We start from the raw sequence: 144,179 nt of genomic DNA, 5'->3' as shown, positions 1-144,179 counted from the left end.
CCCATGAGGTGAGCTCCACATTCAGTCAGCTTTCTGCCAGCGGACACTCTCCGAATGGCAGCACAAGCCAGTCAATCCCAAAAGACAGCAGTGGTCTCCTGGATGGAGTCAACAGGGTTGAGAGTGCAGGGTGCTGAGGAATTTAGGGAGAGGGTATCAAAGCAGGTATGACCGAACAGAGAAGATGCCTTAGCAATCTGCAATCTTTCAGTCTTTGGCTGAATACAAAGCTGTGTGTGTACAAGGCAAGATCCTGCGTGGCTGGGCAGAGACCCGCTGGCTACTGGGGGACTGTGAACTGAAGAGAGGTTCCACTGTGATGGGAGACATGGGTTTCTGGCCAGTCACAGTGTAGATGTGCTACTGAACAGACCATGAGCTGGGCTATAAAACACATCTCAGTAATTTCCAGGGGATTAAAACATAAAGATCTATTCTTTGATAATAAAAGAATTAAAATAAAAATGGAGAACAAAATAATCTCTGACAAATCCTAATATTTTGAAATCAAACCACACACTTCTAAATAACCGATGAAATCAAAGAAGGCATCATAAGATACTATTTTGACCTGATGATAAAATCACAACATATACACATTTGTAAGATTCAGCTTTTGAAGTATTTAGAGTAAAATTTATGGCCCTCAATGCTTATATCAGATCAGAAGAAGGGTTAAAATCAATCATCTAAGCCTTCACCTTAAGGAACTATAAAAAGCAAATTACATCCATAGGAAATGTAAAAAAATAATAGTGTGTAAATCAACGAAATAAAAAGTAGACAGACAATAGAGAAAATCAACAAAATTTCCTTGATAAAAGTAATAAAATGGGTAGGCCTCTAGCTAGACCTAATCAAGAAAAAGAGATACAACACAAATTACCAACATCAGGAATGAAATATGGGACACCAATACAGATTCTACAGTCATTAAAGGACAAATAAAAGACCATCTAACAACCTCATGTCACAAAATAAGAAGACTAAGATATGCATGACCCTGTGTCTGTTAAGGAAATTAAGTTTGTAAATGAAAGCTTTGCCACAGGAAGCTGCAGGCCCACAAGACTTCACTGGCGAATTCTACCAAACATTTAGGGAAGAAATAATACCAATATTACACAAAAATTTTCAGAAAATAGTGGAGGAGGGAACACTTTCGAACTCACTTTATGAATCCTACATAACTCTAATAAAGAGTTATGAACATTAAAGACATTACAAGGACATTATAAGGAAAGAATTATAGGCCAATATTCCTTCTGTGCCTATATACAAACATTTTAAACAAAATATTAAAGAAGCTGAACATTTCAGAACATTATAATACATCATTACCAAGTAGAGTTGTAAGATACTAGGTGGATATACAAAAATCAACTGCATTTATATAAAACAGTTGGAAAATAAAATGAAAAATTCAATACCACTTATGCTTAGGAATAAAGATAATGAAAAAAATATTTAAGACCTTTAAGTTGAAATCTTCAAAACGCTGCTGAGAAATATTAAATATCTAAATAAATAGGTATTTCATGTTCAAAGATTCAACATTGTTAAGTTGCCAAATTATTCAATAGAAACATCATAATTATTATTTTGTAGGGGAAGGGTGAGGAGTGTAGAAGTTGAGAAACTGATTCTAAAACTTATATAGAAATGAGAAGGTCCGAGAGTAGTCAATTAATCTAAAAAAAACCCCACATAGTTGGATAACTTTTACCACCTGACTTCAAATCCTACTATAAAGCTATAGTAACCAAGACAATGTGGTATTGGTGTAAGAACAGATAAATAGGTCAATGGAACAGATTAGAGAATGCAGAAATAGATCCACACATTTGTGATCAATTAAATTTTTATATCAGGCCCTGGCTGGGTGGCTCAGTTGGTTGGAGTGTCATCCTGTACACCAACAGGTTGCCGGTTCGATCCCTGATCGGGTGCTTATGGGAGGCAACTGATCAATGTTTCTTTCTCACAATGATATTTCTCTCTCTCCCCCTTCATCGCTCTCTAACATCAATAAAAACATATCCTCGGGTGAGACTTAAAAAAAGTTTTTATATCAGAGCTAAGGTGATTCAATGGGGAAAAGAAAAAACATTTTTTAAGATGCCAGAATAACTGGGCATCCATATGGGGAAAAATGAATCATTATTCCATGCTACACAGTATGTTAGGTCATAGACCCAAATTTAAAAATTAAGATTATGAAGCTTGTAGAAGACACATTGCAGAATATCATCCCTAATCTGAGATAGGCAACAATTTCTTAGAAAAGACACAGAAAGCACTGGGGTTTGTACTTTTGAGGAGTTCTTAAGTTTAGCTTTTCCCAGGATGCTTTATGCGATCTAAATCTTTTCAATAAACGGTGCTTTCGTTTTTATTAAACTAACCAGGTTCCATTTCTATTACTTATTATTTAATAAATATAGCTGATACAACAACTAGATGTTCAACAACAGACCCCACTCTGCAAGTCTCTCTCGTTCTGGTCCACCGGGAAGGGGAGGGAGTTGCCAGCTCTCTCCGGGGTTAATTCGCCTTGGAGCTCTCATGAAGCTCATTCTCGAGGCAATCTCTGGATAATTCAGGGCTGTGGGCATCTGGGTATCTTCTTATGCATGCATCTTTTCTTTGCTAAGGAAGGGAAGAAACTTCCTGTGGCAGCTGGCATAACAAATGGCTACTGTGCACCAAGTCCTACACGTTAAAAATGTACCCTCATTTTGATACTTGCAGATCAGGTCTTTTGAGTATTCTCAGAGCTTTGAAGGAGACAGTAGATATTACTACGGTTGGTGAGCTAGGAGGTGGCCTGCAAGTCATCACACTGCATATCCAAATAGATAGCCCTGCTGAGGAGTCTATCTATCTATCTATCTATCTATCTATCTATCTATCTATCTATCTATCTATCTATTTGTCTGTCTATCTATCTATCTATCTATCTATCTATCTATCTATCTATCTATCTATCTATCTATCATCTATCTATGATTTGTTCATCTATCATCAGACTTTGGCATTTTCACATTTCTCATAAGCTAGACAGCACGCAGCTGGATGCACTCACATGGTAGCTAGCCCAGCTCGCTGAAGAGAAGGCCTGAGGCACCGCTCTCGGGGGGCTGACCTTCACTTTGTGATTAGGCTCCCCCTTGCTGGTTGACACTGGAGAACAAAAGCACCCACCCATTAGTCCCTGCTTTCAAGAAACATACTCCATCCATGTGAAAACATATTATGGAATCCTGTCTAATTTGGGACAGATGACACTTTTATTTTTTTCAGACCCCAGGGATCAAATCCACACCTTAGGTGTGTGCCCTGACCAGCAATCGAACCCACAACCTTTTGGTGCACGGGACGACGACACTCCCACCAACAGAGCTGCCCAGCCTGGGGTCTAGTTTATTCTTACTTGTCCTATGCAAATTTTTCTTTTCCTTTCTCATTTGTCATGTGAGAAAAGTTAAATTAGCCTGAACATGTGGGAACAGACTCTACCGATTCTGAGCCCCTCACTTCCTTCCCTTAGGCATTTATTCAGTTCTACTTCTTGGATGTGATTTGTTTGGCAAGTCAAAAAGGAGATAACAAGACCGGGGGTGGGGAGGCAGGTTTTTAAAGATAGAAGTACAAAAGAAGCTGCCATCCGGGGTCTGGAATTAGGATGGGAAACACATTCTCTACAGCTCTATCTTACCATAATTGAAAGTTTAAAACAGAGTGGATTTGATTTGAATCAAGAGGCTGCAATTAAATTTATTTTTCTAAGAAATGTACTCTTTGTACATAATATAGCCTGCTCTTCACAACTAACTTGGAGAAAAGAGTGCATTTCATTGTGAATCTATTTTACTTTATAGAGTATATTTCATTTTAATGTAAAGGTTTTTGAGAGGCAATGAGGTACGATGGGAAAATGCATGAGGTTTTCAGACCTGAATTCTTGCTTGTCTCCCTGATACTTTTCCACTGCTGTGACTTTGAATAAGTCCCTTACCTTTCTGAGCCACACTGTCCTCTTCCATAAAATAATAACCCCTGCCCCTCCCTGCCTAACCTACACAGGGCCACTGTGCGCAGCAAAGGGCAGGTGCTCGGTGAATGTGAGCTGCTTATAGGATTTGCAGGACATGCTGGTTGTGAACAAGGTCCCCCTGCCTAGCAGCCAACATCCAACTTGACGTGGACAGGCTGGGGGACTGGGCTAGTCTGGAATGTGGTCAGAACCACAGCCTTAGGTTCACCTGGAATGCGCTTCCTGCTAGCTGCGCCTGTGAGTACAGTGGGAGGGTGAGTTGGCAAACTGAAGGGCAGTTTGGCATTCTCTTTTGAAATCAATACACTTCTAGGAATCTAGTCTGCTGCAAGGCCTGCACAAAGGCAGACGAAATAAACAAAGTTGTTATTCACCAGTACTGATCTCCAGGCTCTAGATTCTCGATATGTAGGAATTCATTTAATCCTCACAACAACCCTCTCAGATTGCCTCCATTTCACAGATGAGAAAATGGAGGCACAGAGCAGAAAAGTAACCTGCCCAGGGTCACGGAGTTGGTAGAGGCTCTCTTAGTCCATCTGCTAGAACAAAATCTATAGCTTGAGTGGCTTACATACAACTGAAATGTTATCCTCACATTTCTGGAGGCTGCAAGTCCAATATCCAGATGCCAGCTGGGTGGAGACGGGTGAGGGTACTCTTCCTGGTTCTGAGTAGGCCATTTGCCCACCGTGCCCTCACCTGGTGAAAGGGGACAGGGGCTCTCCGGAGTCTCTTTTCTTTTTTTTTCTTTTCTTTTTTTTGATTTTTTACACAGAGGAAGAGAGAGGGACAGAGAGTTAGAAACATCGATGAGAGAGAAACATCGATCAGCTGCCTCCTGCACACTCCCTACTGGGGATGTGCCCACAACCAAGGTACATGCCCTTGACCGGAATCGAACCTGGGACCCTTCAGTCCGCAGGCCGATGCTCTATCCACTGAGCCAAACCGGTTTCGGCCAGAGTCTCTTTTCTAAGGGCATGAATCTCATTCATGAAAGCTCTTGACCTAATCACCTCCAAACGGCCCCACTTCCAAATACTATCACATTGGAAGTGAGGCTTCGACATGAAATGTGTGTGTGTGTGTGTGTGTGTGTGTGTGTGTGTGTGTGTGTGTAGAGTGTAGGGGGACACACAGTCAGTCTGCAGCAGTGGCCCAGCTGGGATTGGAATCCACCCGTGCAGTCCGGCTCCAGGCCTTACGTGCAGCCACTACGCAGGCGCAGATCCAAGTTTTGCAGAGCCTGAAGCTCATGCAATTTCAGAGGGCCTTTTTAACAATACAAAATTACGAACACAAGTCAGGCATGGAAGTGAATCATTATTTACAACGAGAAAAGAAATTACAAAATTTATAAAGCTGACACATACCACAAGCATCACAAAATTCAGAAAAGTAACATATTTTTAATTAATTTATAGCCTGATGCACTCACATAATGCTTTCCCCCCTACATTTCATTTTTGACTGTATACTCTTTGATCATGCTTTGTTCATCTGATGGCAATTTTGGAACTTTCTTTGTAAAGAGAAGAGGAAGATAATTCAGTCTTTCCCATAGCACGGTAAACCGACATTTGTGTTTTATTATTCATAGCTTTGATGCATAAAACATGCTGCGTGGCTCAGACTTCCTGTGGGTAGTGCTGCTCTACGTGTGCCTTCCGACGACAGAAATGTTGATAAATTCTGTTCTTCAAGATTCCATCAAAAAAGAGATAAACTGTAGGATACTTTATAGTTGTATATGCTGCATTATCAAATATGTTTCTGACAGACTTTGGTGAGAAGCAAAACCCTTCTCATACCTCTGATGGTTGGAAGTACTGTATGATACTTTACAGTTGTGTATGCTGCATTATCAAATACGTTTCTGACAGACTGCCTGCCTTCCTAATTGCCCCTAACTGCTTCTGCCTGCCAGCCTGATCACCCCCTAACCACTCCCCTGCCATCTCTAGAACTTTCTGCAGACTGGCTCCTGGCTCCGTGCATTTCCGGCCATTGCTCTCTGTTCCCCACATAATTCTGTCACATTCTCCCCAACATGTTTTTACAGATACCTGACCTATGGCCTGCGCCTCTGTATCTTGACCCACCCTGAGTTGGCATGGTGGGTTGTAAGAGTACTTCTGGAAGCTATGACAGTGTACAGCCAGCAACCACTTGCCTACATTCACGGAACCCAACTCAGTGCAGCCCCCTGGGGCGGGGGGTGGGGGTGGGGGGCTGGGTGGTGAGGAACCAGAAGTGTTAACTTCTTCCGCTTTGTGGATTTGCCTCACATAACTATGTAAGGAGGGCGCTCATAGCAGCTGATTTTTAGTGGCACAAACTGGCGAGCCTAAGATAGCCATCAGCACAGGACTGGTTAGAATATGGGTGTTCAGACAATAGATTCCTTTGCGGCTCTTTGGAAAAACGAACTCAATGTCTAGATGTCGTAAGGAGACGCATCCTTCTCCTCTTGGTGAAGAAGAAACACACGTCGCTGGATCATATAGGTAGTAGGATCCTGCTTGTATATTTTTAAAAAATTGGTGTATGTGTAAATGCAGACAGACTTTGGAGGCATATGCAAGAGGAGTGACTGCCTCTGGGGAGTTTGGACTGAGAACTGAGCAGGGAAATATTCATGTTCACTTCTGTGCTATTTGAATTATTTGACTCTGAGTATATGTTATTAACCTATGTACTCACTTGTAGATGACAGAACCCCTACTCAAAAGACATGATTTTTTAAAAAAAGGGAAATTTATTAGTTCATACAACTGTTATGGCCAGAAACAGCAGGCAGAGGGACTAGGCTAAGGTCCCCTCTGGACCAGAGGGTGGGGTCAGCTTCACCCATACCACATGGGCTAAGCACTGTGAGAGGAGGGAGGAGGGAGGAGGGATAAAGGGGAGAGGGAGGAAGGAGAAGAGGGGAGAGGGAGGAAGGAGAAGAGGGGAGAGGGAGGAAGGGGAGGAGGGAGGAAGGGGAGGAGGGAGGAAGGGGAGGAGGGAGGAATTCCACCCAGAAAAACTGAGGCACTGGCAGCAAGAACAGCCCAGCACACATACATCCCATTTACAATGTTAAAGGGAGAGAGGATTTTATAAAGAAGGAGTGTGGATTGTCAGAAGAAAATCTCGGAGCAAGTGAACTATCGCATTCGTTTGCTAGTAAAGCCAAATAGAAACTATTCATGTCAACAATTGAACCCAGGGGAGAGAAAACAGTTTTCTGTTATTTCTTCAAAAGAACCTAAAGATGCATTCATTTGCTGGGGGAATTAGGCTGACTGAAGTAACGAATGGCTACTTTTCAGTTGAATTAAATATAGTATACCCATATCCTGGGGAATATGCAGCCTTTAAAATGATATAATAGATGAATATTGATATGAAAAAATTCCCCCCAGTTACTTTTAGGGAAAAAAAAAAAAGGCATGTTCTTCTCTAGTACAGCTGTTTACTTGGCCTTTTCTTCACTCTCCTAAAATCTCCCTTTTTCCCCTGTTCTTGCTGAATGGCCTGTTGATTCCCTTCCTTTTTCTCAAATTACGCCTTCGTTGTTGTTTTTTTAACCCTTTGCACTCTCTTGCTTTTTTCTCGATTCCTTTATTCTACTCGGGATTTAATTTTTTAAATACCCCAGATTTTACAAAGCAAGGCAGTAGAATAAAAAACTGAAGTTTCTTTTCATACAAACTTATTTATTTGGATTTTTTTTTGTATTTCAAATTATTGATACATTCAAAGAGTAATTTTAATCTCTATAATTTTTCATGGTGTGATATTTTTTGAAACATTCACCCACATGAAGACCTGGTTTACATTCACATGTTCCGCAAATATAAATCGTCTCTCTTCTTCCTCCTTTGATTTTTCTGTTAGAACAAACAACACAATCTTTGTGTTTTTTGTTAGGGTGAGGTGTGATTATATGGAGCTTTCCATCTAAACGTTGCTCTAAGTTAGTGGATAATAATCTACCCTTGGAAGTTGTTAGTGTACCATCTCTGAATTCTCCAACAAGATCATGTACTAGTTTCCTAATAAATTTCACATGCGTTATCGGTTTTTCATTTTTTCTTTTTTGGCATCAGTTGAGACGGCATTTACATTTTACTTGTCTTTTCATGCTAATGAAAACAAGAAAAGATACTGGAAAAATAGACAAAAATCCCCCTTCCCCTTGCGGTGAAACTACGTGTCGAGTGTGGCTCGACATACGAGCTGCTACTGATGCTAACCGTGTCGAGTCACACTCGACATCCGAGTGCAAAAGGTTAAAGAGTAGATTAAAAAATGTTTTTATTGATTTTTAGAGAGAGAGGATGGGAGAGGGAGAAAGAGAGAAATGTCAATGTGAGAAAGAAACATTGTTGGTTGCCTCTCGTACCCAACCCCCACTGGACAACCTAGGCATGTGCCCTGACTGGGAATAGAACCGGTGACCTTTCGGTGCATGGGACTACACTCAAACAACTAAGCCACACCAACCAGGGTTACGCCCTCGTTTTAATGGAGCGCATTCTTCAGTAACTTCTTTAAAAAGGTACATGGGAGATAAATGGAAGACTCTGCAATTCTGAAATGTCTCGTTGGTTGGTAGTTTGGTGGGCCATAGAATTCAAGTTTGAAATCATTTTTCTCCTGAGTTTTAAAAGCACTGTTCTGTAATGCCAGCTATTTCTCCTCAGTACCTTTCTGATCTTTATTCCTGGTGATCTGAGGGTTTGGAGTGACAGGCTTTGATGCGAGAATGCCTTCACTGGGCCAGGCCCCTTCCATCTGGCAGCTCACTTCCTGCAGTTCTAGGAAATGTTCTTCTATTGCTTCTTTGATGTTTCCTCCCCTCCACTTTCTGTCTTGATTATTGGACGTTGGGTCTCCAGGCAGATCCCATCATTTCTCTCATTTTCCATCTCTGTTCTTATGTTTGAGTCTGTAGCTTCCCTCTGAACTGAGCCTTCTCATCTGTCCACTGTATTTTTATTTCTGTCATCACATTTTTAACTTTCAATGTTCTTCCTGTTCTTCTCCTCTTACTAGCTCCTGTCCTTGTTTTACAGTTGCAATATCTTCTCTTATTATGGTTACTGATGGTAAATGGGGGCGGGGGGGGGGGGGGCGGGCGGTTATTTTGCCTCCTACTTTGAATTACCTCAGCGTGAACCTATCTCCCTTTCTCCGTTTCCTCCCTCCTCTGTCTCTCAGCCCCCGATTTGTCCCCTCTATCTTTGTTTCTTTGGGATTGTTGTTTTAGCCTCTATCTCCCAGAGATCTGTCCCTTACCATCTGATGGACATTAGGAGGGAGGCTCTGAACGGGTAACTCAAGTTCTGCTTGTCAGTGTGACCTGCTGGGACTTCACTGTGGGCAAATTGGGGAGACCTGGCTGTTTCACCTGGGACCCCTAATTGTTCATATTCTGAAGCCACTTTTCTGGGCTTAGAACCCTTGAGGCTCCTGCCTGGGGTGAGGTGGGTTAAGTCCGGCAGTCGCCTTTATGGGATCTAGGGACAGCGTGCTGAGGCAACGCCTCTTCAGAATGTACATCCTGTGTTTTACTCTCAGCCGTACCCATGTCTACAAGCTGCCTCACTGGGAAGTAAATCCCCACCTCTGCCAGTTGCAGAAGGGGTAGTTGCTAGACTTTGAGAGTTGAGGTTAGAGACCTGGGCATCGAAAGGCTCCCTTTCAAAGATCAACTATATTTAACTGGACATTGCAAATTACACTTTAATTAAAAAAACACATTAATTTAATGAAGGAGGGCAATTACACTCCACTTACATCAGCCCTCACCTCATTAAGACAGAACGATTCTACGAGCACACACGCCCTAACCTGCAAAATATGTGACTGCTCACCAAGAACATGTCCAGTAAGCAGAGCGCCACGGCCATCTTCTTGAACTTGGGGCTCTAATGAACAATGAAGATAGACTCCCAGAGGACCTCAGGTCCCCAACACCATCAAAGTGGCCCCATATACCACTGTGACGACAATTTCCCACTCTGAAACTATTATGTCAGCTGAAGGCTATGTGGGTGCCCTTCTGTGAACTAAAGTTTACTTAATAAAGCTGTTTTTTGGTCCCATTTATTCAGCAATTACTAGGTGCCAGGCCTTGTGCCAGGTGCTGTAATACATCATGTCCTACCTGTATCACCACATCGGTGCCCTGCGCAATCCAAGGGCTGTCATGGATGCCGTAGCCCACAGCATGGTGGCCTCCTGGGATTGTGCCGGGCACAACCTGAGCACCAATACACCGCGGCTCTGATCTAAACCCTCCCAGCAACTCCACAGGGATGGGGTTGTTCACATCATTCGACGGATGATGAAACTGTGGCTCAGAGAGGCTAAGTAATTTGCTGAAGTTCTCACAGCTTGCAAGTGTTAGAGCGGAGACTCCAGTCCCCGGACTGCCTGATTCGGAAGCCAGTGCGCTTATCAGGTTGCCACTTCCACTGGGGCAGGGAGGGCGGGGGGTGGGGGGGTGGCATGGGATGGAGGTCCTGGGCACTGCCACCACACCAGCTGTTCTCCACAGGTGCCACTCTGCCTAGAAGCGGCCTCCTGGTTTGGATCTTGGGGGGCGGGGGGCGAGGGGGGGGGCGGTTACCATGTAGGGAAGTCCTTTAGAACGTCTTTGTGTTTTTAAACTCAGGTTCCACGATGAGCCTCCTGCTCAGAGTGTGGCTTGTCTTGGTGATGCCTGAGGCTGCAACTGGCATAGGTTTACCCAGTGCCCTCACTCCCCTCTGTAGCCTACTAGGGGGGAGTCTGTGTCTTGAAGGAGTGAGTCCCTTCAAGAAGGCTCAGACGGTACAGTCTGAGGTGTCAAGAGGCTCAGGGAGGAGGGACAGAGAGCGACACTTTGGACCTGGGACCGTATCTAGCAAGGAACTCCAGTGCAACTGTGGCTGGAAGGGACAGAGTGATCAGGGAGACCCTCATGGAGAAGGGGGTGTTTGTGTAAAGACCCAAAGGATGGGAAGGAGCAAGGCATGTGTTTATCTAGGAGGGGGAAGTATCGCAGGCAGAGGAAACAGCTAGTGCAAAGGCCCTGGGGTAGGGTGGGAGGTGTCATCCATCTTTGAGGAATATTGAGGAAACCAGTAGGGTTAGAGCAGAGATCATGTAGGGGAGAGTAGTGAATATCATGCTTCTTTTAATGATGAAGTGAAAATCTGTATATTATCATTGCTGTACCTCTGACAAAGCACTCTCACCATGTTCCACATTAACTGTACTCCTCATTCCTGGCATCTTTCACTAGAGTCTACAGAGATTGGAGGCTGGGCTTAGTCCCTACGGAAGGAAGGCGGGGACCTCTAGATGTCCGCTGATGTCCACCTCAGCTGAAGGAAGCTGAGGGCTTGTGGGTGGGGAGAAGGTCCAGTGGGGAGCAGGACAATGTCCACCCTCTCGTTGCGATGGTGCTGTCCTCGAGTAACTTGGCCGCCAGCCCGAGAGCAGCCCTAGAAGTCCCTGCACCATCATACCCATCGCCCGGCCTTTCCCTTCTCTGTCGGAGCCAAAAGAGAAGCTCTGTATAATTCTTAAGACCGCATATTTAGCTAACCTGCCCAGGCCTAAGTGATATTTTATGAGGAATTAATCTAATGGCTGATCATCTTTCACACCCTGACAGTGGTTAATGTGTCCCAGGGAGACCTCACTGCTGAGCCAGCCTCCTTGTTCTTGGCAGGGCCTGGGCCTGGGCTGGAGAAATGGCCAATGTCTTGCTTTGGCTCCAGACCCAAGCCAAGTGCAGGGCTTTTGGAGGTCTAAGGAAATCAGACACAGAGAGCAAAACAAATTGATTTTTTTTTTTTGAGGAAACTGCCTTTTGCCTCTCATGTCTAGTTTCCTTTAATGATTATGACTCTGTGAGTTAGTTACAGGAAATCAGCTCCTATTTTCCACCTATTGATCAGTAAATATTAAATATTATAGAATCCCATTTTGGATGGCTGGTAGCCCTGGACAGCCCCACCCCTGCCTTCCAGAATCCCTGCCATGACTGCATCTCCTTGTGGGGGTTCCTTCCCTAAGCTGCCCCACCTTGTGACTCGTCTCCCTGGTCACGGAAGATAGGTCCCCTTGCCTCCATACACTGCTTATCAACCGATGAGGTGGTCTTGGGTCCAGTGGGACAAGGGTGACCAGTCAGATCCCCTCATTGGGAGAATTTAACCTCAAAACCTGGGAACCTGAGTGCTAGAAGCCAGTTCCAGCATGTCAGCAGGGCTGAAACATCTGGGATGGCTGAAGGGCACTTCCCCCAAACCTCAATAGGATTGTCTGCTGCCAGACAGCTCAGGGCATTTTATTGCCTCCTGTTGGCCAAACACCTGAACAGCTGTAGGCTATTCCCCAAGCTGACAATGCTTCTGTAAACCCTTTGAAACCTTACTCTTTGAAGTGTATATCTCTACCTTGCCTTGGGACAAATTGTGTTAAATAAATAGCATGGGGTCCTTAGACAAGGGTAGTCTTCAGTTCCTTTAGCTGAAGATCCTCTGACCCCCAATGCCTGTCAAAATTATCTTTCGTCTTTGGACTTCTTCTTGAATCTACGCATCAGCCCCTTTCTCCAGAATGCTGAACCCTTTGTAAGGCTGGGAAAAGAACCCCGGCACTTGAGTGCTTGATGGAGGGAGTTAAAGGCACAGAAAGAGGCAGAGACCGAGTCACTAAGGCTTGAAAAGAGGATGTAGAGGGAACTGGTCACAAGCATATGCTGGATCCTGGAGTGGCTTCCTCTTCCTTCACTGTTTTCTCTCTCCCTCCCTCCCTCTCTCTCTAATCCTTTCTCCCATCTGTTTCTCCTCCCATCTCCAAGCTCCTCGTCCCTTAATGCATTGATCCAGTCCAGTGGCAACGGGAGGAAGAGGAGGAGAAAGGCTTGGTGCCAAACTACATAAGCTCTAGACTTACATCATGCTAGCTGAAAACTCCAGCAGAGGAAAAGAGCTTCTCTCCCTTGGAGCCCACAAATAAAATTCCAGAGAAGACCCTGACTGGCCTGTATGGGTCACATGTCCCACTCATTTGGCAAATTACTGTGGCTCGGGGGATGGGTTATTTGATTAGTCTGGCGTAGATCACATGCCTAGACCAGTGGCCAGGTGGGCAGTTCTCATGAATCACATGAAACGGAAGATGGGTGTAATATAAAAAACCTCATCACTGCAGTGACCAAGAGAGGCTAAGCAATGATGGCCCAACACAGACCTACACATCACGTGTTTACATATAATCCACTCTGGTCTGGGCACCGGTGGGAACGACAGTATAGGCACAACCCTCTCCTGTATTGGGAAAGATGGCAACCTCATCAGAGGCAATTACCAGCACACTCTTCCATATAGTCCTCACACCACCCTTTCAAGAAGGGACTCTTTATCTCTGTTTTACAGATGAAGGCACAAAGGCACAGAGAGGTTAGGTTACTGGTCCAAAATCACATATCTGTGAAATAAGACAAAGTCCATCCTGATTGACCTGGAGGGAGCTAACTCTGTTTATGTGGTTTGCCTGCCACGACGGGCTATGAGCACAAACAAAGGAAACAGCACAAAGTCAAGAGCCATTGGTTTGTGCCCTGTCTGAGGGTGACGCCAGTTCAGATATCTGAGTTCGCAGTGGGGTGTGGAGTAGTTTATGTGCATGGTTGAATAGGTTTGTGGGAATCAGGACCCTGAAATGCTGTGTGTGTCATACTTAAGAGGTTAAGATCTCCATAATGAAGAGGTGTGCAGAGAGGCAAGAACCTCCACCTCCTTCCTCTAAGAGTTGGATTTTGACAGTAGTAATAATGAGAAAGGACATGGAGAGCCTCTAATCAGGGGCCTGAAAGCAGTCACTGAACAATATACTTACTATGCACCTACTTACAGGGAGATAATGTGAAAGATTGAAGGTGGCATGTGTCAGAGCTAATGTGGAGTGGGGGGACTGGTGAACTGAAGCACGCATATCCCATCTAAAGGGGGCAACCATTCTCAGGGCCAGTCAGTTGTTGCCATGAAGGAATGTGGGCCCAGTTTTGCCAGAACTTCCAATTTTTAGGAGAAGCCAGAAACCCATATTTATAGGTAAGTTATTCTGTGTTTTAAAAGAGAACAACTAATTCAAATTACCATATAGGTGAAACAAAACTCAAACATGAACAGAATTGAGCTAGTTAAGTCCCTCCCTTTTTCTCCCATTCATCACCCACCCATCCATTCAACCACCTTTCCATCTATCCATTTTTCCCCACCAACTCATCCATCCACCCATACCTCCCTCTCTCCATGAATACATCCTCCTCACACACATGCACCCACTCACTTATTTATCCACACAGCTATTCATCCAACTATCCAACCATCCATCTGACCCTGCTGTCCATTTCTTCCACCCACCACCCATCCACCTATAAGTATATCCACCTGTCTTCCCATCCATGCACTTACTATCTACACACACTCACACACACACACACACACTCACCTAACCATCCATCCTTCTATCCATCCATCTCCCTTCCACTGTTAAAGTACACTTCCTCTTAAACCTTTACAAAACGAAAACATTTCATTTTGTTCCATCTTCTCCACCTGCCCTTGGCCTGTTAAAGTCTTATTTCCCTCCCAGTTCAAGCAAATTATAAGTTTGTAAAGTGGTGCACATGTGAGCAAGCTTGTGCCTGCCTCCTTTCACAGGGAAATTTTTGCTCTCTCTTCATGTCCTTGTTTGTGCTGCCTGAAATAGGGGGTTGCTTTTTCTCCCCTTGGATCAGAGCCTTCACATGTTCCAGAACAAAATTAAACCCAATAGAGAATTAGATTCCCCTCCTTTCTCCTGCCACTGGGCCATGCTCACTGGGAATTAAATAAGTCTTCAAAAGGAGATCAGAAATAGATTTCTCAGTGGGGTTTCTAGTCATCAGTAAAATGGACTTGTGGAAAATGGGCTAGGTTTGGCAAATTCTAATTGCGATTGGGTGAATGTGTAATATCTCTGTGCAAATAGCCCTGTAATGTTCTCCTTCTCCATATCCAATGGGAACTCCTCCTTTTTAATGTTCTGCTTCAATTGTCCTTTCTTACTTTACCTAAAAATCTCTTCCAGCCTGAGGTTAGTGGGGGCGGGGGGGGGGCACACGGGGAGGCAGAGAACCAATATTTATAGTACTAAATGCTTGATAGACGTGACAGCATTATAGTCCTGTTTTCAATGACATATAATCTGGCATGATCCAAATAGGAGGGCATTGCCACATGTCTAATCTCTTTGAGCCTCAGTTTCCTTACCTGTCAAAAGAAAACAGTTTCCCTGTCCCCTTCCTCAACCCAAATGAAATATCTTCAAAGGGGCTACCAAGATGCCTGACACCACTGGGACTAGTTTACCCTAAAAAAAAAACAAAACACCCAGAAAACTTTGCTAAAATGTAAATGATCCCTGAGAGTTCTTCCCACCATCAAATAAGATTTTATTATTCACTAGAGGCCCAGCACATGAAATTTGTACACTGGTAGGGTCCCTAACCTGGCCTACAATCAGGACTGATCTTCCCTGGCTGCTGTCAGTTGGCCCCACCCTCTGCCAGTAGCCCTCTGTGTGTGGGGCAACCAGTGGGGTGACTGGGAGCCCTGGCACCGCCCATGTGTCTGCTGCCACCCACCCCTGGTTCCCCTTCCCCATCAGGTGATTGGGGCCTGCGGGCTGGGGGTAGCTCCTGCACTGAGTGTCTGGCCCCTGGTGGTCAGTGCACGTCATAGCTGACTGGTCGTTCTGCTGTCAGGTCAATTTGCATATTACACTTTTATATATATATATATATATATATATATATATATATATATATATTAATTCAGATGTATTAGTAAGATTAGGAGGCCCATGAGAATATGGAACACTGAGTGGGTGGGCTTTGATGGAGTATGATGGAGCTGCAGGAGGGAACATGGGAGAGGGGATGGTGGCAATCCTGGGAGCACTTGGGGAAGACTGCACGCTCTCTGGGGAACGGACAGCGAAGGAGAAGAGATCCATCTCTAGACCATTCTGTCTGCTACTTCCTCACCTGGAACCCTTCCCTGTGAGGCATCCCTATGAGTCAAACAGTGTCATGGAGACAGGCTGTATTGCCCATAAAGCATAACATATTTACAAAGCAGCTCCTTATCACTGCTATGATGGGTGGTGTTGTGTCTCCTCCAAATTTTACACCTTAAAATCCCACACCCCACAGCCTTAGAATGTGACTGTATTTGCAGATAGGGTCTTTAAAGAGGCAAGTTAAAATGAGGTCATTGGGGTATGCCCTTAATCCACCTGACTGGTGTCCTTTAAAGAAGAGAAAATATGGACACAGAGATGTACAGAGGGAAGACCGTGCAAGCCAAGGAGAGAGGCCATAGAGGAAACCAACCCTGCATGCACATTGATCTTGGATAGCCACCCAGTCTGTGGCCTTTAGTGATGGCAGCCTTAGCAAACCAATACCACTGCTATAGCTGAGCAGAGGCACTGTTAGAACATCAGGAAGGCAGAGAGGGAGCTAGGGGAATGAATATTCTGACTGCTCCATCCCCCCAATGTGGATTTACTGCTGGTGACCCCTCTTCACCCCACCCCCCATGGCTGATCCTACCCAGAAACCAGCCAACACAGAAGTTTGGGTGACTCAGTCAATCAAGGGGGGCCTTGCAGGACAGAAAGGAAGGCAAAGAAGAACAGAGTATGGATCTAAGAGCAAAATGTAGGATAACCAGCACATACATGAAAAGGGTAGAGAGAATATACCCATCACCCAACTTCAACAATTACCAACATTTTTCCTTGATTGTTTCACCTATGTCTTCCTGCTTTTTTTCTTGGAGTATTTTAAAGCAAATCTCAGAAATCATCTCATTTCACCCAAGAATAGTTCAATATGCATCTATAATAGGGAAGAACTTTTTAAAAAAACAACATGGTTGCAATGCCTTTATTATACTTAACAAATTTAATGAAAAGCTCTTTATAATACCATCTCATCCTAGTCGATCAAATTTCCCCATTGTCTTAAAAATGTCTCTTATTAGCTGGTTTGTTCTAATCAGGAGCCACACACAGTTTATGCATTACATTTATTTGTTGAGAAAACTGGGTCATTTGTCCTCTTGGAGAATTTCTCACACTCTGGGTTTGCCTGATTGCATCCTTGTGTTGTTCACTTGTTCCTATGTCCCCTGCATTTCCTGTAAACTGATCATTAGGCTTAAAGGCCCGATTAGGTTCAGGTTCATTATCCGTGGGTGGTGCCTTCTTTTGCCTCACATTACACTTTCTGTGACATTGAAAATGATCCCCAGGCTCAGACAAGTCAGACGTGTCTCCACCCTAACAACCTTTTATCTGATGGTTTTAGTGTTGATTGGTAATCGTTGCCAAATCTATTATTTCAGTCAGGTTTGCAAAATGGTGAGCAATTAGGGTTCTCCAGAGAAATAGCACCAACAGGAAAAAAATATATATCATACGTCCCTGCATTTCCTATAAAGTGACAGATTTACAGGCTTGATTGGGTTCAGGCTTAGCGCTCACAGCGGTGCCTTCTGCACTACGGGAAAGGCAGACGAACCTGTACCTGTGGTACGTGGTGACTGGTGAGGAAGAACGACTTTTCACTCCCAAGTGGAAGGGGTCTGGTGTAGTCTACTTGCCCCCAGGAGGCTGGCCGATCTCCCCCTAAATGGGACCACACTGAAGGCTCAGAATCAACCCCTGACGCTGGAACTGTAGACATTCCGTGTCAAAGCTACAACAGCTTTGATGAAAAGGGCTGCATGTGTTGGGGACGATGCCCAAGCTCATTCTTGCCACCATGGCTACGTTGTGCGTGAACACACTGCAGAGGCCAAGGAGAGAGGCTAGATGATGTCAGTCAGATGTTCTGTGCCCACTCCGGTCTCTTTCCCAGCTTCCTTGTTCCTGGTCTTATGCAGTGTCTCCACCACCACCCACCACTGTCCAAGCGGGACCAGAAGCCCGGTCTGTCACCATGGAACCTGCCCTACTTGCCCACAGAACCAGAAAGCACATCCCACAGTTAAGCAGGTGTGACACATGTGATCCGACCAAAGGCCGCTAATCTCCCATGTACCTCCCCACCCAGGGTCCATCAACCTGATGCAGAGTTATGAAACGGCCTGATGAAATGTCAGCTGAAAGGCCAGCTCAGGGAGCCCTTGCCGAGTTGGGACATCGGAGGCGGCACACGGACTGCAGTCTTTTCCCCGCAGGCCCCTGACCGAAAGGCTGAGCCCTTCACCACTGACAAGGCGTCAATGTTTCCACGCATGAAGCCAAAGTGCTGCTGGCCGCTCTGCCCGCTGGAAACTTTCCTCCAGCACTATCTCGGGGGCCGCCTCTGAGGGGGGCTGTAAGGGGGCAGCAGCCCATTTCTGACTAGTGTCAACACTGTATTACTGCTCCTGGGCAGGTCCAAGTCCTGCTGGCTGACTCAGCGGGCGGCCAGCGCCTCTCCAGCATGTCCAGGCAGTAGCACAGCCTCTAGTCACGTAGCTGCATGCCCCAGCAGATCCAACAGTACCAGAGGGCTCCTCGGCAGATAACGCTGCTGGGCTTTTAACGAACTTCAGTAAGAGACGCAGCACAGCCTCCGAGCGCTCTCGGTGAGGCCGCGCCTTGCTTCTGGGCTCTGCTGAAGACTGCATGCGTGACCACGGGATACCAAGCGACTACGTAACCACAAGTGTCCGTTATGGTCTGAGTCTGATCCGATCCGATGAGTCACAAGGTTGGGTGGCTACAGAAGCAGCCCGCTGAAGGATAAAACAACACTTTCAGGATGTGGCCTGACCCAATCCAGATGGCACAAGTAAGGGACATAAACAGGTGGTCCGGACTCCCACGCCACCTCCCCCTCTTGCACCAATACATCTGTCAACGGAGGAACAACAGAGAGGATCTATTGTTTTCCTCACCATGTAAAGCAGAACTGCTTTTGACTCCCTATTGTTAGGGGAACAGAAGTAAATAATTCACCATATCAAGAGCCACACCTCGAGCGTCAGAGATACCACAGCTGGCACAGCAGCTGGGCTGCAAATGGGGCTGCCACCTGATGGAGTTTACCGCAACCCACCACCACTCCCAAGAAGTGTCTGGTTTTTGCAAAGGCTAGAAAAGCCAGTTATTCCGAGATGTGAGGGAGCTACCACCCTTGCATCCTTGACGTCTTCGATACTAGCACCAGTCTCTCTATTCCTCTCAACACGGCATACTGCTTCCGGTTTACTGCCTTGACCAGGATGAAGGGTAGTTTCCACACGGCCCTTCCTACCAGCCAGGAAAGCAACGTGAAGGACCTGTTAAGGATATTCTTCCATGTACGCATTCTTACCAGTTATCATTGGGAATCAGAGAAATAAGCAAGGGATGGATCCACAGACTTCCCTTGGCAAAAGGGCAGCGGGCCTCTCGGGGGAAAGATTGAACTATTTGCTCTATTTCTTGAAATGTCATTATAGGTTCTTCTTCGAGGGGGTCCCATCCCTCCGTCTGTCGCCGAAGGCTTTGTGAACGGACTTAGACCAGGAAACAGCACGAGAAAGATACTTTCCATTGTGGTTGTTGAAATCAGCCTTCTGCTTCTCAGTATTTTCCACAATAAAAACTGAGCAACACTCTTATCCATCCGCCTTGCCACTAGACACGCCGGGGCCCATTAGTCAACACCGCAAATCCCTGCCAGTCCAGGTGGCCTGGCCTTCCTGCCGGTTATAGGAATGCCTCTTGCCCTGGTGTGAAGCGCTGCCACCTTCGGGAATCCCCTCATTCCTGTGATGTTAGAAAGCCTCGCTCCGCGGTAATCTCCCCCGCTGTCCACCTGGCCTGCAGAGGCCAGTGCCCCTCACCAGCGAAACCTCTACTAGTAAACGCACCGTCCCGTGTCCTCCAGGAGCACGTAGGAAGGCGATGCAGCCTCAGTCTTACGTAACAAGTCCAGGCCACCACTAGTATTTTCCTGAGCCTTTTGGCTTCTTCAATATTCTGCCGAGGCAGTCTGACATTATTACCTCATTTGCTGTGATGCCATTGACATGTCCATGTTTCAAGAAACCATTGCAGGTAACTAGACTGGATCCAAATACCCTTTCAAAATATTGGGTCCCAAGTCACAGGTGTGTGCACTCATGCCATTAGCCCCACATTCTCTCCTCTTTCCAATCTGATATCCTGGAGATCCACTCCCATGTATATTTCCTGATTCCTGCTGGGACGACTCAGCCAGTTCCTAAAATTTCTTTTAGGTGCTGGGAATTTTCTCCTGGAATGGGGATTATATGTCTGTATTCAGGCCGAGTTGAGATCTGACCTTGGTCATGAGCCTGGATCAGCAGGATCAACAGAAGAGGATCTTTAGAAGACCAAGCTTCATTCCAGGAGGCACGTACCTCAGGAAAGGTCACTGATTATTCTGATATAGAGATAGAGAGATGGGCAACTCTGAGGAATGCTGAGATTCAAGACTGTCAAGTCCATCCGCCCAAGGTCCCTCTCCCATGTCTCAGGACCTTACTCTTTTCTATCAGGCCTCCGGCTTTGACTGAAGGCATTTATTATGGCTGCACATTAGTATCCTTGGTAGTTCTTAACCTTTATAACCAGATCCTGGATCTGACTTTCAGCATGATCCTCCCTGTAGTGGCAGGAGATGGAAGCTTTAAAGCCGCCACCCAGGCCCTCTGGCTTCTGTGGTGTGCCTGACGCAGGGAGCAACAGGCCATCCTGAGCTGATGAGTTTTCTTTTCCAAAAATTCCAATGCCCTTATAAGAAGAGACACTAGAGAAGTGATCTCCTTCCCCACCATGTGAGGACACAGAAAGAAGACAGCCATCTGCAAACCAGGAAGAGGGCCCTCACCAGAACCTGACCATGCTGGCACCATGACCTTGAGCTTCTCAGCTTCCAGAACCAAGAAAAATACATGTCTGTTGTTTAAGCCACCCAGTCTATGTATTGGTTAAAGCAGTGTGAAATGACTAAGACATTGCATAACAAATTGCTCAAAATTTAGCAGATTAAAATGACACTCATTTACTATATCATAGTTCTGTGGGCCAAAGGACCAAGTAGGCTCATCTGGGGTCTCACATGGCTAAACTCATGGTGTTGGCCAGACTGGGCTCTTACCTGGAGAGTCTGGGGATAACCCATCATCCAAGACCCTTCAAGCTATTGGCTAAAATGAGTTCCCTGTAGCTATGAGCCTGAAGTTCCCACTTCCTTGCTGGCTGTTGTTGAATCCTCCTCATTATTCTAGTCTCCGATTTCCTTGTCTGCTACTGGCTGGAGACCACTCTCTGCTTTTAATGGGCTTGTCTGATTCAATAGGTCTACTTGGATAAGTAGGTCTCCCATTTGCTGTATAACATCATTATGGGAGTGATAGCTTATCTTATTGACAGATTCCACCCACACTGAAAGGAGAATGGATCACAAGGATTTGTGTCATTGGGTCCTTCTTAGAATTTTGCCTCTACCACCAGGTTAAGAATTTTGGTTTTTGTCTTAGTTAAGGAGAATCACTGGAGTTTTTGTAGAAGGATGTACCTTGCTGAATTGTGGGATTTAAAAAGGTTACTGGGCATTAGCGTACAGTTGGGACTGAGATGAGGAAAGAGTGAGGATGAAGAGACCAAAAGAACAGAATCAGGATAATGATGGCTCAGAGTAGGGTAGGCTCAGGGGAAGCTGAGAGAAGAAAGGCTTAGCGGGGCCTGGTGATTCATTTTGTAGGATGTTCAACCTTTAGGAACCCTCTCACATCTGTTATTTCATCTGATCCTCATGACGCACCTGTGAGGGAGAAGGCATTATTTTCTCCATGTGACAAATGAATTAACTGGAAAGTCCCCAAACATCTCTGTGCTTCAAAGGTCATACTCCGGATCTGTGGTCCTGGCCACTTGTCTAAACTCCACTCTTCCTGGAGGTCAGGAAAAGGAAATTGTGCAGAATAGACTTACGGCCTTATTATCACGTGCCACCCAGGTTCCCGTCATCTACCCTTGCTTGTGCCCAGGAGCAGTTCCTCGCCAAGTGAGACATCTGGGGGAATCTGAGTGACAGGCTGAGGATAGGAGAAATTCCCTTCATACTCCAAAACCCCCAGCATTCTTAGTGAGGCTGTGAGGAGGGGAGTAGGAAAGGGAGGGAAGAGAGAGGGCGATAGAGGGAAGATTTTCCTCATCCCTGTTAGGTGGAGAGGAGTCTGAGGAGAGAGAAACATTTTATTTTTATATCATTACTTTAAAAAGGAAATAAATGAAAGGGGAAAGAGAAGGTGGAGGGAATATGGAAAGAGGGTGAAATGACATCTATTCTACTCTATCTAGTAAGCCAATGACACCTATACATTGTGATACAGTCTATAGAAGAAAAATGAGGCATTACAGAGCAGCAAAAAGGGAAAAGGTCACTCCTAATCCCACTAGCTAAAAGTAATTTCATTTAATATTTTGGAGCCGAGTTTCCAAGTTTGTATGTGTGCCCTGTAACAGGTACGTACCTACTGTTCTAGAAATCTGCTTTGTGGTTGATCAATACTTATGACAGCTGTCAGGAATGGGGCCCGGGGGCCAGCTGGAATGAATGCCTCTCCAAGCAGATGCCGAGGGGCTGTTCCTCTCTCACCCTCCCCATGACCAGCGGACAGGCATCAGGCAAGTCCTGTCCTACCCTCTTTCCAGGAAAGCGTCCAGTTAGCCACCCCAGGCTGCCTATTCTCCAGAAACAAATCCCTCTGGAAAAAATCACTCAATTAAGAATTTCAGTCCGGTCATCTCAGCCCTCAGATGCTCTCTCTTTCTGAATAGTAGAAAAGCAGAAAGGAGAATTTTAAATGGCACGTATTGATTGGCTTGGCTCCCCAGAGAGCACTTTTACCAGCTTTTCAAATTTCAATTTATTCAATAGTAAAAAAGTAACTCAATTTGAGACAGAGCTCTGACACCCCTTAGGAGTTGCGTTCTCACCACTTAAGTTATATCATCATCATTGTTCACTCATCATTCTCTGGAAGCCACTGGGCAAAGCACACTTCTTGGAACCTAGGAGTCCATCAATAAAGGTTGTTGAATTAATGAGACTTTACCTGGCAGGGAAGTTCGAATTCCACAGACTTGGGAAATTCAAGGTGGCATGAAATACATGGAACTTGCAAGGCTTAGCCCCTTTGCTCAATACTGGGAGATTACGGGGTCTAGGAGCAGCCTAACTCAGGTTCAAATCTTGTCACTTTTTATCTCTGAATATTTCATGTCTCTGAGCCTTCGTTTCTTCGTTAATAATGGCACGGTCATCTCTCCTGCATGTTTGTCGAGAGTATCCAATTAGATGCTCCCCATCAAATGCATCTACAGGACCAGAGCTAAGATGGTGTCAAATACCCTTGGAGAATGGCACCGCTGGATCCTGTTTTTCTAGAGACTAGGGTTTGATTTTCCAAGAGGCAGCTCTTTTTTGAGTCCACGAAAATAGTGAATTTAAAAGGAAAAAAAAAGTTTATCTTGCCTTCCCACTTCCTCCTCCTTGCCTGCAATTCCAGAAGCTGCCACTAAGAGCTACGGGGTCAACTCAGAATCGCAGTGACCCACACTGGGCCCTGGGTTGGAAGAGAGCAGAATTGTTGTATGTATTCCCTCCCCCATTTTTCTGCCTTCAAATGATCTGAATTCCTTTACACACCCGGAAAGGATCCATTTGCTTATTAGTTTCTCAATGACCTCACTGTCAAAGGGGTGGGGTGTATTATTGCTTGGAGCTGTCAGTTGCAGGTGAGAAAGACCATAAATAGGGGAAACTTTGGCAAGTTTCTGGGCTTTTGCATTTGGGAGCAGGGGATGACATCTTGGGAGGATTTCCTGCTAAATGTTTTGGGATGCTTAATGAGCTTAGATAAGTAGTAACTCTTAGGTCAAATGCATTGGAATTAAGAACAAAGGTTCTAGTGACATGAAAAAGTTTTGTTGTTTTTTTCTTACTCGCATGGGGCTTTCTTTAATTTTAAACTTTCCTTCATTCAATTCATTTCATTCCACTCTATTTCATTTCTTTCCTTTATTCATTCTTTCTATTTCATTTTCTTTATTGCAAATATTTATTGGTTGCTATTCTGGGTGTAGCATTGATATACTTAGGTCCTGGGGATATATCTTGGAACAAAACAAATTAAGTCTTTGCCTCAAGGAGTTGATACTATAGCAGGGAAACAGACAACTGAATGATAAACAAATAGAAGACAATGGCAGGTAGGAATAAATGTTTCAAAGAAAAATAAAGCAAAGTAAGAAACAAGACCATTATGAAGGTAGTATTTGGGCAAAGTAACCGAGTACAAAGGAAGAGTCAGCCTTCGTAGAGATCTAAAGGAAAGTTCTAGGCAAAGGAGATGGAAAGTGCAAAGGCCTAAAGGTAGGAGCATGCTCTGTGGATCAGAGGATCTAGGAGGCCAGTGTGACCACAGCACAGTGAGCAAAGGGAAGAGCGAAGGGAGACCAAGTTGAGACTTGGCAGGTTCGGATCACACCTTAGAGCATATGGTAGTGACGTGGGCTCTATTCTAAGTTTGTTGGGAAATCATTATAAGGGGGTATAAAAGGGCTGAGTTGTATCCCTCACAAGTAATATGTTGAAGTCCTAAGTGCCAGCACCTCAGAATGCAACTGTATTTGGAGATGGGCCTTCAAAGAGATGATTAAGTAAAATGAGGCCAGTAGGGTGGACCCTATTCCAATCTATCTGTTGTCCTTATAAGAAAAAGAACTTTGGACACACAGAACTACCAGAAATGTACATGCATAGAGAAAAGACCTCTGTGAGGACACAGCAAGAAGACAGTCATCCCCAAGGCTTAAGAAGATATGAAACTTGCTGACTCCTTGATCTTGGACTTCCAGCCTCCAAAACTGAGAAAACAAATTTCCATTGTTTAAACCACCAAGAGTGTGGAACTTTATTATGGAAGACACCTTTACAAACTAGTACAAAGGGTACTGAAGAGTAGATTGCCATAATATGACTTTAATTTTCAAGTGATCACTCCAGCTGCTATGAGAAGGCCACATAGTTGGGGAGAGTAGAGCCACAGAGAGCAGTTAAGAGGCTGCTGTAATCCCAGATAAAGGGGGATGGTGGGTTACATCAGGTTGGTCATAAAAGAGGTAATGAGGAGTGACGGGAGTCCAGATAGATTTTGCAGGCAGAGCCAACAGAATTTGTGGGAAAGAAAGGAGTTAGAGATGCTGGCAAGGTCAGGCTTATTAAAAATATTCACTCATGACCGGCCAGTGTGACTCAGTGGTTGAACATCAACCCATGAACCAGGAGGTCACAGTTCAACTCCTGTCAGGGTACATGCAGGCTTATAGGGGATGTGCAGGAGGCAGCTGACAGATGATTCTTTCTCATTATTGATGTTTCTATACCTCTCTCCCGCTCCCTTCTTCTGTCTGAAATTAATAAAAACATATTTTTAAAAAAATGTTCACTCAGACACTGGCAAAAATCATTCATACCCTGAGCCCCTGGAGGTTCTGGGTACTGTAACAAGACCTTAAAAAAAATCCTACGGTTTTGGAGCCAAACCAGTCCAAGAAGGAGCAAAAGGAAGAGGATCCTGAAAGAAATACGATCCTAATAGGATTGTAGAGCCAGAACACTTGGGTTTAAATCTGAGATCTACTTCTTACTATTTAGCTAAGGGCAAGTTATTTAAATTTCCTATCTTTTTCTTCACTTACAAAATGAAGATGACAACATCTACTTCATGGGCCTGTTGTGAGAATTAAGTGAAGTTTTATATAAAGCTCTCAGTCTAGATTTGGTCTGTAGGAAATGGTCAATAAAGATTATGTATTATTAGAGGTTGCAAACATAGTGTCTTAAAATAAGCATGTATTCTTGCTCATGAATCTACATGTCAGTCTTTTTTTTTAAAGGGGGGCCAAGCAGGACCTAAAGAGATGAACTCTTTCCAAGGCACCTATGAACTAAGCCAGTGGTCGGCAAACTCATTAGTCAACAGAGCCAAATATCAACAGTACAACGATTGAAATTTCTTTTGAGAGCCAAATTTTTTAAACTTAAACTTCTTCTAACGCCACTTCTTCAAAATAGACTCACCCAGGCCGTGGTATTTTGTGGAAGAGCCACACTCAAGGGGCCAAAGAGCTGCATGTGGCTCACGAGCCACAGTTTGCCCACCACGGAACTAAGCGAACAATGGAAACACACACACAAAGCTCACACATCTTTGCACAGATCACAGGAGCTCACAGGTATGGACTAGGACTGGCTGGGAGACACGAGTTCTAGCTGAGCTGTGTGATTTGGGGCAAATTCCTTCCCTCACTTTGCATTAGTTTCCTCAAATATAAGGAAAGGAGTTGGATCAGACAATCTTGATTATTTCTTCCATATATTAATTATCTTGAATATATGTAACACTACCTACCTACCTGTGGCTTAAACAAATAGGAGGTTATTTGTCTTTTTCAAATCCAGAGATGAAGAGTCCAGGACTGATGTGGCAGCTCATTGATACTCTAAGAAATAGACCTCGTTCTTCTCTCTGCTCTGCCACCCAAGGGGGCCACTACACCTCCAAGCATCACATCTTTGTTCTCAGCAGGTATAAGGAAAGGGCAGAAACAGAACAAAGGTCTCCACCAGCCGAGTCTGTCCCTGTTTATAAGGGAAGCAGGGGCAGCCCTGAGAGCCCCATCCCGGTTTATGTTCATGTCTTATTAGCCAGAACGGTTCCCAGTGGCTACCAGACTGGAAGGTGGCTGGGCCTTCTGAACGGGAGTCGGGTTAGCCACTCATGGTGTGGGCTACAAACACCAACTACAGATTCATATAGTCCCGAGGGAACACCCTTCACACACAGGGGATGCTCTGGACATTTAGTCAGCTGGCTTCGTGCGGCCTGCAAAGAGGTCGTCCCTCTGGTAACATTTCCCACGTAATGCCCTGGGACCACAAATTACAAAAAGACAAGGACATTGTTTGCTTGATCTCCCATGGATCTTCAGGACCTAGCTCAGGGCCTGGTGCATTAGAGCTGCATGACAAACATTTATGAATGAACAAACTGCCCATCAAAGTGTATGCGTTTCAGTGGATGGAGGCACTCGGGGAATGAGAGATCTGGGTAATTGGATTTTCTGGCAGCCGGAGGGTGAAGCAGAAAAGCTTATGATTCAAATTAATTCCAGCAACACCGAGTGCCTTCCACATCTAAGGTTTCAGGGGGGGAAAACATCGTGTTGTTGAAGAGTCCAGGACTGATGTGGCAGCTCCCTGATACTATAAGAAATAAACTTCTTTCTTTCCTTGAGTGACCTTGAATATATGCACACCTTGTCTTACTGCACTGTGCTTTACTGTGCTTCACAGATGTTGAGTTTTTTTACAAATTGCAGCCAAGACCCGCCTCTAACAAAGAGATTACAACTCGCCTGGAACCGACCCTGTGGTGTCTCTGAGGTGTGCCTGTATGGTCGCAGCCTTGGCAGGAAAGATGGCACAATCAGGGTAATTCAGGAGACCTTAATGTGGGACCACTTATACAGGTGTGGCCAGGCTAAGGGAAACCAACAAGAAATGGTGGGGTCCCCTGGAGCTAGCAAGTCTGGGGAGCTGTTACTGCTCCCGAGCTGACAGAGGAAGGGGAGGAAGTGGGTCCCAGAAGAAAAACACGGAGCTGAAGCTGTAGGAGTGGACTTTCTGGAAGTTGCTGTGACCTTCCACAGGGAAGCCTTGTTACCGCCTACGGCCACAGGCTGGGGCCCCGGTGCAGAGGGAGCTGGGACAGAAGCACGCTGCCCTCTCCTTTCACCTGCTCACCTGCTGTGCATCTTCTCATTTGCTGAATGCTACAGTCCTAGGACCAGAGGAGGCCCCACTGGTGCAGTCTATTGAGATCAAACTCCAGGGCACAAAGCAGAGAGGAGACAGGTGGAGTGAGGATCTGGGGAGGGGAGGGGCAGAATAGCTGGCACCATGTATAACTGTGCATTCTCATGATCACTCTTTGAGGTGGATATTATTGTAAATAGTAGCCCAGAAGCCCAGAGTAGTTCAGCCATTTGTCTAGGTTTACACAGCTCGTCAGTAGCCAAGCTAGGACTAGAGCTCAGATCATCTGGCTCCATTCCAGGGCTGTTCCTGGTTCCAGGCCACCTCCCACCTCCCACACCAGCCTACCAGGGAGAGAGCCTGCTCATTCCTCTGGCTTCTGGATTCTTCTTGAGAACAATGAGACCAGGTGGGAAATAACTGTCTTCCTGGGCAGGAGAATGAATTCTGCAAAGTGTAGGGTTGGACTGCCAAGGATGAGGTTTTCTGTTTAAGCTTTTTTAGAGCGGAGCGAGAACTGAGTCAGCAATCAGCTAGGCTGGGTTCTAGGTGGGCTCCCACTAATGATAGGTATTATTTATTGAGCCTCCGGTATATGCCAAGCACTGTGCTTCACATATGTTATTGTTAACCTTCAAAGGAACTTGCCATTATTGCATTTTTACTGGCCCCAAATCAGAAGCACGGAGGGGTTAAATTCCTTGTTAAAGGCAGGGATAGGATTCAAAATCAAGACTGGCTACCAAGGCAAAGGACCTTCCTTCACTCTGTGGTTGCCCTTTGGAGGCCTGCAAGCTGGTTTTGACCCACTTAGACCACAAGAATTTTGTAAAAAAAGTGAAATCAGTGGCCAACATCTTAAAATTGTGCATTTTCGCATAAAAACCTGAATTTATGACTTCTATTGAAAAACTGGAAGGTTGGAAACCATAGGCCCACATTCTGGACTAAAGCTGAGTGACAGCAGCCTCCTTTAAGTGGGGGATTTGCTTTCATTTTCGCCCCAGTCTCCTCTATTCCCACTGACCCAACACTGAGCCTGAGACTCAGTTGCCATTTCTTATTTGCTGTTATCACTGGTTCTTTCACTAGGACCATTTCACTTATTTATGTTGCCTGCTTGCCTCGGGTAGGAATTTGAGTTTGTGTCTCTAACATGCCCACTTCATTGATGGTTCAAGATGATCTTTTGGGGTGAGAGAAGCAAACATTAGACCTTCTCTTCATATGTATAACCTCATTCATTTTTAATGTTTATTTTCATGTCTTATGATATACTTAATATAGTAATACGATAGTCATACCTATCTATACTAATAAAAGGGTAATATGCTAATTAGACCAGGAGAACTCCCAGGAGACCTTCCAGACAAAGCCATGGTGGCGGGCCAAGGCAGTGGAGGTTAGGGGCAATCAGGAGGGGAGGGCAGTTGCGGGCGATCAGGCCAGCAGGGAGGGCAGTTGGGGATGAGCAGGCCAGCAGGGGGGACAGATGGGGGTGATCAGGCCAGAAAATGGGGGGGGGATAGTTGGGGGCGAGAGGGCCGGTGTGGGGGGCAGTTGGGGGTGAGCAGGCTGGCAGGCAGAGTGGTTAGAGGCAATCAAGCAGGCAGGCAGGTGAGCAGTTAGGAGCTAGCAGTCCTGGATTGCGAGAGGGATGTCCCACAGGGATCGGGCCTAAACCGGCAGTCAGACATCCCCTGAGGGGTCTCAGATTGGAGAATGTGCAGGCCAGGCTGAGGGATACCCCTTCTGTGCATGAATTTCGTGCACTGGGCCACTAGTATTTCATAACTAAATTATGCATATACATTAGGAGTATTTGCTCAGTATCATTTTTCTGATAGGGCTCTGAGAGAAAAGTTTGAGGATCACTGTTCTTAATCACTCACTACCTTAGCTGTGAGAGTGTGAAAATGTCTTTGACTTCCTAGGCATAAACTTTTATTCATCTGGAAAATGTAGATATTGATACTGTCTACCTTGAAAGGTTGTTCCAAAATTCTAAACACCCAGAAACCTGTAAAGTGCTAAGCAATAAAAGCAGAAAGCCATCTGGAAGGAGTCCCTCTGCACAGCCAGCCATGTGGCGGCCGCTCCTATCACGCTAATGTTGACCTGGAAGGGAGATTGGAAGGCTCCCTGTGGGGTGTTGAGTCATAAAGCCCAGGCTACGGCTGACCTGGTACAACCCCCTGCACAGCAACAAGGATTGATTTTCAGGTTCATTAGTGTTGTTGATGTGCTCCTGGGGAAGACAACAGCTCTGCTCTCATTAAAGAGAAGCAGCGCCCCATTTCTGCTCACCTGCCCCTCACCTCCAGCCTACATCGGACATCCTCGGGAGCACTTTCCTCATTTCCTTCAGCCCCACCTGCCCTCTTTGTCCTTGGGTTCAGTCTGGCTTGGGGAGAGTCGAGATTTAAAGGGGGACTCGGACACTCAGGTGAGGGTGTCAGCGGAGTGCTGGCCCTCTTGTGCTCATGACAAAGCTCCCTCCCACCTAAAGGGAAGAGATGACCCTGAGATCAGACACTTCATAGCTTCTCAAGGGCAGCTCGGGCTGAGGATGGGGGCACAGCCTCCTGGAGGTGGGCCCTTCGGTGGGCTCAGGGGGCTAGGCAGACCCTGAAGGTGGACTGAGTCTCGGGGACAGGATCCTCCAGGTGCTCACTTTTTTCCTTCCCATCCCCAAGGAGGAATGCAGAATTGTTCAAATCCCAGAGGCACAGAGAAGTATATGTTAGCCAAGATCATAGCCTACTGAGGAGTGGAGCCAGGATGGCCAAACGTCCTGCTATGCCCGGGACTAAGAAGTTTCCTGGGACGTGGGACCTACGGCGTGAAAACTGGGGCAGTTCAGGACAAACCAGCAAGGCTGGCCATGCCAGATGGAGCCAGAATTCAAACTCTTACAATCTGTCTCCAAAGCCCATATGCTAAACCACTCGTCTACAGTCTACAGTGTCTTGTGAGGACAGTGAGAACCGGGGAGGGGGGAGAGGGAGGGGGGAGGGGGGGGAAGCTGTGCAGTGTGACAGGCAGTGAACACCTGGAGGAGGAAAGAGAAAGAGCCTCAAGGATAGGGACAAGTTCCCTGTGCCCTCTCTCTGGGGCAGGAGAGAGTACAGCACAGAGGGGACTCCACCCTGTTTGCAAGGTGAGATTCCGGTAGGAAGAGCCCAGACTGGTGCAGATCCTAAGCGCTGTTTATGAAGCATCTTTACTTTCTAAAACATATATATACGTATATGTATATTTGTTAATTGATTTCAGAGAGGAAGGGAGAAGGAATTGTTGATCGGCTACCTCCTACACGCCCCACACTGGAGCTCGAGCCCGCAATCTGGACATGTGCCCTGACTGGGAATCGAACCCTGACCTCCTGGTTCATAGATTGATGCTCAACCATTGAGCCACACTGGCCGGGTGCATATTTACATTTTTAATTTCAGCCCAAACCCTGTAAATAGGTTTTCACAGATAAGGAAACCAGAGCTTTGAGAGGCCTAGGAATCTGCTCAGTGCCTGCCTTCGTCTGGCTAAAACAAAATACCACATTCAGACCACAGTGCCCCCCTCCCAACTGAAAGTGGTAGAGTCCGCTCTTGACCTCAGGTCTGCCTGCTTTCAGTGCCTGTACTTAAAATATATTGATTTCAGAGAGGATGGGAGAGGGGGGAGAGAGAGATAGAAACATCAATGATGAGAGAGAATCAATCATTGATCAGCTGCCTCCTGCACGCCCCCTACTGGGGGTCAGAGCCCACAACCCAGGCATGTGCCCTGACTGGGAATCAAACCCTAACCTCCTGGTTCACAAGTTAACGCCCAACCACTGAGCCACGCCGGCTGGGCTCAGTGCCTGTACTTTTAACCATTAGACCACACTGTCTCTCCAGGAGGACTTACATCAAATCATTTCACATTATTATTCTAACTAGAAGCTGGCAGGGGTAGGAAGTAGGTGGGTGAACATTTTGTTAAATCCCTCTGTGTCTTTTGAATATTCTCATCTTTCCATTATTGGTTGGCTGGGCTTAAGGCAGGGAGAGGAAGCAAAACCTGTGTCTCATATTTCCTACTTATTAACACCTCGTCAGAGAGAAGGTCAAAGCTCTTAAGTCCAATGAGGTCTTGAAGATGTCTGTGGATTTCAATTGACCACCAGAAACCTGGTCTCCACCTGCCCCAACAAACCCAGACAGTCCTTGGCTGAATTTAACCCAGAAGGTACAGGAGGTAGGAGGCTGCCGAGCCTTGTCTGAGCCCTTTGGGGGTGCGGTGGTGGTGGTGGTAGCGAGGGGAGGTGTTACCACACATGTGCACACTCTGGGTTTATCACTGTCACTGATTGTAAAAAAAAAGAAAGAAAGTTAAGCGTTGCAATACTGCCTAAGGGCAAGCACCAAAGTGTTATTTAAAATACAGGAGAGAGACGGATAGGCATTTAAGTAGTTTTGACATGTATGAGACCGCACTGACTGTAAAGTAGTACCTCCTTGGGAGATACATTCCAAAGAGTTTTTTCCCTAGGTCCTGAAAATACACGTAGCTGCAATCTCCTCAGATCTGAGCAAACGTCATTCACTTATTCATTTCACAAACATTTATTGAATGTCTCCTATAGCCAAGGCCCTGTCTGTGCTAGGTGCTGTGAGGATATAAAGGTGACATTGACTAGGATCTTTCTTTAGTCGAGTTCCCAGGTCATTAAAGGAGATGAAACACAAAAAATTAATATACTACTGGATAGAAATAAAAAAGAGCATTCCGGGCAGGGGGAGTGGCCTGTGCAAAGACCTAGAACTAGTATACTTGGGATAGGGGAGGGGCTTAGTTTTGCTCACAGACGGGGGTGGGGTGGGGGGGGGGGGTAAAGGAACAGAGAATGCAGCTCCCAGCAGGGGAGAAGTACCCACTGAGGTCAAACAGGTGACAGACCCATGTAATGAAGGGGGGCCCAGGTTTGGAGGCAGGAGAATCTGAGTTGGGCTGAACTCCAGTTCTGTCATTAACTCATTTTAAGGGCCCTCATTCCTGAAGACACAGCGATGTAGATATAAGCCAGAAATCGGTCCCAGGAAGACCAGATGGTCAACAAGAGTTAAATGTTGACAAGTCAAATTTGGGGAATCGCCAAACCCAGGGCACAGATGACGGGGTCAGAAGTTCAGCTCGGGGAGCGCTTGCACGGGCTGGAGGAGATGTAGTAACTTTTAAGGGCAGGACAGGAATGCAAACTAGAGGTGAGCTGTGGAGGATAGAGGAATTTCCTGGGTGGGAGAGGAGGGCCAAGGCATTTTAAGGGACCTCTCTGTACCTCCCTCTGCCTCAGTTTCCTCATATGCAGAAATGTCTTACCCAGGTGTCCCTAGTGGAGTGATGTGAGGGTTAGATAGAGCCTTGTCAGTTAGAGCGCTCTGGGCGCAAGTCACAGCGAGTCCATTCAAAACTGTCTTACCTTGTGCTGTGCAGCCCCAGGGTGGCGTCCTCCTCGAGAGCTTGGGCCACATGCAGGCCATGTCCCCGAAGGAAGAGAGTGGGAGCCTTCTCCCGGCTTCCTCGCAGGACTGAGGAAATCTCCCAGAAGCCCTTGCAGCTCACCTGCTGATTTAGAACCAAGCACTAACAGAGGGGGCAGGGCTTCCCACAGACCAATCCGGCTGCCCTTGGACTTGGCCGGGCACCTGATGAAAATGCGGGAACCCGAGGGGCGGCGCTGAGGCCACCTGGGTGCACGTTGGAGACAGTTTGCAGCCGCAGCTGGTTTGGCTTGGTGGATAGAGCGGCGGCCTGTGGACCAAAGGGACCCAGTTCCCGTCAAAGGTGAGTACCTCAGTTGCAGGCTCCTCCCTGTCCTGGGCCCAGGGCTCGTGCAGGAAGCACCCAATCAATGTGTTTCTCTCACATCAATGTTTCTCTCTGTCTTTCCCTCTCTCTTCCACTCTCCCTAAAAAATCAATGGACAAATATCCACAGGTGAGGATTAACCAGAGAGAGAGAGGTGTCACAGTGTACCCCACACAGAGGAGGTTCTCAGGCCGTGGAGACCACAGGTAACCGGCCCAATAATGTCTGAGGTCATTCAACCTCTAAATAAAAGGGAGGGAAGAAAATGAAGTGAAATTCCGAGGGAACCCAAGCAGCTCACAGTTGTACTAATCATGATGTTGTCTATAAAGTTCTTTTAAAAATCCATAATGTCTTTTTTCCCCCCTTCTCTCAAAAATCACCTTTTTCAGTGTACCATTCCTGGAACCACTTTTTTAAAAAATCGGTTAACATTTCTCCCCTCTTCTCCAAGGTCTGACAGCATATCCCTTTCTGCTCGTTTTTACAGCCATGCCGGCTTCTGGTGGGACGCCCTAGAATCCTTCCTGCTACCTCTTGTGCCATCGGGAGGTTTGTCTGCAGTTGGTGCTGGTAGTGATTGTGAATCTAGTGAGGCCCAGGCTATCTGGAGGCAAATCCCAGGCCCAGCTTCATAGTTGTGTGAATGGGGGCAAGCTGGTCTCTCTCTGCTTGTTTGCTCATTTGGAAAAATAATAGTACCTAGCTCTTTGGCTTGTTACGATGGTTAAAAAAAACAGTTTGGTCTTCTCTATTGGGCAGGCATGGCTTGTTGATTGGGAGAATTTGTGAATCCTGGGAGATTCTTGCCACTTCCTGCCATCTCATCAAAGAGCAGAGCATAGAATAGGGCTTTGTGAAGCGAAGGAACGTGCAACTTAATGAAAAGCATGCATTCCATAATTCAAGGAAATTACAGTATTATTACTTTCCAGCATAGCAACAAGATATAAATAGATACTAATAAGCAAAAGTAGGTTAATTGCTGAAACAGTCCGATTCATTAATAGGGTTGCATTATATAAATGTTTGCACATGTAAAACTCCTCTAATATATACGTGGATTTTAATTGCTGCATTGGCCTGGAAAATTACCGCCTCAGCCGCTAGCTGTGTGATCTCAGGCAACTCCCTTCACCTTTCTGAGCCTCAATTTCATTGGCTATAAAATGAGACTAATACTTTCTTTCTTGTCATAAAGGACCAGGTGAGGTAATGAATGAGAGGGCTTTGAAGACTGGAAATCATGACACTTTCCTTAGGTATTTAATAATTACTGTAACTAATAATCATCTGAAAAATATATACAAGGAAGACAGAAAGACTCATTGTTTGAAATGCCAACTTTAAAAGTGATCCAGAGACACAAAACGCATGCTTTTCTTTATAATGGCATCTGTAAGGTGGAGACCTTTCATTTGCTTTTTTAAAGATACTGTCCTTTTGATGGACAACTTTGGACCCCGTGGCACCTTCTTTAGGGACCGAACAGCAATTGGAGAATTGTTTCAGACAGAAATCTGAGCGGTCCCAGCTCCTGGATTAAGGCAGCTCCCCTTATGAGTGCATTTTCTGGGTAAACATGCAAACTGGATTAAGCCAAGCACTTCATTGTGGATAAGGAAAATCGATGCCCTGTGGGTTGAACTGTTTATAGTCTCACTACAGAAATGAACACACCATTTATATTTAAGAGTTCTGCAGTCTCAAGCTAACCATGGCTGTTAGCTTCTCACTTCAAGTTCATGCACATAGCCATCACCAGGGAGAGTCAGTGCTTGTGGGTTAAAAGCAACTAATGTCAGACCCCTGCTGGCCTAGTCTGGCACTGCATAGGGAAACACACTCTCCAGTTCCTATTAGTGGGGAAATAGGCTCCAGGTACAAGAGAGTCGGCATGCTAAGGATTGTCTGGCCTCACTTTATCTAGTTGTCTGGATTCACCAAAAGGTGTGTCAAAATGGGAGCAAGAAGAAAGGCCAGACTTGACTTACAACGGAGAACAATGGCTCTCGAGGTGCAACCAAGGGATCGTGGTCTCCCTTTAGGGCAGTTTGGGGCTTGAACTGGCCTGTCCCACCAGCTCGCTTTTCATTGCTATAGCCCGTAGTGCAGCCCTTATTTTTCAGCTGGCTTTCAGACTCACTGTTGGTTGCATACTTTGACCTCTTGGGGGGCTGAGGCTTTCTCCCCATCATTTTCATTCTGTATCTCAAAGTGGGCAAGGAGGAGGATTAGGAAGGGTGGAGGTTAAAATGGAGTGCTCAAGGATAAATAATAGGATCACATTGATAGGAGGTGAAGTTTGCATGTATAAGGAGTGCCCAGAATGACAAACCTCTCCCTCCTTGTGGCCTGTGTTCTCTCCTCTTCCGTTATGAAACATGAAATGGGGCCGGCCCCTGCGAGGAAAAGGGTGTCTAGGAAATAGGCAGCACCAAGCAGCCAAGGGATAGACAGAAGAAACCCAAACAAAACAAGAGCCTCAGATGAAGAGAGCACAGCGCTTGTTTTCAGGAAGAGGATCTTGATTAGGGCTCCTGGCTGGGAGAAACCAGTCCTCGCAGAAGTGAGGAAATCATTTCAGAGGAGCAGAGGTTGGCGAGTGGCAAAGTGGCTGAGGTGCCTGGCTCAACTCCCAACCTAGAGTTTTGGGCCACAGTGAACCAGGTAAACCCCAGGGAGCAGGACAATGGGTTGGGACTGGGGAGTCATTAGGGTGGGGAAAATCATTCCACTTTTTCTGCTTTAATATTGGCCTAGCAGACGAACTCTTCTCCTTCTCCTCATGGTAAAAGGTCTGAGGAGGTTTCCAATGGTCAAAGGTCAGGGCCTTAACTCACATGGTCCACCCCAGTGGCCTCCGGACTTGAAGGGCACAGGAAGATGGAGTTGCACTGGAAACCAGGATATCTTTCAGCCAAGCCCCTCAGTCCCTTCCTCGAGGGGCTTGAACCTCTTAAGTTTGGCTTGAGTGATGCAAATACACACTTCCCAGCCTAAACGGTTTGGCTCAGTGAATAGAGCCTTGACCTGCGGACTGAAGAGTCCCAGGTTCGATTCCAATCAAGGGCATGTACCTTGGTTGAGGGCATATCCCCAGTAGGGGGTGTGCAAGAGGCAGCTGATCGATGTTTCTAACTCTCTATCCCTCTCCCTTCCTCTCTGTAAAAAATCAATAAAATATATTTTAAAAAATCCACTCTCCCCAGTAAAACAAAATCACCATCGCATTAGCATCCCAGAGAATGTTCTGTGATTGCAGGAAGGAAAGCTGTGATTGGAGTCCTTGGTGCTTTTCAGAAGTGTTGCTGGCTGCACTGGCAGGCAGTGAGAAATCCACCTTTGACTTTCTGTGGAGAGTGTTCTACATGGATAGACTCTAAGATACTTCATCAGTGTCCTGTTGATGGGCACTTAAGTCATTACCACTTTTTTTGCCATTATAAACAATGTCACATGAACATTCTTATGCAAAATGCTTTGTACCCATGTCAGGTTTTTTTTTCAGTTAGAGAGATTTTCTAGAAATGGGTTTGAACACCACCAAATTTCCTTTCAAAAAACCCTTTTTTGGTACTTTAATCTATATAATAAAAGCCTAAGCAACAGTTATGGTCGCTATGATGCTCACTGACCACCACAGGGCAGACGCTCAACGCAGGAGCTGCCCTCTGGTGGTCAGTGTGCTCCCATAGGGGAAGCACCGATGAGCCAGAATCTGGGCTCACAGCTGGCCAGTGCAGCAGTGGTGGCAGGAGCCTCTTCCACCTCTGAGACAGCGCTAAGGAGCAGAGAGCCGAGAGTTAAGGAGCAGGGAGCAGGCGGGCGGTAAGAAACGAGGGGTCCCGGACTGGGAGAGGGTGCAGGCCAGGCTGAGGTGCATGAATTTCGTGCACCGGGCCTCTAGTCTATAACAATAATGGTAATATTGATCATAACTTTTATTTCTTGAGGGCTTAATATGTGTCAGGTACTTCCTTAAGCACTTTTGATGCATGATCTCATTTGACCATCTCATCAACCCCGGATGGCAGTTCTAGTATTATCCCCATTTTAGAGATGAGGAAATGGAGACACCATGCATGTAAGTTACTTGTTTAAAGTGACTTAAATGCCAGAACCAGGCATCCTGACCCATTAGTTGACTCTAAAGAGAGAAGCACCTCTATTTTAGGAAGAAAGAGCATGGGTAAAGTTGTGGTGAACTTGACCACAATTCCCAGGGAAGGAAAGTCAATTAGAAGCTCATTGTTGGAAGTGTCACCATCTTGAGTCTTCATGAACACATCTTTGAGTTTGCTGTTGATACAAGAACCTTAAGCTCAAGGTCACAAGAGTATTTCAATCCAGCCAGGCCTATAAAACCTCTTTTGTAAATGCATAATTCAATCAACCTAGTACTTGTTAAATTTAACTTCTGCCAATCAACTGGTTGAAGTGATTCCTCCCCCCATCACACCCCCAATTAAACTAACTGTCTGTCAGAGTGTCCTGCTGTGTCAGGCTAAGTGTACATGGAATGGGATGGAGGGTAAATGCAATTCAAGGCCAGATGTGCATTCCTAGAAACGGAATCCCTCAATAGGTGAGAACTGAGGACCACTCAGGTGACAGCTTTTTCCAGGTTGTGTGTGTTCACGAGCTCTTCCTGATGATACACTTTGTCCCTCGGAGAGAAAGGGTCAGAGGCAGCTAGGAAAGGGGCAAGAAGGAGGAGGTAGAGGAGAGACAGTTGTTCTAGCAAGCGGGGGTATTTATTCCTCACCATCCCTACATGCTCTTGCTACATTCCAGCAGATCTCATAATCTTCTAAGAAAATACCACCCCGTGTCTCTTCTTTACTTGGAAGGGCATGAACTCTGTAAGAGACAGCCGTGACCACTTGGAGGGTATCATGCACACTTTCTATACAAGGAACAGGGTCATCACTAAATTACCAGCTTAACAACACACACACACATGCACAAAACACATGGCACATGGCCAGTCTGCTGGGGGAGGGCTAACAGTGTAAAAACTTCACTAAAGCTGTAATGAGTTGGAAAACTCTAATTCCCAGAACTCCTTTCAGGGAACTAATTGTGTGGAGTTGGAAGAAATTGTTTGAAAGACATTTGGAAGTGGGTGAGGTGATACACCCCAAAAGGGTAAGCTGGAATAACAACAGATGGTCGCTAAACGGTCCTTTCTAAAAAGGGGTCAGGGTTTTTGTTTCTGTGAGGGTGGTATGCAGGTTGGAGCACATAGTAAGGTGCATACCATCCTATCCTCTAAATAAATGTTGACATAATATTTAAAGAACAGCAGTTTGGAGGGGTGCCAAGTCATTCTTCTTGATGTGCCCACATTTTCCTCTGGTGTTGCATTCTCTCTCTCTCTCTCTCTCTCTCTCTCTCTCTCTCTCTCTCTCTCTCAGTGGCACCTCCCATCTCTCAGTGGCACCTCCCATCCCTGGCTATTTCCTGGCACACATGAGCACACCTAAAGGTTCAAGTCTGAAGTGACAGGGCAGGCATTTGAGAATATCCACGTTCAACTCAGGTCATTAAAAATGGCAGACACAAGTGGCCATTTTTAACGACCTGACACGTCAGTTTACTAGTCCCGAAAATGATGTAATAAGCTGGAAAAAAGAGGCCTGCCAATGCACAGGGCTTCCTCGGCACTGTCACCAGGGCTTGGTGTGTTGCTGTGGTAGAGGACTCAAGCCAGCAGGCCAGTGCTGCCTTCACTCAGAGTAATCCCACACTGTAGCCTGGACAAGATAACCGGGGGGGGGGGGGGGGGGGGGGGGAAGGGGAGAGGGAGGGAGGGGAGGGGGAAGAGAGAGGAAGAGAGAGCGCTAATGTCTCTGTAGCTCTCAGACTAAGAATTCCAGCCGTTGGAATGTTTCCCTTCAGTATCAAAGAAGGAACCTTGGGGAGTCTGCCAGAACGTTCTAAGGTGGACTCTTGGGAGACTAAACAGCCTTTCTCTTCTGCGAGACAGTGGCCACACCTGGTTAAGAACTCAGGTTTCCCAACAGCCATATGACCTTTGGGAAATCACTTCATCTCTTTGGACCTCAGTTTTTCCACCAGTGAAATGAGGTCAGTTGGATTCATCGCTAAATCCATGTTTCCTAAAATTGTCCCATGGCGCACCAGGAAACCATACCCTATGCTCTTCTTGAAGTTCCACGATGCACATGAGCATAGTCAAAGGTCCAAGAAGTCCCACAGGGAAGAAACCTATTGAGCTGTGTTTCACTTCCCCATTTCCTTGACCACAGTACAGTGTTTCGTGGCTTGTGCACACTTGCTGTCTGCCTGCCTGGGCTGCTATAATAAAATACCATCAACGGGATGGCTTATCAACACGAAGTTATGTGTCACAGTTCTGGAGTCTGGAAGTCTGAGATCATGGTCAGGATCTGGTGAAGGAGATCATGGTCAGGTTCTGGTGAAGGAGATCATGGTCAGGTTCTCGTGAGAACCTTCTGGGTTGCAGACTGCTGACTTCTCATTGTGGCCTCACGCGGTGGGAAGAAGGTGAGAGAGATCTCTGGGGCCCCTTTTATCAGGGCAGTAATCCAATTACGAGAGCTCCACTCATGACCTGATTACTCCGCAAAGACCCCACCTCCTCATACCATCACACTAGGGGTTAAGATTTCAACATCCACATTTTAGAAAAACACAAATATTCAGTCCAAAGCATTTGGACAAATGCTCTCCATCAAGACTTCATATTAATTCAGTCATCCTGGCATAGCCCCAACACACACACACGTCTGTGCACATACATATTCACCCATGGACACACAATACACATGCTCACACATGCATGCACACCTACACATACACATACACACGTGGAGAAGAGAGTTGGGGTTCTTCCGGGAGATTTCTTTCCTGCTGTCACTGCTTTCTCTGCTAAGTAGTGACCATCTTGGAGCGGGAAGAGGGAGAGAGATCCTCCAATCTAGTCGCCTCTTCCCCTCTTTTTAGGAGGATGTAGAGCAGGGCGTTGCTCTGTCCAATGCTGCGCAGCTTGTTGGCGGCCTACAGGGATGGCAGTCAGGTTTCCAACTCTCCTCCCTCTTCTCCTTCTGGGGGCTCTACTTGCTTTGGACACTCATCGGGGGTGGATGTAGCTAAAGGTGCCTCCTTAGTTTCCTGCATCAAGATGTAATGTCTGGAGTAACTGCGGACACAAATGCTATCAAGATGTCAATGAGCAAGTCCACAAATATTTTTTTGCACGTGTATTTCGTGTCAGGCAATTTTGCCAGCATTGGTAATACAGTCATGAACACACCATGCGACCTTTAAAGAGTTATGGGCAGTGACCATCTGAACAAATACATGCACATAATTGGAGATAAAAGTGTCATTGGGTGGGTGTGGTAGAGAGGCCGTGGAGTGGTCTTGGGGAGGATCTAGAGGCCGAGCAGGGAAGCCAGTCCATGCGGAGCAACATAAAGGTAGGCTCCATCTCCGCTCTGAGGGTTCCGTTTTGATGAGTGATGGGCATCACAATAAACAGTAATCATAAGCTACCACTTAAGTGCATCCTATGTGGCGGGCACTATACGAAGCCCTGTGGATCCAGCTGCTCATTTAATTCCTCAGAGTTGGCTGAGGACAGAGCTAGTACTGGAACCAAATCCGGCTACTTCTAAAGCCCAGTATCTAGGAGCAAGGCCACTCCCTGTTCTAGACAGAGACCACACATTGCTTTTTCCTGCAAGATGCAACCCTGGGGTTACGTGGTTCACAATGTTAACAGCTTCTCCCCAACAATTTAGGTTAAATTTTACTTTTCACCTCATTCCCTCACTCTTAGGTCTGGCCCCCAGAGGCCTCCCCCTTCCCCAGTAATACATACAAAATCAAGTACATGTGTAACATCCGATGCCACTTGTGTTTGCACCTCAGAAGGGAGAAGAGTATGTTTTTTATGAGTGGAAATTTTGTTTTTCCAATCTGTTCCCTCCCGGCGGGATCGCAATGCTTTTTCTGAAGTTAGACATGGTGTGTGCGTTTGCAGCTGAGCTGGCGAGGGAATGGATACACACCACACCTTATTTATTTTCTCTTTTGTGGAAGGATCTCAGCTGTTTTTCTGCCCAGATTGAATTCTCTGACTCCTGAAGAATGACCCAAGTAGAGGAATTTCCCAAACATCTGAAATCTGAGAATTTGTGCCTGGAATCCATGAGGCTCATGGTTTCCAGATGGAGAGACCGGAAGAGGAGGGGGCGGAGGAGCAGAGGAAGGAGGTGGGAGGATAAAAGGCAGGGGAGGCCTGAACTCTGGATCACTTCTGACTGCCTTGTGAACTAGGCCAGGCCTCTTACTCGCTCTGCAAGTTTGCCATCTGACAGCGTGCCAGGCCCCGAGGAGAGGCAGCATTTGTGCGCGTCCTCCTGAGGCTGTTCCAGGGATGGTTAGGAAGTAAGTCCTCGTGAAATTGTCTTTTCTGAGCGCAGTGACTCACCTCAGTAGCACAATATAAAGCAAAGCCCACAGCTTGGCTATCAAGAGGGGCATGAACACTCCAGATGGGTTTTCTCTCCAAGACACACACTTCTAGAAATCTTGGATTCTTCACACCCACTTAACCAGATGCAACAGTGGACCCCGAGGTGAACTAATTCCTCCTCCACATGTCTTGTTCTCACGCCAGAGTGTACATGCACACACTTCATGGGCAACCGAGTTTTGGGTAAATTAAGAGGCCACATGTGGGCTAGGTTTGAGCTCAGAAAGAATGTCCTTGTTTGATCAGACAGACAGTATCTTCTAGGAAAAACAGGAAGTCTGAAGAGAATAGATGAGAACCCAGCTGTTAGCAAATGGGAAGCTGGTTTAAGTGTTGAGAAAAGACCAATTTTTATTGTTATCAGTGGTGTCTCTCTCATCATCTCCACCCACAAACACCCCACTGACACTCACTACCACCACCTCCACCCCCACCCCCCACACCAAGCCAAAGAGTATCCTTGCTCCTCTATCATAGTTACTGCTACTTGGAAGAGGCTGAATTTGATGCTAGGATACAGCCATATAGCTGGGTCCAAAAGGTCCCCGAAGCCCCACAGTGTGGGGAGAAACCCGATACAGAAAGGTTACTTCCAGTTAACACCTGCAATCTCCTCGTGTCCTAATAGAAATGGGGAGGCAGCAACAGGCCGGAGAAACACAGTGCGACTCAGGATTTTGAAGAGCCAAGCAAAGCGTTCAAGCTCTTAACCTGATCTGCAGGTCTGAGCCATGTAAAGGTTGACTGCACCCTGGCGTGGGGGAGAAACAGGTGAACACATTCTGCAAGGGCATGACTTCCACAGGCCACGCCTCCCGCCCGGAGGTAGGAAGGGATGCTGCCCGCCTCTTCAAGCCCAGAATTTATGAACTTCAGACGAGGAGGTGAACCTGGGGTATGAGCCAGGCATTATCACCAGGAAAAGGTGGACCATTTTCCTCCCTCTCCACCCTCCTTTTCCTATCCCTGATTATACTGTTCAGAAGTGAATTATGGTTTAATCCCTTCTACTGCTAAGCGTGTTACAAAATGTGGGTTGCAATGTTAAGAAATATTTAAGTAAAAGAGAAAGAAAGAGAAAAATAGAGGAAGGAAGGAAGGAAGGAAGGAAGGAAGGAAGGAAGGAAGGAAAGAAGGAAGGAAGGAAGGGAGGAAGGAAGGAAGGAAGGAAGGAAGGAAGGAAGGAAGGAAGGAAAGAAGGAAAGAAGGAAGGAAAGAAAATGTTATAGCCAATGACACAACTCATTACCACCAGCAGAAGATGAATAGGCAGGGGCAGTCCTCGCCTGTGTACACAATGAGATGCAGTTGATTAATATGGACCATTTCTGTATGTAATGAATGTGGCACGTGCTTTCACAATCATGCAGTGTTGGAAGCCAGGCATCGGGGGAGAAAGGATAGTTCCAGTCACATGCTTCTCAATTTCTTTATCTCAGGGTCATCAGATCAGAGCCCGGTTGCCACAAAGTGCTCAATGATCCATGGGAAATGAATCATGTCTTCCTTCCAGGGCTTAATATATGCATTACATCACTATCAGAAGCGAGCCACTCTGTGGTTGTTGGCTTCCACATGGATTAAGGTCAAAAGTGGCCCCGGAGACCGAATTCCCTAGAGAGGGTTTGCCACGCAGCTCCATGTGTCCTTTGCTCCTGAATTCTTTCTTCTCCTAGCAACAACTACAAAACACCACGCTCCCCAGGCTGGTCTTATGTCTACACAAGGGTTGCTCTTGTAGCAAAGAGCTGGAGAAATGCAAGCGAGAATCTGTTATTATGGGTTAAATTGTGTCACACCCAACTTGTAGTGAGGGCCCAGCTTCTTTTTATTAGACTCCAATTTCGTTGCAATCACTACTGCTTGAAATAAATGGGCAATTGACAGGGGCTTAGAGATAACAGTGATGCTTAAGTGATTTTTATAGTGGCAGTACTTGTTGTAACAGAAGTTGACCTGTATTCTGGTTATTATTTTTATTCTTTGCATTGGAAATTCGGCACTCCCATTGTTCATGCCATTATAGGCGGAGCGCTGTAGCGTGAAAGTCACTTAGAAAGCTATGAAAAAAAAAAACTCTCTAAACACAAGAGGCTCATGAATAAAACTTCAGGTAGGGGGAAGGGTTTTGTTTGGTTTTGTTTAACTAAAGGTTCTGGGTGGTCAAAGTTTATTCCTTTTAATCCCTAATGTGTTTGTTTTTTCACTTGTGATAGAAATACTTCTAAAATGTTTGATGTGCAAAACTTGTCTCTGAGTCTAACGTAGTTTCTTTAGGTGAGAGGCTCAGGGCCATCACTCTGAATACAATTCTACTGTCCTGTGATCCGAGGCTGTCGGGATGGAGGTGTGCATAGACTGGTTTGGCACTGAATCCCTGCCCCAAACACTGCGTCCTGAGCTCGGCGGTCTACTGCAGCTTGTTTATCTTCTCTATGGTGGCGCTTTCCCCCTCTTGACCTAAGTTCCCTCTAGAAGTCTATTTCTCACCCTTAATCTGCTGTAGGTTGGAAACCAGACATCAAACATCTAGAATTATGTGAGAAGTAGGAATGACTAGGTTCTAAGTGGGTGCTGTACGGGTTGACATACGACCTTTCTCTTATATGTTTGCTTCCTAACATTCATTTCGGCTGTCAAAAGCTTGTTAGGGTAGTTCCTCGTTCTGTCACTTTTGAATGGATCCAGCAGAGGTTCTAGATTTTTCTGGTTCTGTCTCAATGATCGTCAAACCACCTGTCTGGATTCCGTGTTCAGAAAGTAGAGTTAGGTGAAGCTGACAGCTGGGTGAGCCCCAGGTAAAGGAGTTGGCGTGAAGGGTGTGGGACATTTTTGTAAGGTAAATGGTGCACGGTGGCCCTGATGGCTGAACTCAGTAAATGAACTAAAACAGACAAGCTTCTTCTGCAGTCCCTTTCCCATCATGCAAAGCTGGCCCCGTGTCAAGCTGTTGAGGACGCCTTGGAGATGTTAAATTACAGACTGAGTGTCAGAGTTGGCTGGCATTTTGGGATTCCAAGTCTATGGCAACTGACACCATGGCTTTGCCTTTCCTGGCAATTTCATTATTTATGGCCTTGGACTAAAGAAGATAAAGTCTAACAGCTCCCTCCTTCTAACAGTGCAGGTTCAGGTCAGAAGAGGATTTTACTGCCACCCTTGGCCCTCCTTCCCTTTGCGGAACTGTCCAAAGAAAAGCTAAAAAGGGGACAGATTCCTTCCCCACCAGGCCATGCTATGCCTGTGTATGGGGGTGGGGCAGTGATGTTATTCACCAGTACAAGGCGCAGCTAGGAGCCATTAACAGCAGGGGTTCAGAAGTCTGCTGGGCCTGGGTTCAAATCCTGCCTTCCCATTTAGTAGGGTGTGACCTTGGGCACAGTATTTAATTCTCTGATTCCTGAGCAATAAAGTCAGGGATGATAATATTCGTGCTGTGAGAATTAAATAAGGTAGGGTGACAAGCAACTGGAATAGTGCCTGGCCCAGACACTAAGTGGTAGCTATTATTAACAAAAATAAATGATTTTAACCTGGAGACTTTAATATTTAACAAGTACAGCTACTCAGCAAGCCAGTTATTAACTTGAGGCAGCCTTTTTTTTTTTTTCTTTTCCGTGACATCTTCTTCTCTTATGAAGACTGGCATGCTGACTTTCAGCCGGGTATTTCTGGTGCCTGTGAAGGCCAGGAGATACTCCAGACAAGCTGCTATCTCACCCTTTTAAGAGCGGAACGGAAATGGGCCCACCTCTACGCTGGACCAAGCAAAGATCAATGAAACAAAGAGTTGTAGCCTTCAGAGGGAAGGACAACAAAGTGAGAGGAAGGGCTGGGGCACTGGGGTGTGGTGGTGAGATCCTGGCACCAGGAAGTGGGGAAGCAAACCTCCCAACACTTCGTGGTTGACTAAAACCCTGAGACTCCCAAGTGCTCTGGTGCTTGGCAATCCCACCCCGCCAGGCGGAAGTGTCCTCAGCGGCTGGGACAGGGAAGCAGGGCCTAGTGGTGGCTGTAGGAGACAGAGAGGCTGCTGTCCTGGTTTCAGTAGCGTGGCTCCTGGGTGACCTTGCGTGACTGACCCTCCCTACCTTGGACAATTCCTCCCAGGTCCATGCAGTCCCCAGCTGACTACAGAGGTCTGACAGGCACAGGTTTGTTAGAAGGGAATTTAGAGCAGGTTCATAAGCTGCAGCTCCTCCAGACACACCTGCCGATGGGTTTTAGGTTGGATTTTTAAAAATTGAACTTTAATGCCTTCAGGCAGGACGTGCAATTTCTAATTCTCACAGTATCGACTGTCTTGGGTTTCACAGTTTGCCTCTGAGAATCTGACTTGGTTTCAGTGCCACCTCTGGTTCTGATATTGCAAATTGGACTGGAATTGCTTCATTTACAACGTAGTCCTGTCTCTTCAGCAATTATATCAAACTAGAGTTCCAGTGCACGAAATTTGTGCACGGGAAGAGAGGGGTCCCTCAGCCTGGCCTGCACCCTCTCACAATCCGGGACTGCTGGCTCTTAACCGCTTGCCTGCCTGCCTGCCTGATCACCCCTAACCGCTCGCTTGCCTACCTGATTGCCCCTAACTGCTCGCCTGCCTGCCTGATCACTCCTAACCACCTCTGCCTCGGCCCCCACTGCTGCAGCATCGTCCGGAAGGACATCCGGAAGGTCATTCGGCTGTCTGGTCTAATTAGCATATTACGCTTTTATTATTATAGATGTGTATTCCACACAAACGATGTTGTTGGCCTAACTGTGATTTCCTGTGTGAAGTTGTGTGTTTTTTTCTAGAAAATATAATAAAAATTAAAGTTTGACCTGCCGCCTGGTTAATCCAATTTGTAAAGCTTTATTATTTGAAAACCCCACTCAGGACCACGTATTCTTTAGGTTATAATCTCCTCTGCTCAGAAAATGTAACCAAGGCAGGGATCATTTTACTTTGAGAAGAAGCCACGTCGACATCTCGCTACACGGAATGACTTTCAGTCTGCCCTTTGCCACTCGGCGGAGAGCTCCTAAGCCACGCCAGAGAAATCAGGAGTAAACGAGACTCCCACACCTGGGGACCAGAACACCACAGCTCCGGCAGGTCCGCAGCTGAGAACGCGGACTATCGTGAATATCGCACCTAGTGGGTCCTCGGTGCCCGACTCGGAGAGACAGATGGTATTTCCAGTAATAGTTTATTGATTTCCAAATGCACAGGGGCGCTGAGTCCAAACATCCTGGGATGGCGGTAAATCGCTCTTACAAAATAATTTACAGCATGAAGATGATGTACTGAAACATTAACTCAAACGCGTGGTTCCCTTGAAAGATTGAGTGCTCCCTTGTTTAGCGTAACAGATCCCCAGAATCGGTTGGCAGACTTCCCTTTTCACTAGACCACGGGGGGAGGGGACGATGAGTAAGGAGGGAGGGGACTGCACGGGACAACAGGCAGAGGCCAGCAGCTCGTGTTCTCCCACCCAGGCAGTAGCGCCTGCCACTGTAGAGAGACCTGTCAGGTTTAACTGCCATTAAGGATGAATCTATTGTCCCCTCAAGGTCACATCACGCCCAGCCCGGGCTCTGTGGCACTTTTTTACACCAGTAGACGGACGACTGTCTGAATTTATTTCCATTTTCTTGCTCTGATGCATGTTCTGCGGTTTCTGGTGTGTTCTCAGTTCCGAATGGCACTGTTTTACCTGGCAGGTCCCGGAGGGCAGAACTGCCTGGCCTTATGGCACTTGGAATCGGCTGGGGCGGGGGCTCAGGTAATGCTGGGTACAGACAACATGACGAGACGTCTCCCCTATGGGCCATCTTTTGCTCTCCGGCCTGGTCCGAGACCATCCATAATGAGATTTATTCTTTAAACACAAAATCCCAGGTGTGCTAGGCACACCGGAAACATTGCTACGGATTTTATCAAAAAGCACGCACTGAGCAGCCATCACGTGAGTGTGGGGTTCCAGGCACTGGCAGGAGAATGTTTTCTGGTGGGAAGAGGCCTCGGGGCCCTGCCTCTCCTGCCGGTTGTGAATTCGGCAGCTGTGCCCACAGGCTCACCGGAGGGGTCAGACTCTCAGATCCCCAGAATGGGTTGGCTTCCCTTTTCGCTCGACCACCCGGAGTAGGGCTGCCACCCGGGCTCAGTGCTTAGGACCTGGCCACCTCTGCCAGGGAGCTGCTCCTCCTGTTAGCATCCTGTCAGCCCCTAAGCTCCGGCGTGTCCGGAGACATGTGTGATCAGGGCTGGTGGACGCCTTTGCGGTGGCATGCAGAATAACGAGGGGCTGCTTTGAATTCCCTTTGTCCTTAAATTGTGTGCGTGTGTGTACATACACATACACTTATCTTGATGCCCACACACATACCAGGTGTCAGCAAGGCTCAGTGGACTATGAATGACCACCCCCGCCCAGGCACAGACCTGGCGAGGTGACTGAAACATGAAGGCTTCCTCTCCTAACAGCAGACACCCTTCCCCTTTACTGCTGCTGAGAAGCTACATACTCTTGAAGGCCCAGAAATTCTTTTCTTACGGGGGACGGCTCCTGGGGGCGGGCTTCAATTAGCAACTTGTACTTAATGCACCCACTGCAGTGGAAGAATAGGCAACTTTGATGCCTTTTCTGGGCCCAAACCACAGCCACGCAATGTAATTCTGAAAAAGAAGTCATAAAGTGGGAGGTCGCACTGCAGGGGGCGCGCTGCCGCCTTTCGCCCTCTGTACTGAGATGGACCGTGGGCCACAGAGTTAGGGAGAGCGGGGCTCACAACCCGGCTCCAATATTTCCTAGTAGGTCAAGGCAAGTGAGTCTTGCACTCCCAATCGGCTTCGTCATCTGAGAACGGGGGCCTAGTACAGGGCCTGGTCCGTAGTTGGTCCCCAGTATAGGTTATTTCCCTTCCTGGTTGTCAGAGCTGAGGCTCCAAGCATTTCTTGGAATTGCACTGAATTTAATGACATCAAATAAAAACACCCCCCCACCCCACCCCTCAGCCTCCGGACACCCGATATTTGGAAGGCAGCCAGGCATTGGTGTTGGGACCCAGTTCATCCTGAAGATGCTCACTGGCTGCTTGCCTGCATGCCCTCTCCTGGGATTTCTGCAGAGCCTGCGGCAGCCAGGACAGGACTTGGAGCACCGTGTGCAGGACCTGCGGGAGGGAGGCCTCACCACGCTGGGCCTCACGGTGCCGGCAGCTGCAGCTCTGGGAAGCCAGGGCCGCTGCAGGAAGCATCCTCGTTCTGCTGTTGGCAACGCTGCCGGCAGGAACTCGGGAGCCTGGCAGAAGCTGCTGCACTGTTTCATGCTTCCCTGCTTAAAGTTTTATCAGGTGCTGAGGACAGCAGGAACCCATAAAGTGCGTCTGAAACCCTCTCTGAGGAAAAGCAGAAGTGCTTTTCTTGAGGACTACAGGGATACGATCACTTATGGAGACAGGCTGCCATGCATCTTCGTATTTCCTCATATCCTCTGCATAAATGCTTGCGTTTCCCAAATACCGATTTAAAGTAACATGGGCTCAGGTATGAGGAGGCCAGTGGTCTGTCCATTGCTAAGACAAGGCTACTCTGTAGAGATGGAAAAAGAATTATTTGGAGAAGATAACAGAGTTTCCAAGTCTTAATCGTCTGGTTTTTAAGCTCTTATTTTAAGAGGCCATTGGTTCTTCTTTAAGGGGTGTTTCGTCAGATGGGTTGGGGCGGTAATCAGTGTTATGCGGGATTCTCCGGCCTTTGCAGGCAGACAGGTACAGCGCCATTGTCTTGGCCATTTGTTGGCTACTAGTTTGAGAGAAAAATACCCTTCCCCCCCCTTAACAGTCCAAACTCCTCTCAAATTAATAAATAAGCCCTGACATATCTAGTGAGCTAGGATAACCCTAACCCAGAGTATACATGCCTGGTAGCCTCCTGGCACCAAAGGAATGGTCACTGAGTAGCATGCACAGAACTGAACAATGATATACATAGGATTCCTACAGCACGTAAGTATTGTTTCTGCCTCAAAACCATGCTGTGCACACAAAAGTCAGCGGGCCCCAAAGCTATGTAATGGGTCCAGGGGTCAGGCAGGCAGGCAGCAGGCAGGAAGAGGGGGTCCCCCAGGGCAGGCTCCTTGGGTGCCTCAGAGGCACCAGAAGTGTAGGCCCCAGTCAGCAGGAGCCCCAGGGACGCCAGGATACAGTTCCAGTCGTCCTTCTCAGAAATGAACACCAAAGGCCAAGGAGAGGGAGCACACATCCCACCTGCAAACGAGAATTTCCTGTGGAGGCTCCCATTTTACCTTAACCACGTCGATGTGTCCAGACATTTGACTTCATGATACAACTGTCTGCTTTACCCAAAAATAAGGTCACCCCTGGATTCCAAACTATCTAAGTAAGACGGATGCTGCAGAAGATGCAGGTGTTTAGCAGCGTGGCATTCCGTAGGACATCACTGCTCATTTGAGCATGAAAACCTAGCTGTGAGGAGCTGGGATCTGGGAGCATGATGTGTCTGCTCACGTGACTAGAGAGGAGGGTCGGCGGGGAGATGCTGGGGGGAGCTGGCGGGGAGTGCACGGGCAGAGGGGCTCCGGCTGCCGTGCAGGGAGGGTATCTACTGAGAGACAAAGCTCAGCGCTCCATTCAGAACATCGTGAGTGACAAGGACTCTCCCCACACTGCATTTAAGCCACATTAGGCTAAGTGTGTGTGTGTGTGTGGGGGGGGGGGGAGCGACGGACAAAAACCCACATTGAAAATTCCCACTTGGTAATACACATCCCAGCCTTTCATGTGACAAAATTCATCAAACCTCAGAACTCACCCAATCACTCAGGTCCATCAGACCCTTCACTGACTGTTTTGGAAACGCAGGCAATTTGAGTTCAGAAAACTGATTTCAATGTTTAATCAGACGCTTTGGTCCTCTTTTTTTTTTTTTTTTATAATGTTATTTCCTTTCTAAGTCTTCAATCTTTTTTTTTTTTTTTTTTCATTTCCACAGCACTGGATTATGAATCTGAAGTCCTGGATAACCTCATGTGCTAAAAATATCTCTATATATGTCTGAATTTTAACTCTTTCTCCAACCCTGTTTTTAAACCACCCATCTTATTTCACGAAACCACCTTTTCACAAATGCACTGGACTTTTAGAGACTATTTATGTGGGTCCAGCCCTACTCTGCCTCACTTATTTCATGCTTCAATAGGAATAAGGTGGCAGGTAGGGAAAATATTCTGACTGCCCTTCGAGGTTATTCCAGAGTCTTCCTAGCGAGGAGGTACGTCTGGGTCCCTAATATTCCAGGGGCTGGCTTCCTGAGCCAGTTCAAAGCAGCCATGGAGGGGCTCCCTGAAGGACCCTTCCCAGTTGCTCCTGACTGACCCGAGGGGCACTCTTCCCTAACCCACCACGACACAGGAATGAGAAGCACACAGTCAGCGAGCATGCACCTGGCATCCCCGGAGAGCTACGGCCGCTGAGGGGCTGGGGACGTATGGGTGGAAGGACATTGGTTGCCGGGCAGCTTTCACAGAGTCAGAAGCCGTTACACACACGCTGTCACACACACAGGGGGGAGGAATGGTTCTCCGCTGGGGATGGTGAGTCTTCATGTGTCCTCTTCGTCACTGGCCCCACTGCAAAGGAAAGGAGAGCCAGGTGAGGCACGACATCACAGAGGGGAGGTGACCGGGGCTGCTGGCTGAAGGCACCGGCTCTGTGGTCAGACCGCGGCTTCCAGCCCTCACCCTGCCACGGCTGGGCACTGCACGTGGCCCCGGGCAAGCTACTTACCTCTCTAAGTTCCGGTTTATCTGACTACAGGGATCACGGTGATGATAAAACCTACTTTCTGGGTTCTTGGAGGATTAAGTACGATAACACACGTAACATACACAGGGCCACAGCAAGTGAACAGCTATTTAAACGAGCAGGCGTGGCTCAGAATAGTTTTGTAAACTTACTTAAACTTACTTGACAAAATCAATTGCTAGTAAAAATCAGGAGTCTGGCTTCCCCTAAGCCCGTGGTTGGCAAACTGCGGCTCGCGAGCCACATGCGGCTCTTTGGGCCCTTGCTTGTGGCTCTTCCACAAAATACCACGGCCTGGGCAAGTCTATTTTGAAGAAGTGGCGTTAGAAGAAGTTTAAGTTTAAAAAATTTGGCTCTCAAAAGAAATTTCAATCATTATACTGTTGATATTTGGCTCTGTTGACTAATGAGTTTGCCGACCACTGCCCTAAGCCTTAAGCCATCTACTGTTGGGAGAGAAAGACAAAAGGAAGCCTGCATTCTGCTCTCCTCTCACGGAATCCCGCCAAGGCTGTGGTTCATGCCACGGGTAGGCCCCGGACGCAGACGTCACCTCTTCAGAGAGGGTACTGCATCTAAGTAGGACCCCTGATGATTCTTCATCGCCACCTTATTTTTTTCCTAGCCCTTATCACATCCTATAAAGTATTTGCTATTTACTCTCCCCTCTACCGCCCACTGGAGCATGAAAGAGTAGCACTACAATCTATTCTATTAATTACTATTTCTCTAACACTAATAATGCACGAGGCACATAGAAGCATTCAATAAACAGTTGTTTTTAAAAAGTGAGTGAGAAGTAAACACAACAGGAAGAAAGGGAGGAAAGAGAGGGAGTTGAGGGGAATAGTCAGTCATCCTAGATGTCACTGATGCTTCAGTGGCCAAACCATGAGCTGTGTCCTAGAGCATGGCTGGGGTCTCAGCTGCTCAGGGGTGGACCTCCCTGGCTTGGTGCTGGGCGAGAACATGGCTGAGACAGGGGCTGGGGCAGGAGGGCAGGGCCAGAAAAAGAAGGGGGGCAGGAGCAAGCACACTGAAAAGGGCAAAAGCAGCAAACTCGCCCAGTTCCCCCTCCTGCCCTTCTTGAGGCCACAGCCAAAACTGTCACAGAGCCAATCGGATCGGGTGCCTGAGTGACGGGGGCACTGAGCCAAAGCCTCCTCACCCCCTGTCACTCCCTTTATGATCCTAGGATGGAGGGGCTGTTATTTTTATTAACCCTTTTCCCAGCTGGACACAGTGGAGCTCTGAGAGATGTAAAATCCTCGGTCACAGAGCAAGGTGTGTGTCCCCTGGATAAAGTCTGAAATAGTCAAGACAGGGAGGTTGGAAGGGAGGTAAAATCTCCTTCCTCTGGGAGAGACGGGCTACGCAAGGAAGAGGACAGGCTTGGGGTGCACCAGCTCCCAGCCATAACCTAGAGAACGTTACCTCACAAGGGATTGTCTATATCTATATCAAATCTGTGCTCTTTTACATCCGTTTGGGAAAGACTTTAAGGGAAAATATCCTAGGCAACTAACTTGGAGTACTTTGGCTCAGGGCAAAAATATTTCAAGACATAGCCTGACAATAAGCTAAGTGTACTCCTACTCCGGGAGCCCAGAGAACCAACTGGGCAGCCTTCACTATCCAAATCCCTCCCCTGTTTCCGCTCCCTTTTCCTGACTGTTGTCCAATCACAGGATGGAGGGAGCATGCTGGGAAGGGCGGGACCGTGAACTAGCACTAAGGAGCCACGTGTTTGGTGACATCTCTCCCAAGGGGAACAGAAGGTCTTTTATGAAAGCTTCTCACCAGAATCAAGGCACAGTTGGAACTGGCGTCATAGTCCCCCCCCCCCCCCCCCCTTGGTATTATATCCAAGCGAGCTCCTATTGTTCTCTTGTCAATGCCCTTCAACTATGAGAGCCTAGCATGGTGACTGCCCTTTCCTTAAGCTGTAGTTCACGGTCAGCATTCTTCGCTTGAAATGCATAAAGGGTTCATGAACCTACTGAAATGGTATACAACATTGTGTTTATGTGTTCCTCTGAGAGAGGTCACAATTTTCATCATATTCACAAAGAGGTCAACAACCTCCCCCACCCCGTCCCTACCCCAAATGAGTATAATGAAATTATAAGTGAGTTCTTTTTGTGTTGCCAGGTTCTTTACTATATGACGCGTAGTGTTGGCTTGGGGTAAAGGTCAGAAGCCACGACTGATGAAATCTTTTCTCGTTATCCTAAAAGAGATCTGTTCTTGGGTCTGAAGGATATAGTTCATCTCATAGTTTAAAAGTATGAGACCTTGAGATCCTGGCATATCGCTGATTGATTCTTTTATTTGCTAAATATTTATTGACAGTCCACTGTGTGTTAGGCATGATGCCAAGCACACCAATAAGTAAGAGAGACACAGCAATTGCCCTCCTGGACTTTACAGCCTGCTAAGTGAGGAAGAGACAGAGATGGGCAGAGATAGAGATAGAATACATTTTCCAGAATAGCATCTTCAAATAGAGCATATTTGTTTTCACAATTAATAACCTGTCTTCCTTTGCGTGTGGTCTCTCCTGGAGGTTAACAACATAATAATCTCCTAGTGCTCCTTCACTTTGTATAGAAGCTGGTCTGTGTTCATAAGATTTTATCTTAAATAGGCTATAAAGTCTACTTTCTCCAAGGGAAGTGGCCAGACTTCCACCTCAGCCATTCATCATCCTCCTCTGAAACTTCTACCAATCACACTCCGATTTATAATGGGAGTGCCACTCAGAGGTTATTGAAATGCTTTTTAATGTCTGTTTTGTTGTTGTTTGAAATGAACTAAGGGTGTTAGACAGCCCATTCTATAGTCTGTATTGACCACCGAGGGTGGCAGCATTATCTAGTTGCTTTGAAGTCACCGGGCTGAGCTGGGTTTAAAACTGAGCTCAACTGCTGAGCTGTGGGACCGTGGGTGAGTGACTCAACCTCTCTAATACAAGGGTTGTTGTAATGAGATGGAAGGTACTTTTTTAGGATAAAAATGCCAGGTGAAATATATATTTCACAGGTTCTTTCATAATCTGCTTTTGCACTCAGCTAGTCAGGATTGCTATAGAAAGAGAAGGAAATGCAGACACTGGGCTTGTCTCTCAGGCCTCACAGCGCCTGTGCCTCCGCAGGCCTGCAAAGATGCCTCTGAGAGAAGCTCGCGTCTCTAGCGCTGCCTCAGGTCCACGCTCTGACCACAGGGCCAGATTGGGTCTCCATGCACCTTGCCACTTGTCTGCCATGTTTAAAGGCGGCTCCCCGTCTTGCACACCACAGGGACCATGTGGCGGCCTGTTTCTGTGGAAGATGGAGAGGCACCAGCAGGCCTGTTCAGGCAGCACCCTTGCACAGGGAGATACTGCACAGAAGTAGCAGGCAGCGGCTTGTTTGCCTGCCTACAGTATGTCCCATCTGTTCTTAGAATGCCTTTCTTTAGGACGGAGTCTTCTGTTGCTACTGTTGTTGGATTTATATGGAATCATTTCCAGCCTTCTTTTTTTTTTTAATTAAAAAAGTAAGTTTTTCCATTTTGCTGAGCTGTACTTTCTGTAACAAACAAGTATTGCTTCTATAAAAAGAAAAAAAAAAAACACCCTATGGTGTTATCCACCAGTGATAACCAACATTAACACACTGCAATAGATTTATCTATACCCCCCCATCCTATATAATAAAGAGATAATATGCAAATTGACCCTCACACCCTCATACAAGATGGCCGCCCCCATGTGGTCAAAGATGGCCATCACAAGATGGCTGGCAGGGGAGGGTAGTTGTGGGAGATCAGGCCAGCAGGGGAGGGCAGTTGAGGATGACCAGGCCTGCAGGGGAGGGCAGTTAGGGGCGACCAGGCCAGCAGGGGAGGGCAGTTGGAAGCAACCGGGCCTGCAAGGGAGAACAGTTGGGGGCAACCAGGCTGGCAGGGGAGGGCAGTTGGGGGTGACCGAGCCAGCAGGGGAGGGCAGTTGGGGGCAGTTGGACCAGCAGGAGAGCAGTTAGGCATCGATAAGGATGGCAGGGGAGTGGTTAGGGCAGTGGTCGGCAAACTCATTAGTCAACAGAGCCAAATATCAACAGTACAACGACTGAAATTTCTTTTGAGAGCCGAAAACCGACTTCTGCGCATGGGCCACGAAGTTTTAATCGCACTGTATGTGCGCGCCCGCAAGTGGTATTTTGGGGAAGAGCCACACTCAAGGGGCCAAAGAGCTGCATGTGGCTCGCGAGCCGCAGTTTGCCGACCACTGGATTAGGGGGTGATCATACTGGCAGGCAGGCAAGCGGTTGGGAGCCAGCAGTCCCGGATTGTGAAAGGGATGTCCGACTGCCAGTCAGACATCCACCGAGGGGTCCCAGATTGGAGAGGTTGCAGGCTGGGTTGAGGGACATCCCCCCCGCCCCAGTGCATGAATTTCATGCACCGGGCCTCTAGTGCACATGTAAAAATAGATATTTCATAGGTTCTTTCATAATCTGCTTTTCCACTCAACTAACAATGATGAATACCTTCCTTATCAAGAATAATATCTCTATAAGATTATGATTCGTGATTGAATTGTCTGGATTTACTCTACCTATACTAGACACAAATTATTTCCACCTTTTCATTCTTACCCACACCTGTGACACTTAATTATTTCTCCCCAAAAATTCCCAGAAGGGAAACTCCTGGGCCAAAGGGCATGGTTGTTTTTTGTTTTAATAAATTATATTTTATAGGATAGGTTAAAGTTTATAGAAAAATTACAAAGATAATACAGAAGGTTCTAATACCCACTTTCCTCTGTTATGTTAGTATAGAACATTTGTGGTATATTAGTATTAACTGAATTTTATGTTTTATTCAGATTTCCTTAGTTTTTCTCTAGTGTTCTTTTTCTGTTCCAGATGCCACCCAGATACCACACTACTTACTAGTCATCAGGGGTTCTAAGGTTCCTCTTGGCTGTGATGAGTTTTCAGACTTTCTTGGTTTTGATTATGGTGACAGTTTTGAGGATACCTGTCAGGTATTTTGTAGAATGTCCCTCACTTGGGATTTGTCTAATGTTTTCCCATAGCTTTGGGCCTTTAGAAAACTGCAGAGGTAAAGTGTCATTCTCATGTCATAGGGAGGGTACATATTATCAATGTGACTTAGCACTGTTGACCTTGAACACAGGCTGAGGCAGTGTTTGCTAAGGTTTTTCCTATGTAAAGTTACTTTATTTCCCTTTCCCATATTGTCGCAAGTCACCAGGAACTACCTGCATCTAAGGAATAAGGATTAAGGAGTTACATTCCCCCTCATTTTTGGGGGTAGGGTATCTACCTAATTATTTGAACGTGAGATTTGTCTCTCCTTCATTTATTTACTTACTTACTAGAGGCCTGGTGCACCAATTTGTGCACAGGTAGGGTCTCTTGGCCTGGCTGGTGATCAGGGCTGATTGGGGCCATCTCGCCCAGTCCCAATCGGGGCCCATTGGGGCTGGCTGGCTGGGGGGAGGGATCGCACTGACCACCAGGGGGCAGCTTCTGCATTTAGCGTCTGCTCCCTGGTGGTTAGTGTGCATCATAGCAACCGGTTGACCAGTCATTCAGTCGACGGGTTATAAAGGTCGCTTAGGCTTTTATATATAGATAGATAGATTCAATCAGCTATTGATATCAGGATGGACATTTATTTTATACTTTGGGTTATAATCCAATACTTCTTTATTTATTTTGTTGCTGAAACTGTTCAGTTGGGCCTTTGGGAGCTCTTTCGTCTGCTCTGGAGGCCCCTGACTGTTCCCCCATCAATGTGCAGTTGGTTTTATTTTGGGGGTTTTATTACTTGAGTACTTTCTTACTTTCTGGCACTACAAAATGCTCTAGGCTCATCCTGTATATTCCCTACCCCAGTCCTAGAATGAGATGGTTCTCCAACCATCTAAGACAGTTATGGCAAACCTAAGACACGCGTGTCAGCACTGACACGCGTAGCCATTTCTGATGACACGCGGCCGCATGCCGAGGATGAAACATTTGCTGCTCCTGAGGATGAAACATTTGCGACTAGAGTCTTGGAGTTAGTTTTTTCCTCAAAGTGATATACTACCCGAGTTATGCTCAGTTTTTTGGCGAAGTTTGACACACCAAGCTCAAAAGGTTGCCCATCACTGATCTAAGGGCGTGTGTTTTTAAAGGTGTCTCATATAGTATTGTTAAGCTGCCCCCAAAAATCATCTTATCCTCATTTACAATCATTACTCATGAAAGTATGAGAATGGGGATGATATGTGGTTTATATGTGTCTTTCTCTTTTCTGAAATAATTTTCCATGTTATTTTCAGTTGAATTTCAAGAGGAGGCATAAGCTCCCAGTTCCTCAGCCTTTCTGTTGTTGGCTTCCCCATCCTCCCTTTCCTCTCCAGCACTGATGGATTTCTCACAACAGAGGACCTCCTGTGGTGGGGGATGAAAAGAACCTTCCCAAAACCTCACCCCCTGGGCCCAGGCCACTCCAGGGACTGGGACTTGGGAAGCAGAAAATAGCTTAGGGTTTACCTTCCCTGCTTACTTTCTGTACCTTCAAGAAATACACCCAACCCAGTTTCCTCATCTTTTCTTGGCAAGTGAATAATAGAAACCAAATCTTTCTCAAGCAGTTTTCTCCCACAGAAATCTTAAACATAAGCCTGTTGCCTCAGCTACTGTATCTTACCAGATACCACAGGAAGAGAGGAAAAGGATCAATAAATACACTCTCTTCACTAATCTCTAATCTCTTTATGAATGGTAAGCTTTTATCTTTTTTACCATGTCCCAGATTAGTTCTCAGTAGAGTGAGTCCCATGATGACCTTGAATTGAGGTCTGGACGTTGTAGAAAGCTGGAAATTGGAAGCATACCAACTCTCAAGACCTAGTGCTACTTCTCATATCGCACAGGGTTCTGAATGTGGATTTAAGAGCTAGAAACACCTAGGTTTATGTCACAGCTTTGCCATTTACTAGCGGTGGGATTTTGAGTTCGGTGTTTCTGCCTGGAAATGGAGGACAATTTAGGACCTCCCTGGTAGAGTTGCCGGGAGGATTAAACAAAATTCATGTACACAGAGCGCTTGGCTAGGTACCTGGCACACAGAAAAAGCTCAGTACATTTTATAGTTATTTAGTAGCATCGCATGAAGAAATCAAAGCTAAGAGGCTGAAAGTCATACAGTGAGTGGGTGGCACAGCAAGATAAACTGGAAGTCAGAATTTCTGGCTCCTGAATCCACCGTCATACCTGCAAGCTCCATTTCTCTAAGAATGCCACACTCATTCACAAGAGCAAAGGGCTAACCCTGCTGTTACAAGGCACTGTAGGCATGCCGTCGTTTGAATGGGTTCAAGATCCCTTCTCAAGCCCAGTCTGTTGGTATTTGATAGGTTATCTGTTAATAACGACAGTAAATTATTAAGTGGTTTATATGTGCTAACCATTGTGCTCAAATCCTTGGGAACACATCTCCCTCTCCCCCTGTGCCACTGGCAGGTTCCGCTGACTCGCTGCACAACCATCCCATCCGTCCATCCCTCTCCCCCATTGCCGCCACCACCTCCTCCTGCTTGAGCTACGGCACTTGCCTTTTGACTGGCGACTTCCTACTCCTACTCTTCACTTCACTACTGTCTAGTTTTCAAACTGCACTCAGAGTAATGTAAATGGACAACTGATTATGTTACTGCCCCACTTAAATATCCTGCAATGGCTTCCAAGGACCTTAGAATAAAGCCCGGGGCCCACACATCGCCACATGACTTGTCCCCTACCTCCCTTTCCGTCCTGTTTCGTGCCACCTGCTGGCCACACTGGTTTTAGTTCTGCCCCTCAAATAAGCAGAGCTTGTTCTTGCATTAAGGCATTTGCATTGGCTGTTCTGTCTCCAAAGCTCTTCTCACAGTTTAGAATGACGGGTGCCTTAACATTCAGGTCTCAGCTCCAATGTCACCTTCTCAGAGGTTGGCTTTCCCTCACCCACCCCTGCACTCCCTTAGACTGTGGTATCATCTTCACAGCACTGATCACTATCTACAATGACTTTGAGATGTTAGGGTCCTTAACAATGTTGTCCCCGCCATACCACCAGTACCTGATAATGTGCCTGGCACCAGTGAAACCTCAACAAATATTTTTTGAATGGACAAGTGAATGATCGAAACAACCTGCACAATATGTTATTGTTCTAGAAACCTTGCAAGGCGTCCCAGGCAAACAGTGGGCAGCTTGCTGGTCTTAGACATAGTGCTGGGTAACCTCACGGACAGCTTACTTCCAGGGGTGAGCCCAGGCTCCATTTAGTTTCTAATAGTCACTGCAATCACCAGGCACGTAGAACCACTGGGGGCACCAGGTGTGGATGAAAATGCTGTGTCTGAACAGTGATGGCTCTTACAAATGACTAAGCCTCACTGGTAAAGAATGGCGTGTCTGACGAACAAGGAGTTCTGTGTCATGGAGGGCAAAGCAGAAGCAAGTTCATGTCCTGCCCTCCCCAAGCAAGGAAACCTGAAGAACCAATTCACCTCCACGAGGAACGTTCTCATCTGGCTTCCTTACACCACAGCTGCACTTTTGGCAGCTTTCAGCCCTGCTCATTCCAGCTGTGAACTGGGCTCAAGGCCTGGATTCCAACACTTTAACCATCCACCCCTCACCATGACGGAGAGAGAGAGGTGAGGATGGTATCAACTCATCCAGACCAAGATGGAGGTAAAGGGGTACCTATTGCTTGCTCCCCTCCGCTCAGATGAAATGTCAGCTGTGGCATGAAGGCAGAGGTGGGAGAGCTGGGTTAGTTACTGTGGTGGCAGTGACGGAAGGGACAGAGGGAAAAGTACATGACTGAGAATCAGAGACATGGCTTCATGACTCCATTGCAGCACACATTAGCAGTCAGACCCGGGTGTCCATGTCTGTAAGATGAGGATAATGGCACATTGAAGTACTCAGTAAATGCACGCTGTTATGATCTGGTGGGCACCGAGCGAGTCACATCACCAATGTTTTCACATTCCATTTTCTTTTAAAATATTTTTATTGATTTCAGAGAGGGAAGGAGAGGGAGAGTGAGATAGAAACATCAATGATGAGAGAGAATCATTGATCGGCTGCCTCCTGCACACCCCACACTGGGGATCGAGCCCTACAACCTGGGAATCAAACCGTGACCTCCAGGTTCATAGGTCTACGCTCAACCACTGAGCTACACCAGCCAGGCTCACATTCAGTTTTCATAATAATCATCCTGTGTAGTAGCATGAACACTCACTTTTACAGAAGAAGAAAACGAGGAGCAGAGAAACGAGGTGACATCCCAGCGCCACCGCGAGGCAGAGCTGAAGTGCAGCCAAGGCTGGCCCTGTGCTTCACCTGGGCAGGGGCTCAAGGACGAGTGCAGGCAGCACACGGGAGGCCTGTGAGGAGAGCCCGGCCGCACTGGTCCAGCCAGCTTGCTGGTGACGCCTGGGCTGACTCAAACTCCGTCTGGACACCAATTACTAGAAATCTTTCTCCCTGCAATGGAGGGTCCCAAAGCCTGTGCCTTTCCTGTGGTAACCTGGCTGTGGGACGGTACCATTTCCATCAGGTTCTCACCTTGGTTCTGTGGGTTCCTGCAAACAGTCAGACAAACGGGCCTGCCACCAAACCCTCCCCTGGACTTAGGACAGGGTCTCTCTGGGTCAGCCAGGTTTCAGTGTGTATCTCATCTGTCCTGAGTGAGAGGCGCCCAGGCCTCACTCTTAATCAGGCTACACAGAAAATACTTTTCAAGGCTTCAGCTGATTTCCACTCCGCCCACTAGAGGAGAATCTGACTAAAGTGGAGATGATGCCCCCTGTCTGCCTTCAGGGAACCGAGATGAAGGTGGCCTGTGGATCCCTGCCTGGCCCCGCGGTCCCCGGGGCTCAGGGATTCAGCAACCATAGCGTGACTGCACTGTAAATGTTGGCCTTTGGAGGCTGAATCTGTCCCTCACACACCATTTTGTCCCCAGTGTTCGGCAACTTGCCTGGCACTTAGGATGCGTTTGGTGGCTGGCAAGTTGGGGATTTTAACATCTCCAACCTGGATTCCAGGTCAGTGCTGTCGGTGAGAGAGCACTAGTCTAGCCAGAGAGAGGAAGGTGACCCAACTTGCCAGCCACCAAAACATCTCATTAAACTTCTCATCATCTCACAGCCTCTGGGCCTGGGAAGGGGCTGAGCTGGAGAAGTGAAAGGTGGGGCGGGAAGCTGACTCCTCTAGGAAGCAGACTGTTCGCCCAGGAGCACTGAGAGCTTCCCATTTGGAGACCACCTGACGGAGACAGTGTGATCGGTTAGGGTTGTCCACTTCGGAGTTAAGACCAGGATTCCCCTCCAAGCCCTTCCGAGCTGGGTGACTTTGGCAAAGCTTTTTAACCTCTCAAAGCCGTGGTCAGTCTCCGAATCTGTGAAACACAGTCATCGTTCATTCACGCTTTCAGTGACTATCTTACAAACGTTCACGGAACACCAAGAGTATGTCAGCACTGGAGCAGGTGCTGGCTGGGCAGCAGTGAGCAGCACTGGCAAGGTCCCTGTTCTCGTGGGGCTTAGTTCCTAGTGAAGGCGGCAACTAACAAGTAAACGGGTAAATAATTCCAGAGAGTTCTGGAATAAAGGAGGGTTCCAGGAAAGAGAAAGATGGGCGTGTGTGTGTGTTGGGAGGCAACTCAGGAAGGGATCTACCTCTTAGGGTTGAGTATTAAATGAGATAATGAAGTGTAAAGTGTCTAACATACTTACTAACAAGTAATGAGCACTCAACCAACTTCAACTGCATGCCACGCTCATCCCCAGTCAGTGGCTTCTTTCACCTCACAGTGGCTGAGCCCCTATCACATGCCAGGCAGGAACATGGAGGGGAGTGGGATGGGCTCCCTCCCCATAAGGGGCTTATGGTCTGGCATAGAATATCATGTCTGAGGTGTGAGAGAAGGAAGAAGTGGTACATCCCACCAGCAGAGTCAGGAAAGACTCTTCAATGTTGGCAGGTGGGCTGGTATTTTCCCGGAAGACTACGGGGCCAGAGGAGGGCGAGCCAGGTGGAGGGGACAGCTTGGACCAACTCTTGACACTGTCCCGGGAGCTGTGAAAGCTCAGAATGGCCGGAGATGGTGTGCGAAGGCACACCGATGGGAACAGTGTCTCGTCAACAGGCCTGTATGCTCATCTCCAGGGGTCGTGCTTGAAGTGTCTCCTAAGAGATGGGGATGCGGATGGAAAGAACCAGGATGAGAAGAGCGCCCAGGCTCCATATGGTGTCTGTCGCAACTGCCAGCACTCCAAGATGGGAACAAGGGCTGTGCTTAAAATATTCACACGCTTCTGAAGAACACGCCCAAGGCAGCACAAACAGATGTTTCAGGAAAAAAGAAAAACAAACACCCAGGGGTAACTCAGCATAAAGCCTGCGTGGGGGCAGGCAGGCATCGGCTGCTCCAATGTGATTCTGTCTTCAGCATGAGTCCGGGACTCAGCTTGGAACAGTGAGCAGGTGCCAATGCGTGACACTGGTGGTCTGCAGTAGACCGACACTTACCGTATTTTCCGGCGTATAAGACGATTGGGCGTACAGAAGATTTTCCTGGGTTAAAAAGTCGTCTTATAAGCCGGAAAATACGGTACTCGCAAGCCAGACTCACTTGTCTAAGAGCCTAAGGCCAGGGACAGCGAGAGGCTCTGATCTGGGAACAGAAAGCTACAATGCGGTTTCCTGTGCCCAGTTCATGCCTCAGGCATCTCTGCCAGCCGAGTGTAACCAGAGTGGACATTTGTGAAAGGGAACCATTCGGACGGGGGCCTGGTTCCCTGCCTGTTTATTACTCTGCCCTATCTCTGCCCTTGTAGCAAACATTCTTGCAGTAAACATTCTGGATCTCCCTAGGAAACAAAGAAAAAGGTAAGAAAGTTAACCCTCCCCTCCAAATTCTGAAAGTTCATGAAACAGCCACCAGGTCCGAAGTGTAGGACTCTGCCCCTACGGGAAGGCTGCTTGATGCAGACAGCCGAGGAGATGATCATCACATCCAATATACAATCAGCCAACCCTACTGGTATTGTCGTAATTAGCTAGTTTATTAATATTAATAACAGGAAGAGAGCACAGGAGAGGCCAGAATAATAAGCATGTTCACCTGGGACTTCACCAGGAAGCTACAGCTTCTCACAGCATCCTTCCTCCAAGATAATCAATACCCCTCTCTCCCCCCATCCGGTACTGGGTTACTGGCGGGGCAGGGGGAGGTAGGCACATGTGTAGTGAAGTCCGGGTGATGTGGGGAAGGTGTTTGCCTGTCAGTCTAGCCTGCAGAACAATGGATTGGCTAGGGCTCAACCCCATCAGAAACGCATGGAATCTTGGAAGGTTAAAATCCCCAAAAGAAGAGTTCCCACTTGCTTGCTCTTGCTCCGCTTGCTCCGTGACCCCCACTCACCCGTGCACTTGGCTGCTCCTTCTCCATAGTCATGTGGCCTTAAGCAGCTGCATGGCCCGTGGCCCATGGCCCGTGGCCATGCAGACCCCGCACACAATGGACTGCGGCTGGGAACACAAGCTAAGCTGGCCAGATGCTGGACTGGACTGGACTTTAATATGGAACAGAAACTGGGCAGTGGCCTTAATCCTGGCCCTGCTAAAGACAAGATTGGACTTCTCCCATGGCGAGATGGACAGAGATGGGACCTTGGAGGGTAACCCCTTAACTTTGCATCATGAATAAACCTTTCCACGAAACCCCATTCTTTCGTGGGGGCCTCAGGAAACTTTTCCTCACGGCACCCCAAGAACTCCACTTGCACCGAGAACATTCCCAGAGGCTCTCCCTGAATTCCCAGTCAGTGCTGTCGGGTGAGAGAGCAGTAGTCTAGCCAGAGAGAGGAAGGTGACCCAGAACACATAGGACCTGAGCACACCTAACAGGACAGCCTCAAAGAGAAAGGAACTAACACTGCAGGTCTCCATCCTGGGCATGTCTTTGCCCAATCTCAATCGAACAAAGCCAGGGGTCTGAATCAACGGGCTGCCTGGGCACTGGGAGAAGTAACAGAGACCCAACATGACATCATGTAAGCAGCAGCCGGGCCTTTGTCACATTCAAAAGCTCGCTCACAAGCCGTTAAGCCTAAAGACCTTATCAAAGTTGTTCCTTTAGTGGAAGGAACTGACTCCTCTGGCTGAGCTCCTAGGGTTAAAAATCAGTAGATGTCACACGACAAGAGTAGCCTATAGGATCCCCATAAACCACCTGAACAGAAATGGGTTTTGGGTAAGCCAGCTGTAATCTTAGAAGCTGATGGGATGAGGTGGATGGTTAAGTTTTACCGGGGGAAAAAGAAATGATAATCTTTCAAGGGTCAGGACTGGGATATAAATACAGGGTGCTGAAGGGAGCAGTGAACATTAGTAAAGACACATTCTGCCTTCCTCCTAGTTTTTCCTGAAGCCGCCTCTGCTGTTCACCCTCCGATGACATAATCCTACCACTTCACACCTGTTTCATCCATCTGCAGAAGAACCTGTTTACGGCTCAGTCTCAACATAAATCAGATGTCGTAAGTTTATTTATGACACCTGGAAAGCGAATGTTCTCCTTTGGCCTGATTGCGGGGGCCCAGCCAGAGCAGGCAATCCAAACGCCCCAGAGGGCACCGCGAGGATGTTTCCTTTATTACTGAGTGAGGCCCAGTCACTCTCTCGGGCTATGTGTTGAGGCGCATCTGTCAGCACTCCTCTAGGCTCCCTGCTTTCCCCACCCACTCATCACTTACAACAGACTCTCAGCCTGGCTTTCCGACTGAGAGGAGCAGGAAGAACACAGAGACACCAAGGTTTGAATCCAGTCCTTCCACTTACTAATTTCCCCTCGGGGGAACAAAACTTACTCCACTGGGCCTCAGTTTCCTCACTTGTAAATCAGAGTCCATGATCCACAGGTTCTTTATGAATATAAAAGTATATGGCACATGGCAAATGCTCATTAAGCGACCGATTTTCACACGAGGAAGATGTAGACAGAGCCTGCCTATTCCAGACTTCACTGCACGTGGTATTGTTCTCTGCTTCCTTCCTGGACTAGGTGACTTCCCAGGCACTCACCTTCTGAGTCTCAATCAGAATTAAACTTTATACAGGATAACAGGTGTATCAAAAGGCTTCTACACCAGCACGAGAAGTTAATAAAAAGTGTACAGACCTTTTGCTTTCCCCACCCACTCACTACTTACAACATCCCACTGCAGTCTTCACTCAGCTCAGCACAGAGGGGTAGGAGAGAGGGAACGACAACAAAATATTTTATCGGGAAAAAGATGAGAAAATTCTTTTACCTTTTTAATTTATTTTTAAATATATTTTTATTTATTTCAGAGAAAGGAAAGGAGGGAGAAAGATAGAAATATCAATGATGAGAAAGAATCATGGATCGGCTGCCTCCTGCACGCCCCCTGCTGGGGATCGAGCTTGCAACCCAGGCATGCACCCTGACTGAGAATCAAACCGTGACCTCCTGGTTCATAGGTCCGTTTGATGCTCAACCACTGACTCAAGCCGGCTGGGGAGTTGTTTGTTTTTTAATACATTTGCTGTGAGACAAGGAAGCCCCTACTAAAGATGATAAGTCCATTTTAGAAGTTTAAGAAAAACCTATGGAACTACTTGTTTTACGTTCAGCTGGGAAGAGAAAACTCATTTCCTTCCCAAACCGCTTCTCCAGTCTCTCCTAAGCCCCCTCCCCCGACGTCGTTGAGATGTCATTGCCATATAACATTGTGTAAGTCTAAGGTGTACAGGACAATGATTTGAGACACTTATTGTGAAATGTTTTCCACAACAAAGTTTCTTATGTCACATCTTCACCTCCCATAATCACCGGGCTGTTGTTATGCTGTCTGATTTCGGGCAGTGTTCTGAGCCCGGGGGGTTGGGGTGCTGGCACGGTTGGGGAAGGGACCTATACTCGTCTTGCCCACTGAAGAGAACGGAAGGACCAGGCTTTGAAAAGGGGGTGCGACGCACGGTACGGCCTAGCAACCAAGGGAACTCTGGTCCACGTGCAACGCAAGATGATCACCCACTCCGCTCTGATTCGCTGTAATTGGCCGGAATGGTCACAGCGTGGCTGTAAGGCACTCTCCCTAGGGGTCAACACCAGACTCTCAACTCTCAAGTTAGGCCCAGAACTGTGAAGGCTGTCTCGGCTGGGGGGGGTGGGGAGGGGGAAGAGGGGCAGTAGGGGGAGAGGGAGTGGCCTGAGCCCACGAATCTGACATAACTCCACACCAGAGGCTTTCTTCTCTCTCTCATTCCAACTCCCTCTGGTAAAGAACAGTAATGGCATTGAAATCCACAGATAATCCTTAAAGCTCTGTGGCAGCTCCAGTTCTAAACGCCCCCTTCACAACTGACGGTTTTAACAGCTGCTAACAAGTCACAACAAGAACCTTTCTTGCTCCAGCCTCGAGTATCAATATCCTTTCTCTTTCTCGACCCAAATCGTAACCAGCCTTCAAGTCTACGACTTCCATGCAGGCTGACCACTCGTCTCTCACCTGTCGGGTCAGAGTCTGGTCCTCCTGGCAGGGCTGAGGGGCACCGAGAGGCCACTGTCTGTGGGAGTGGTGGGAATGGAGGGCCCTGCGGGCTGGGGACCAGGTGAGAGCTGGAAGCAGCCTAATGAAGACCCAGGTGTGAACAGTTGCCAGGGAGGCGAGGCTGGAGTCCGAGCTGGTGGAGAGGTGCAGAGTGGCGGCCTTGAGTGGTGAGCCACCTCCACAAACAGGACAGCTCATTACGAAGGCCCGACTTCAGAAGGTCCGGGAAGGCCAGAAGGTGGGGTGCAAGGTGAGCAGGAATAAGAATTCGGGCTGGAGACTGAACTGTGGTTAGCTTTGGAGGCCTCTTTAGGAAGGCCTGGCTGTGTGGCTTGCGGCAAAGGCCCATCGTGTTCAAGAGAGACACACAAGGTTGAGCAGGAAGCACTCAGTGTGAAATCCGTCTCCCTGGCACGGATCACCAGCCACCACGGTGTCTCCTGTGGTGCTTTAACCCAGGTGCTGCTCCTGGGCGTGGACTGTGACCTATCACAACCCTGATTAGCAGCCGTGTGTCTAAGATTTGGGAGATGAAGGCATAAGGGATCAGCATCCCCACCCCCACTTGTACCTGTCACCTTCCCCTGATGAAGGCAGTTACAGGTGTAAAAAGAGTGGGGGGCAGTCTAGGCCCCCAGGTGGCAGACCCTGGAGTAATGGATGTCTCTTGGGTATAGCAGAGGCACTGCTGGAATACAGCTGTCCTCGGTTCATTACTTTGTTTTTGTTTTGTTTTGCTTTACTTTGGGTTGGTGTTGCTTAAGAAGGTCGGAGTTTGCCGATATCCTAATCCCTGCCTATCACACTTCCAGGCACACAGGACAGAGGATGTGAAGGCGATGTTCGGAGCTACTCCTCCAGCTGCCGGCCAGCTGCTCAGGGACCCATCACCTTGCTTTGCTGAAGCAGACCTGACTCCTCCTCCAGGCCCCCTGCCTTCCCAGAGGTCAGTCACAAGTTCACACCCAGCAACAAGCAGCAATACAAATGGAGTGCCTGCTGGGAATATCTTTCTAGTGTCAAGCAGCCATTAAAAGCACTTAAAGAAATCACAAAAGGGAGGTGCGAGAATACTTTGGGGAAGAGTCACAGGACAGGGAGGGCAGAAGAGAAAGCCTCAGCCCACCTTCTACCTTAGAGGGGAAAACAGGCTATAAAAAGCCAAGTTGATGCTAAAGAATGGACCTGCGCTGGGGAATTGCTGAACACGGTATCTTTCAGCCACTCCCCTGCTGGGGCTGGGGCCCAAACAGGTCAGGGAGCCTGGGAAACCTGCTAACACAAACAGAGTAAAAGAACATTTTAAGGAATTATGCATTTTATTATTTTTTAATGTTTATTGAATTTATTGGGGTGACATTGGTTAATAAAATTATATATAGGTGTCAGGTATACAATTCTGTATACTGTATTGTGGATTCACCACTCCAAGTCAAGTCTCCTTCCATCACCATTTATCCCCCCTTTACCCTCTTCTACTTCCCCTATGTCCCCCTCCCCGCTGCTCCCTCCCTCTGGTAATCACCATACAGCTGTCTGTGTCTATGAGGTTTCTTCTCTGGTTTTGTTTTGTTTTTTCTTAATCCCTTCACCTTTTCACCCAGCCACCCTGACAGCTGTATCTATGAATCTGTTGCTATTCTGTTTGTTCATTTATTTTGTTCATTGGATTCCACATATGTGAAATCATATGGTACTTGTCTCTCTCTGACTGGCTTATTTCACTTAGCATTACTTTCCAGGTGCGTCCATGCTGTTACAAAAGGTAAGATTTCCTTCTTTTTTACGGCTGAGTAGTGTTCTGTTATGTAAATGTACCACAGCTTTTTTATCCACTCATCTACTGAGGGGCACTTGGGCTGCTTTAAATAATGCTGCAATGAACGTAGGGGTGCATATATTATTTCAAATTATGTTTTGGGTTTCTTCAGATAAATTCCCTGAGGTGGAATTGCTGTGTCATACCATTTTCAATTTTTTTGAGGTAACTCCATACTGCTTTTCACAGTGGCTGCACCAATCTGCATTCCCACCAAGCAACTGTGTATTTAAAAATGTATTCAATGAGCATGTGTTACAGTCAGTACTTATATATACTTTCTCATCCAATTTGCACTGCCATGTCTGAGAAGAAGACATTATGAATCCTCGTTTAGATGCGGAAACTAAGGTTCAGGGAGGTCAGTTATTGCCCGCATTTGGGGCCCAGGTCTGTCCACCTGCAAAGCCAATGTTCTTCCTACCGAAAAGTGTGTGGAGCTGGGCCGTGAATCCTTGCCATCTGCACCATTCTGACTTACGGGTCGGTGGCTTGTTCTCCTGGGTTAAGTGGGTACAAGTGGGGTGTCTGTAGGGCACAGTGGCCTTTCCTGTCCGCCTGATTAAAGGAAGAGTAACCTGTCTGTCTAAAGTGGGCTGATGGGATCTTTCTTCAGTCTTCTAGCCGGTTATAACCATCTGAAAGGCAGTACTGGGAACGGAGCTAAGTAGACAATGTAACCTTGGGAAAGTCACTTTCCTCTCTGAGTTTTAGTGACCTCATCTGTCAAATGGGTCCAATAAACCCTGTGTAACAGAGCAGTTGTGACACTAAACAGATGTCTTATTAAGGTCCTTAATGTTGTGTTTGGCACAACGTGAATATGTTATGAATGATAGCTGTCGTTGCAATTTCTGGTTTACCTCACAGAAACAGTTTTGGAAAACGCAGAGTTGAAAATAACTGTTTAAGTCACGAGTTTGTTTCGAGGCTAAGAATGACTACAACCAAAGAAGGGCAGGCAGCCTGGGTTCAGGAAAGAGAGCCACTTTCTCTCGGCTGGTCCCTTCTCTTGCTGTTCCTTCATCTCAGACTGAAGCCCGGCTGTTTAGAGACTAGGAACTCCTACTACAGCTACATATGGCAGGAACCTTGAGCATTTTAAAAGTCAAAAGACAAGTGTAGGAGGAATTAATGCAAATGGCTTTGCTGCTTGTTATATAGTCCCCTGAAGGCGCATTTGTTAGAGGAACTCTCTCACGATGGGCAGCTCCTCGGGAGGGCAGTTTGGGCTGGTTCCAGGGCATGCCTGCCAGCTTAATTGAGCAGATAGCACTGAACAGGAGAATCAGGCTGATCCTGGGGCCTCGCCCAGGCTACTCATTCTGACCCCCACAGGAGCACAGCGACCTAGGGGTTCTGACTCAAAGCTGCTCTGGTGGTAGCTGCACCCCCTGCTCTCTGTCCACAGAACCCACAGCCCACGCTGCAGTGGGGCAGCGTCTATCTCCACCCTCATTTCTGCATCCTTTTCAGAAAGGCGTTTTGTGCTGAAGCAAGACTAACCCTGCCCCAGGGAGAGAGTAAAATGTGCTTCCAATCACGGGCCCTGGGGGAAGGGGTGAGCAGTGGGGCAGACTGCCCGGGCATGCAGAGGGCTGTTTTCTTTTAGCAAACACTGCAAGCATTATTGCCATTTGAATTTGCAATAACAGAGAATAGGAGGCTCAGAGATTCCACTCGGAGCTAGATTCATTTGTGTTTTAACTAATCCCCCAAACAGTGTATTTGGTTCGACGTAATTTCCTGTAAGATAGTAAACTTTGCAGTACAGGACAAGTGTTAGTCGAGTTTTGGCATGAAGGAAGCCAAGAACAGAAACTTCTTTAAGGTTATTGCATTGGTCTTATCGGGGCTTATATTTCTAGGTAGATTTGGAAAACTAGTTCTTTCAAGTCTGTTTTTCAGATATTGACAGCAGAGTCAGGCGACACGCTGTGTAACAATGAAGGCTCTGCAGACCCAGAGGGGAAAGCACCCTACCAAACAGAAAAGGACAGATAGTGAAATTCCACAGCTAGTTTTTCACTGTAGGCTTTTCAACCATAAAAAAGCTGTTGAGATTTAAGATCACTTAGAGCTAGAGAGGGAAATTCTGTTCTCTTCCAAGCCAAATTTTAGAATAGGTCTTTCCCTTTTTTTGTTAAACAAACAACACATTTCCAGAATCACTGGTATATGTGCACGTGGCATATGTGTGTATGCACACATACATATACACACTCACACACACAAAGACACACCCATCTAACTTCAGTTTGCAGCCTCTATTCTTCCTTTGATTTGCCTTGTAATTCCTGAGTCAGTAATCCTAATCTGTGTAGCCCACTTTTAGTAAGGGGCAACTCCTACATATTTAAAAGATTTAGCTGAAATAGGTGTGGCATTAAAATGTACAATTTTTATAGAAATTCAGTAGGATACTCATATTCTATAAACCACCACATCGCTTCCTTTTTAATTTCCAGAACCCTTGAATGAGGAATCATAATATTGGGTCTTACGGTTATTTTCCAGGTACCCTTTCACTTCTGAGATCCCAAGCCTTGAAGAGGATATGTTTGGCATAGATATACCTAAGTAGATATCTCCTGGAGAATCCCCTATAGACAGACAGGCTAGATGTCTAGAGCATGATGGTCCACATATTGTTTCAAACATGGGGAGGCCGTTTCTTGGAGAGCTGAGTACAAAGGATCGAATTCCCCCACAATCTGGCATTTCAGACTTTGACAATCATCCCTCTACTTCACAGATAGCCCCTTGCCATAAATATGAGTTCACATCATTAATCCCAAACTGAGCACATTCTGCTCCCCAGTGGGCCTCTGTCTAACTATTCACCTTCGACCCCAAAAAGGCTACGCCAGCGTGTGGCTGACTGACAGGGAGATTACTGGCACCAAACACATCGGCAGCCTTGCTGGCTGTGCACAGGAACACAAGATCATCTTGGGGTACCCTAAAAGCCGGTCTCTCAGTCAGCAAGGCTTTCCGTCTCCCCTCTCTAATGAAATCTGACTTTCATTCGTGCCCATTACCTCGGCCTACACACCCATTCACAAAGAAACCTGCTTGCACACGTTTGCCGCTATGCACAGCAGATTACCTCCACTGTGCCCTTCTAGGAAAGGGCCATCTCTCAGGCACACACTTCAGTCTGACCAAGCGTTCTCTTTGTTGCATGAATGCAAAAACATATGCACACACACAGGGTGTCCCTCATTTCCTCTGGAGAAATGGGAGCCTGGGCAATACTTTAAGTACTCATTTTCCAACATAAATTAGAATGGAGTATCGCAAATACCAGTGACATCTGCATGGATCCAAAATGTATTCATTATGGTCAGTGCTATTACAATGAAAGGAAATGCATTCTAATGGCAGGACATTTGAAATAATGTGTTGCTGGATTCTGCGTCCATAAAAGCCATAATGAAGAAACAGGAGCGTGGCAAATAAATTAAAAGGAGTAACAGGGACACAGGGTAGCTTCAAGGGCTCCAGGCAATGTCAGTGAGAAGGCACATTCGCTCAAGGAGCAACAGGGAGAAAGTTCGGATGGTTTGGAGATAAAAGAGGCAAGAAGAGCATTAGGCTGGCGTTCTGGAGAACTGAGGTTTGAATCCTGGCTGCTATGGGCTAACTTTGTGATCCGGGGCAAGTTATGTGAGTCTCTCCTGCCACCTCACATTGGTCATCTGTAATACCAGGGCAGTCTACCTTGCAGGACTGTGCGAGGAGGAAATGAGAGAACACATGGAAAGTGCTTGGCAGAGAGTCTGATGTATAACAAGCCTACAGTGAACACTGGCTTTATTTTATTTTTTATTTTCTATTCAGCCATTTCATATAGGAGGGGGATACAAATAAGTCCTTCTTAGATCATGGCACTTTTAATCTACCCCATAAGCATAACCACTAAAATCTGTTATTAGGAGAAAATGTGGTAGTCAAACCAGAAATTAAACGTTAGCTTTGGTTTTTCTTTTTGTTATCACTAAATAAAGATACAGCTCTGGGATTTTAGGCATCACTTAGATCTCCAAATCTCAGTTTCTTCTTTTATTAAGTAGAGCTAATAATACCTGCTCTACCTACTCAGGAGCTTGTTATGAGGACCAAGTGAGATAAAATGTGTTTGGCAGATATTATTGGTTGTCTGACTTAGTCATTCCCAACTCACTCTCCTTGCTCTACCCTGGAGGGTAGAAGAGTTGAGTAATTGCATACAAAGCTAATACTGCAGTTGGGGGTGTGTGTAGCCCAGTTCAAGACCATGAGGCAGAAGGATAAGTCTTCTGGTTTAGGAGGGTTGTTCATTGGCAAAGTGTCTACTTTTCTGATTAACAGAGATGTGTCCCTTCTTCTGACCTCTTTTTTATTCCTGAAAATGCATATGCTATCCAAGGCTGCAGCCCTTTTTACATCATAAGGCAGCAAGCGTGAAGGAAAAGCTCACGGAGTCTCAGAGACACGAGGCAGTACTGACATTAGCCACTGAACCTCAGCCAGCAGTCAGTCAACTCCCTCCAAATTTACTGCATGAAACAAATAAACCTTCCTTTGTTAAGGCTACCAATACCAGAGTTTTCTCCTCCTCAAAGAGGAACACAGTTCTGATACAGTGCATAAGTACTCTGGAGAATTAAAAGCCCTATATCTAAGTACATCATCATTTTCCTGCCAAGATATCATTCCCTTGGACCTCTCTGGCTAATTTATGTATGCCCTGCAAACAGATTTAGTAATATCTCCTCTAGGAAGCTTTCCAAGACCCTGTTCCCAGCTGGACTGGCATTTCCCCCACCCTTCGGCCATCTCAAGGTACTCCATGAACCCTCTATCAGTACATGTTATTCTGTTTTCTAATTATTCATTTACTTGTCTCTTTGCCCTACCAGTTAGTTAAAATGTCTCAGCAACAATGATCCCTATAGCCATTTAAATTTTTTCTAGCACTTGGCATATACCTGGCACACAGTAGATAACTCATTAAGTATTTGTTGAAATACTGAATAAACCAACAAAAGAATGATCTGAAAGGATGAGAAATAAACGATAAACAGCCTGGGGTGCCTTATTATCTATCCATTCATATTTTTGAAACACTGCAAATAACTTTCTAATTCCTGTTACTGCTTTCAGGAACTCTAGATTGGGAAGCGTAGGACTAGGCAGTGATTTTTTATTGTTTTTGAAGTTATTCCACTTGACCCTTGTTTGAGTTCATGACATTCCTCTACTGGTACTCCCTACATTATTTTTATGCAGTGTATTTAGTCCATACTTATCTACACAAAAATTATTTTCTTCTTTGTTGTTTTAGAATGTATCCCTTATAATAACCAAGACATCCTGGAAATAATCCAGGATTTGGCACCAAAACAAATATTTACGTTCCCCAGCGGCTCCCTTCCCAGGTGTTTGAGCAATGTCCGTGTGACAGGGGCTTCTGGGAATTTCCTGCTCACTCTGCCATGTCTGAGTCCTTACATCCCTGAATGCAGTGTGTAGCTGCCAGGGGTGGGCCTATAATATGTGGTTCTCTGTGTCGCCTCTTTCTAAAGCCAGCTTGTCTCTGTGACTTGTATAGATCACAGCCTTCTTAAAGTATGATTTCAGGTCCCACTGCCAGAAAAATAAGGTCAAATAATGCAGCATTATCATTCACACTACAAATCAGAAACATGCTCCACTGTTATGAGCATGTTTTAAAAAAGTCCACAAGGTGAAGTGGTTTCCTTTGTGGTTTCATTGACAGTCGCCAATGTCAAGCCTCAAGTCTGAACTCCCTGTTCCCCCTGCCTGCAATGTTCCCCACGCCCATTTTTGCCTGGCTGGCTCCTTTGTTCTGCCAGGTTTTAGTTCAAAAGTGACCTTCATAACCCTTCTATGAACACCTTATCTATAGTACCTTCTTCTCCCCAGTCCCTTCCTGTCAAATCACCCCGTTTCATTTCCGTCCTAACACTGCTATCTGAGATTATTTTATTTATTTAGTGTTTTTTCCCCCTTCAATCTCTTCCCACAAGAATTAACTTCCACCAGAGAAAGGATCTCATCTCTCTTGTTCCTCAGCAACAAGAGCTGTGCCTGGCATAATGTAGGTGCTCAATAAACACTTGTTGTAAATGAGTAAGAAGAAAGTGGGCTGTGTGTGTTCACTCAGCATTTGGCTGGCCTTTACAGAATTTCCTTTGGGGAGCGGGACTAAGGATGGGGTTGATGGCACCATGAAAGCTCAGGGGTGAGGTTGGTTGGGAGGCTACCCGGAGTGATAAAAAGAGCCAGAGTCCTGGCCCTGTCACTTACAAGATGTACACGAATTGTCACATATCCGTTAACCTCTCTGCGCTTCAGTTTTGTCATCTGCGTAGTGAACTGTTTCAGAGGATTGGTGCCTCAATTAAATGAGACAGTGATGGCAGAAAGTAAATAAATTAGTTCCCCTCTGCCTGTCCCATAAGGCTGTAAAAAGAGGAAGGCCCAGAAGCCCTGGGAAAATGCCTTTTCCCATTCAGGCAGTCACCTTAGCAACTGCAGCGATTCTTCCCAGAGAAATCTCAACCTGCTGTACCAGGGAGTCTAGCCCACAGGCCAGTTTTGAAGTCCTGAGTCATTCGCAAGGCCCTCAGCAAGAGTCGAGCTCACAAGACTAGTAGAGATTTATTCCTCGCTCCCCAGCCTTATATGAACTTATTAAACTCGGGCTGTTTTTCCACAGTGGTAAACTTGTACATCTGCTTTCAAGCTCTTTGGGTACAGATTCTGCCCCATCGTGTGGCTTCTTCTGGTCTCATCGAAACTAGACCATTCAAAGCCATCAAAAACCTGCGTCCTCCAGCCTGATAGAGACCCTTTTGGTGCCATCACTCCTGACTGCTATTTGCCTGTTTGAACACAATTAATTCCTAATACTCCGTTCATTCTGTCTATTCATTTGCTCATTCAATAAGCATCAAGTGAGTGCCAACTGCATACATGTCCAGACCTAGTAATAAGAGTCACCATATACTAGCAGTTATTACATGTTAAACATCATGCTTGACTTATGAGCCTCAGGCCATTCATACCCCACAGGCACTATGATCTTCCCATTTTCAGACAAGAAAATTGAAGTTGAAGAGTTTACACAAATCGCCTAGGTGGGTAGTAAAAGGAGGGTCAGCACTCTAACCCAGGGTTTCTGCGACACCAAGCCCCATTCTATTCATCACTGTACTCTAATAAGTAGGTCTTGAACATGCACTTGGTACTTACCAGGGTGCTGGATATGTTGGAGAAGGAAAGATAAGAGTTATGTTTTGAACAAAAGCAGGTATGAGAGCAGAGGCATGGAATGTAGAATAAGAAGGATGTACTTTAACTCCTGACTCTTGCCACTCCTAGTTCTAGCTGGGCAACCTTGGATAAGTCACTTACTCTCACTCAGTTTCCTCATCAGTGTAGGATAGGGAGAGCAAACCACCTCTCAGGTTTGTTAGAATAAAGAAATGAGATGTCTGTGGGCAACCTGTAAATTGTAAAGGTACTGAATCAAGGTCAATTTTCTTGTTTCCTTGGTTATTTCTGGTAAATGTTTGTTTAAATGACTTAGATGTGAACCTCAGGTTGTACATACAATTATACCCTAACAAGTACCATTATTAAAAGACTTGTGACCCATCCTACGTCACTTGTTTAGTGCTTTACACTTCTGAAGAGTGTAGGGCATCACTTACATTTATTTGCATTTCTTACACACTGTCATTCACATTTGTTCGCTCACTTGTCCCTGATAAAGAAGAGTGGGTGCTATTGCTCCTAGGAGACTGATGAGAAAACTGAGGGACAGAGAGATTCTATTGAAGGCCTGACATCACAGATCTACTCAAAGTCTTTATTAACCATCAAACTTATGAACCGTGGGAGGTGGGAAAATAAGCAGCATTTGCCAAGCTTATTAGACATGGAATCCTGGAAGAGTAGATCAACAACTCACATAATTAGTGTTCAGTCTAATATACCTGGGTAGCCCTGCATTGGGGGATTTCCATTTATAACTGCACATGACACGCATCCTTTCAGTAGGCTGCTGAATCTTTAAGCATGCAGAGAGTCCAGCTGACACAGAACAGGTGTATGCCCTGAAATGTGGAGGAGAGACCAATTGCTGCATAGTAAGCACCATGCAAACAAAGACTGTGTCTCGTTTTGATTTCTACTATAGCTCCAACATCTAGCACTGCTTGGCACACAGTAGACGTGTGATAGAATCCTATATAATAAAAGCCTAATATGCTAAGTGTCCGGTCATTGGTTCAACCAATTAAAGTGTAATATGCTAATGATATGCTAAGGACGCTCAACCGCTCACTATGACGTGCACTGACCACCAGGGGGTAGACAGTGGACCAGTCAACCAGTTGCGATGACATGCATTGACCATCAGGGGGAGACGCTCCGATTGGTAAGTTAGCTTGCTGCTCGGGACTGAGCGAGATGGGCCGGACATGCACTGGAGCCCTCCCATGGTCCCTCCCTGGCTGGCTAACTTCCCGTGTCCCTCCCCGGCCCGATTGTGCACTGGTGGGGTCCCTTGGCCTGGCCTGCGCCTTCTTGCAATCCGGGACCCGTCGGGGAATGTCGGAGAGCCGGTTTTGGTCCGATCCTGCAGGCCAGGCTGAGGGACCCCACTCATGCACATATTCATGCACCAGGCCTCTAGTTTGTTAAATAAGTGAATAAGGGAATGAAAGTTGCAGAAATGACAGGTTCCATTGCTTTCAGAATGAGAGGCCACACAGTTTTTCTGTTGTCAGTGATTTCAATTTCTCTATCTAGACTTCTAGACGGTGCTTAATTTATTTTCTCGGAACAAGAGACAGAGAATTGTTCCAACGGCCTTTTGCATCATGACAGTGCAGAGGAAGGTTGCCCTCCTGTTTGTTGATGAATAGCACATTAATGAGATCTCCTTGAAACAGTCCCACCTCTATTATGCAGGCAAAATTACATTTCCCAGCATAATTATTGTGTCAGTTGAGCTCCCAAATTTTGATATTAATTGGTTCACTTGCAAAGACAACATCAACATATTAGTTTGTCAAACCTCTGGAAAACTGAGGGGAAACTCATAGCTTTAAGCAATGAATATCAACCTATACATCTCTTTTATTCCATCTTCTGCTTATTTCTACCAGCCAGGACTGGGCAAGTTTTATTTCTTATAATAGGTTTTAAGAGAGTAACTAATGGGTTTCTTTAAAATGTGTTATTTGTGTGTGTTTTTTTTACTGTTTTTTTTTCATCACCATTTATTCCCTCAATCCCCTCTCTTTCACCTTCACCCACTCCCCTCTAATCACCACACGGTTGTCAATGACTATAAGTTCTCTTGGTTTTTCCTCAATCTCTCCACCTACTCCCAACCCCTCCAACCCCCACTTTACCTCCAAAGCTATCTGCCTGATCTCTATCTATGAATCTGTCTCTATTTTGCTTGCTAGTTCAGTTTTTAAACTACATACCACTTACACTCCTCAATCCTTATTTCAGGCTCTGGAATGTAAGCTCTATGAAGGCCTGGACCTTAAATGTTTTGTTGAAAACTGTATTCCCAGCACCAAACACAATGCTTGGAACAAAGTAGCACTGAATAACTGCTGTTTCTCCTCCTATTGAGATTCACTGTCTTAAAGTAAAATCTCTTTCACTTTCCCCCCACCATCTATTTCTCTCTCTTTCTCGCTCTCTCTCTCACATATGCACAAACACAATCACACACACACACACACACACACACACACACACACACACACACGTCTTGCTATACACTATGGCATTTTTCCCATGAAAAAATACATGAACCATGGAAGTTTGGTTAAAATGTGTCCTTAGAGGAATTTCGGTCAGTCTTTGTGTTGTGTAATTGTCACCAAGCTTTCCTTCCCCGTGCCACAGGTTCACCTGATCAGGGCTTGAGACACAGGGCTAATCTCTGAGCTGTAGGTTTGATGGCTCACAAAGGCATGATAGAATATTCTCCAACATTGCTCATTCAATAATTTTTATTTTGTGGCTGACCTTATTCTACTAGAAAAAATATTTTTCTTTTTATTGTAAGCTGTTTCTATCTACTTAAGTCTGATTTTGTTCTAGATTAGAACCATGACTTCCCTATCAAGTAGGTTAGGTTCTGTTTTATAAACACAAATCAATGGGATAATATGATTTAGTACACTGACTTACTAGCTCTGTAACCTTGGGCAAGGTACTGAACATATCAGATAAAGTCCGATATGAGATTAATAATAGCACCTTCCTCCTGGGTTGTCACAAGGATTAAATGAGAGATAATTCATGTGGAATGCTTAGCTTCTTTTCATTATTATAACCTCTGAGGGTTATAATGATAGACTAACAGCCATGATGACCAAGTATCTAAACAAATTCATCACCTCTACAAGTCATCTCTTCTTCTTTTTGGGGTATGGAGGGGGCGGGGGGAGAGAGAAACATTGATGTATAGAGACACATCAGCTGGTTGCCTCCCACACATGCTGCAGTCTGGGGGTGGGGAGCAAAACTGTAACCCAGGTAGGTGCCTTTGACTGTAATCAAACCGGTGACCCTTTGATGCGCAGGCCAATGCTCCAACCACTAGCCACACCGGCCAGGGGGGCTACAAGTCATCTTTTTATTTTCTTTCTAAGGAGCCACTCTCCCTGACTCCATTCACAGAAGTAGAAATTCACAACAGGTATGCTTTGTGGGTCCTGTTTTATCCCAAAGCATGAATTGTCCTGCAGACTGTAGATAGCATTTCTGGATTGCTTCTGGCTGGGTGATGTCATTGAGGGTAGTCATTCATCTGACCCCCTGCATTTCTTTGTACAGTCTATGTAACACTCCTTTCCTCATTTGGTTCCATAAAGAATCTTGGCTGGCTGGGGACTTGACCCTTCATTTTAGTTTGTCAAAAATCCCTAAGCAGAGGGGATGAAACCTCAATTCTAGGGGCATGCTGGGCTGGAGCATCTATGCCTGGTCTTTTCATCTAAGCAGCTTGCTGGTAATTGCTAAGTTTTCCCTTCTGAAACAATCATCCCCCCATTTCTCTCCCCACTCCCATTCTAACCTCACCCCCTGTTAATTATCAGTTCTGGAATTAAATGGCTTGCCTCTCCTGCCGTTGCCATGACAACAGTTGGCCTGCACCTGCCACTGGGTGAACAGTGTCTCTTTGAGAAGAGGCGATAGCAGTTGCTTGCTCCACAAAAGCCAGGGAGTAAACTAATGTTTACCTGTTTGGGGAGAGCAGTTCCTGTTCATTCCACCTTAGGCATTTTCCTGGCAAGCTCCACCTCCCCTTCCTTCTCAGATAAACTGCCTGCTAGCATTCAACAAAGAAAATGAAAATATTTTTCTGATAAAAATGCCAAATCCCTGTTGGCTTGTCACAATTCTATCCACTAATTTTACTTATTCCAGCCAAGAGGTTAGAAGATCTGAATCTTCCGTCTCCTAAGAAAGGCAGTGTAGAACAGTATAGGAGTTGAAAACACAGAATTTGAAGCCTGACAGATCTGGGTTCTAATTCTGGTTGAGTCACTTTGTAACAGCGTGACCATGGCTTAATCACTTACACTCTTTTTTTAAAAAATTGGTTTTAGAGAGGAAGGGAAAGTAAGAGAGATAGAAACATCAATGATGAGAGAGAATCACCGATTCGCTACCTCCTGCATGTCCCACACTAGGGGTTGAGCCCGCAATCCAGGCATGTGCCCCGACCAGGAATCAAACCCTGACCTCCTGGTTCATACCGGTAGGTCGATGCTCAACCCCTGAGCCACGCCGGCTGAGCAGTTCGGTCGGTTTTCCTGGTCCTTGTCTGAGGGATAAAACAGCGCACTGCCCCCAGAGCATCTAGACCCTGATGCAACGAGCAGGCAGGGCAGCTGAGAAATGCTTCTCTCCCTACCTTCCCTGCGACTCTGTCAGCTCCTCCTTCTCCACACTGTTTTTCTCACGCTCAATCTCACTTTCCTTTAAATAGAATTGATGGAACCAGAGAGACATGCACTCACCAAGGAAACAGATGCTTTTCTGTTTTACAACCGCACTGCAACCTACGGGAACGACTGGCAGTGGTGCTAAGGAGCAGGGGAATGAGGCGTTTATGTGAGAAACTGGGTTTCTTCCCTGAAACCCCTGCTTGTGGATAAGAAGTATTTCTTTTCTGAACCTACATCCACTCGTACCTAGGCCCTGTGTCCAAACCAGCACAAGCACGTGAATGCCGGTGTTTGGGGAACACCTTCCCATTTTAGGGAACCACAGTTTTGTCTCAGCCTTTGGCCCCCTTCCTAAGAGGTCTGAAGCTACCTCTTTGCAGTCATTGGCTAGAAACTTCATAGCAGCTTGAAAAAAAAGAAAGGAAAAGTACCCAACAACCAAAACAACAACACACACCAGCTTCTGCTCCCAGCATGTGGTGCAGATGCCCGATGTGGGCTTCTGGGTAGAGATGAATGCAGTCCTTGGAGGCCGTCGGGAAAATGAAACGATTGACCCCTTGCATGCCTCTCACTGGGAGGAAGTAAGAAGATGCTGGAGACCGGCAGGTTCCTCCTAAAATAAAAAAGTCACCCCTAACAACAATTTCGCTGTGGCTGCCGCAGGTCAGAGGGGCATAACCAATGACATCAAATTTACTTATTCTGAAAACACAGGCTGGAGTTTTGTGACCTCCTAAAATCTATTATGCTTAGTGCCAGTTCAAAACGGCTCAGGAGACAGGCACGGAGAAGAGAGCAGGCTCCGGCCAGACTCCTCAGCCCTGCGTCTAACTCAGGGACAAATGTGACATCAATTTGATCCTTTGACTGGCTTTTAAAACGTCTCTAGCCTTGAATCTATTTGGAAAACGTTGGTGTTTTAGCATTCCTTCTCTCCATTAATCTAGGAGGAACTAGGTAACGACCTTCCAAACTTGATTTTAAGTTGGAGGAAGGCAGGAGCTGTCAAAATAGGGGTATGAATAAGATACAAACCAGACAAACAGTCCCCTTTACAACTACTTTATCTCAGTTACTAGTTTTTCCATCTAAAAGAGGAAACCAAAAGGAGAATACTTTCAAGGCTTCATAGCATCTTTGTCCTTTAAGTATAATGGGATGTGCTATTTTGATGGGAAACTTAGTCATAAAGGAAAGCAAGCGATATACCCATAACAATTCATGAGATGTCCTACGGGAAGAAACCCATCAGATTTGGAAGTCTGTCCATTTCTTCTACAGAAAGGACAACGCTGAAGTCAAGAGGTGACGTCTAATAGGAAACGGTACCAGCGTCTTGGCATTTCAGTATGACGTACAAAGCCCTTTGGAGAGTGGACTCACCCACCGTTCCCCCTCATCTCCTGCCATGTCCCCTCGTGCACTTCCTCACCTTCCCCACACAGCATGTGTACTCTCCCTCCTCTGAGCCTCTCACATGCGGGTCTCGCTGCTTGACTGGCCTTCCCACCTTTCCACCTAGAAAGGCCTACCCCTACCCATCCTTCAGAGTGCAGCACAAATGCTATCTCTTCTGGTCCTCTATGCCGAGTTAGTTATCCTACTCTATATCCAACATATTTACTATAGAGAATCATTAGAGTGCAGTGGTTAAGAGCCCGCATTCTCGAATCACACAAATCTGAAGGCCAGCTCTACCATTTTTTGGTGTACGACCTCGTATATGTATAGCTTCTCTGTGACTGTTTTCTCATCGCAGATGAGAAATGAAGATAATGTATTAACCACTTGTTAAGACTGTTGTAAAAAATAAATGAGATGATATATGTAAATGTTTAAAATACTTCCGGCACATAGCTGGCATTTAATAAATGCTTCTTTATAATAATTTATAATTATACCCTGTAATAATAATAATTATATTGCACTTAAATGTGCAATTAAAGCTGTTTAATTAGTTCTCTCTTTCAAACTAGACTTTGAGATCTTTAAATGCAGGAACAAAGTCTTTTATCATCTTCACATCCCTGAGGCCCAGCATGGGGCCTGCCACCACGGTAGGCAGTCAAAAATGTTGAGCAAATGGAAGAAAGAACTCCTCTGCAATCTTTTCCGCTTAAGAAATTAGAGAACAGCTCTCCTAAAAGTGAATGTTATCCTGGTAAGCTCTGAGGCCAAAGATACAAACAAGGTTAGCCTGCCAAACATCATAACTACTGCAGTGGATGGCAACCAAAAGTGGGCTAGAGTAACACCACAGCACGCACAGTGACATCCAGGCAGGCGGACGTATGTTATACTGCAGGCTGCTCCTAGCCGGCATTTCCTGTGTTGAGGCAAATGGAATAAGGCCACCTTATTGAGGCCACCTTTGGCCAAATTTTCCAACTGTGAATGGATTCTCTGGTTATATACATCCACACAAAATAAAATAAAGTTGTGATTCTCACAGGCAAATATCTGAAAATCAATTATTTTAGCAAGGAGGCTTGCTTTTATTATAGGTAGGCAGCACAATGCATGGCATGGTTTCATCCTTCATTTGGGTGAGTAAAAAGATAAGACAACCCACATCAGCAGTGGAAAACAAAGCCAGCTCAGGCTCCCTAGCAGGGAGATGTGACAGTTAAGAGACTGTGCTGAAGGCCACTAAGATGTTGGAACTCCACTTCTGTATGTTAAGCAGCCCTGACACTTCCATTCCATGTCACAAGTATCAGCCATTTTCTTTGGCTTCCAGCTAGGCCTTCTGAAATGAAGATAATGCAAAACCAAACCATGAATCTGCAATCAGAGGACAAAGGAAACTTAAGTGTACCATTGACTCAGTTCTCTTTTATCTCTACAAACTAAGTCATCTGGAAGAGAAATGCCATATCTAAGAACATATGGTTATTATTTTAGAGGGGGGGGAAGAGTACCTACTATACAGCCCCCCAAAATTTTTTAAAAATGAAGATTTTAAAAAACCTACCAAGTTATAGCATCTATAAGTAGATTTTTTTCTATGCCACATTTGATAAAAGACTATATTCCTCCATATAACTATATCCCAAAAAACTGGGGGAAAGACTAATATTTGCAGGGAAATAAAAACAGACTACAAAGAAACAAAGAGGCTGGATGATCTGCTCAAGGTCACCATCAGTCACAGGCAGACCAAGAATAAAGGCAGGTCAGCCCGTCCGTTTTGAGACCCTCCTCCTTTGGAACTTGCTGCCTGTTTGATCACAGAATCAGCATTGGTCAGATTCACACTGATCTCAGCAGGAGCTTTTTGCCTGAATTAAGAGCCAGCTCTGAAGATGAAAAATTCTACAGAAGTCCCAAGTATGGCTGTCGCTATTAAAAAGCCATTTGCCTCTTATTTTTTTTAAAAAAACAACACAGAAAATCTCAACAGCAAATCACACTTTAATATTGATCTTGCTCCTTTCTCCTCTGAGCACAAGAGTTGAAGGGTCCTTCCCTCTGACTTCCTCCCACTACACAACAGCATTCCAGGCAGCAGACCCTGTTGCCACCCCCTCTCTTGGAATATATATTACTTCTCAGCAGGCTCCCTGCAGGAGTAGAGAAGGAGCCAATCTGTGAGGGAGCAAACACAAGATCTCCAATTATAGCACAGAGAAGACAGAAAATTGCCACCCAAAGTGTAAATTACTTTTTTTGCTTGGGAAAAAAAAGGAATCACTCTGGGTTTCAAAGACGCCCTTTTTGAAGATGATTCCACGGTGGTTAACATCCCTGTTCTGCATATCAGGACTTTTGCTCCTCCACACTCTCCAAGAACCCTAGCCATATCATGGTATGCAGGATTTGAAGAGTAAACTACCACACGGAAGGGCAACAGGCAGCTATTCTGTGGGGCCAAAGGAAGGCTTGGCTGGCCGCTCCTCAGGCAGTCTACATGCACCTCTTTTGCTGCCGACCCTCAGAGGACACTGTGTGAAGATCAAATGAAGAAATGTCCCTTTATAATGCCAGAGGCTAAAGAGAGGAGAAGCGCTTGCAGAAAACAGAGGCCACAGCGATTCAATGTCAAGGCAAGTAAGACCTCCCAAGTTAGAGAAGCAAGACCAAACGGACCCTCTGAGGATTGTGGGTAAATCCTCTTGGCTTTCATTCGGGGTCACAGAGAAGTGTGCTGGCCTCTTGGAGCTAGTCCGAATGGCGGGTGAGGGCACAAGCCCTGAAGCCAGACCGCGTTAAAGTCCTAGCTCTGCCATTTCCGAGCTGTGTGACCCAGGGCAAGCTAATGTTTCTGAGCATTAATTGCCTCGTTTTACAAGTAGGATAATAACTGTTTAAAAGCTTTACGTGAGGATGAAATGAGAATACATATAAAGCACTGTAGAAAGTAAACCTTCAGTAAACGGTAGCTCTGATCATTACTGTTGTTAATTAGCAGGACAACTACACAATAAAATTCAGGGCAAGAAAAAGATACGACCAGAAGTACAGATATTTGGCCACTTCACGTCAAACAGCTTGCGAAATCAAAACTGAAAAGAGGAAAGAAGGCAGGGAGACTCCAGCTGGTAAGAAGGAAAGAGAAAACATAGAGCTATTACAGACCAATACGTTTCAACAGGGCAAGACTCTTGCTTTGTTCCTGCCACCGGGAATAGTGGTTGGAATCCAATTATCCCTGAACTTCTGTGCAGACTGCGGGGACGTGACTGTGGTTACATATGCAGGTATGCAGGATTTGAAGAGTAAACTACCACACGGAAGGGCAACAGGCAGCTATTCTGTGGGGCCAAAGGAAGGCTTGGCTGGCTGATCCTCAGGCAGTCTGCAAAGCTGGCAAAGAGACACAGGTTCACTAATCCAAGCAGACCTGGGACTCAGGCTCTCCATATGAATTTCTCCTCCATCCCCTGTGCAGGCAGACCCAAGCTTCCTTTCTGTCACCCTTACACTTCACACCCTCATTTAATACTGTCAGCAATAAAGAAACCTCAGGAGTAAAACTCTGTTTGGCTTATTGAGATGTAGAGAGTCTATCATAAATAAGAGAACTTTCTGATCAAAGGCAGTATGCCCTGAAGTGCTAATTGGAATAAACTGAGCCAAATGGTAGTTCAACACAAACAAACTGAATGGAACCAACAAGTATGAATTTAAAGGTTAAAAAGGAAATCTGACTCCTCTTCCTGCCAAATTGGAACATACTTTTCAAGTGTTCATTGTACCAAAAAGCAGTTCTGTCAAGTCCCAGTTTAACAGAATCCCCGCTGACACCGTGGCAGCTTGGCTGGGGGAAACAGCTTGACATCGTGGTTGCTAGTAAAGAAACGCCATGCTTCACGACTGTCTTCTCAAAATGACACGAAGATTCAGCTATTAAATTCTAAAGCCCATCTCTCACACTGAAGAGTACCTTTGAAGGGAGTTAATCTCTTCATAAGGGCCCTGAATCTTCCAATCAACGAGACTGGCATGTGACCATCCAGACAAGAAGAGTGTTCATACTAATCAGACTCTCGCAAGACAGAAGTGCCACTGCTACCCTGTGGAGTCTGCACACTGCACTTCTAAGGTGTCTTCTTTCTGCTGGTCCTGTTTGAACTCTCTTTCTGGAGGAAAACAAAGGTCTAGGGCTCTGCTTGGCCTGGATTTTAAGGAGCTAGAGAGCCAGTCTTAGGAGAAGAGGTGGAGTGCCAGCCAATGAAGTAATTTAAAGAGTGTGTCTAAACCAAAGGTCTATGCAAAATGGTGACAATTTAGTCAATAATTAGACAAGATGTTGATTTAGGCTTTCATCCTCACGAGCATAGTCTAACTAGTCTCCCAAGCTCTGGTGTTTAAAATTCCTGAATGTCTTCCCACAGCCTGCAGGGTAGGGCTCAAATACCTTAAGGAGGCCTATAGGCTCTAAATGGGCTAGACTCTGCTTTCTTGCCTACACTGTTCTCTTGTCTAGAGCTTTTACATAAGTTGTTCCCCAGAACAACCCCTACCCCTGCTCCACCTGTGTCTGCCTCATTTTTCAGACCTCTGTTTATATAGAACCTTTTCTGGTAAGCCTCCCCTTTTCCTCCAAGACTCACTTAGGAGCCCCCCCCTTTTTTTTGAAGGGAGGGGGAGAGATGGAGAGAGAAACATCGATGTGAGAGAGATACATCGATTGGTTGCCTCCCGCATGTGCTCCAATCAGAGCCAGGGATCGAGCCTGCAACCAAGGTACATGCCCTTGACTAGAATCAAACCCTGGACCCTTCAGTTCGTGGGCCTACACTCTATCCACTGAGCCAAATAGGCTAGGGCAGGAACACTTCTTAAAGTAGCCAAAACTTCGCTTATCATAGCACTTCCCCCACCATATAGGTGCCTGGTTATATGCTCATCTCTCCCACTAGACTTAGGATCCACAAGATTAGGGACCATGTCTGTTGTAGTTACCATTATACATCCAGTTATCCAGGATATAGCACAGTGCCTCCCATAGAGTAGGGTCATAAGAAAAGAAAGGGAGGGAGGAAGAGAAGGAAGGAAGGAAGGAAGGAAGGAAGGAAGGAAGGAAGGAAGGAAGGAAGGCTGTTCCTGAGAATGGCCAGAAGATGAAGTTGGAAGGGATTCCTTGAGGCTCTATAGGCTTAAAGCAGGGCACCCGTGGCTTTGCCACAGTAGTCAAGGAGCTAGATCTAGGCTGAGAACCACAGTTCCCAAGGGAGGGAAGCACCAGGAGATGCAGATGTAGGAACAGCACTCGGCACAAAGAAAGAGGCTCGGGATGTGGGGCAGGAGAAAGGGAAAAAAGGACTGTACTTGTTGGTTTGCAAAGAAAACCAAACAAAGAAGGGCTGAACCCTGGCTCCCTAGTAAAGTAACCTTGGACAATTCATTCAGCTTCTTTCAGCGAGAAACCTAAACTACATTAGTGATTTTCAAACTGAGCTCTGAGGGAACCCAGGTTTCTGCAGAAGTCCCTCGTGGTCTAACGTAACGAAGAGAGGAGGCTCGCCAGCAGATGTGGGCCCCAACTTTAACCAGACAAGAACTGTTTCTGTGCATTGGAGTTCCACTTAAAGCCCGTTTGAAAAGAAGGGTGCTTATGCTGCAACTAAAGTTCTGAACAGCAGTGGCCCGGATGACCTTTCTAATACCTTGTGGCCTTAGCAGTCCTTGATCCTGTGGAGCAGCGGGGACCATCTGGACATTGTATTTTACTCTGTGCACATGCCCCTCAATTGTGTTGATGGCACAGCTACTGCATTTCCGAGAGCCTGTGCTCACTGCCTGAGCAGGATGACAGGGATGGTAAGTACACCAAGTCCAGGTTCACTGCGAGGCTGAGGCCAAAATGAAATTCACTTTTAAATTTCATGTGGTGATGCAGAAGCACAAAGGAGCACTTTTTTCCCTAAACAAAATTTTGTGTTCCTATGATCTAGGATTCATTGTGTAGGCATCTTGCATTGGACACAAAGATATCATAGGTCAGAAATAAATAATAATGGATCCAGAGCCCATTAAAAAAAAAGTTACACAATTCCAATCAAGAAGGAACAATGCAAAAACTTATCTAGTCGGTCCACCTGGGAGCCTAATTACCATTCAAATAAGTGCCCCTCTTCTCAACAGATACTCGGAATGTACGAAAGAATAGAGCAAAGTTATTGCCGTTACATATTTTAAAGTCCACCTTTATCTGAAGGTTACAGGGAGGAAAAGGCATGGATGGGGAGGGAGATGGGAATCTTACAAAATAAGATCTTCAAAGCCCTGGCTTAGGATGGAGATCCCCTTTCTGTGCTGTTCCTTGGCTGTCGGTATCTCATGGGGCATTAGAAGGCCACAATGTCACTCTACTTCAATTCTGAGAACAGACAAGCAGCAATAATGTGATCTTACCTGAGTCCATCCTCGTCACCCTGAAAGAAACAGAAAGAAACAGCATTAGAAATTGGCATCAGTAGAGACCGATTTAGACTTCCTTTCCTTCTCCTTTCCCAACCTGAAAGCAAGACCTGTGTGTTTATTGTTAACAAGAGACAAATCAGTAGATGTCTAGGGGCTAAGACAAGGGCTAACACAATCCTGTGTTCAAACTGGCCAACAAAGGCGAACTGATCATTCGCCCTTGCAAGCAGACCTAGGAGGCTTAAATGAGAGCTTTGCTGTTTTACTTGTACGGTTGGCAGCATTTAGTTCTGAGCAAACTGAGATCCCAAAATAGCAGCGGGTCTTAGGCAAAAGCTGACCAGCTCCCAAGGTATCAAGCGGTTTCCCTCAAAGACTCATTTGTGCCTTGGTCTTGCATTTTCTTCTCCAAAGAGAAACACAGCAACTCTAACATACCGAACACCATCGTGAAAAGGGCACTGAACTGGGACTCAGGAATCTGGGATTCGGGTCCAAGCTCTGTTGCTTATTAGTGCTGTGCCCTGGGGCAAGCTAATGAATTAATCTGGACCTTGGTTTTCTCTGTAAAAGGGTAGTTCTGGCATTTGATGATCCAGATCACTCTCAGCCAAACAATGGCGTTTCTGTTTCTTCTCGTTCGCTCTGCAAAAACAATGTGTGAGTTATTTTTCCAGGTATTGCATCCTCTGATCCTGCCTTTATCAGTGATAACAGAATATTTCAATGAGCCTCTTTCTTGTCCAAACTAGATTTTTCTATACTTTGAGGTGTAGTGTTCTAGTAAATATTAATTAGGTGTCCAGATAACTTACGATTTTTACTGACTTGTGTGCTGTTCTATCAACTGCCGAGAGAGGGCTATTAACTTTCCAGGTATGATTATTGAATTATCCACCCCCCTTTAATTCTGTCCATTTTTCTTCAGATATTTTGAGTCTTATCATAAGCAAATACATGTGTATGCCTGTTACATCTTCCTGAAGAACTGACCCTTTCATCATCATGAAAAGTCACTCTTTTTCTCTGATAATACTCTTTGTCTTGATGTCTGTTTTACCTAATGTTGGTATGTCGCTTTCCATTCAGGTGCTTTCAGTCTGTCTGTACTGTTAAAGTCTGTCTCTCTTAGGCATCGTGTAGCTGGGTATTACTCTTTTATCCATTCTGATAATCTCTGCCTTTTAATCAAAATGTACAGTCCATTAACATTTAAATGTTATTATTAATATGGTTAAATTTAGCTCTACCATTTTATGATTTGTTTTCTGTTTGTTGTTTTGTTTTTATTCCTCTTGTTGTCTTTTCCTACATTCTTTTGGATTTTTGAAACATTGAATTCCATTTTAATATATCGGCCTTTTAGCTCTATGATTTTTGTCTTATTTTTAGTGACTTCTAATAAGAATTATTATAGAAATCCTTAAATTTTGAAGCTCCTTAAAATTAAATTGTATCACTTAAAATTAAATGTAGACACCTTGAAACTCTACAGGCCAATTTATCCTCTTCCCATGTTTTTTGTTATAAGAATCTACATATGTTATAAACACTGCAAGACAGTTAAAATTTTTGCTTCAATAGGCATATACTTTAAAGAGATTAGGAAGGAAAAATAGTCATAATTTAATATCTATATACATACATAATTTTACATGTGTGTATATATATAGTTTTTTAAAAAGTTTGTGATAATAGTTGCATAACTGTAAATTTACTAAAGTCATTGAACATAAACTTAAAACAGGTAATTTTATGGTATCATCCTATATAATAAAAGCCTAATATGCTAAGTGTCCGGTCATCCAGGGGCCGGTCGACTGTTCAACCAATCAAAGCGTAATATGCTAATGATATGCTAAGACCACTCAACCGTTCACTATGACGTACACTGACCACCAGAGGGCAGACAGTTGACCGGTTGACCAGTCGCTATGACATGCACTGACCTCCAGGGGGCAGACGTTCCAACTGGTAGGTTAGCTTGCTGCTGGGACTGAGTGAGATGAGCAGGACATACCCTGGAGCCCTCCTGCAGTCCCTCCCCAGCCCGATCGTGCACTGGTGGGTTCCCTCAGCCTGGCCTGTACCCTCTCACAATCCAGGACCCCTTGGGAGATGTCGGAGAGCTGGTTTCAGCCTGGTCCTGTAGACCACTCCCCTCGGGAGGGCGCCAGATGTAGGGCTCACGGCTGACGAGTGCTGCCGTGGCAGTGCAAGCCTCTCCTGATTGGGACTAATTGGGCGCGAGCCCGTAGCAGGCGCAGTGGGGCCGGGATGAGTGGGAGCAGGAGGTAGGAGCTGCAGGCAGCGTTTGACTGTGGGTTTCGGCCCGATCCCCACAGGCCACCCAGAGGGGCCCCACCTGTGCATAAACTCGTGTACCGAGCCTCTAGTAAATTGTTTCAATAAACTTAAAAAAAGTCTAGATATCCCACCTGTTACTTGCTGTTGATTCATGAAGATTACTCTTAAAGTAGCCCATTAACACAGTGTGTTTGTTTTATGAAACCTTTAGTACAGATGAGTGTGATTAGACCAAGTAGAATCACAGAGCTTCTGGATGAAGGAGTCCAAAGATTACATTTCTTTTTAAACATGTGTTTTTAATAAAATCTTTCTGGGCCATATTATAGAATACAGGGTAGGGGAAGAATTTCATTACTAGTCCCACAGGTCTAAAAAGATGTGGTCTTTCCCCTCTTCAAATAAGTAAAGTTATTGCTTTATTAATCATTATAGAACTAGAGGCCCGATGCACGAAATTCATGCATTGTAGGGTCCCTAGGCCTGGCCGGTGATCGGAGCCGATCTGTAGGGTGACTGGTGGGGCGATTGGGGAGCCCCCGCTGGCACCCACCTTAGTCAGCCTGGTGCTGCCCGCTCGCCGGCCCCGGACCCGCTGCCACCGCCACTGGTCACCTCCCTCTGTGGGGTGACCGGTGGGGCAATCGGAGAGGCCCCTGCTGGCACCTGCCTTGGCTGGCCTGGGGCCTATGGGCTGGGGGCAGCTCCTGCATTGAGTCTCTGCCTCCTGGTGGTCAGTGCGCATCACAGCAACTGGTGGTTCCACTGGTCATTCTGCCTTTTGGTCGATTTGCATATTAGGCTTTTATTATATAGGATATTTAAAACGTGTAGACACAGCATAAGGCAAACATATACTAAACTGATAGTTATCATTAGGTATTGCATTTGCCCCATTTTTACCCCATTTTTGTGCACGCATGTGTGTTTTAACAGCTTAGTTCAGTATTATAGACATACTAGAGGCCCGGTGCACAAAATTTGTGCACAGTTAAGGTCCCTAGGCCTGGCCTGAGATCAGCACTGATCAGGTTCCCTGCCTCCCCACCTCCTCCTTCCCTTGCCACCACCGTGTGGTTCCCCACCTCCTTCCTCCTGCCCTCACTGCCAGCGTGACACCACCATGTGGTTCCCCGCCTCCTGGCCTCCCCGCCTCCTCCTTCCCTCGCTCCCTCAGTGCCTCGCTGCCACTGGTCGCCCATCATGTTCTGCGCCAACCTCTGGTGGTCAGCGCATATCATAGCGAGCGATCAAACTTCCGGTCTTCCAGTAGAACTCCCGAGGGGACAATGTGCATATTAGCTTTTTATTATATAGGATAGCATAAGTAAGTTTAAGTTGTACAATGTGATGATCTGATACATGTATGTATTGAAAAATATTACCCCAACTAGCGTTCCCGTTGCAGGAAAAATCCTGCAATAGAATTTCCTGCTGCACTCTACCCCACCTCCTCTCCTCCCTTGTCGCCCGCCCCGCCTTCTCCGCCAGCCCGCCTGCTTTTCCCTTCTCCCCCCCCCCGCCTCCGCTCCTCCCTTGTCGCCCGCCCCGCCTTCTTTGCCAGCCCGCCTGCTTTTCCCTTTGCCCCCGGCCCTGCCTTTGCTCCTCCCTTCTCCTCCCCCCGGCTTGCTTGCTTCTTCGAAGCTTTACTCCCTTCTGCAGCTCTTGGCTTCTTTCAACACGGTCTTGATATGCAAATTAGCCACCATCTTTGTTGGGGTAATTTGCATACTCGTCCTGATTGGTTGGTGGGCATGGCTTGGGTGTAGCGAAGGTGCGGTCAATTTGCATATTTGTCTATTATTAGATAGGATAAGGCTGGTTAACACTTTCATCTCCTCGCTCCATTTTTTAAAGATCATATCTAAAATTTTCCTTGCATTACCAGAAATTATCCATAAACATAATGTTTGAATCCTACACCAGTGATACAAATTTCACTTTTACCGCATTTTGTTATTTCCAAATTTGAACTATAATTTATATCATTGCATGAACGTTTCAGGCAATTAGTGAATCAAAGGTATAGATATTTTTAGGCTCTTGTGAATACTTTTGTAAACTGTCCACAGAATGATTACAGCTGTGTACATTTCATCACCGGTTTTTAAAATCTCTCATTTTTTGGCTTGAATTTAGTTTATTTTTACAAAATTCTCTGCCAATGTCAATTATTAAAAAACTAGAGGCCCAGTGCATGATTGAATCATGCACGTGTAGCGTCCTCTACACGCTTTCACTTTTCGCGGTGGAGCTGGGTGCCTGTCCGCTGGTGCACCAGGCACCCAGGTCCCCCACTTTTGTTTTTTTTTTGTTTTGTTTTTGCTGTGAAAGAGCTCATTTATTGGGGTGGTGGACTCAGTGGATCCAAAGTGGAGAGCTGGTGAAGGGATCGGTGGCTTCCAGTTTCAAGCGCTGGTTCTCAGTCCTGCGGCACCTGTTTATGGATCGCTTCGGCGAGGCTGGGCCAGGTCAGGGCAGCATGCACTTTGGCATCCAGGCCGGGGATGCTCTCCAGGCCCCACAGGGTGAAGCGGCTGAAACTGGCGGAGGCACGAATAAAGCAGTCGAAGTCCCACTCCAGCGCCTCTGGGGGTTCCACCAGCTCCTGCTCCTCCTTGTTGGATCCCGCTGAAAAGTCCTGCTTCCCCACCGACTTCTCTTCCATCACCATCACGTATCCCAGCAGGCCAGGCGGCACCTCCACCTCCTCGCCACTCAGACTGCGGCCCCGAAAGGACACTTTGAGTCCATCGGGACCCTGACGGATGCGGGGTGAAAAAGCGCCCCACAGGGGCGGGCCAGTTAACCCGGACTTCACAGGGCAGGAGGTGCAGCGTGTGCGCAGAGCGACGGGGCGTAGGTGGATGCGGTGCTTCTCCATGTCTTCCTCGTCGCTGCTCTCCATCCTCTGCTGGGTTTCCGTGGCTCGCTGACTGAGGCCAGAGCTCACTTCCCCACTTTTGATGGTCCGCGGCCGCTGAGGGGGGCTACCCTGCTGTTGAGAGGCGCAGGGGGCGGGACCCCCTCAGCGGCCCCGGATCTGGCCGTTGAGAGGCACAGGGGGCGGGAGTCCCGCCCCCTGCACCTCTCAACAGCAGCGTAGCCCCGCTCAGTGGCAGCGGATCCGTGCCTCTCAATGGCCGGATAGGCCACCCCGAGTCCCACCCCCCAGCCTCCCGCCGCCCAATCGTGGGCGTAGCGGAGTGATGGTAATTTACATGGTACTCTATTATTAGATAGGATGTGCCATGTGCTGTGCTAGGTGCAGTGAATAAAGAGATGAACAACACAGTTTCCATTCTCAAGGAATTGAAATCCAAAGAGAAAGACCCTGCAAGATGCTGTCTCTATTGGTTTTCTGCTCTAAATACTAGCCCAGAAGTGTGATCCACACAGATGTGGAGGACAGAGAGGATCACCCCATTCAGTTTGCCAGGGAGGACAAACTTCCAAGTGAGGTTTGATCTTAAAGGCTGGGCTTTCAGGCTACGGATGTGCATTTTCAGATAGCGTGAATAGCACGTACATTACTTTTACTAGCAAGATTAGCAACCCTCTGAATGTCTGCTGACCTATTCAGAATTGCCTTATAATTATGTCTTCCTTCCTTCCTCTTTTCCTTTCTTCCTTGGCCTGAATTTAGTTATATTTTTATAAAATCCTCTGCCAAAGTCAAGTATTAAAAAAATGTGCATGTACTGTGTACTATGTTCCATCCCTAAGAGTAATTCCATCAGAGTTAACAGGTGTAGTACAGTTAATGTTGGGGAGGGGCAACACTCATTTATTGAAATGAAAATAAAAGAGAAGGGGCTATTTCCCAAAATTAAATTTAATTTTTGAAAAAGAAAAACAACTTAACCAACATAAAGAATAAATATGAGGGACCGATTTGAGAATTTGGGAGTGTTATGGCATGGATTCCTTGAATTAATTCTGGTTTAATTTTTTGTTTATAAAGACATAAAAGTGGCCCTGGCCAGTGTGGCTCAGTTGGTTGAGTGTCATCCCATGCACCAAGAGGTCGAAAATTCGATTCCAGGTCAGGGCACATGCCTGTGTTTTGGGCTTGATCCCCAATAGGGGGCGTGCAGGAGACAGCCAATTGATGTTTCTCACATCTATGTTTCTCTCACTTCTCTCTTCTCTCTTCTCTTCACTTCTCTCTCTCTCTCTCTCTCTCTCTCTCTCCTCTCTCTCTCTCTCTCTCTCTCTCTCTCTCTCTCTCTCTCTCTCTCTCTCTCTCCCATCCTCTCTAAAACATTTTTTTAAAAGACACCAAGTGACCACCTCCACAGTGTAAAAGGTTCTAGCACACTGATTCTCCTCAATAGAGCAGGGACAAAGCACAGGCACGGGAATAGGATAGACTTAAATTAGAATCCTGGTTCCATGTTCCTACTAACTAAATAGCACTGTTGTGTCAGTTTCTCTGCAGTTCTCTGCATCTCAATATCCAATCTGTACAATGGAGATAATGAGAATAAATGAAATGATGGCTATAAAGTGCTCTCTTTCCTATCTAGAAACTTTTTTAGGCACACACTGTCTTAATTCTTTGGAGGATGAAGTGAAAAGAACAAGAGCTATTCTATTATTTTACACATTCATAAAAATTAATCAAGAGCCCTGGGTGAGTGAAGTGGATAACTGTCCAGTGGTCTCACATTTCCTGTCAGAATGGCTTAGATAATACCTGCCTCCTAGATTATACCTTGGCTGTCAATTGGATTGCTTATTCTGTGCCTAGGCTCTCCTGTCCACAGGCAAGACTGCTAGTTACAGCTGAACTTACTGAGTGAGTCCTAAAAAGTCCACAAGACTCTCCTGGGTTTTCTTCTAGAAGGGCCCACCCCGAACCCATCTGGCATAAGCTTGACTAGAATTTTCAACAGAATGCTAGGAAATCTGATAAATAACAGCCTCTCCCCACTGGTTGAAAAATGTTATAAATTTTATATATTTTTAAAATGTTAGCTGCCTTAAATTAATTTTAGAAATAGATTCTAACTGCCTGCACATGTTGCTTGCTAAAATGTCTGAGACCCTTTATTCTGGTTAGAAAATAACACTGAACATAATGACTATATTCATTGTACAGTGACTCAACATTTATCTTGTCTTTCTTTCAGAGTCTGTTCTTGATCCTCACAATGTCCTAACCGGCACGCCTCTCTTAATCCAGCAGTTATGTCCCCATTTATAAAGCTGGCTCCATATAAAAACCAGCCCGAGGAATCGTTCCACTATCCACAGAATCAGACCAAAACCGTTCATTCCGGCCTGCTTTACGCTCCACTTCCTGACTTATTCTCACTCAGCCCAGTCCTCATGCCTATGATTACTCTATTTATAGGCTCATTTCACGACTTGGGGCCTGTCAGCAGCCTTCTCCTCTGGCTCTGATTTCTGGCTTTCCTTAGTAACTGTGATTAGTATTTGCCCCCAGTGACGATACTCCTTTAAGTCATGGTGGACTAATAGTTTGCCAGGCCCAGGTGCTGGCTAGTACTTCCCGAGGCCAGTGCTTCCATACGGTATACATACCAGCCTAAACACTCAGACCCTATGTAGGCTTCCCATTCATTCACATTTAAGGACAAGAGGGCATTTCCAGAGCTAACAAACATGGCAGTCAGTTTCCTCCTATTTGTCCTGCTACTAATAATTGTAGGCAGTCTCCTTTACCTCTGCCTTTGGCTCAGCTGCTTCGTTAGAGGTATCGAGTTGTTCCTTGGCTTGGGCCATCTGAGTCATCAACCTGTCCATGTGGGATTGGATGTCTGCCAGAATCTCAGTCACATGAGCTGTGGCCATCGCTTCCTGGATGTCCACTAGATGAAGGGCCTTCTGTTCCTCATCAGCAATCACTTTCTGAACTTTCTTAAATTCCTGCTGTATAAACGCCTTCATCTGGTCCCGCGTTACCTGTAGCACACAGACAAGTAAGAAGAATGAGTTGGGCACACAAAGAAATGGGAGGTTAGAGCTATTACAGTAAGTGCTAGGCAGCCATGCCAAAGTAGAAATCATGGCTCCTATCCAATCCTAAAGTTTTGGGAATACCCTCCAAACAATGTTCTCCTCATACCTATAATGAATTTCCTGCTAGTTTTTTGCCTCTTTTATTTTTAGGAAGTAATTCTTTATATATATATATATGTATATATACATACATGTATGTATATATATAATTTCAGAGAGAGGGGGAAGGAGAGAAACATCAGTGATGAGAATCATTGATTGGCTGCCTCCTGCACACCTCACACACACTGGGGATTGAGCCTGAAACCCAGAACCCAGGCATGTGCCCTGACTGGGAATTAAAACTTGACCTCCTGGTTCATAGGTCAATGCTGAACCACTGAGTAACACCAGCTGGGCAGGAAGTAATTCTTTATCCTACTTTTTTATTTCCCTTTTGTTCATTTTATATCAGTAATACATAAATGCTTCTTAAAAAATTAATAAATGAGTTTATATGGTAAAAAATGAAATTCTCCTTCTCTCGACATTCTTACACCATTTTCCTCCTTAGAAGGAATTTACTATTAACAATTTAGTTTGTGTCCTTCCAGCGATTTATATATAAACTAGAGGCCCGGTGCACGAAATTCGTGCACGGCGGGGATGGGGGGTAGCGGGGGGTGTTGTCCCTCAGCCCAGCCTGCAGTCTCTCCAATCTGGGACACCTCAAGGGACCTTCATTTTTTCCTTCAAGAGTGTGGTGGAAAAACCCTAGATTACCTTCTTGGATTCTTATAACCCAAATTACCAAGAACATTGCAATTGGTGGCCTACAGGGAGCTTAGCCAATGAGTTGTCAGAAAAGGTATTTACTCTCAAAATGGTTTGGCTCAGTGTAGACCTGCAGACTGAAGGGTCCCAGGTTTGATTCCTGTTAAGGGCATGTACCTTGGTTGGAGGCACATCCCCAGTGGGGAGTGTGCAGGAGGCAGCTAATGGATGTTTCTCTCTCACTGATATTTCTAACTGTCTATCCCTCTCCCCTCTTCTCTGTAAAAAAAAAAAAAAAAAAAAAAAATCAATAAAAATTTTTAAAAAAAAGGTATATCCTCTGCAGCTCATGCAGCCCCTGGGTTGTGTCCACTGGCCTAGGGGCGTGTCCCTGCCACCTGGTGGTGGCTGCTGGGGTCTCCGCACACCCCAGAGGCCAGCAGCCATCCCCCTGTGGAGGGCGCTAGGCTGGGGGCATGGACACGAACCACCACTTGGTGCTGGAGCTTGGAAAGCCTCTGGGGTGGGGCGGGAACATACCCGTCTCCAAACGCCCCAAGGCCAGCAGCCAGCCCCACCATGGGCCCCAGGCTCGAGGCTTGCAGGGACCCTGGGCAGCACGCAGTGGTGGCCGCCAGGGTCTCGGCAAACCCAGGAGGCCAGCAGCAGCCCCTGGTCCTGGGCAACTGGCTGGGGGCATGGCCCCAAACCTCCGCTTTGTGCAGGAGCCTTTTCAAGCGGCTTGGGGAGGCCAGCAGCCAGCCTGATCATGGGCCTCAGGCTCGGGGCTTGCAGGGACCCCGGGCAGCACGCAGCAGTGGCCGCCAGGGTCTCGGCACACCCCAGAGGCCAGCGGCCAGCCCCTGGTCCTGGGCGCCTGGCTGGGGGCGTGGCCCCAAACCGCCACTTTGTGCAGGAGCCTTTGCAAGCTGCTGGGGGCAGGGCGGAACATCCCCGTGTCGCTATAGCGGAACATCCCCGCGTCGCCCTGATGTTCCCGCCCGCCAGGTTGCTTGGCGCCTACACCCATAGGCTCTGAGTGGCCAGGGGGCGTTCTGGGACCCCTGCCGCTCAGGACCTAAGCACGGGCCTACAGGCTAGGAGCAGCCTGGGTCTGGAGGATGTTTCCTGGACCCAGGCCGCTCAGCGCCCGCATATGCAAATTAACTGCCATCTTGTTCACTCTGATTGGCTGTGGGCGTAGCGGAGGTGCGGTCAATTTGCATGTTTCTCTATTATAAGGTAGGATATTATATAAATTATATAACATATGATTTATATAATATGTTATATATAATACATAGTAATCATTTATATATAAATAATTGTTTTTATATAAATTCATCATAGCTAATATATGGTTCTGTGTCTTGGTTTTCTATTTAAAATATGTTAGGACCTACAGATCAACTTCATTCTTTGTACAATTTTTAATATCTGTATGATAAGAATATATATGGATATTTATATTATTTATAAGTGCTTTCAATAGATAAAGTTGAAAAAATATTAAGATATTTATTCATTTAATGGATAAATATCTCCATTAAACATATATGAAAAAATTTATGTATACATTCCCTTCTTCATGGAAATACAGGATATTTACAATTTTTTGTTATTACAAACCGCATATCAGTGAAGATCCTTGACTATGCCTCTTAATATTTGCATATAAGTTTCTTTAGGGACCTTTGGAATCACTGAGTCAACTTATATAAAAATACTAATGGATACTGCCAAACTGCTCTCCAAAACCAATGCACCAATTACATTCCCACAACCATGTGTGAAAGTAAGCATTGCCCTTATAGCTTCACCAATATTGGATACTATGAAGCCTTTACATTTTTACTTTCTGATGGGTGAAACTATATTATTATTTTATTTTGCAACAACAATGGTGCAGACAAAATGAATTATAACTGTAGGCTATATTTAGCTAGGGCATAAGAAAGGCAAACAAAGTGAGAAACTACCGAAATAAGAACTCCTATACTCCATATCTTGCCAGCAACTGTATTTACCGATGTTTTCTCATAACTACATTTACTTTATGAGTATTTTAAAACAACATGCATCCTGAGTAGCTGAGGGAGGGAACAGGGAAGAGGTAGGACAGCAGACAAAAAGAGCAAGGCCAATAGAGAATTTCAGAGATGGAAGAGAAAATAGTGGTCATCTCAGTGACCCATTTCTTTACAGATAAGGAAAAAGACAGCTGCACACTTGTAGGCAGTGTAGGGATTCCAATCTTCTTGTACCCAGGCTGGTGCTCTGTTCATTATAATTGTAAGGCCCAAGCCGGTTTGGCTCAGTGGATAGAGCATTGGCATGTGGACTGAAGGGTCCCAGGTTCGATTCCAGTCAAGGGCATATGCCTGGGTTGCAGGCTCGATCCCCAGTGGGGGTCGTGCAAGAAGCAGCCAATCAATGATTCTCTCTCATCATTGATGTTTCTCTCTCTCTCTCTCCCTCTCCTTTCCTCTCTGAAATCAATAAAAATATATTTAAAAAGCTAAAATAAAAGTCTGTCAGAAGGGAAGTCAAACTGGGAAAACCTAGAAAAGGAGATTGAGGAAGAGTAAGACTAAATGAGAGGGAAGATCAGCCATTTTTAATTGGCCTCTTAAAAACGAAAAGAGGCTTGATACTTTAAGCAGCTTATGTAACTGTGCCATAAGGATGTCAAAGCAAAACAAGGCCTGCATGCTATGTATCTGCTCACACATCAAGTGACTAAGTGACACAGCCCTCAGGAATTCATATACTCTCTGCAGGTACTCTCCTTGGTGCTAAAGAAAAAGGGAGGGGAGTGTCAAATGTTATTAATGTCCCTGCAAATTCTAGATCAGATTGAGAACTGTGATTTGAGTTTATTTTTGTAATTCCTTTTTATTTTTCGTGTGTGGATTTCATGACTGTTAAGCTTTTATGGTGATCTTTTATCAGTGGATTTCTAGTCTTGAAATAAATTAGGTCTTATAAGATTTAGAATATTCTCTTAAAGACTAAACCAAAGAAGTCTGAGCAAAGGGATGAATTTCTCTGCATGCCTAAGAAAATCTCTTAACAGTTCCAAGTGACTAAAAATAAAGATCAGAATAAAAACCGACTAGCAACCTATTTTACTAGACTCACTTACACATGTGGTTCAAAGTTAGGAAGCTGACATCACAGTCAAGAAAGGTGTGGGCCAAACTGCAGTAGGTGAATAAATTGTGGTTTTAAAAAAAACCAAAATATATGTTTCCCATTGCTTTACATAGTTTTTTCAACATGACATACTTTATTTTATCCAGATCAAGCTACAAATTTAAGGCAGAATCATCCACTCTCCAAAACCTTTATGCCTTCTTCTTACTACAGTTCTTTACTAATTCACAAATAGGCATTTTCCACCCTAGTTCAAAATAGCAAAACAAACATCTCAGTCAAGGCATCCGTTCTAATTCAGAGCCCAAAGAAGAGACCCCTGGGGGGTGGGTCATATGGCAGGCTGAGTACTCTGATGGCAGGGGGTGACGCAGCTTTTAAAACCCTCTTTCTGGTTCCATTTCACCTCCTTGCCATCAAAAGCCATTCTGCTAAAAACTTCACAGTTCTCCAAGAGCAGCAGGCCCTTCCCATTAGCACCTGCTACCTAGGAACCACTGACATCATTTCTGAGTACATTTCTCAGGACTTCTTGCCTCCATCCTATAGCTCCCCAAAGGTGAGAGTGATAGACTCGTACTCTTGACTACACTGCATGTGGTGCTACAGAAAAAGAGAAAATTCTACACATGTAGAGAAGAGAGAAGGCTGGATGTATCACGGAATGATGAAATGGATCATGTAAAGGGTTTCTTTCATATAGCATCTACCAGAAATTGACAAACCTTTGAAAAGCCACAGAACTTCCCCCTCTCACCCCAAAATATTAACGTGGAATCCCAAAATATAAAAGATCCAAAAGTAGAGCTGCTCTGGTTAAAAAGAAAAATCTCCCCTCCCGCCTTGAAGTAGCCTGCTAGGGCACTGGTAGTGATCCCCAAGGAAACTTCACCCGAGGGACCTCGGTCCTCTCTAAAATCTAAAAGGAGTTTTCTCCCTTTTGTCAACTGATTGGCCCTTAAGTTGTTGAAACCTTAAGGGCTAAGGTTACAAGCATATTGATATATCTTTTTATGGTTGCATTAGGGTGAAAAGCTATGTCATTACTTAACCATAGTATATGTTGTAATTGGGGGGGGGGGGCTTATTTGTGAATGGACAGACTACTGAACATCTGATTGTTTTTGTTAGAGCTGCATCCAACCTCCACCTTGTATAGGTGGGGGCAAAGGCCCCAGAGAAGCAGTGATAAAGTCAGGTTTAGAAACCAACTCTCTCCTCTGGCCAGTCCAGTATACTCTTTGCTACAACATATTTCCCCTAATGATCCCTTTCTGCCTGCTTTAGGCTCTTCCATCTTATTTCTTCTTAATTGAGATGTTTCCGTGGTTAACAGGCTGCTTCTGTTATCCCCACTGGGATGTAATTCCCCACCACATGGGTCTTGGTAGAAAGGCTGTACATCTGAAGAGTTAAGTCTCATCCCATGGCACTTTCTATATGCTCTTGTAGTTACTATTTCCAAGCTAGGCTGGGCCCACGAGACATGCAGACTGGCACTTTACACATACATAATTAAACACATAAAACCTTGAATTAAGAGCTTGTACCTAAAAACAACGCCGTTCAATGTGCTTGACCTGGCTGGAAGCCATTAACTCCTCGCTAGCTGGCCTGTAGGAAACTGAGGTTTTATTTACTTTTCCATGATAGGCAGATTACAAAAACAAGCATACCAGCTAGAAAACACCGTGGGCTTAAGAAAGATTTGTTCCAGAAAAGTGTTGATGACATAAACTGAGAAAGATGAACCAAGGTATAGGAAGCTACATGAAAGAAAAGCATCAGAATCCACATTGATTAAACATTTCAAAAATTCTTGTTCTATTGGTCAAATGTCCTGCAAGGTTTACCCAGTATTTATTCTGGCATTTTGCTTCAAGAGAGCTCCTTCCAAAACCCCTGGCAGGCGCCAGTGAGGGCAGGCAAGGGGAGAGCTGCACCAACAAGCAGGAAGACAGTCCTTTCTGAGGGGGTGGCTAGAGCTCCATTCCCTGTGCCTTGTGTCTGAGTGGAAAAGCCACTGCTTGTGAGTGAAACCACCGCCCATTGCTAAGGGTTGGAAAACGATGCAGCAGCCTAGAAACACAGCAGGCATGAACACGAACTACAGCCCATGACCAACATTGTCAGTACTGCCAAACGTTATCCTGACAACCTGGCTAACAGACTGACTGACCTGCTGGGATTTTACCATGGGGTGTTGAGAGGGGTAGAGAAAAGGTTACTAAAGTGTACATTTAATCTCTTCCTCAAACCACGGTTCTTATTTTCATCAGAAGCCTAGACAGAAGCACTCATTTATATCCTCTTTCCTCCTTTCATCACCCCCATTCTGTTAACAGAGCACCATGGGAGTCCTACCTCAGTTAACACTTAGCTACCTCAAGAATTCACTCAATGAAGTGGCTGTTATTGTTATTTCTATTATAAAAGACTATAAAAAAAATACCAAAATGTTGGAGCATGGTTATCTCTGAGTGATGGGATTAAGAGTATTTTTCTTTTTCAGTCTGTTTTCCACAATAATGTATAACACTTATTTTTTCTTCAACAGTAATTATTTTTTTAATGTGGCTCATCCCTGGCCTTAGTTGGCTGGAGCGTCATCCCGTACACTAAAAGGTTGCGGGTTCAAGTCCCAGTCAGGGCATATATCTAGGTTGTGGATTTGACCCCTGGTTGGGTGCATATGGGAGGTAACCTGGTTGATGTTTCTCTCTCACATCAATGTTTTCCTCTCTCTCTTCCTCTCTCTCTAAGAAAAAAACATCAATAAAAACATGTCCTCGAGTGAGGATTTAAAAAATAGTGTGGCCCAAAGAGAAAGTTAATTCCTCAATAAAATATTAGCAAATCGAATCCAACAATGTATAAAAATAATTTATACACTAAACCAAGTGGGATGTATTTCAGGTATACAAGACTGCTTCAACATTTGAAAATAAGTTCATATAATCTATCATATCAACAGGCTAAAGAGAAAATCACATGATCATATCAACAGATTCAGAAAAAACATTTGACAAAAATCTAACATCCATTAATGCTAACACTAGGAATAAAGAAGAACTTTCTCAACTTCATAAAAACATGTACAAAAATCTACAGCTAACATCAAACTTAACGGTGAGAAACTAGCGTTTTCCTTAGGCAAGGATGTATCCTCTTACTACTCCTTTTCAACATTGTACTGAAAATTCTACCTAATGAAATAAGACAAAAAATAAAAGGTTTATAGATTGGGAAGGTAGAACTTAAAGCTGTCTTTGTTCACAAATGACATGATAATCTTTGTAGAAACTGTTTCAGATCTTTATCCTACCTCCAACTTGTTCAAATCCTACTTCCAACTTGTTCTAGGCCATCTTTCTGTCCCCTTTCATCTCTACTTGGCCCTGAATTCTTGACTTTCTAATCTTGACCTCAAATCCCACTTTTTGCCCTTCAGACTTAGTAACTACATGCGTCCCTTACTCCCTCCTCCTTGGTGTTTAGACCTTACTTTGTCTTATCTAGTCTTTGGCTTGGTTTTGACTCCCAGAATAACATTCTCTCAGATAGGAACCCCGTATTTCAGTGAGAATACTCCAGCCCTTCTCTATTTCTGCCAGCGTGCTTCTTCCCAGGACAATAAATGTTGGTACTTGAGCCTAAGTACTCTATTGTTCTTTAACAGCTTCATGCATATGGCTCTGTAATATGCTTCTTCTGAATCTTTCCCTTTCATGGACCACCTTCCCCCCTCCGTACCCCCCCCCCACACATAAATATACATGCAAACATGTGTGGGCACACACACATCAGAGGCTCAGGACTATGCTTCCTAGAGGCTTTGCATTTGAAAGGTCCTAATAAACACTTGAATTGAATCTGTTAATCAGCTGTGAAGTGGAAAGAGTCCTCAGCTGAGAGAGAGGTAGTCACAGCAGACTGACAAGCAGCCCTTAGTGCGAGAGATGGAGATTTGACCACTATGGCTATGGAATCACTGCCAAGCATCCTCTCCTCCCAAGGCTGCTTGTTCATGCTGTCAGCTGCTATGACTTTATTGTCATGAAAACTTTATGTGTAACCCAGTGTCATGGCACTGACTGGATGCACCAGAGAACAGCTCAACGGGATGCTGGGCTCCCTTCGAATCAATACTACTGCTTGCTCTTGAGATGCTTCCCTCTTTGCCTGACCCCAGGGTGGCAATAAAGAAAGCAATCACAAACTTCTGAGCATCACTTTTCCTGAGTGAACAGAAAAAAAACTTCTGGGTAGCTCCCCTGTAGAAAAAGTAGAAAAATGAGTCTCCAGAGAAACCCAGGACTCGTAACAAACAAATGAGAGCATCGAATCCCCCGTGTTTTCTTGCTTTCTTTTCACTTTAACCTGGGCATCAACTAGAAAGATAGCTTCTGCTTCAGGAATTATTGTGTAGGAAGTGGGAGGTGAACACTGACCCTGAAAGTTTCAGGAGCCAAATAAACAGGAACTATGCTACTGTAAGTGTCTCAGACTTGAATATACAAAGAAAGGCTATTTTATCTACTGAAGATTCAATTAATTTTAAAATAAGACTCACCCTTCCACTTTCAATCCACTCTCTACCCACACACCTTCCCAGCAAAGCCACAGTTGTTCGTAAACTAACAAAACCACAAAACCCACACGACTGCCCACCACCAGGAATACTCAGGAAAGGGCACCGACATACAGGTCTCATGGTTTCTGAATCTCTTCTGCTACAGAGAAAACAGTAAGGCTCAGAGTTTGCTGTGGTAGAAAAAAGAGGGTTGAGTCCTGACTGCCTCTGCTAACTATGCTTCTGAAGCTTAGAAAGGTAAGAGTTTCTTCATTTGTAACAGGGTAATACTATTGTTCTCACAGATATTTTGTGACATTTACACAAAAATAATACGTGGAAAGAACTTAGGACTCTCTGGGCACATAGGAACATCAGCAGACTGATGCAGATAGTAACTGTGAACATCTATCATGTGGTACCCACTGAGCTCTCACCAGGAGAGCCCTAATTAGCCTTCTAGGAGAAAGGCAGCCTACTACATCCTTGGGAGTGCAGATTCTGATCCCCCACAGGAGCACAGGAAGGACTTTCGCACACATCCCAGGCGTTGAAGAGTAAGGATGTCAATCAAAAGCTCCTTATCTCAATTTCAGTAAATGGCCACAGGCTGTCACAGGGAGAAATGGCTACCTTTTCTAGTTTGACAAGATCAGATATGGTCTACTTCACAGGAAGTCTGGGTCACATTCAGCTCCTCAGCACCTACACAGTCTGTAGATACAGTCAGCTCCTCAACCTCACAGCTTGCCTCTCTCATACAGCAGGTCCCTGAATGATGTCATTTCGTTCAATCCCATTTCATCATAATGTTGTTGAGATGCCACAGGAACTGAACTCTTGTTTATATCAAATAGCCTGTGGTAAAGCTGGTTTCCTTATACGTCATTTCACTTAAAGTTGCAGAACCTGTTGGTGACGTTAAGTGAGAACTTACTGTATTTTCTCTCTGTGGAAGATTGAAACCCTATTACACCCCCTTAAGCAAGCTAACAATCTGCTTACTTAGGAGCCATAGGGCTTGTTAACTAACTACAGTTGCTAAAATACTTTTCAGGCCCCCAAAGGCCATGATACCATCATTCCTCATCTCCTCTACAAAAGTTTCTGTTTTCAGAGTACCCATTAATAAAAATATAATATTAGTCCTATTTTATAGATGAAGCTGAAGTCTCAGACAAATCAAGTAATACAGAAAATAAGTGCCATTATAGAGACTCATGTCATCTGACTCCAATGTCTGTGCCCTTTCACCATAAAAGTAAAGGAAATCATGTCATACTCAAAATATTTTCCCCCTGACCGAAAGTCTGAACAAACTCTATATTGGTATTCTATTCCCAACACATCTTCTACAGGTAAAAAGTTAATAACTTCCTATAACTACTAATAATTCTATATAGCAATCTCAGAAAGGCAATTTATTGGCTTCATTAGCCCTGTGGCCTTGGACAAGTCATTCAACCTCTTAAATCTTTGCTTCTTCATCTGTAAAATGGGTATTATAATATCTAACTAACCACGTTGAATTAGAAATTCAGAAGGTATCACAGAATCTATGTCACCTAATACATAAATAAACAAAAGCCATTCAACAAGGGGATGGTCACCAATTGGATCACTGGGTTGAAGGAAAATTCTCTACACAGACACAGAGATTTGATGGATTTTGCCATTTGGCTAAATGCAGATTCAATCACAGAAGAGGTGTGGTTCTCAAATTTTATGTTTATAGTCGGCCTTCTATATCTAGAGTTCTGCATCCGCAGATTCAACCAACCAGTGATCAAAAATATTTGGAAAATAATGTTACATTGCTGCTGGTGTGTACTATGTAGTTACGTCTATGATGGTTGTGTCTGTATTGAATATGTACAGACTTTTTGGTCATTATTTCCTAAAGAATGGAAGCATACCTTGGAGATATTGCAGGTTCAGTCCCAGACTACTGCAATAAAGCAAGTGTGGGGGGTCCAGAAAAAGTCACCCCAAGATGTGCCTCTGTAGTATGCAAATTGTGTTGAGCTAAAGGCAATTTTAGCTTCAGGCTCAAGAGAAGTTTCTGCCCCTCCTTTTAACTGCCCAGAAGAGCTTGAATTAGGGGCCTTGCCCATAATAAGAGATGATCAGTGATAGCCTTTCCACCAACCTATATGGCAGGGCAAGCTTTTATTTACTAAACATCTGCTCTTCTAATCATCCTGCAAAGACCCTGTGAAGCCTCCAAGGTGCATTACCTCATCTCTAGCTCACAATGTTTTATACACCTCAACCCCCCCTCTTTCTGTCTCTGAACCTTTCCTGCATGTGGGGTCTCTGACTCACTCATGTATATATTAACCTTTTGCACTCGGATGTCGAGTGTGACTCGACATGGTTAGCATTAGAATAAAGGAATCGAGAAAAAAGCAAGCGAGTGCAAAGGGTTAAATTTGGTTATTTTCTCTTGCTAATCTGTCTCATATCCATTTGATTATTAGACCAGCCAGAAGAACCTTGAGGGTAGAGGAAAGTTTGTTCCTCCCCGACACAAATCTATCTATATAAAAGCCTAAGCAACCATCGCAACCAAACGGATGACCTAACAGGCTGCATGAGGCAACCAGGCCGGCAGGGGGTTAGTGAGGGGCGACCAAACGACCAAGCAGCAGGCTGCGTGGGGCAACCAGGCCGGCAGGGGGGGGACAGTGAGGGGTGACCAAATGACCAAACAGCAGGCTGCGTGGGGCACCAGGTCAGCAGTTGGGGGCGATCAGGCCGGCAGGCAGAGGCAGTTAGGGTTGGTCAGGCTGGCAGACAGGTCAATGGTTAGGAGCCAGTGGTCCAGGATTGTGAGAGGGATGTCCGACCGCCGGTTTAGGCCCGATCCCCAGGATATCCCCCGAGGGGTCCTGGATTGGAGAGGGTGCAGGCTGGGCTGAGGGGACCCTCTCCCCCATCCCCCTATGCACGAATTTCGTGCACTGGGCCTCTAGTATTACAATAAAGCAAGTCATAATCTTTTTGCTGGTGGAGGGTCTTCAATTAGTAAAAAAAACACATCTGTGAAGTGCAATAAAGCAGAAGTGCAATAAAAGGAGGTAATATGCCTGTATGGTATAACATTTACATAGCATTTACACTTTACTAGGTATTAAAATACTCTAGAATTGATTTAAAGTATACAAGTGGATGTGAGTAGGCTATATGCAAATACTACACCATTTTATATAAGAGACTTACTTGAGCATCCTCAAATTTTGGTATCCCTGAGGATCCTAGAACCAATTCCCTGAGGATATAGAGGGAAGACTGTATATATACATACAAGCACCTACATACAGACCTTAGTTGCACTGTATCATTTTAGCCTTAAGATATCAAAGAAAACACCTTTTTCCTTAAGCAAACCTGTTTCATTTCCTCGCTGAATGAAAGGTTGAACAAGAAAGAGGGTAGGAGGGGGAATGGGGAGAAGTAGATCCTTAAATAAAAGTCTGGGTGATTTTTATCACTATTATCACAGTGAAGTATTACATGTAGGTACCCAGGCCCCTAAATTAAATGTCAAATACAATCCCGCACTGGGAATGTGAAGCGTGGCTGCTATCGGGGAGTCCTGACAGCTCCACTCCCCTCTTCACGGTGGCCACGTAATCAGCCCTTCAAGCTTTGGCAGAGAGTAAATGATCAAGTCTCCGATCGGTGCAGAGAGGAGCTGGAGCAGGGGGAGAAGGGCATCACAATGTGTTAATTTTATTAAGCCATTTAAAGCTCCATCGCTTTGCTTTCCAACAACACTCCAACCCACCAGGCAGCTCAGAAGCCATGTCCACCCTAGTTTTAAAATGCCCGGATTCTATTTCCTCAGTGCTTCAATGAGGAACTCGGGGGCTCCAACTGAAAGAGAAGAGCCAGAGGATAAAGCTGCAGGGCAGGGGGAAGTAAAAAGGGAACAAGAATCTCAGTGGTGTTTACTTTAAACTGGGGATATATCCCCCTAATGTCTCTTAAATGGGACACAATTTCTATTGTGACCCTTAATTTCTTTTAATTTGGCAACAGGCAGTTTTGCCATCTAGAGAGTTTGCTCCAAATAATAAATATAATTGCTTCTTTGCATTGATTTCTTGTTTCTATTGGGAATATATGGACACACAGCTGCACACTCCCAAGGCAGATTGCCTTGACGTGAACTGGTAATAGAGCTACACTGAGCTAACTTCAGGCAAGGCAGCTATGCAAGGCCCAGAGTCAACAGTCAGCCAGGGAGCAACACCAAGGGGTCCCAGCTGTGAAGAATTAACTCAATTTTCATGTCATTGTCATTCAAAGAGGTAGCAACAGCCCTTTAAAAATAAATACATACATACATACCTGCAATCTGTAAGTGTCACTAATCCTGGGAAGTGCTAACTGAACAAACTATGTTCCTCTGCAAGGATTAGAAGGTCTCCTGAACAATGGGATTGTGGGGGAGCTGCCCCCATGAGCTCTTGCCCTTCTGGAAGCAGTGGTGGTTCTCAGGAGGAAGGAGGAAAGCTTTCACAGGCTATTGTACTAAGCACTCTAAGTGGATGATCTCGTTTAATCTTCCCAACAACCATATGAAGTATGTACTGTTACCCCTTATTTTGCAGTTCAAAAAATCTGAGAAATGGAGAGTTGAAGTAAAGGATCTGCCCAAGATCTCAGAGCTGGCTGTGCTGGAGGGGCCTGTCCCAGTGCAGTATTAGTCCAGAGCCCGAGCTTGTAATAGCTTCCAACACTGCCTCCCCCGACAGAAGCTAACACCAGGCCTCATACCCTGGTCCCTGTCCAGAAGAGGAAAGGAGAAATACAGACTATTCACTGCTGACACTTCAAGTGATTCAGATAGTAAATACCTTCCTCAGCAGCTTTATTGGGATAAAATTCACTGATCACACAACTCACCTATTTAGAGTATACAATTCAGTGTGGGGTTTTTTTTTAAATGTATTCACAGAGCTGTGCAATCATCACCACAATCAATTTTAGAACAGGTTCATCAACCCTCCCAAAAACTCCTTCTCCATTAGCAGTCATCCTCCACCCCCATTCCTCCATCTCCCTCAGCCCCAGACAACAATGTGTCTAGTTTCTATAAATTTGGTTATTCTGGACATTCCACATAAATGAAATTATGCGATTTGGTCTTTTGTGAATAGCTTCTTTCACTTAGCATGTTTTTTTGAGGGCTATCCTTGCTGTAGCATGTACCAGTAATTTCCTTTTATTGCCAAATAGTATTTTGTTGTATAGCTATACTGCATTTTATTTATTTTTTCATCAGTTGGGTTATTTTCACATTATATACAGTATGAATAAGTGTGCAGTTTTTCTATGCACATATAAATATATATATATATATTACACACACACACATACATACATACACACACACACACACACACACACACACACACACACATACACACACCAAAGAATAAAATTGCTGGGTCATATGGCATCTCTGTTTAACCTTTTGAGGAACTGCCAAACTGCTTTGCAAAGTGACTGACTGCAGCACCATTTTACATTCCCACCAGAAATCTATGAAGGTTCCAGTGTTTTCACATCCTTGACAAATGAACAAAACTTCTCTTTATTTGGGAAAACTATAGAGCTACGACCTAAAAGCTGTCAACCAGCTCCAACTCTGCTATAACTGCCCGGGTGACCTTGGGCAAGAACCCTCACTCTCTTGGCACCTCAGTTCCTTGTCTATAAAGTGGGGGGATTGGAGAAGATGGCCTAGACTTCCCACTGAGCCCACAGCTATTCACTCAGTCACACCATGTGAGATCCCTGACCAGTGGGGGGATAGGTTCTGTGAAACAGATAGCTTGGGGCTGACTGCATGGCTGTATTTTACTCTGCATTAACTCCGTTATTACTGTGCCTCCGACTGCGACACTATCATGCCTGCCTCAAACAAATAAACAAACAAACAAAAAGACCCTCATAGAATCTGCTTATTAGAAGGAAAACCAAAAAATGCCTTATTAGGTGAAATTTCCACTTGGCAATATTGGCAGATTGGCCATCATAATTTTAGTTTTCTAAATGGGCTCAAAAATGGAAGTGGATTCAAATAATAAAAAAGTATGTACTTACAAGGAATGATATTAGGTGATAAAAGTAGGATACAAACTGTATGTGTGTGTACACATAATAGTTATATATGTGTATATATAACAATTTCTATCTGAAAGGCAAAGCACATTTTTCTATCTGAAAGACAAAGTACCGTAATAGTAACCAGTTTTTTCAGAGGTGTGTCTGAAAGTGTGATGTATTCACCATGTGCATCAGAATAATCCAGGCTGCATATTAAAAAAGTAGATCTTGGCCCTGATGGTGTAACTCAGTTGATTGAGGGTTGTCCCATGTACCAAAAGGTCACTGGTTCAATTCCCAGTCAGGGCATACATCCCGGCCGCAGGTTATGTATGGGAGGCAACTGATCGATGTTTGATATTTCTGACATCAATGTTTCTCTTCCTCCCGCTCCAGTTCCTCTCTCTCTCTCTAAAAAAAAAAAACAATAAAAATACACTTTTTACAAAAAGCAGATCTCAGAACTACCAAACTAGGTGCTCTGGGTGAGGCTCAAGAATCTGCATTAAAAAAAAGTATTCAAAGTTGACAAACCATTGCAGATAGCAGAAGAATGGCTGATTTTTTCTTTCTTCTTTATACTTGTCTGAATTTTCCACATTTTTAAATAGAGAACATGTATTACTTTCAAAACTGGGGGATGGAGGAAGGGAGAAGTTGTTCTGTTTTGATAAAGTCAGGGAAATGGTGAAGAAGAACAAAGAACTTCTTTCTCCTCTTGCTGCAGACCATGAGTCTGTAGAGGATACAAAGGGGCCACATTTGTTTCTGTGTGGATTCCATGCCTCAGAGCCTAGATAGAGCCTGAGAAAGCACAGGTATTTTCCCATTTGGTGTCCTCCAGCAATATGGGGCAGCTACTGGAGCACTTGCCTGAGGTTTGGCAGGTAGCCGGGGCTAAATACTCTGGGGCTACCATGGCTCCTTTGCAATTGCCCCACACTGCCTGGTGGGAAAGGCTATTTTCCAGTCCTGGGACTGTAGGATTTATTATGTGTGGATGCGGGATCCATTAAAGGGAGGCAAAAGAAGGATGTGAGGGGAAAACAGTCAATGAAGAGTCCTTGCCAGGGATGACAGACTATATGTATAGAGAGCTACTCATCCATGTGCTCAACAATAGTGTAGTGGGGAAGCACCTGGAGTAAGAGAAATCTGAAGTTAAGTCCTGTCTCATCACTTACTGGCAAGCTAGTTAACCCCTGTAAGCCTTGGATTGCTCTTCCATAAAAGAGGGAAAATGATATTTCTTTCCATAGAATTATTGTAATAAGATAATGCATATCTATTACTCTGTGCCAGGTACCATGCTAAAAGGGCTTGAAGACACAGATATAAAATAAACACAATTCACATCTTCCAAAATTACTATTTACTTCTCTTTTATGAAAAGCACAGAAATAGGTTGATAGTTATAATAACTCTCCAACCAAAGGAACACTTCTGAATGAATCAACTTGCTGATCAACTGAGGCACTTGCATTCTCTGCTTCAGTTGGTTGAATAAACACTGCCTCGGAAAATGCTTCTGTCTTGGGGCAGGGCAGGGACAGGCCTGGCTTGACTCTGGTGAATAACAGGACACTAATAATAAGAATTCAAATTAGATTTTGCATATATTCATTACTATTTGTACATACAAAATCTATCATTTTAATAAAGTCTGATTAGCACAGGAGAGTGAAGAACTGAGCTGTGTTCCACTTCAGTGATAGCGGCTATTAAAAAAGATTGTAAAGTTTACTTCCAATTATAAAATGCCATGTATATGCTAAATAAAAATAGCAAAATAAGAAAACGAGTCTCAGATCTACTAAACTAATTCTATGTTGCTAAACAACTCTTTGGTTTCACACTTCCGTATGAGCACCTCTAGAAATTGGAGAAAATAAGGAGGAAAAAAACCTGGTATATTTTAGGCAGCCTTAGTATAACCACATTCCATGTTAATACCACTCCAGTCAGACAAAATAATGTGAACCACTTGGTTCAGGTTTTCTTCCAAATATATTTTTATTGATAGCAGAGAGGAAGGGAGAGGAAGAGAGAGATAGAAACATCAATAACGAGAGAGAATCATTGATTGGCTGCCTCCTGAACACCCCGTACAGGGGATTGAGCCCGCAACCCAGGCATGTGCCCTGACCAGGAATCGAACCGTGACCTCCTGGTTCATAGGTCAATACTCAACCACTGAGCGATCAACACCAGCCAGGTTGAAGACACTTTATAAAAGAATAACTTCTAATAAGATTAGTATAAATTTGAGCTTCATAGCTGTGTTTTTAACTGTTTGTTTTAAGCATGCTAGCTCTAGGAAACAATGAACAGCATATCTTAGATGGAAAGAAAAACAACCAGTATATAATAGAGAAAGTGCCTACATAATAGGGGGTTAGTTTGAATGAGTTTAACATGTTATGCTTTTGGTTCAATGCTTTCTGAGAGACTGGGCAGGGAGAAGAAAGGGAATCAATGTGTTTTCCAAGCTCCAGTTTCCTCTGAGTAAACTATGAAAGATAACTGCCTAGTCACTACAAAGGAAAGCTGTAAAGAACTCAGAATATTTTAACACATGTCCTGACTAACTGCATCTTTTAATTTCCCTAAAGTCTATCATAATTATAAGAAATCTACAGACAAAATCCTGTTTTGTGCAATAAATGTTTCTGAAAAGTTTGGCTGAAAAAGGTGTTTGCAAACTGGATCCTGTCAAACACATTAGGATGTCTTATTATTGAAAAGACCACTTCCAATTAAACTAACATTGATTGTTATTAAAAACAATCTCTTTCCACTGTATACCAAGTTCTAGATTTCTGGAGGAATGCTCCCTTTGAAACAGGGCTCGCCATAGCCACGTGCATGCACACAACTTCCTTTGTCCCGTGCCTTATTTACCAGCCATATTGGCCCTGATTCCTGTCCTCAGGTTCACCCCTACTGTCTGGGACTTGATGTCTCCTGCTGTTCCCCTGGTTTATAAGTCAGCCCACTCCAGGACCGTGGCTTGGGCCTTGATCATCCACTTCAATCCTGACCAGAAGTCCTCTCCCTCTTTTGGCTTTGCTGTTTCTCTGTTGGACATGACTATTTAAAGGGATCCTGTCCGCTCAGGCGTCCTGAGCTGACTCTTCAGTCCACCTCCCTTCCCTATCTATCCCCTACTCCTTTGCCACGTTGGCTCAATTTATCTGTTTTTTTAAGCCTGGATTTTTATGTATTTCATTTTTTTCAAAGTTGAAATCACTTGAACTTATTTATGAGGGGTCTTCAGCTGTTTGCTAAAAATAAAAAATGAAACAAATCAAAATAAGAGAGTAGGAACATAGTCAAGGTCCAGCAGTCTCTAGTCATGCTAGCCCCATGGTCGGCAAACTGCGGCTCACAAGCCATGTGCGGCTCTTTGGCCCCTTGAGTGTGGCTCTTCCACAAAATACCACGGCCTGGGCGAGTCTATTTTGAAAAAGTGGCGTTAGAAGAAGTTTAAGTTTTAAAAAATTGGCTCTCAAAAGAAATTTCAATCGTTGTACTGTTGATATTTGGCTCTGTTGACTAATGAGTTTGTCGACCACTGCTCTAGGCCTACTGAATCAAAACTCTGGGTTTGAGTTTAACCCTCTGTATTTTAGTAACTCCTCCGGGGGGGTGGGGGGGGATTTCATGCACACTAAAGTTGAAGAACTACTACTCCAAAAGCAAAGAGGGTGTCTGATAAATATTTTGGACAAAATTAGGTATCTCATTAAGTCTATATTATTGACAAAGATGAATGTCTAAGATATTCTATGTAATAAAACTATAGGTAAAATGTAATTTAAAAAAATTGTTAGAAGTGTTTTTCCACATGGAAATGTCTAGTAGGTTATGCAATAAACTGTTGAAGTGGTTAACTCGGGAAATTCATTTTCCTTTTCCTTTAAGGATATCTGTGTTTTTAATCTATAAGTATATACTATTTTTAAATTTTAAAAAAATGTTTAATTTAGGCATCCTTCACTCCTCTCTGGTAACATTAGCAGGTAAAAATTAACTCAGTCCCAGGAGACTTCAGTGTCTGGACTAATCAAGCTTTGTGCTGCTTTAGGGAATTCCAGAGGAAGTGGGGTAGAGATAGTGCTCAGTGCTCCATGACTCAATCAGTGCTTCTAGGGAAAGCTGTATGAGGAAATGACAGGTCAGAAAGCCTGAGAGATTCTGCCTTTCTTAAACAGGCCAACTTCTAAAAAGGGATGGTGGGGTTCTGAGGGAAAACAGAACAAACTAAAAACCTAAGGGCTTGATTGGAAGACACCAATTTATTGCTGGGACATTGTCTTTGTTGCAGAAATTCTGTATTTAAGTACCAACTTTTCACCACCCCCCATGTTGTGATGTGGCAGTCATTCTATCATTAAATCATGCTGCAGACTAGTCCTTCTTCAAGCTGGCTCCAGGTAGATACAGCATATGCATATGACAGACTAAAAAGAGGCTTAAAAATAAAACTGGTTGGTGGAAAATAATCCATGGCAAGATAAAGAAGATAGAAGAGAGGTGAGTGTATAAACATATCCAAGATCAAGGGAGGTCCTAACAAATATCCTTCAGCTTATGGTGCATCATGGGAAAATCCTGAGGCTTCCATGGTTGCTCTCATGGGACCACTCAATTCTTTCACCTCTGGCAAGTTTCCCATCAGAAGTATTATGCACATTCATAGAGCACTTTACCTGTATTCATCATCATGTACAGAAGCCACTCAGTGTTAATTGTACATATCCTCTCCATCTTCACTGCCTAAAAGCATGTGGATGTGGCAGAAACAAAACATACAGTAGAGCTGTTGTCCCAGAAACCAGAGCAACTTGGTAAAAAAAAAAGCAGCTTCCAGTGGTCTTTAATAATTAATTGATTCATCTTCACTAAAGGAAAACTACTTACACCAGGGATCTTTTTACAATGAGCTAAGAAAATTGATAAATGTTACCCCTGGAACCCTAACCACACCAGAAGACAAAAAAATTACCAGTGTCCCAATACTTTCAATGCTGTATGAAGAGAAAATTATCCTGTGATTGGTGGCTGCGGCCCACTTTTGAAGAGTCTGTCATTTTCTGTGACTCTGCTTCTTATAGTATTTCAGAGAAGGCAACAGGGGCACAGTGTGAACATATGGTAGCAAGGAGATGGAGGCTTGGTCTGCAGCATGATATAAAAGATTGAGCACAGGCCTGGAGTCAGAGTTTGAATCCAGCTCTAAATTATACTAGATATGGGGCAAATGACACCACCTGTCTGGGCCTCAGTGTCCTTTTCAATAATATGGGAATAATAAACTACTTTATAAAGTTGCTAAAGTAATCACAACTATGCAAGAGGAAAGGTGGAATAATGAGTTAGTGTTTAAGGGGTACATTATAAAGTTCTGGAGATGGATAGTAGTCATAGTCACACAACAATGTGAATGCACTTAATGCCACTGAACTGTACACGTAAAACAGTTAAAAAGGTAAGTTTCATTATGTATATTTTACCATTATTATTTTTTAAAATACGTAAGCCTTCTAGCACAGTGCCTGGCTCTCACTCAGTATGTGTTCAAGAAATGCTAGTCTTATTCCACTTATAAAGAACTTTAAATGAAAGAAGAAAAGGAGATGTGAAAAGTCAAACAATCATGCTCCTTTCCCAATTTAACTGTGAGCGGCTCTGACTCTCAGGCTGAGCCAGCTGGCACCCCTACCAGGTAGTGCCACAGTAAGTATCAGGGTAGGAGAAGAGAGGCTGTGTTAGTCATAATCCCTCCAGCATGTTCAGTTCCCAGTCCACCCCCACCCTAGTATGGCATCTCCCAGAATATCAATCCTACAGCCCCAGCATCTTGCAAAGAAAGCTGGGAAGTTTAAACCATTTCCCAGACCAGACTCCAGGTCATGAGGACAAAAGCATTCGCAATGACAGCTGGCTCCTGGAAGTTGGGGAGAGACAAAACGCTAATGCTGAACACCAACTGGATGGGTCTGGAGCCTGTTCCAGTCCCTAGCATTAAGCTGATCAGTATCTCAGATGCCTTTGGCTGAATTTAATGGACACAGAGGACAATAGTCTCAAAGACCTGGTAAAGGAAAATTAAAAATGCACTTGTCTGCAGTTCAGAGAAAACAATGAATGACTATGTGTTGTACTAGTAAGCCAGAAAGTACAGAAAGGGAAAATAGATGACTTATCTCTAAGCATATTAGCACACTGCTTTTGATGGGCAGGCTTAATTAGATCTTGATGCAGTGTTCTTTTTTTCTCTCTCAAATATATTTTTATTGATTTCAGAGAGAAAGGGAGAGGGAGAGAGAGAGAAACATCAATGATGAGAGAGAATCATTGACCAGCTGCCTCCTGCATGCTCCGCACTGGGTATGTGCCCGACTGGGTTCATAAGTCGAAACTCAACTCCTGAGCCATGCCGGCTGGGCTTGATGCAGTGTTCTGATAGATGATTGTTAACATCCCTCGAACTTAGCTCAAAGAGAATGAAATACAGGTTTCCCTGTTCCTATGAAACTTTTGTTAGCTGAAATGGCGTAACACAAAGACACATTTACTATTCATTTATATGGAAAATATTCTTAGTGTTTCCAGACCCCAAAAAATCACGTACCAAATCATACTAAATATGCTTATTTACCAGTTTTACGCTAAGTGAAACACCCTTAGGAGCTCTCTGAGGCTTTTCTGATATCTTAGGACACATCTTGCTAACGGATGCACAAAATAAATGGAGATAAAACACAGATGCTCACAGACACAGTCAAAGCTATAGCGGTGGCTACTGGGATGCTGAGTGTAACTCTTCAGGAAGGAGCTTGGCAGGGCCACTTGTTCCTTGGGGTTGTGCTGCCTCTAACAGCTCCTTGCAAAACAAAGGCTGAAGGCTATTTTCACTTTTCTTCATAAAAGCGATAAAAGCGAAAATTCTCTCCAGATTTCTTTCAGTTAGTGAAAACAGGTACTAAGGCAGGTCTTTCATAAAAAGCAAAGTAGGGTAAAGTGAACTTCCAAAAAGTGGGAGATACCCGTACTTGGGGTACCAATAGTCAATAAATTCCAAACAATACTTACTTTAGGGTCTGAGCTCTTGAACTTTAACCTTTCCACCAATTCTATCATAGCCGCCTTTAATCCGCCAGAGTCTTTGCTCTAGAAAAAAGAAAAGTGGGGTCATTAGACAGCATTTGTTGCCCTCTCGAACACAATCAGCATTTCATGGGACAATGAAATGGAAAGCAATTTTTTTTTCTCAGCCAAGAAAATGAAACAACTAGGGGGAGCTGTGTTGCCCCTCTTCCTCTTCTCTAAGGATAAAGAGGGCCGGGACATAAATTGCCCAGTGACCTGGAATGAAAATTAAATGCAATGTGTACAGGCTGACTCACTGCTTCATCTCAGTGCTCAACTGTGCCAGTGTTCACTTAGGGCTGGGCTCTGCAAAAGCGATTTCCTTCTGAGATGTCTATTTAACGACCTAGTGATTCTTATTTTGAACTTCTACACACTAAATACTGAAGTATGTAATATTAAACATTCTTAGAAAAACAAACGCAAAGAAAATGCCCCGAAATATAATTGGAAATGGTATTACAGTGTGCTGGTTGAGTACAGGTTTTTTAGTCAGACATAAATGGTTTCAAATTTGGGGTCTGCCATTAACTAGTTGACTAACCTCTGGCAAATTATTGACCTTCTCAAAACCTTCTCCTTCCATAAAATGGGGATAATGAATAGACCTATTTGGAGGCTTAATTGACATAGTGTTTGTAAAGGTATTAGCACAGTATGTGGTACACAGTAAGTGCTCAATAAATATCACCTACTACTATTACTGTTATTCCAATAAAAATGTCATGTGAGCCACAAATGCAAGCCATGCATGTAATTTTAAGTTTTCTAGTAGCCACAAAAATAAAGTGAAATTAAGTTTAATATATTTAACTTAACTCAGTATATCCAAAATATTATCATTGCAACATGCAATTTCAACATGAGGTATTCAAATATTATTTTTCATAGTAGGTCTTTGAAATCTAGTATGTATTTCATACTTACAGCCCAATTCAGCTTGGACTAGCCATATTTTGAGTGCTCCAAAGGCATATATGGCTAGTGACTGCTGAATTAGTCAGCACAGATTTAGAGCATACTAGTAGATTCTAGAGCCAAAAATTCAAGTCCCAATTCCAGCACTAGTGTATGACCTTAGGCAAGTCACTTAGCCTCTCTAAATGTTACTTATCTGTAACATTAAGTTAAACACAATATCTATTTCATAAAGGTTCTAGTAAGATTAAATTAGCTAATATATATCAAGGTGCTTAGAACAGGGCCTGACACATGGTAAATGCAATAGATGTATGAGACTTTTTAAATTATTGTCTGTCTCCCTCACAATGTTTTAAATTCCTTAAGGGTAAATAAGCACCACATTTTTTATCTCTGTATCTGTGCCCAGCATCAAGAAGGTATTTAAAAATGTCTGCTGAATAAAAGAATGAACATACAAGCTTAAGACATGAATGTCCCAATAATAATACATGTATGCAGCACAATCTAAAACCACATGAATTAGTTTTATTTTCTAATCTCAACTCCTCTAAGGGATATGGTAGAATCATCACCCTCATTTTACTAGTGATGAAAAGGAAACATGAAGAAGCAAAATGGTTACCATTTTTATGGAGCAGGGGGAACAATAAAGAAGTACAATATAAACAAACAGTATAAATATCTGTTCCTTAAAATTGTCCTCTGAATCGGTGATATTTGCCAAATATGCAGAACCAACTCCAATTCCTCCAAAACAGGAAATATGTACCTTGTAAAAACCCATCATGCAGATTAAAATAGACTACAGGCTAAATCTTTTTTTCCCCATTTAACCTCCTTTCTCTCCCAAACCTATATAGAAACAATCTGATGTAACGTGACTAAGGCAGATACCTGCTTTAGATGTGCGCTCCAAACACAGCTTAGTTGACATTCCCATTTTAGCTGTGGTTCTAAAATTTAATAATATGTATGTTTAAAATGATGATTTACAACTCTCCAAATTTATTCACCAATTTAAATCTTTAATTTCTGTGGTATCACAGTAGACAACTGGGAAAGGAATCTGGAGGTCACATACCAGGGAGTGGGTGAGACACAAAGAACCTAAAAACGGGTTAAGTTGCCAGACACAATCTTGCTTTTATGAGATGATCAGACAATAAAGCCTGTCTGGTGATACCATTCCTCTAACCTGTTTCTCATTGGCTGAACAAGCAGGTCACTTGTCCCTGGAAAGCTCTCTTCTCTCACATCCCAGCTGCCAGAGCCCATTTTAAGCTCCTCAGCAAGAGCCCCGATAAATTATGACTTTCCCCCTGGCTCTAGAACACAGACAGGAATGTGTGAAACTGTGCCTTAAAAGATTCAGAAAGGAAACAGAATGATGAAGGAATCCCTAAGAAGCAGACAGCCTGTTTGCAGGCAGATGTGCCTTGTGTGGAGAGATAAGGGAACCCTTAGCCTTCTTCCATAAAAATACAGCGTGTCAGCAGAATCCTTTCTCCTTTTAACAAAGCATCAGCAGCACTGCCTGCCCAGGGGACAGAGAGGGGAGGTACAGAGACTCTTCCTTCAGGAAATCCACCATTCCACCTCCCCACCCCACTCTCTTTGAGGATTCATCTCAAAGCTCAATTGGGGTCTATACTGAGCCAGCTATACACAGTCTCTAACTGGGTGGTGAAAAAACCTTCCCCTGTGGCATTTTTTAACCCATAAAATAAGCAGTTGGTCAGAAGGGAGAGGCTCTCTGGGCAGACCTCTTCCTGACAACTGCAGGGCCGGACTAGAGTACGCATGGAGGACCCTGGCCCCCCAGTCCACCATCTTCTCTTTCCACACCCCAGTCCTTTCCTGAAGTCCTTTCCTTACGAAGCCTTACACACATTCAAACTAGTACACTTAAGTTCTGGGAACATCCCTCTCAAGTAGTTGTCCTTGACCACCCTGACCTTGGAAAGCACGTATCAGGGGCGGGGTCTAATGGCTTGATCCATGTTTGGGAGGATGAATTTAGAAAGAGGCTCTGCAGGTCCTGGAAGTAGGTTCAATGCAGTTCATCAGGTAATTCTTAGGCCCTTGGAATTTGGAGAGTGGTCTAAAGGAGATGAATATGGCCAAAGAAGGGTCCTCTAAAGCATGGGGCACAGGGCAGGGGCAGAGGGTTGTCTAGGTCTAAGGTGCTTTTGAGTATGAGTGCCCCAGGGTGGTATCGTGTTTTAGTTAACTATTTGTTTGCAAAGGACAGTCGTCAGACAAAAGGGAATGGGAACAGAAGATTGTATCCTCATACTTCCCTACCCTGGTGAAATAGAACAGCTGCCTCTGAAACCTGTGTTCAAACTGAGAAGACGACCGGAATAGTAACAAAAGGCAAGCTAATTCTAACCTTGTAGACATTTGGTTCCATAAATGGGCAGATTCTACTCTGTCAATTCTTGGGGCAGGCACTGTGAGAGGCAAAGAAATCAAATTCTCCTGATACTGGTCTTCTTCACCTCCATCCCACACAATGCATTCCAAGAACATGGAATTCAATGTGAGCATATCTTGTTTATGCACCTCTTTCCTCCCCTACAAGAGAATAGAATAAAAAGAGACAAGTGCTATGTTGTGACACCCTCCCTACTCCTCGAGTTTGATCCATCGGTAGAGATGTGGGATGCTTCACAAAAGCCAGCTCCTAGGGATGAGTCATAACACCAAGAAAAAACAAAAATACCTTATGTGTAAAGATATTCTTTACTCTCCAAGGCACTTTCATATGCTTTTCAATTGGTATTTCACAATAAACCTAAAAAGTAGTATATTCTCACTTTATATTTGAGAAAATGGCTGGTGGAAATAAAAAAATGCCTGCAGGAACCCCCAAATTGCAGACACTCCTTCACTGGCATTTCACGGTAACACTACTTCTTAGTGTATTCTCACTTCATAATGGAGGAAAATGGTTCTGTGGAAGTCAAACGATGTTCCCAAAATCATAGAGCTAGTAAACAACAAAACCAGGATCAGAAAGATCCAAATGTGAAAGATTAAAAATTCAACAGAAGAGCTTGGCATCAAGAATACACAAAAAATACGTAAGGGATTCCTATAAATAAGAAAAAGACAAATGAGCCCAAAAGAAATCCCAACAAAGGGTATGAACATTATAGAAATGTCAAATGGCTAATAAACATATGAAAAGATGTTTTAAAAAGCTCAAATTACTTAATCAACATATGTCTCATCCATTATATTGAAAAAAGTTTTGATTTGATAATATCAAGTGATGCAGGGCTCTGGGGAAACTGGGGACTTTCATATGTTGCTGATATAAAATGATAAAGCTACTTTGAAGTCACATGCCTAGCAAATCTATTTCTCTCTTTCACCTATTGATAAATACTAGCACATGTGTCTAGAAGGCATGCACAAAAATATTTATTGCAGCACTGTTTATAATACTGAAAAATTGAAAACATTCTAAGTATCCATCAATAGTGAGTGACTTGCCCTAGCCGGACTGGCTCAGTGGATAGAGTGTAGACCTGCAGACCAAAGGGTCCTGGGTTCGATTCCTGTCAAGGGCATGCACCTCCCTTGACCGGAAGTTGCAGGCTCCTCCCTGACCCAGGCCCTGGTTGGGGCTCCTGCAGGAGGCAACTAATCCATGTGTTTTTCTCACATTGATATTTCTGTCTTTCCCTCTCTCTAAAAATCAATGAAAAAATATCCTCGGGTGAGGATAAAAGATAAAAATAGTGGGTGGCTACATAAATTACAGAATTAACCAACTATAAAATATGATATAGCAAATCAAAATAAAGTAATCTGTATGTATCTGAATACAAGACAAGACATAATGTTGAATTAAATTTGCAAAATGCTATATTCATTTTTTTATAAAACCACAAAACTCTTATTTTCTATGGGTGAAGTATATATGTATGTAAAAAACTAGAAAAGCAATGATTTGACGGGACAGTATCAGGAATAGTAGTAGGAAGAGTCTTAGACTTACCTAAATGTAAGTCTACAAAGGAAAGGGAGGAGAAAAGGAAGGACAGACCTAGAGCTTCTTCAAGAGCTTTGCCCAAGTACAAATACTGGGACTCCATTCCCTTTGCACAGAAAACATATGAACCAGCAGGTACTGGAAAGAGAGAGAGAGTTCTTTACCTGGTGTTCATGTATGGATTGCAGGCAGTTTGAAATCCCCAAAACTATATGCAAAATGTGAGATGTACATGCACTTTCCTAGGAAAAGGGATTTAGCTTTCCTTAGCGTCCCCCAAAAGTTTAACCTTCCCATAGTGAAAAGAATATTGCACAAAGAGAAAGGAGATCCAGGTTCTATTCCTGGTTCCCCCACTAACTGCTATGTGAGCTTGGATGAGTCACTTTATATCTCTGGGTTTCTGTTTCTCCACCTGTAAATGAGGGAAAGGGGACAAATCAGAACCTACGTGTATGCAGCCTGCAGCCTACAGAACTTTTTAGGCCTTTAGAGTGTTGTCCCGCACAGTATAATGGGAATTTTTAAATTAGTTGCTAATTTAAAAATCAGGAGATATTACATAATAAAATGTTCTAGCTTCTTTTGAAAATCTGAAGGTATGATTGTACTGGGCTCCCATTCCCACATAGCAGCAATTAGCTGAAGCTGAATAGCAACTATCACTTTAGCCCAGGCAAGCTCTCTCCAATTTGTCATGGTTACCCTGGCTTGCTTCTCTCATTTACATTACCTTTCTCCTCCCTGTAAACATCTGAAGTTGCTATCCCTGGAAGCAACTCTCTCTGAAGGTTTTTTTGTTTGTTTTACCTTTAAAGGTCCTTGTTTGAACACCAAGGAAGTTGAGATGTCTTTCTTCATAGAGGATTAGAATATCTCACAAACATATATCTATCTATTCATCCCAAAATACAGAAATAAAATAGCTCATTCTAATGTAAACATCCTTTGAAAATGGGCGAGGGGCAGAAACAAAGGTACAATATGGTAGGTAAACATGGCATAAGAACAAGCATTATTTCTTGACAACCAGTCTCTGTACTATTATGGGAGTCAGTTGAGTGCCAATAACCATCTGGGTACCAAAAGAAAAGTCTTGTGTCAGTAGAAATGTAACTGTAAGTCACTTAAATATCCTCAAATGGCTCCTAAGTATTGAATCAATATTACAAAGATTCAGAGGATGTTGAGTTCAGAAAGAATATTGGCTGCCTGTTTTGTGTTTTTCTATCCCACTGGCCTTATGTTGGTACCATACTTAAAAAAAAAAAAAATCAACCCAACTTTCTGTCATTTTTACAAACAGGTTTTGTTTGAGAGAAATAGTTGAAAAGGATTGTGAGACAATATATCAGAAGTCCCCCTAAGGAATCAAATAATAAGCTTATTTCATCTCACATCCTCTACACTCATTATTTCCTCCATTGGGACTATTGTGCACTCAGATCTTCCCATCACTGGCTCTAACTATAACCAGGTCACTTCCTCAAAAAAGTCCTTCTCAGATCTTAAACAGCCTCCCTCTAATTTCCCCATCCCAGTCACTCTCTTTCCTGAATCTAGTTTGTTACTCATAATACTTATCCTTATTTGAAATATTATTTATTACTTAACTTGCTTATGTCTATTTTACTCATGCAATATAAACTCCATGAGACCAGGAATTTAGGATTGTTCATTGTTAAATTCCCTACTGCCCAAAATACTTCACCTAATTGAATAAATAAATCAAAGTAAAAACAATGATTGCACTAACTTCAAACAATATATAAAAATATCTTAATACTCTACTTCAAAGAATTGTGGAAAAATTTAATGAGCTAATATGTAGAAAGTTTACAGTACAGAACCTGGCACATTATACATTCTCAATAAATTTTATTATCATTGTTATTGTTATTATTAATTGAATAAAAATATATTGAGTGACTGTCTACTAAATACCAAGTACTGCACTAGAGAAGTGCTGAATGGAAAAAAATAAACAAAACAACCTATTACTAATCAAAATACTCTACAAAATTTCCAAGAAGAAAATTTCAGATAGAAGGGAAAGACTAGTTTTAGAATATTCAAAAGTGTGTATACATTAAATGCCTTCATATGTCAGGAGAGTGTGTGTACAATTTAGAGAGGTTAAATGTAAGTCGAAATAACTAAGTAAGAACAGAGGCAAAATGGGATGGTGGAAAGAACATGTACTTTGGGATCAGACCTAGATTCATACCCTGGTTCTTCCACTTATTAGCTAAGTGACCATCTGCAAATCTCAACCTCTTTAAGTATCAATTTCCTCATTTGTAAATGAGAATCATAATAACAAAGCTGACTGTGGGAAATTTATTGAGATCAACTGAAAAAAATAAATGAAAAGCCCCTGACCTAAAACCACTCAATAACTGTTATCATTACTACTAGAGGCCTGGTGCACAAATATGTGCACAGGTGGGGTCCCTCGGCCTGGCTGGCAATTGGGGCTGCTCATCTTGCCCAGTCCCAATCAGGGCAGATCGGGGCGGTCGGCTGGCCGGGAGAAAGGACTGCAGGAGGTTGGCCGGCTGTGGGAACTGGGCTGTGGAAGTGCACTGACCACCAGGGGCAGCTCCTGCGTTGAACATCTACCTGCTGGTGTTCAGTGCGTATCATAGCGACTGGTCAACCAATCATTCAGTCGACACATCGTAACAGTTACTTAGGCTTTTATATATATAGATTCTCATCTCTGGAATCTCAAAATTCAACAGCAGACAATAGTTTCCGGACTCTTAGTTTTATAACCTCAGTTGAAGGTTAGCATTTTCATTCTTCACACACATTAAATCAGAGTTTACCACTCAACACAGGTTACACCCCGCCAGGGTTCACACAGACCCAAAGTACAGAGTGGAGAACAGTAGGGATGCCTATAACATTTCTCCCCATGATTGCCTATTGAAAGAAAATGGAGGCTATTTTCTAACCAGAAAGTAAAGGGAATATTGCCCCTGCCTCCCCTCTGCTTCTATAAAAATTTCCAGCAGTTCAGAATGTAAAACAGAATTTAAAGAGGACAACCAGCAAGACTTGTGAACCTAAAATTAGGCTTACCAGCTGTGTTTTGGTTAGCTAGTGCATAAGGCACCAGCAGGACACCGAAATATACAGGAGCCTCTTCTCTGAAGACAAGTTTTTCACCAGCCTATCTGCCCACCAGAGTAGAGAAGGCAGAAGGAGCAGAAGGAGAGGGGGCTGAATAGCTTTCACCCAAAGAAACTCAGTATCCAAAACTTCTACTGCTGCCAGACTAACTGGTCTGGCATTGAACTCAGAATAGAACCTCAGATGGCTCTGTAACAGTAATAAGAATAAGAGTCACCAACTGCTGAGGGCTTATTATATCACAGGCATTGTGCTCTTCACATGTATGATCTTGTTTGTTCCTCACTATATAACCCAATGAAGAGAAACAATTTTGATACTCATGTTACATATGAGGAAACCAAGATTCCGAGAGTGAATTATCCAATATGACACAGCTAATAGGACTCAAACCCATAGACTGCAAAGTAGCTAACTAAAACAAGACTTTTGGGTCATTCATATTCATTCTCCCATTCCTTAGTAACAGAACACAGCTTTTAGCTAGATACACTGTGGCCTGGAGAAAAGATTGTTTCCCAGCTCCTCTTGCAACTAACTAGATAAGGCCATCTTCACTTTCCTATGCCTGCTATCCTGAACTTCAATGTGCTGGCTGGTCCCCCAGCAGCCATCTTGGTCCATCCTATATAATAAAGAGGTAATATGCAAATTGACCATCACACCCTCACAAGATGGCTGCCTACAACCAGGCCGGCAGGGGGGTTAGTGAGGGATGACCAAACGACTGAACAAGCAGGCTGTGTGGGGCAACTGGGTCAGCAGGGCGGTTAGTGAGGGATGACCAAATGACTGAACAGCAGGCTGCATGGTGGGACCAGGCTGGCGGGGGGCGGGGGGCCATAAGGGGCGACCAGGCTGGCAGGGAGGAGGCAGTTGGGGGTAACCTGGCTGGCAGCGGGGGGGCAGTTAGGGGTGACCAGGCCGGCAGGGGGAGCAGTTAAGGGTGATCAGGCCGGCATGCAGAGGCAGTAAAGAGCAATCAGGTCAGCAGGGGGGGCAGTTAGAGGCAACCAGGCAGGCAGGCAGGTAAGCGATTAGGAGCCAGCAGTCCAGGATTGTGAGAGGGATATCCGACTGCCAGTTTAGGTGTGATACCCAGGATCTGGCCTAAACCAGCAGTTGGACATCCCCTGAGGGGTCCCGAATTGGAGAGGGTGTAGGCTGGGTTAAGGGGATCCCCCTATGCATGAATTTTGTGCACCAGGCCTCTAGTTACATCATAAGGATGGCAGAGCTGGAAAGAGCCTAGATTCTTCATAACCTCATCGTTCCTCCATACCAGCTTTAGACTGTCTCCATCCAGGCTTCTTTTACACAAGAGAGAACTAAACATCTATCTTGTTTGAGTTGCTGTTATTTTGGACTTTTCCAAATTATTTCATTATTTTAGGTGCAATTGAACTTAATGTAAACATTTATATACTAAATCATAATGTAATACTGTCTCTTTGATGCCCTGGAAATAGATAAGATTATACTTCATAGCATAAATGTACCAAATATTTCATATATATCTACTATCCAACAGGCCCTGTGCTAGGTGCTGGGAACACAAAGATGGATAACATAGAGCCCTAACCCTAGCAGAGTTTAACACCCACACAGGAAAGAGACGTGGAAATGACATTGACAATATACTGCATTTAGTGCTACAATAAATGCATACCAGCTGTTGTTATGGGAACACAGAAGAAGGTTACCTAATAGTCTGTGTCTAGTAGTAAAATCCTATCTTTGAAGAAGCACCTCCAACACCATCACCTCCAAGCAATCTTTCCTGATTCCATGCCTCCAGCAGAAATTAATTTCTCTGAGTCCACATAACATACTGTTTGTATCTTTCCTATAGGACTATGTATAAGCTTTCTGATGTCAGGAACCACTTAATATTATTCTCAATAGGTCATACATTCACCATAGTAGTCAAAAATTATTCAAATAAATAAAATTAACTTAAAAATATCAGTCTTTGACACTAAGTTAACCTCATGCTATAGTTTCAACGTATTACAGTGAATGCTTTTCTCTAATAGTCTATTTAAGTTAAAAGCAGATTACTCTGCTACCTGCCAAAAAACTAGCTAGACACATCTGAAATGAGTTTTATAATTAAATGTTCAACAAGAATAATCTAGCACATTAAAATGTACATCAGAGTCATTGTCCATATGGTTATTTGCCATAAATTATGGATTGAGCCTTTAGTATATTTGGAGAATTATGTTTGGTTGGTTGGTTTTATTTTGTAATTCTTGATTCATTTTTGATATCTGAAAAGGGCATCAATGTTGATTTTTTCCCAATGCCATGTTGACTTGATCCCAATCATACTGATACACATACGCCAAAGACAAAAACACACACCAGGGCCAGTGTTCTGTGTTTCTCTCATCCCATTCTCATCTCTACTCCACATATCAAGACTAAAGGTTTTGTGCTATCCATTCTTCGTGGCCATAGGATCCTGGTACAGAAATCATCAGAGCAAAAATTGGTGAAATTCTAATGAAGTCTATAGTTTTGTTAGTAATACTGTTCCAATGTTAAGATAAGCAGAGTACAGTACGCAGCTTTTGAACTCGGGACATTACAGATTGAAAGAAACTGTGCTGAGCATTTATTTGATTAGGAGTCGAAAGTTAGGCAGGTGAGCAGAAGGTAACTAAAAGCAAAGCATATGACATTTGAGACATTAAAGAAGACCCTTTCCATATAGATTTGGAATCTTCCCACCCCTGCCAAAGAGTAAAGCCCCAGAGTAAAGGCAAAGCAAAGTAAACTTTTCACTACCTGACCCTCCAAAGGGGACTGTGGGGAGTGTTGCCTGGGAGCTGAACAAAATGGGTTGAGGGGGGTGGCTTGGGTTGGGATGAAAGAAAATTCTTCAAGAGGCTGTAAACTTTGGAAGACACTTCCTGAAAATTTGGTCTCAAGCAATTTAGTTTAAGGGGGTTCTAAATAAGTTATACTTTCAAGCTTTAGCGAAAGCAAACTGAAATCCTCCTTCAAATACATGCCAAGACTTGGGAAATTCAGACAAAAAAATTTTTAAAGGCAATGAGAAGCTATGCTGTCAAACATAATGAACAAAAAGAAATAAAGAAACAGGAAAAACACCATCAAAAACAATAACAGAGAGAGATCTGAAAAGTCTTCACCTACTGAAAACATCACAGATTCTAAATGAACACGCTGACTTTATTCTTAAAGGAATAAAGAGGATAGCTGCAGTATGAACAAAAGATAATAGGATGATTCACATATTTATACTAATACATTTGGAAATTTAGATAGAATAAACAACTTTTGGGAAAATAACATTAAAATTGACTTAAGGAAAATAGACAACTTGGGCAGAACTATAACCATTAAATGGAATCATAGCCAAAAATACTATACAAAACAAAACAAAACAAAATTCTTTCTCCTGTCCTCCTTCCCCCCCTCTCTCTCCTCTCCCAAACCCTCTGTCTTTTCAAGTCCAGAAGGCTTCCGTGGTCATTCTTTATGTAACAGGACTCAAACCCGTAGACTGCAAAGTAGCCTACTATCAATCATTCTAGGAAGAAATATTCCAATCTTATACAAACACTTCCAATGCATTAAAAGAGAAAGAAAAAGAAAACGTGAGAAGCAAACAACTTAACTCATATTATGAAGCCAACATAATCTTGATAGTAAAATCTCATGAGGACAGTAAAAGAAACTTGAGTAAATTTCTCCTATAAATATAAATTAAAAACCTACACAAATTATTAATAAACCAAACTCAAAAATTTAAGGACACTTCATCATGACCAAGTTGGGTTTGCCCTAGAAACACAAGGTTGCTTTAATTGTACAATAATAATGATACAAAGGGATGAAAATAAGACCACATACTAATATATGCATATACTGGTATTTGCTAAAAGAAGCACTTAAAATATAAAGCAAAAATTTAATGAAAGTGGGAAACCAGGTGAAAGGAGCAAAGGTGGAAGATAGGCTTTTGAGACATGTAAATATATTACTGATTTTTAAATTTATTAGTAAATTGGTTAATGTAATTAAAGTGTAAAATCACATGTATACCTAATAGATACAGAAAAAGTATTTGATAAAACTTAGAGTCCATTCAGTATTAAAGAAAACTCTTTAATAAATTAGAACTAGAAGGGAGCTTTCTTAATCTGATGAAATATATATGTAAACAAAAAAACAAACAACTATCACATTATTTGTGAAATGTTGTAAATAATCCCTCAATTAGAAACAAAGTCAGAATAACCATTATCACTTATATTAAACATTATACTTGAGGTCTTATCCGCGCCAATAAGGCAAGAAAAAACAACAACAGGTATAAGAATTAAAAAGAAACAAAAACTGTCCCTCTTTGCAAATAACATTATCATCTAGGTAGAATGAACCTATAGATTAATTACTACAATATATAAGGGAATTTAAGAAGATACCTTAATATAAAAATCAATATATAAAAGTTAATCATACCCCTATATACAAACAATTAGAAAACAAAAATTAAAAACATTTTTTACAATACTATAAAATTATAAGTAACCAGAAATATTTTTCGCAATGATGTAGAAGATCTTTCAGAAAAAAATTGTAAAACTTTATTGTAAGGCAATAAAAATACCTAAATAAATAGATTAGAAAACTTCATGTAATGATATTAATTCTTCATGTATTGGTTTATAAATTAAATATGATACTGAAAACATCCTGCAGGCTTATTTTATATAACTTTATAGTATGAGTCTAAGAAATGTAAATGGCCAGACTGGATAAGACACTCGCCAAGAACAAAGTGAAACAACTTGCTCTACCATGTATTAACACATGTTACAAAGTGATGATAGCATATCAGTGTAGAAAGGATAAGCTTTTCAATAAATGCCGCTAGAGCAGCTGGCTATCTATATGTGGGAGAGGAGAATGAAATTGAGCCCCTACCTCCACTACACAAAAATCAATACTAAGTTGAACAAAGCACAAAAAGCACTAACAATAAAGAAAATTATTGATGAAAATTCCATTACATTAAAATAAAGAACTTGATTCAAGGCACAAATTTTTAAAAAGAAAAAGAGAAAACATAGTATATAAGAATATACTTGCAACCCATATATATAAACAACAAAGAAGTCAGAAATAAATATGTAAAACTTCTATAAATTAATGAGAAAAAGATCGATAAACCAATAGAAAGGACCTGAATGGGCACTTCAAAAGAATACAAGATATTCAGTCATCAGTGACCAGAGGAATGCAAATTTAAACCACAAGAAGATATTACATATCCACAAGATTGACAAAAATTAAAAATTCTGTAATAGCAACTGTTCCTGAGGATACAGAGCAAGATCTCTCAAGCACTCTTCATGGCAATGCAAATTGGTACAACCACTTTGGAAACTATTTGGCATCATCTAGTAATGTTAAAGACTAGAGGCCCAGTGCATGGATTCGTGCACCAGTGGGGTCCCTCAGCCTGGCCTGCAGGGATTGGGCCGAAACCAGCAGCCCGACATCCCCCAAGGTGTCCCGGATTGCGAGAGGGCACAGGCCAGGCCAAGGGACCCCACTGGTGCACAAATCCATGCACCGGCCCCCTAGTATGCATATAAGATCTTTGGTTAATCTCTTCCCACCCTCCCCCTTCCCCCCTTCGCTCCGAGATTCATTAGTCTATTCCATGTTTCTATGCCTATGCGTTGAGCATCTGCCCCCTGGTGGTCAGTGTGCGTCATAGCTACCAGTCGAACTGTCGCTTAGGCTTTTATATATATAGATATTCATAGTCTATGACCCAACAATCACAGTCTTAAGTTTATATTTCACTTAAATGTATGCAGATGTGCACTGGGAGACATGAACAAGATTGTTTATACCAATATTTATAACAGCCAGAAGCTCTGGAAATCAAATGTTAGTTGTTATTATTTTTAAAATACATTTTTAATGATTTCAGAGAGGAAGGGAGAGGGAGAGGGAGGGAGGGAGGGAGGGAAAGGGGGAGAGAGAGAGAGAGAGAGAGAGAGAGAGAGAGGGAGGGAGGGAGGGAGAGGGAGAGAGAGAGAGAGAGAGAGAGAGAGAGAGAGAGAGAGAGAGAGAAACATGAATGATGAGAGATGCATGCCCCACACTGAGGATCCAGCCCCACAACCCCGGCATGTGCCCTGACTGGGAATCCAACCATGACCTCCTGGTTCATAGGTTCATGCTCAACCACTGAGCCATGCCAGCTGGGCTCAAATGTTTATTATTGACAGAATAGGTAACTTGTGGCATATTCATAAAATGAAATTCTATACAACAATGAAAATGAACAAACCACAGCCACCTGCTAGAGCAGTGGTCGGCAAACTCATTAGTCAACAGAGCCAAATATCACCAGTACAATGATTGAAATTTCTTTTGAGAGCCTAATTTTTTAAACTTAAACTTCTTCTAATGCCACTTCTTCAAAATAGACTCGCCCAGGCCGTGGTATTTTGTGGAAGAGCCACACTCAAGGGGCCAAAGAGCCGCATGTGGCTTGCGAGCCGCAGTTTGCCGACCACTGTGTTAGATGAATCTTACAAACACAATGACATATTATACCAACTATGCAAGTTCAGGTAAGTTTAGGAATGCATACATATGTGGTAAAAGTATAAAAAATAAGCAAGGAAATTACCACTGGAAAAGTCAGGATAATCGTTACTTAAGTGAAGGGAAGTGGTTATAACTGGAAAAGGGCACAGGGCTTTAACACTGCTAATATTCTATTTCTTAATCTGAGTGGATTTGCCTTAGAATTACTTGACAGACTGTGCATGTATTTTTACACTTTGAGTGTGTATTTTACAATAAAAAAAGGAAAATTTTAATGCAAGGATTTTCATTTTCAAAGTATTTGTTATCTCAGTGCCAGCAATGTGACTTATGGAATCAAAAGTCATCATAAGATGACAGCATTCACTAATGAACTGATCACTTAATAAACTGATCACTCCAGCCTTGGCAGGGTAGCTCAGTGGGTCAGTGTGTCGCTGGATACACCATGGTTTTGAGTTCCATCTGCAGTCAGGGCACATACATCAACCAATGAATGGGTGAATAAGTAGAACAACAAATTGATGTTTCTCTCCCCCCTCCCTTCTTTCTTGCTCAATCAATCAATCAATCAATCAATAAACTGATTTCGCCATTCAAACATTCCTCCCTGGTTAATGCCCGTAGTTTCATTGATTGTATACATCACAATATAAATAAAAGGAAAGTCATTTGCAAATTCATTCATTCAACAAGTATTTATTAATGTCCACTACTTTCCAAACACTATTCTAGGGGTTCAGCAAGGCCTTGAAGACCCCCATCCCCATCCCAATTTTGCCTCCACCCTTTCATCCCCTCTTCCAAACAAGTATCAAACATGAAGAGCCCAAAAGGAACTCAGGGCACACACAAAGTTATTATCAAAACCCCAACCTTGGGCAGTGTTGACACTACTTGCTAGGATTTCATCTGGCAAAATTCAAAAGCCCTAAGTCAAGGCACCAGTCTCAACAATGGTGATGCTGTGGGAACAGGCTTAAGTGGGGTCAAAACTCCCAACACATGCTTTTTATCTGGGATCCAGAGACCAGAGCCTTCCAGTTTTCCAGAAACCGTCTACCAGATTTTGTGAGGACATGTATTTCTCTTGGGTCGGAGTCCAGAACTTTCATCTGATTCCCTAAGGAGTTCCACCAAAAGGGTGAATAAGCTCCCAGCTGCTCCCAGCAAGCTGAAGGGACAACGTTGGAGGGGCATGATCAAAGGGAAGGTGGCCACAACTACACCACCTGAGCTGAAACCAAGGTCCCCTGACCTCTCGGCCTCTGCTCTGAATACCCCATACTTACTCTCAGCTCCTCGAAGGCTTCGTCCAGGGTGGAGAGTTGGTGGCCCTGGTGGGCCCCAATGACTGGACACAGGACGCAGATGAGCCGCTTATCTTCCTGGCAGTAGGTGCTCAAATCGAGCCCATGGTCCGGACACTTCCTCTGGGCCACTCTCTCCGCCTCCATTTCTATCTCTGGGTCAAATTCACTCTCTGCCTCAGTTTCCCCCTCCGCCTCCGACTCTCCATCATCTTCATGGTTGTCTTCCTCCGCCTCGCTCTCTTGCTCGTCCTCCATGTCTTCCTCACTGTCCTCTTCACTCTCTTCCTCGCTCTCCTCACTCTCTTCCTCCGTCTCGCTCTCTTCTTCTTCTTCGGAGTCACTGTCTCCCTGGGACTCGCTCTGCTCCCCGGCCTCGCTCTCTACGCGGCCCTCCTCCTCCTCCTCCTCCTCCACCTCGGCCTGCGCGCCGGCCTTCCCCTCGCCTTCCCCCTGGCCTCGGGGGGCCCAGGCCTGGGCGGCGCCGTGCACGTACGGGGCCAGGTGGTGCCCGGGGAACTTGAGCCGGTGGCCCTCGGCGTGGCGGCGGCAGTAGCAGAAGCCGCATTCCCGGCACACTTCCTCGGCCCCCGGCGCCTCGTCGGGCTCGCACTGGTCACACGTGCCGTCGTGCGGCAGCTCCTCGAAGGCCGCGCCCACTCCGGAGGCCATGCGGGTGGTGCGGTGACAGGGCCGGGCCTGGGGGGCCCCCTCACCCCGGAGATCGCCGCTGGGCTCCGCGGGCTCCTCACGTCCTCCTGCCAGCCGATCCGGTCCCCGGGAGGCGCTGCCCGCCTGGGCCGCGTGGGATCTGGGAGAGGGGCTGGGGCTGGGGCGCCGCTGCCGCCAGCTCCGGGCAGCCCCCGCCGGCCGAGGAGCAGAGGGCCTGCCCGCCCGCCCCGCCCCGCTGCCCGGCGCCCCCCGCGCTTCCTCGGGGCCCGGGCACTTCCGGTGCGGCGGCCCCGAGCCCCTGATGGCCCCCCGCGCCGCCCGCTTGGCCTCTCTCGCTGCCCCAGCGAGATCCGAGATCGTGGAGCCGCGCCACCCCGGTTCCACTTTCCCTGTCCCCGTCAGGCGGCCTCCTTTCACTTCCTGAGTCATTTAAAGTGGCAATGGCCCTTTCCTGAGGCTCCCGCGGGGGCTCCGCATCCCCGGAAGGAGGGGGGAGGATGGAGGAGGCCTCCCTCACATCCCAGCCGGGGCCCCGCCTCCCCCCCCCCCCCCCCCCCCCCCCCCGGTTTCTCTCTGGAGGTGTCAACGGATTTGCCAAGCCCACTAGGCAGGTGTGCGTGTCTATTTCAGTCTCTCCCCTTCCCATGCGTCCCTGACCTCCCCAGTCCCCGCTGCTGCGTGCAAGGGAAGGTGTCCGGGCAGAGCATGGCTGCCCAGAACCTGGACGCCTGGGGTTTCCAGAGGACCCTGGGAAGGGTCCTGTTTGTTCTCCTAGGCCTGGGGGAAATCTCAGAGTCAGCCTGAGCAAACAGACATGGTCATCCAAAGCAATGCTATACTTTGTCTATTTGCAAAGTCTGTTTGCATTCCTGCCTCCTAGGGGCTCAGAACCTAGAGGGCGGCAACCTTTGTGCATTTTTCTGAGAGCCTGCCTTGGGTTTGGCTGAGATGTCAGACGAGGTAGGTGGAGAGACAGCATTTATCAAATGAGAGTTCCAGTGGGCAGATGGGGTTCCAAAGAGAGGAAGGGGACTGTTATTTATTAACCCATACTAAAGTGCCAAGAATTGGGCTAGCTCTTTCTGTGGCTCTTTACGAGCTGGTTTTGAAAGATCCACTGCCCAAGGGCCCACAGATCCTGATACTACAACTTGTTGGTTTTGTGACCATGGAGAATTTAATTGATCTTTCTGTTTTCTGCTTTTAACAACGTATGTAATGTGAAGTGGAAATAATGGTAATACCTATGTCATAGGGCTGTTTTGTGGATGAAATGTAAAGGTGCCTGCCATGTAGACGTATTCACTACATTTAAACTATTATTATTGGTACAAATTATATTTAATGGACATTATGACCCTTTGAAAGGATTTTAAACATATTTTTTTAACACACTGAGCATTTTTGGCTGGCTGCCTGTAGTGTAATCAGCCCCCCATCTCTCCACCATATCTACGCCTCTCCGGTCATTGAAGAGCTTTTGTTTCATATTTGGGAGAGAAAAAGGACATTTTGATCTAGTCCCAGGAGAGGCCAAGGTGTGGTTGAAAAGAATGGAGGGGGATGGAGTGATGTCTGTTTTCCATTGACGCCCTTGCAAATTTCGAGCTCCAATTTCCAGATGAACATCACAAAAATGCAAGGGGAGAGGGTGGGGTAAACGCATTTAAAATAATTTTAATGTCTCCACATATAATGTATGCTTACTCTCTATGCAGCTTTTGTCAGAGATTTATTTTTTAGAAATATTTGGTTTTTTAACCTCAGAACAATTCTATAGAATGTTGGAAGTCAGAAGATTTTGTGTGTTTTTTTCCAATTGAATACTCATTTCCATTTTTTTTCCAGTTCATTTCTCTGGAAATTATTTCTGTAGCTGCATAAAACAGGGATTGATGCACCATTCTAAAAAAAAAAAAAATCAACAAATGTCAACTCAAACATCAACATTAGTATACTCAGAGAATAGTGTTTCTTGCTTTCTAACCAAGCAAGAAGCACTGTTCTCTAGGTCTACTAGTTTCCAACTCTCCAGGCTTAGAAGGAAATAGCTTTTACAAGCATAATGTTATCACATTTAGAAAATATTTTTTCACTGAAAATAATTTTTCAGTGTCTTAAAAGAACATATTTTGTGTGTGTCCAAGATCTTGGTGGGAACAGAGGAGTGTCTTTTTGTTGTTATTATTTGTTCTTAATTTTACCTGACAGTTCAGTATCTGACATTTCACAATCCTTTCTTGAGCCCTCTGATAAGAGGGTCTTAGAGGCAGAATTTGATGGAACTATTAAAAAGTTATGACCCTAGCTGGTTTTGCTCAGTGGATAGAGCGTCAGCCTGCGAACTGAAGGGTCTCAGGTTCGATTCTGGTCAAGGGCACATGCCTATGTTGTGGGCTTGATCCCCAGTGGGGGACATGCAGGAGGCAACCAATCAATGATTCTCTCTCATCATCATTGATGTTCCTATCTGTCTTTCCCTCTCCCTTCCTCTCTGAAATAAATTAAAAAAAACATTTTTTAAAAAGTTATGGTAATGAGGTATGGCAGACTCAATGAGACAGACCTTCTGTAACCCTCTGCACAGAAATCAGAAGTCTGATTCCCCAGGAATTGGAATCTTTGGGAGCATTCAGAGATAGAAACCTTGTTATATTAATCTGTATTGCATAGAAAATCACCTCAAAACATAGCAGCTTAAGACAATAAATATTTATTATGTCACACTTTCTATGAGCCAGGAATATAGGAGTGGCTTAGCTGGGTGTTCTAACTCAGGGTCTCTCAAAAGATTTCAGTGAAAAAGTTGGCTGGAGCTATAGGCATTGAAGGCTTGACCTGTAGGATTTGCTTCTACTGTGAAGATATAGACATTGAAGGCATGACCTGTAGGATTTGCTTCTAAGGTAGCTCACTTGCATGGCTGTTGGCAGGAAGACTCACCACTTTCTATTGGGCTGCTTTAGACATGGTAGTTGAATTCTCCCAAAGGAACTGATCCAAGAGAGTGCAAGGTGGAAGATGCAGTGTCTTTTATTACCTAAGCTCAGAAGTTACATGTCATCACTTCCAACATAGTCTATTAATTACAGAGATCAACTCTATTCATTATGGAAGGGGACTACACAAGGGCATGATTACCAAGAGGTGAGGATCTTTGGGGCCATCTTTTTTTCTTTAAGATATTTTAAATTGACTTTTAGAGAGAGAGGAAAGGAGAGGGAGAGAGAGAGAAACGTTAATTGGTTTCCTCCTGAACAACTTCCTTTACCCCACCAGGGATCAAGCCTGTAACCCAGGCATGTGTCCTGAACAAGAATCAAACTAGTGACCTTTTGGTGCATGGAACAATGCCCAACCAACTGAGCAACACTGGCCAGAGCATCTTTGGGGACATCTTTGAGGTTGGCTACCATATTTTGCCCTTTTGCCCCCAATGATTCACATCTCTCTCAAATGTAAAATACATCTACTTCCTCCAAAGATCCCCAAAGTCTCAAACCATAAGCTTAAAGTCCAGAATCTTATCTAAATCAAGGTGTGGATGAGACTCCTAGATACAGTCTTAAATGCAGCTCCTTGAGTATAGTTCCTCTCCATCTGAATATTTGTTTTCCTCCTCACTCCCAACATACAATGATGGGACAGGCTTAGCCTTTTGCACTCGGATGTCCAATGTGACTCGACACGGTTAGCATTAGAATAAAGGAATCGAGAAAAAAGCAAGCAAGTGCAAAGGGTTAGGATAACTGGTACAGATACTCCTGTTTAAAAGGAGAAAAGACAAAGAGGAGTTCACTGGTCCACAATAATCCTGAAATTCAGTTGAACACATGTTAGAAGCTCCTCAAATCAGGGTCCAATTCTACTTCTGCCCAGGAATATTGACTTCACCCTTTAAGATCTTGATTCCACTCTCTGAGGCATCCTTTCTTTTCTAAGAAAAGTAGCCCATGTTTGCAGCTATGTAACTTGTCAGGCTGCTTTCTGCCAGTAGAATTTAGGTGTTTTCATGGCCCCTTTTAGTTTTATACTGTCTCTGTTCCATTATAGTCCACGCTGGCAATGTTTCTGCCAATATAATTTCTTTTAAAAATGTTGTGAGTCTCCTATGAATCTAATTGGGGCACCACTTCATTGGACAAAATTCATACCCACAGATTCCTTTGAGATAAGCCCTTTTCTACTCTGGAGCATCCCTCTACTGGAACTGCTGAAGCACAACACTAATAAACTTCTTTGAAGACTTATAATTCGTCTGAATAATTCTCTGAATCACTACTATAGATCTTTTGGAGGTATGAACAAAGGGTTTTTACAGCCACACTCTCAGCTTCATCACTTGATGATATTTTCCTTGAAGTGTCCTGGAGTTTATTTTTGACTGGAAGCCATTTCTTCATTTTAGCATTATTTGCCATCTAGAGAAGATGGGAATATTCAAATCTAGCAAGTTCTGGACCCTTTTCTTAAAAAGTCCTTCTTTAGATTATTTCTTTCTTCTCACATTTTGCAATAATCAGGAATTTCAACACTCTACATGGCAATGTACTTAGCTAGAACATCCAATTAATTAGGCACATTTTCTACTGTATATAGGTGACAGCGTTGCTAAACGTCCTGCCACTACAAAACAAGGACCCATTCCTCCAGTTTGCAATAACACTTTTCTAACTTCCTCTTCAGCCTTAATCTACGGTCTCCTCAAAAGCCACCAGCATTCTTCTAACAGTTTCTTCAAGACTCTTCAGGCTTTCACTAAAACTCCAAGTCCTTCCAGCTTCTCCAACTGCCCAGTTCCAAAGCCTCTCTACCATTTTGGGGTTTTGTTATGGAAGCACCTTACTCTTCATAGTTAAATATGTATTAGTTGTCTATGAATGAATAACAAATTACCTTCAAAACTCTGAATCCTTTTGGAGGCAGACTCCCACACTTGACATTGGCATTCTCTTCTCATTGTGGTGAGCAACAGCTGTTAGGCATCTCCAAGATGGTCAGTGGGCAGTAGATGTGAAGGACAGGGCAGTTTGCATTTGAGACTGTTTTGTGAGTGCATTTGGTACTTTGAGAAATAAAGGGTGTATTCCTGGTGTCTTCTCATTATGTGGGTGATAGCTCTTGAGTTATTAGACATTTAAACTCTCTACACATGAGGAAACGTACTTCCAGAGAGGTGAAAAAAACGTATTATATGTCAGCCAGCCTGAGGTGGCTGAATTGGGATTAAAACTCATGTCTATCTGACTCCATCTTTAATCATATTCACCTGTGGTATTATTGGTGATACCCCTAACTTGCCTAACTGCTTCCTAATAACCTTACCTGTCTTTTCCTTCCAGCTGTGAAATCAATTTCTGTCTCCTTAACCTGTTCCAAAGAGACAAACTGGATTTAGTAAGATTCATAACGTAGTACATTTAATTTCAGAAAAACCTCTAAAAGTTGAGAACAGAACATGGTGGAATTTCTAAGTCCATTGCTTTAGGGGAGGAATTTGTACCCCCTGTGCTGGTCCCATTCTTATTTAATTAGACTGTCACTTCAGTGACTGATTTCATTCCCCCTGCCCCAAGCTCCCGAAATCACCTAAAGCTGTTATCATATTAGCTAACATCTTATCCTATTAAAGCCAGTGCAGTGAAATATGATATCCCCTGAGCCAATCGCAACTCTGCCAAAATATAAAGAATGAAGCCTTTATGGCTGAGCCCTACTCTTTTTGTTCCTCGGAAGCTTATTGGAAATGGATACCCAAAGGATTCCTTGGCCCAACACCCTTCTGAACATTTTTGTTTCATCCAGTTCTTACACATCAATGGTTCGATGCTCTCGAAACCCTGAAAATATAAGTATATGTAAAGATAAACTCCAGATAAGCTCTGATCAAGATATTTTAATTTTAGTACATTCATTTTTTAAAAATATATCTTTATTGATTTCAGAAAGGAAGAGGGAGGGAGAGAGAGATAGAAACATCAATGATGAGAGAGAATCATTGATTGGCTGCCTCCCACATGTCCCACACTCAGGATTGAGCCTGCAACCTGGGCATGTACCCTTGGCTGGAATCGAACCGTGACCTCCTGGTTCATAGGTCGATGCTCATCCACTGAGCCACACTGGACAGGCAGTACATTCATTTTGTATGTTACTTGCAGAATGGTGTTCAATAGTTCCATGACCACAACAAATAATAAAAAATACCTCATTTTCATAAGCACCATTTCGTTCACCCCAAGAAGTCCGTTGATACCTGTTTCCCTTTTGTTCAGATACCTTTTACAGAGTCTCTGCCTGCGCATGCCTCCATTTTAACAGCGTGGAAACGAAATGCCAAGAGAGTAATTTAAAAGAACATCCAGTCAATTTGAGTTAATCTCTGACTTCCTCTCCGGTTTTACAGCCAGCTCCCCAATCCCTGGGTGATGCTAATTCTTTTTGGCAAAATGGTGTTTTTCAAACTTCTCTCCTTGTACAGGCTTTCTTAGGGGTGGTCTTGGCTTTCATCGGAGTGGGGCCTGGGGAATGGGGAGGACACTTAATCATTTGTAAAATCAGTAATTTGGGGGAGTGAGGAAAATCCTTAAATTTGCCTCCCGTTACTCCAGTTGGAAAAGCAGTCATCTCTGGACAGGAACTAGTGAAAGACTTTGTGCTTCAGTGCTTAGGGCACTGCCCTGTAAATGGGGGATTATGGAGGAAAAGTTCCCTGACGTTTGTTCCCTCCATTTATTTATTTATTTTGGAACGGGGGTGCAGATAGGCTAGTTAATCATACTACTCAGATCACAGCCTCACTTTAGTTCATGCAAGCCAGCTTTCTTATTTCATTTTGACTTAGCTTTGTGGTTTGTTTGTTTGTTTTATCGCCAAACCCCACTCCTATTCTTGCAACTTCTTCCCACAGAAATTCTCTCTAATGTGATTGATAATTGTTCTTCAATATATATGTATCTTTAAAAAGTATTCAATTGTTTTATTTTTGTTAAAATCTACATAAATATAACACTCAAAACTGCTTTCTGTTTCTTTCTTTTTTTTTTTATCCACTGTTGTGATTGTTAAAATCTCAGATATTCATTCCTTGACATTTGGTATTATCTGAAATTCTATATATTTTTTGTCAATCTAATAGTAAATTTATGTAGTTTGATAACTTATCGTTGTTTTATTTGCATTTTAGGAGTTACTTTTAAAGATGAATAGTTTTTTATATTCTAGTTCCATGATATCAAGTGTCAAAGCTAAAACAATTAAATTCATGAGTTTGATGTCCTTTATTCAAGGGAAACAATCCATGGATTGGGGGAGTACAGTGCCTCACAAGCAGTGGAACACTCTTCCAGAGGGATTTTGGACAAGAGTGAGGTGTGGCTTTTTTCTTTTTCTTTTTTTTTTCCTTTTATCCTCACCAGAGGATATGTGTTTTTTGTTGTCTTGTGTTTTGTTTTTTAATATTTTTATGGTTTTTTAAAGTTGATTTCAGAGAGAGCAAGGGAGAGGGAGAGAGAGATAGAAACATCAATGATGAGAGAGAATCATTGATCGACTGCCTCCTGCCCACCCCCTACTGGAGATTGAGCCCACAACCTGGGCATGTGCCCTAACTGGAAATGGAACCATGACCTCCTGGTTCATGAGTTGAGTCTCAACCACTGAGCAACACTGGGTGGATGCGGATATGTTTTTATTGATTTTAGAGAGAGAGAGAAAGGGAGAGGGAGAGAGAAGAGAACTCTTCCTCCGGGGATTTTATCCTTTCAAGATTTCATGCACTTGCAGTGGCTTCACCCTACTCGCCAATGATCTTTTTCCCAGGCTAGACTGACGTGCAAGCACCTTCCCCACCTCACCTCAACTTCACTGCACATGTATGTATCCATCTCCCACTTTGTTCTATCCCTTCCACCAGGGACCTGCAGGGAATGGATCAGTGGATTCCTGGGGAAC

The 144,179-nt window shown here is 44.7% G+C and overlaps 1 protein-coding gene across 1 annotated transcript; it reads right to left on the bottom strand.

Moving 5' to 3' along the window:
• Nucleotides 1–47,550: 47,550 nt before the first annotated feature.
• On the bottom strand, nucleotides 47,551–136,612 carry TRIM44 (tripartite motif containing 44). The gene is made up of 5 exons (XM_079787538.1): nucleotides 135,537–136,612; nucleotides 119,517–119,594; nucleotides 97,520–97,759; nucleotides 89,513–89,532; nucleotides 47,551–52,010 (listed from the first exon to the last, which is right to left on the bottom strand). The coding sequence occupies exons 1-5, from the start codon at nucleotides 136,224–136,226 to the stop codon at nucleotides 51,983–51,985; spliced, it is 1,056 nt and encodes a 351-aa protein (XP_079643664.1). The 5' UTR covers nucleotides 136,227–136,612; the 3' UTR covers nucleotides 47,551–51,982.
• Nucleotides 136,613–144,179: the final 7,567 nt, after the last annotated feature.

Source organism: Cnephaeus nilssonii, assembly GCF_951640355.1.
Source record: "Cnephaeus nilssonii genome assembly, chromosome: 13".
Taxonomy (NCBI): domain Eukaryota; kingdom Metazoa; phylum Chordata; class Mammalia; order Chiroptera; family Vespertilionidae; genus Cnephaeus; species Cnephaeus nilssonii.
The sequence above is the reverse complement of the archived record's forward strand: the minus strand, read 5'-3'. Positions and strand labels throughout refer to the sequence as shown.

Coding starts and splice junctions, on each gene's coding strand:
- TRIM44 (XM_079787538.1), bottom strand. CDS start 136,226: ATGGCCTCCGGAGTGGGCGCGGCCTTCGAGGAGCTGCCGCACGACGGC. Junction 119,595..135,536: donor AAGCCTTCGAGGAGCTGAGA/GTAAGTATGGGG, acceptor TCTTTTTTCTAG/AGCAAAGACTCTGGCGGATT. Junction 89,533..97,519: donor CAGCTGAGCCAAAGGCAGAG/GTAAAGGAGACT, acceptor TGTTTCTTTCAG/GGTGACGAGGATGGACTCAG.